The sequence below is a fragment of the Apodemus sylvaticus genome, chromosome 22 (genome assembly GCF_947179515.1).
Source record: "Apodemus sylvaticus chromosome 22, mApoSyl1.1, whole genome shotgun sequence".
Lineage (NCBI taxonomy): Eukaryota > Metazoa > Chordata > Mammalia > Rodentia > Muridae > Apodemus > Apodemus sylvaticus.
The window spans coordinates 6,104,888-6,249,066 of NC_067493.1; the positions used below are offsets into that span (position 1 = coordinate 6,104,888).

Genomic DNA, 144,179 nt, shown 5'->3' on the forward strand with positions numbered 1-144,179 from the left:
ATTTTAATTGTGAATAGTGAAGATTGAGCTGAATAACTCAGTTTCACTAAATTTTCACTGTAAGTTTCATGGTGCAGTGAAAATCCACAGTACCTTGATTATCTCCTAATTTCCAATAGTATATCATTCATTTCTGGTACTGTATTTTAGGCTATAATTGGGAAGACCAACATCTTGAAGAACATTTTGAAAGTATTAGAAGACATGAAAGGTAATTTTCATGTGCAAGCTGATACCAATTTGTCTCTGAGGAAATTTTAATATCTTATGGAATCTCCAGCAAAAAACAAGAGTGTAAAATAACAGTCCTTTAACTGTAGCTATGATTATAATATTCTTACAAAACCATGTACCTCAAGGTCCGATACCTGATTTGGGTATCCATTTGATAAGTAGCTTCTTTAGAGCTATGCTGTGGACCTGCCAATATGTAGCGTCTCATAGTATTTAGAAACTGCACATTGAATAATGATAAATTTATATCCAAAACATTTTAATAAGAAAATTATCCACAGAAAATTCGATAATACTCATATTCTTGTATTAATATGGTTCAGCTTGGTGAGAGGGAATTTTATGAGAATCAAGAATATTGTTGTGGAGAAACATTAGTCCATATTGCACATGTTATGAGAAACAAAAATTCAAACAGTGTGAATGCAATGCGTAAACCTTTCATTTATCATTCTTTTATTAGGTATATCATGTGTCACAATGGATAATAATCATGTGAGCATAGGAATATGTAAAGAAGAAACATAAAATTTTTGTTCTAAAACAAGAAGATATGTAGTATTCTGCCTATGGAAGAAATTAGGAATATGAAAGACATTGGTAATTAGTTGGTTTTTTAGCTTTACAGGGAATATCTCAAAACTCATAGTGTAAAAAAATTTTTATGGGTACTAGGAATTTGGAAATTTTTCTGTGTGTCCTGGTTCCCAGTCACATGGGTTGTAATTCACACTAGAGGAAAAATATGAATACAATCAGTGTTATACAGATCATAGTTTTTCTAACTTTCTTCAGATAGCTAAAATACATCATATAAAAAGAGGGTATTATAAATATGAGCCATGTAATAACCATCACAGGTGTCTTGAACAACTCATGATAAGGGAGAAAAACATGAACATATAAAGTGCTAAAACCTTAAGATCTGATGCTTCTTTACCATTAGACAAATTGTAAACATAATTCATATTAATTACATGATTGATCAGAGTAATGAATGTGGTAAAGACTTCACATGTGCTACTTATCATTGCAGGCATGTAAGAAGATATACTGGAGTTAAACCCTATGAGTGTAATATATGTGGTAAAGCCATTACAAGATGCAGAAATCTCCAATATCATAAAACAACACATACTGGAGAGAAACCTCATGAATGTAATCAATGTGGTAAAGCCTTTGCAAGACCCATTTATCTCCAAAGACATAAAATGACACATACTGGAGAGAAACCTTATGAATGTAAACAATGTGATAAAGCCTTTGCATGTCACAGTGATCTCCAAAGACATAAAAGAACACATACTGGAGAGAAACCTTATGAATGTAATCAATGTGGTAAAGCATTTGCACAGCACAATAATCTCCAAAGACATAAAAGGACACATCCTGGAGAGAAATCTTTTGAGTGCCATCAATGTGGTAAAGCCTTTGCAAGACACAGTCATCTCCAGTATCATAAAAGAACACACACCAGACAGAAAACTTATTAATGTAATCAATGTGGTAAAGTGTTTTCACCAGGGATAAGTCTCCAAATTCTGTGTGCTGGAGAGAAACATAATGAAAATGATCATGAATTAAGTGGGAATTAGGAGGGTATCATAGTAGGATATGATAGACATGGGTGCTTGGGATTGTTTCCACTCTGTAGTTGGTTTTTTTTTTTTATGCTATTGCAAAGAAGTTTGCTGCCCTTGTCTGAAGAGTTTCCTTGAGGTTAAAGGTAAAACTGTTTACATTAATTGTATTGGCAAAGTATGTCATGAAACTCACCGCATAGAATTTGGCCTGAAAGGTTTTAACAAACATAAAAACTAAGAAAGGAAAAATTAAAAGAAAAAAAAGAAAGGTTCAAAATACAAGGCATCATCAGGAAGTTGAATGAAGTTTAATCTTGTGATCAAGGATATTCAATGGCATTAAAGGAATGGTTACATTAGGACAAGATTACATTCAGCTAAACATATGGGTTTGCAGTTGTATGAAAGAGAACTGTATCATGTTACAAATTATTATTAACTGGATACTGTTTTGATGTAGACACATGAAGATACAATTATGAGTCAAATTGCCAAGGGATAGATTTGGATTCTGGGTTCTGAGTTTAAAATATAAACAGGAAGGCTTAGTTCCAGGCATGGTGTTACATGCTTTTTAACCCACCATTCACGAGACAGAGTCATGCAGATCTTTGAGATCAAGGTAGATTTCTAAGCAAGTTCCAGGAAAGCCAAGACTGGCAGTGATATATTTGAAATATTGAAAGCTGCTGATAATGGAATAGAAGGAGCCACGTTCCAGCCCCAGTAACATCAGAACTCTGAGAATTTTATCATGAAGTGGTGTTGAATATTGTCAGAGAATTTTACATTACCTCATGAGATGATCAATTCTTGGTTTTCTTGCACTTTAATCCCATTTTGTTGAACCATCACTGTTTCTAGAATGAAGCCTTCCTCATTGTTAATGGTGGACGATCTTTTGATGTGTTTTATATTTTATTTTATTTGTTTTATTTTTTTAAGTATTTTTTGAATCTGTGGTATTAGGGTAATTGGTCTGTAATTCTTTTTTTATCACACATTCTTTCTTGACTGGATATATGAGTAATCAGGAGTTCAGAAAATAAATTGACCAATATTTATTTTGTTTCTATATTGTTGAATACACGGAATTCTTGTTAAATCGTCGTTGAAAGTCTGGTAGGACGCTATCCTAAAACTCATAGACATGGGCTCATATTGGGGACATAGTTTTAATGAATTCTGTTTTCCTTCATGTTTATGTCAATTTAAGTTGTTTTTCTCTAGTTTAATTTTGGGATGTGGAATCTGTTGAGGAAGTTAGCTATTTGTTTTAGAATTTCCTAGTTGGTTGAATGCACCCTTTTTAAACTATGTCTTTACGACTCTCTGTATTTCTTCATTACCTTCTATTTAATCCCCCATTTTATTTTAGATTTCATTAATTTGTATATTCTTTATCTTTTAATAGGGGTTTGTTTATCTTATCTAATAAAAGGATCAAAAGACCAACTCCATGTTTCATTAATTCTCCCTAATTGTTCTCTTTCTATTTTAACAATTTCATCCCCCAACTTGAAAATTTCTTGATGTCTCCTTCCTTTGCTTCTGGTGATTCAGGGTCCATGGGTATGTATTGTCAAAAATGTCTCCATGACCCTGTCTAAAAAAGCTGCAGGGATTTTATTTTCTCTCTGCCTAATATTATACACTCTGGTCAAATTTGTGAGCCCTCTTGTGGCTACCTTGAGACCTGCCAGCATAGCCGGACTGTGGACAAATGACTTCCTCTTACCTTTAGTGTTGTTGCAATAACAGTTTGTGTTAGTTAGGGTAATGCAAGCATATTGGGGCCAGTAACCAGCTGATGTACCAAACCCAGACACTATTGTGGATGCCAACAAGTGCTTGCTGACAGGAGCCTGATATAGTTGTCACCTGAGAGTCTCTGCCAGTGCCTGACAAACACAGAGGGGGACACTCTCAGCCGGCCATTGAACTGAACACAGGGTCAACAATGGAGGAGCTAGAGAAAGGACCCAAGGAACTGAAGGGGTTTGTAGCCCCATAGGAGAATCAATAATATTAACCAATTAGTAACCCCAGAGCTCCCAGGGACCTGACCACCAACCGAAGAGTACACATGGAGGGACCCTTGGCTCCAGCCACATGGGTAGCAGAGGATGGCCTTGTCGGACATCCATGAGAGTAGAGGCCCTTGGACCCATGAAGGCTCATTGCCCCAGGGTAGGAGTATACCAGGTCAGGGAAGCAGGAGTGGGTGGGTTAGTGAGCATGGGAAGGGGGGATGGGATAGAGGATTTTCAGAGGGGAAATGGGGAAAGGGGATAGCATTTGAAATATAAATAAAATATAAATATAAGCATATGTATATATAATATAAAAATATATAAATAAATATAATAATAAAAAAATTAAAAAAAAAACACTTGGGAAGCAGAGGCAGGTGGATTTCTGAGTTTGAGGTCAGCATGATCTACAGAGTGAGTTCCAGGACAGCCAGGACTACACAGAGAAACCCTGTCTCAAAAAAGAAAAACAAACAAACAAAAAAAAATAAATGTTAATAAGAAAATATCTAATAAAAAATTCTTTAAAAAAAATTCTTTAAACAAAGCACATTACCTCTCTTAGTGACCTTCAATGGATAAAGGTCAATTCACAAGTATCTTAATCACTGCTGCTGCTTTGATCAAATACTCTGTCAGGAGAACAGATTTATTCCAGCTCACAGTTCACAGTAAAGTCCCTCATGGTGGGCAATGCCACTCTGAAGTGTGAAGCAGCTGCTCACTCACATCAGGTGTGTAAATAATCAGGACACCAAGAGCAATGAACGCCTGCTGCTGCTCAGCCCCTTTCCACACACTGCCCAGGATCCTAACCAGGGAATGGTGCCGCCCACAGTGGTTGGGGCTTCCCACACCAGTTAAGATAACCAAGGCCGTCCCTTATAGCCACGCCCCGAGGAACCTCCCCCTTGTTAGGATTCTGTCTAAGCTCCACCCTACAGTTACCTGGCAACAGCCAGCTATGCCCCGCCCCACTGTTACCTGTTAACAACCAGGTAGGTCTGGCGCACAATAAAAGGGGCTTCCTGCCCCTCCACCTCTCTTATCCTCTCACTGTCAGCTTCTCTCTTGCCCCTTCTTGGGCTCCCCTCCCTTCCTCTCCCATTCCCCCCTCTCTCCACATGGTCATGGCTGCCTCTGCTTCTCTACTCTCTTCCTCTCTCTGCCTTTCTCTGCCTCTACTTCCCTCTTAGCTCCCCTATCCATGCCCTGAATAAACTCTATTCTGTACTATACCGTCTTGTGTCTGGTAACCTCAGGAGGAAGGGATGCTTTGGCATGGGCTGACAGAAGATCCCCTAATTACAGTCTTAGCAGGCTTCAGGGTTCCAAGACTACAAACAGAGTTCTGGGTGAGTTTTTCACTTCTTCTTCTAACTGAAAGCCCTTTGAAGCCATGCCCAGCATCCTAGGTTCCTGGGATGGTCAGAAGCAGGATTCTGGTCAGGGCAGACTACACCATCACAGGTCGCAAGTTCCAGCATTTTCTCGCTGAGCAAGCTTGGCGAGGGTTGGTCTAGCGCCTCTATACCTTTGTCTTAAATGTTGTCCACATCTCTTGGGGACACTTATTGCTTCCTCTGACTCTCAGTCTGCAAGACTTCTGGGCCCTTCATGACACAATTCAATCTGCTGCTGTGTCTCAGGTTGTCTAAGCTCTCAAATGCATAGTAAAAGGGGTATAGATCCCAATCAACAATCCAGCCATCATCAAAGCTGTGGTTTGTCTCTCCACAAAATAAAGATGCTGAGACGTGGAAGATCCTGAACTCACAGCTGGCAAATCACGTCCACTTGGCAGTCCATGCTTTCTGTAATCTGCTGTATTTTTGACAAAACTAAGACAGTACTCCCTCAGAACCTTCAGGTTATCCATGGAATGCTGAGGGCAAGTCCTTGACCTTCTGATATAGAGAAGTCTCCAGTTAGTTAATTACACCCTCCCAAGCATTGCACTGTGGTAAATTGAGTGTTAAACCCACAATACTAGCAACTATTTGCATTGCCTAAGGAGGCAAGATTCTGCCCAGTCTGGTGGTGTAAAACTTTAATCTCAGCACCTATAGGAATGAAGCAGATTGGGGATAGAAGCAGAGGCAGGTGGATCTCTGATCTCAAGGCCAGCCTGGTAGTCAGACCTAATTTCAGGATAGCCAGGGCTATACAGCATAACCTAGGCTCAAAGAACAAAACATGCAAACACAAAAGGAGTGAAGCTTCTCAACATAAGATGTTGTCACTCTGAATTCTGTAATGGTATTTGACTTAAAAACGAGCCAACACATTCCTCACCCACAATAACTGCAAGAGAAACAGCCAGTCTGCTCACTGAGGTCCTTGGCAGAGGCAGCAATTTAACTCTTTGGTAAGGTCAAGCCTGGCTATCAAGAATCTGGTCCCTGCCTCAGACTCTCTAGAGCAGTCTGGGCCACTTTGGGCATCTCTCTTGCTTTACATGACACTTACCATGTCTCCACAGGGTCTCCTTCAGAGGTGCTCTCACTTTTGCCTCTGAGGCAATCTCTTCCAACTAGCTTTCTTAGCACCTCTGCTGAGTTCTCTCTCTGCCATATGCAGGGGACCGACATTTCACACATGTCACACTACCCATGGGACACCAGCTCTGCTGTTCCCCAATCAAGGAGCCTCAAATTACCCAGAAGAACAGACTCTCAACACTTAATTAATTGATTTGCCAATTATATTTAAATATATTTTTAAAAAGTTCAAGGTGTCAATAAGGTAATAACAAAGCCATCTGTTATAGTAAAAGTTCTATCCCAATAGTCTAACTTTTAGATATATTTACCTCTGATTCCATCTTAGCACCCTGTATCTCGACCCTTTCACACTCATGGCTCCTGCATGCATATCCCTGTGTCTATCTCCCTAGCTCCTCCTCCTCACTCCCTTCTAATCACTAGCCTCCACCACCTCAATGTGAATGGATAGGAAATATCTTTCAACATCACACAATTGTCTAGAGTTAAACATTATAGGCAACTGATTAGACCAGCAATGGGGAAAGTGATCATGGGCCAGCGAGTCTATTTGGGGTGCCTCTTTTCGAGAGCAAAAGATCACATAAAATGATCTGTCACTCACTCTCTCTTTCCTGATAGGGCGATATATTAGATTGACTTACAGGATGCAGTCTGCCTTATTCCACAAGAACTGGATAGGCTGCAAAGTCCAAGAATCCAGAAGATCTCAGTCCCTGAAGCTGGGTGTCCCAGCTGGTCCTCAGTAGAAAATGGAATCACAGAGAAGCAAGCTCTAATGCCAGCTAAGCAATATGACTTGCTAGCTAGGAGACAGCAAGCAGGCAATGTGAAAACTTGCTTTCTCTGTGTCATTATATAGGCCTCAAGATGAAGTTGTGGCCCAAGTTAAAGGTGTGTGTTCCAGATTCAATCTCTGGATTAAAGGTGCGTGTCTTCTACTGGGTGTGGTGACTCGTGCCTTTAATCCAAGCACTATGGGAGTGAATCAGGAAGCTGGATCTCTGTGCATAGCCTGGTCTACAACGTGCATTCCTATATAACCAGTGGTATTGCAGGCAAACCATGGCTCATAGAAACAATAACAATCACAATGACACAGTTATGTCAATTTCTTGCTCCATATCCAGATTAAAGGCCTCTGTCTTTCAAGGTCACAGAGACATGCATTTAATGATAGTGTTCCTACTTCAAAGACCTTGATTACCTTCTACAAATTAAACAACAAATCCATTGAAGGTGTGTCCTTATGCTTTGGATTTTGCATAATTCAAGATGTAATCAAGTTGACAACACAGAATAGAGATCACAGAGTGTATTTCTGTGTAACCATGGCTGTTCTGAAAATTGCTTTGTCGACTAAAGTGACCAACCAAAGATCTTCCTGCCTCTGCCTCCCTGGTTCTGAGATTACAGGAACATGTCAACATGATCTGCTTGGAAGTCCTGTTAAGTGTACTTTCTTTTGCTGGCATCATGAGCAGTTGCTAATCCTGTATTCCCAGCAGAGAGATGGTTAGGGGATACAGCTAAGTGCAGAGATGAAGCTTCAGGACACAGACTCTCCTCTCCACACCCCACTACCCAGCCTCTCTGTCTGTCTCATATTTTATGTCCTGCCTTTGAAATGAATAAACATAACTTTTACATCCTGTAGTCTCTGTCTGCACAGAAGGCAGGCAGGGATCTCCTGGGATAGCTGGGCTCCAGGCTTCCCTGAACTACAGTGGGTATGTGGATGTTTGCTTTCTGTGTTCAGGTGGAACTCTCCCTGAGAGGATGAGTTACCCTAAGTACGTGGAACAATAAACCTCATGCTCTTGCATCAATCTTTCATCAAGCTGTGTGCTAAGGGGTTGTGCACCTGAGCTCAATCCCTGGGGGGTCTGTTGAGTTACAACAATCTTTGCACCCTGTTGTTTCTAAATGCTGAAAATTCATCCACTTTCTTTCCATTGTTGAATACATGGTAAAGCTGTCTTTGACAAAGGCACCCTTTAGGCTCTGCACTTGTACAGAATCAGCTGCCTAACGGCCTCGCTGCCCACCTCTGGAGGTCTACAAAACTGCTCTCTGCCAGAATCTCAACTGGAGCTGCATTTCTTTCCTTGTGAAGAGGCTTTCCCAGGACAGCTCTGTCCAGGACACCAAACTTCTACTCTCTGAGCTGTCTTTCTCAATCTTGGCTTCGTTTCTGCAGTTGCTCCATGGCTATGGTCCTGGTGTACATTGTCCAGTGTGTAAAACTGACAGAAGATGCTAACTGATGGAATCTCACTCACACATGCAGGGTTTGGGGCCAGCTTTGTGATCCTAGTTAAGTCCATAATTAATCTGCCTACTCCTTTGTCTGTAGTGTCAGGGAGATGTTAGTGATCTCCAAAACACTGACAGGAGCCGATTGATGCAGCTCTCAGCAGGGTATTTATTCCAGCTAGCTTGCAGTCATCCCTGCCTCGCACCACCTTCACTCAGGACAGTTTGTGTGTGTATTGGGCGGCTAACCCCATCTGTCCATCAGGGCAAGGCTTTATAGAAAGCTGTAAGCAGGGAGTCCAGGTGTAAACATCTAATTGGAAAGCTTTTGTGGCCTTTAACAAGTTGCCTGGTGCTGGGAGTTATAAACTTAATTTCTGTTCTCCTCTGAATTGGTGAAGGTTAGGCAAGGGGTTGGCTTGTAACCTGGGGGTGTGTGTTTGTTGGGGGAATGACCTGGAGATGGAGGTCTTTTCGAAGGTGTAACCCAGAAATGCTAATGCTAGTCTTGTTGGGGATTAGCCTCGAGACAGAGTTTTGCTGTGGGGCAATGTGGAAACTAATGTTAGGTACCAGCCGGTTACTTTACCTGTGTTCAAACATAGGTCAGGTTCTCTAAAACGGAGCTGAACTTAAAAGATTTGGCATCTCAAGGCCACACCTGCAGTAGCTAGAAAAGGAGCCTGGGCAATGAATAAGTCTGGCCAGAAGTATGAATGTTTCTTGGCTCCCAGCTGCAAGCCTGTGATTGCTTCCAGTGGAGGGCGCTCAGAAGCTAACAATGCACTGTCACAGTTCCCCCTGGTCAGCCCTATCCCTGAGTGCTTGAGAATTTCTGCTTATGCAATTTCTACTAGGCTGTCAACAAACTCTGAGCTGAAATCTGATAGTGATTTCAGACCTCATACATGATTTTGTGCTTTTATTTCACCGACGGGATGAGACACTGCCAGGCAAGCTACAGTGGGATTGTGTGAGAACCCAAGATCTAGACCCCATGTGCCTAGACACCAACCAAAATGTTTGGCATTAGAGTGTGAGTGTGCAGCAGATGTGATGCTGTACTGTCAGCAGTCTGATCCTAAATCACACCTTGATTGCAAACAGCATAGTTAATTTTGTTTCTATGTGCTTTAGTTTTCCGAAGGAACCAGACTTTTGCAGGCTGTACTAGGATCTTTTGCAAAAACCTAGAGTCCAGGAAGAGTGGAGGAAATACTGGACAAAATCCCTGGCGCCTATGTGCGATTATATGAGAAATGTGATACCGACCAAGTTTCATTTTGTTTTTAGGTCCTCTCAGCTGCCATTGTTTCTCAGAATCTCGGGGCTGTGTTGGATCTCTACACTCTCAAAACAGTTGTCATCCATGTTGATTCAGCAAAGGGGTTTCTCAAAGTTCTCAAGTTTACTCCCAGTGTGCTGGTTATCTTATGGACCAGGACACATGAGAACCAGGTTTCCTAAGATTGCCTGAAGACTTCTTAAAAAAAAAAAAAACAAAAACAAAACAAAAACAAAACACCATTTATTCCTGTGACCTATGCTCAAAATAAAAAACAAGCAGGAAAAAAATTGGATGTGAGACTTCTCAAGATAAAATCCCCTCACTCTGGATGCAATTGTCTAGAGCTAAGCATAATAGGTGACTCAATAGACAGGCAAAGGGAATGGGATAATGGGCCAACAAATCTATTTGGGATGCCTGGATTAGAGAACAGTGTATCCTGATCTGTATCCACTCTACACTTCACCTTTTCCCTTCCCATTTCAAGAAGGTCACAAATTTCCAGCATTTCAACACTTTTATTAAGAAAGCTGTAAAAAATCAAACATGAAGTAGATGGCTGCAGAAACCTGGCTGTCTTTGTATGCTCTTTTTTTGTGATACAAGAGCTGACAGAAGATTTCCTAATTGCAAATCTTAGCAGGCATCAGGGTTCCTGGGCCTCAAACAGAATCCTGAGTGAATTTTTTTCACTTCTTCTTCTTCTTCTTCTTCTTCTTCTTCTTCTTCTTCTTCTTCTTCTTCTTCTTCTTCTTCTTCTTCTTCTTCTTCTGGCTGAAAGCCCTTTGAAGCCACATGTAGCATCCTAGGTTCCTGGGACTGTCAAAAGCATGATCCTAGTCAGGGCAGTCTCCACTATCACAGGTCTCAAGTTCCAGGCCTTTCTCCCTGAGCAAACTTGTCGAGGGTTGGTCTGGCTCTGCTATACCTTTGTTTTTGTTGTTGTCCACATCTCTTGAGGACACTTGTGGCTCCCTCTGACTCTCAGTCTGAAAGACCTCAGTGCCCTTCATGTCACAATTCAATCTGTTGCTGTATCTCAGGTTTTCCAAGCTCTCAAATACATAGTAAAAGGAGTATAGATCCCAATCAACAATCCAGCCATCATCAAAGCTGTGGTTTGTCTCTCTATAGAAAAAAAGTAGCTGACACGTGGAAGATCGTGAACTCACAGCTGGCAAATCATGTGCACTCGGCAGTCCATACTCTTCAGAATCTGCTGTGTTTTTGATAAAACTAAGACAGTACTCCCTCAGAACCTTCAGATTATCCATGGAATGCTGAGAGTAAGTCCTTGACCTTCTCATATGAAGAAGTCTCCAGTTAGTTAATTACACCCTCCCCAGCATTGCACTCTGGTAAATTGGGTGTTAAATCCACAATACTAACATTTATTTGCATTGCCTAAGGAGACAAGATTCTGCCCAGTCTGGTGGTGCAAGACTTTAATCTCAGCACCTATTGGAATGAAGCAGATTGGGGATAGAAGCAGAGGCAGGTGGATCTCTATTCTCAAGGCCAGCCTGGTAGTCAGACCTACTTTCAGGACAGCCAGGGCTATACAGGATAACCTAGGCTCAAAGAATAAAACATGTAAACACAAAAGGAATGAACCTTCTCAACATAAGATGCTATCACTCTTGATGCTGTAATGGTATTTGATTTAAAAATGAGCCAACACATTCCTCACCCACAATAACTGCAGGAGAAACAGCCAGTCTGCTCAGTGAGGTCCTTGGCAGAGGCAGCAATCTAGCTCTTTGGTAGGGTCAAGCCTGGCTATCAAGAATCTGGTCACTGCCTCAGACTCTCTATAGCAGTCTGGGCCACTTTGGGCCCAGACTTTTTGGCCACTCATGCCTCATATGACACTTACTGTGTCTCCACAGTGTCTCCTTCAGAGGTGCTCTCATTTTTGCCTCTGAGGCAATCTCTTCCAACTACCTTTCTCAGCATCTCTGCTGAGTTCTCTCTCTGCCATATGCAGGGGACCCACATTTCACACATGTCACACTACCTGTGGGACACCAGATCTGCTGTCCCCCAATCAAGGTGCCTCAAATTACCCAGAAGAACAGACTCTCAACACTTAATTAATTTATTTGCTAATTATATTTAAATATATTTTTAAAAAGTTCAAGATGTCAATAAGGTAATAACAAAGCCATCTATGATAGTAAAAGTTCTACCCCAATAGTCTAACCTTTAGATATATTTACCTCTGATTCCACCTTGGCACCCTGTATCTCTATCCTCTCCCACTCATTGCTCCTGCATGCATCTCCCTGTGTTTCTCTCCCTAGATCCTCCTCCTCACTCCTTTCTAATCACTAGCCTCTCACCACCTCAATGTGAATGGATAGAAAAAAATCTTTCAACATAACACAATTGTATAGCGTTAAACATTATAGGCAACTGATTAGACCGGCAATGGGGAAAGTGCTCATGGGCCAGGGAGTCTATTTGGGGTTCCTTTTATCGAGAGCAAAATATCACATAAAATGATCTCTCACTTACTCTCTCTTTCCCGATAGGGTGATATATTAGATTGACCTCCAGGATGCAGTCTGTCTTATTCCACAAGAGCTGGATAGGATGCAAAGTCCAAGAATCCAGAAGATCTCAGTCCCTGATGATGGATGTCTCAGCTGGTCCTCAGTAGAAGATGGAATCACAGACAAGCAAGCTCTAATACCAGTGAAGTCATAAGACTTGCAAGCCAGGAAAGAGAAAGCAGGCAACTGAAAATTTTCTTCTGCTGTGTTCTGACATAGTCCTCAAGATGAAGGTATGGCCCAAATTAAAGCGCCACACCCAGGGACACTACAGTGGAGTCGGCCAGTCCTTTGGAGGTGAATCCCAATCGACTCCTGGTCCCTGCAGCAGGACCCCTTCCTCCGGCCCCAGGGAATGGAGCTAGAAGGGGGCCAGCGGAGCTGAGGTTTGGGGTTCTGGTAGTGGGGCTGCAAGGTAAAGTGCGGGTGGGGGAGCAGGCCACTCAGGGGGTTCTTCTATTTCAGGGTAGATCTTAGGAACAGGTGCTAGTGGAGTGCTGTGCTTGCTCCCTCCTTAGGCTTCTGTTTCATTTTCTTATCTGCAGCATCTCCTCTGGCAGCCAGGATCCTGGAGCCGGAATGATGGGGTGGGAGGAATGGTTGGGCCCACTGAGGTGGGGATCGCGCCAAGTCCTCCTATACTGTGATGTACGGCTGTTGGTCTGGATGTGATCCCGGTCCTTCGTGAAAAAACAATGGCCTTCACGGCCCTAATGGTAGGCAAACCAAAAGTTCCTATGGGCAGCCATCCTACCCCAAAATCAGGCCATTCCGAGGCACAAAAGTTCTGCCACTGTTTTTTCTTAATTTCTACTGATAAATCCTGTCCTCTTGCCCTAATTTCCATCCAATGGTCCTTAGTCAAAGACAAAGGGGTTGTCACTGTATTCCCCATGACAAAAACAAAAAACAAAAGGTACAAGAACCAAACACAAACAATAAACGCTAGCACATCCAAGCACACTCGTCTGTGTCTGGACTTAAACAGCCAAACACAACTTCTGACGTGGTGGGATTCAGCTTCCACTAACTTCTCGGTAGAAGAAGCACTGTCCCCTTCGTTCCTGAAAACCACAGTCAGGTCCCCCTGACTGTCCCTCACCCTTGGAGAGTCCTCCAAGGTTGCAGCCTCCGGGACTCTAGGATGTCTCCCTCTGCAGCAGCTGGGTCCTTATGGCCCACAGCGGCAGCTGCAAACAAACTGTGGAGTGGAATTCTGCTTCCACTCCTATCTGTTAACAAACTGAAACCAAAACACATACACAGAGGTGCCGCACTCATACACTCAGGACATTTAGAACAAAAACATTGCCAGCACACACACACACACACACAAGCATACCTCCAAGGGGGTCTTTGAGGTTCCTAGGTGCCACCTATATCCCCGTACGGGCCACCAAATGTAGGACCTCCTTTTCGGGGAGTCCCCCACTCCATTCTCGGGGTAGTGTACACCCAAGGAAACATGAGAGACCAACTTGATAGAAACACACGAGGCAGTTTATTATCAGAGCTCCGGGCTGATATGTATCTCACACAGGAGACAGAGGAGTGGACCCTGAGGCTCAAAAGTTAGGGGTTTATATATGAAAAGTCAAGGGGTTTGGCGTGGTTACACATGATTTGCTGATACAAACATTGACGGGGGATTCTGGCGCACAGAGGGGGCGTTTTGGCATACATACAGCTTGGGCCATCAGCAATGTAGGAGGGCGATTTATTTTGTTAGCAGGAAGGTCACTTCGACGTTAGTAAACTGCATCCAAGAGACAGGAGACAGGAGACTCCAGTCCAGATGGTGTATGACCCATAGGAGTTTTCCCAGGCACGCACGCCCCTTATCTTTTATGGCTGGTCTGTTTGTGGAATGACTCAATCACAACCTTGCTTCAAGCTTGTCTAGTGAGCCCGGGCTCTAAGTCTGCCTACTGCCTCAACTATGGATTCTGAGAAATCCTAGTTCCCTTCAATGTCTACCATTTATCTGTATTATTTTTCAATTAAAACCTTCACTGTTTCAAGTTCTACTTAATTTTTCACAAATATTTTCTGTAAATGTTTCTACTACCTTTTTCAATTAGTTTAGAAATATTTTATATGTCTAATATTTCATCTGTATTATCTTTTCTGATATCTTCAATTATAATACATTTCCTGTATATTACTTCAATTGTATTAGAAATATTTTCCATCAAAATCTTCAATTTTATCAAAAATTTTTCTAGGTTATTGGACAATGTTCTAGGTATATTTTCTATGTTTACTATTTTACTATTATTATTTTCCAATTAATTCTTCAATTTGAACACACATATCTTCAATATCACTACAGATATTAGTTAAGATAAACTTTAATTTTATAAGAAAATATTTCTATTTAATTTCTCAATTATTTAGAGATGTTTTTATGTACACAAAATTATCTGAATAATTTCCAGTGAAAATCTTCAATTTAGCACTACTTTTCTATCTATTGTTTCAATTATATCAGAAAAAATTTCTTTGAATATCATGAATTTTATTAGAAAATGTTTCTAGGTGCTTGATTTAGTAAAGATGATTTATCTTTTACCATTATTATTTTCCAACAGATTCTTCAATTTTAACACTTTATTTTTCAATTTTTTCCTAAAAATGAGTTTGCCTACACATTTAGTTTTCTTTGTCAACATTTTATGTGTATTTATATTCAATGCCAAATCTTAATTTTAAATAAATTTTCTGTATATTTCTTCAAATTTATAAGAAGTATTTTCCATGAAAGCCATCAATTTGATTAGAATTTTTTACATGGTTTGTCAAGCAGTTTTGATGTATTATCTATGTTTACACTTTCACGTGTATTATTTTACATCAAATTCTTCAATTTTAACACACATATTTATATATTTCTTTAAATTCAGTGAAAATGTCACATTGGCATCACTGTCAGTCACTCAGAGACTGCTGGTCCTGCCCCTGACATCACGCCAACCCTGCCCCTTGCCCATGTATCTCAGCCCTGGGCGGGAGCCATGTTGGATTCCCTGACTGTCACCCAGCAACCGCTGGCCGTGCCCCCTGGTGTCACCCGAGCCTTGCCCTTGGCCGTGACCATGCACCTCAGCCCCTGGCGGGCGCCATGTTGGCGTCCCTGTCCGTCATCCAGCAACCGCTGGCACCACCCCTGACGTCACCGCAGGGCCCGCCCTGCATCCAGCCTCCTGGAATGTTGTCATTTCCTGTCTTCTATTCTATGAATGAAAGTGGGCTGGGAGTTTGAATGTGCCTGTTGGTCAGAGGTCTGCTAGAGGCGAGAAAGAGGTGAGTGCGTGCATTTAGCACTGCTGGGTTTGCTGAGCTTCCCGGGCTCTGAGCAGCCGGGGCTGGAATTGTGGAACGGTACCGCATTCGCGTGCGCATCCGGATGAAGATAGTGCTCCGTGCTGTGGGTGTCTGTGAGCTCTCAAGTCACACCGCGCTATCCTCCTGTTGTCTCCACAGAAGCAGTTTGTAAGTTTGGAGAGGCCAGGCAAGAAGCGGGCTTCCCGCTCTGTAAAGTTTACAGTGGGGCGGAGTCCAAACCCTTTCTGTGCTCTGGGCAGGGACAGTGAACTGGCGAGGCTCGGGCTTCCCGCTCTGGAAAGTTTGCAGACTGGCCGAGTGCAAACACTCTCTGTGCTACTCCAGGCAGGGACAATGGCCAGGCAAGGAGCAAGCTTCCCGCTCTGCTTTGGAAAGTTTGCAGCGGGGCAGAGTGCAAACTCTCTCTGTGCTCCAGATGTGGACAGTGTACGGGCAAGGCGCAGGCTTCCCGCTATGGAAAGTTTGCAGCGGGGCAGAGTGCAAACCCTCTCTGTGCTGTGGGCAGGGACAGTGGACTGGCAAGGCGTGGGCTTCCAGCTCTGGAAAGTTTGCAGCGGGGCAGAGAGCAAACTCTCTGTGTTCCTCCAGGCAGGGACAGTGGCCGGGCAAGGCGCGGGCTTCAGGCTCTGCTCTGGAAAGTTTGCAGCAGGGCAGAGTGCAAACTCACTCTGTGCTCCAGACAGGGACAGTGGCTGGGAAAGACGCAGGTTTCCCGCTCTGGAAAGTTTGCAGTGGGGCAGAGTGCAAACCCTCTCTGTGCTCCTCCAGGCGGGCACAGTGGCCTCCTAGCACGAACCTCCTGTGGGAATGGAAGCCGAGCCTGGCCTCCATAGATCTCTGGGCTGTGCGCCTGGCCCTGGCTTCTGGCTGTGAGCTGGTGAGACAGGAAGGGAATTCCCAGGCCAATAAACTGCATCCTGATCCTTAATGACACAGACTGGGCTGTGAAACGACAAAGACCTGGTAGAGTTTACAGAGGTCTGGGCTGGTGCTTTCCCAAGGAACATAAATAATCAGGTTGGAGCTGGCTGGGGTCAAAGGCTGTGGGGTGAGTGGGGCTAGGTCCCAGGCTATTTTTTTTCTTTAGTTTTGTTAGTTAGTTATGTACTAGTTATTTATATTGTTTTCCTTTGATGCTTGCTGTTTTGATTACTGTGCAGGAAAGACACTTTTCTACAATCTGTTTGATATTTTGGATGCTTCTTTTACATTAACAGGCACCTCCATTAGTTTAAGAAAGTTTTCATTTATGATTTTATTGGAAATGTTTTCTAGACATTTATGCTGATTGAGCGTTTTCCCTGTGGCTGTGCAGCTTGAATGGTTCTCTGTGTCCTGCTCTGAGCTCTGCTGTTGTGTGCTGTGAGGGGACCTCAGGGAAGCTCTGAAATCAAGACATGGTGAGTACAGGATCACTGCCCACAATGGGAAGGAACATGTGGTTGAGCAGTGTGTCCTCTATGGGGTTGGATTGGAATGATCATCCAGATGTGACTTCCTGTGAGGTTTTTAGTGGTTGCTTCTTACTTGATAGTTCAGGCCATGATCACTGAATAATTTCAGTATCATGGCTGATTGTAATTCTGTCTAAAACATCTGGACCAGTTGATTTCTTGTAGAAGCATGGGTGCTTTCTGAGACTATGCAGTATCTTTTTGTCTTTTATAATATACAAGAAGAAAGCAGGAATAGACCTGGAAAGATGGCTCAGAGGTTAAGAGCTGTGGCTGTTCCTACACAGTTCATGAGTTCAATTCTTAGCAACCACATGGTGGCTCACAACCATATGTAATGGGAGCTGGTGCCCTCTTCTGGCCTGCAGGATGACATGCAGGGAGAACATTGTGTGTGTAATGAATTAATTCCATAAAAATAAGATGGATATGAAGCTAATAGTTGTGATTTCGTACATTTGTAGTTTTTGTTTTGTTTAGTTTGTTAAATTTTTCTGCTGCATTTTTTTTATATTTCCTTATCTTATATGTTTAGTGTTTTGAGTATTATGTTTCAAAGGGACTTTTTCTCAGTCTGTTTAGTATTTTTGATGGTTCTTGTACGTTATCAGACACCTTATTTAGTTTAGCAAAATTTTCATTTATGATTTTATTGGAAATATTTTCCAGACTTTATCCTCCTCCTCCTTCTCCTCCTCCTCCTCCTCCTCCTCCTCCTCCTCCTCCTTGTCCTCCTCCTCCTCCTCCTCCTCCTCCTTGTCCTCCTCCTCCTCCTCCTCCTCCTCCTCCTCCTCCTCCTCCTCCTCCTCCTCTTCGTCTTCCTCTTCCTCTTCCTCTTCCTCTTCCTCTTCCTCTTCCTCTTCCTCTTCCTCTTCCTCTTCCTCTTCCTCTTCCTCTTCCTCTTCCTCTTCCTCTTCTTCTTCTTCTTCTTCTTCTTCTTCTTCTTCTTCTTCTTCTTCTTCTTCTTCTTCTTCTTCTTCTTCTTCTTCTTCTTCTTCTTCTTCTTCTCCTGCTCCTCCTCCTTCCTTTTCTTCTTCCCCTTCTTCTCCTCCTTCTTCTTCCTCTTCTTCTTCCTTTCTCCAATTGTTTGTAACTTTGCTTTCTCATATGTTATGGAACGCTTTGTTGTTTAGTCCCAGTAAAGTTTTATAATCCAGATTTATTTTTGACCATTGTATCCAATTTTTTTCTATTCATTTTTAAAATATATTCTATATTTACATTTCAAATTTTGTCCCCTGTCCTGATTCCCCCTCCCCCAAAAATCCATTAAGCCATCTCCCCTCCCCAATCAACCCTAAACTGCTCCTCTTTTCTGATATTCCTCTACACTACGGTATCAAGTTTTTCCAGGGCCAAGGGCCTCTCCTCCCTTTGGTGTCTAACAATACCATCCTCTGCTGCCTATGTGTTTGGAGCCATGAGTAATTCCACGTGTACTCTTTGGTTGATGATTTTGTCCCTGGGAGCTCTGGGAATACTGGGTGACTCATTGCTGTTCCTTCTGTGGCACTGCAAAGCCCTTCAGCTTCCTGGGTCATTTCTCTAACTCCCCATTGCGGACAAGTGATATCTCACAGTTATTAACAGGAACTATGCAAAATAGTCCGCCCAACTCTAGTGTTTTAAACCTTATTATAAACACCAAGTCTTTTGTGTCTTATACTTGCAATCCTTATCATTCAATTCTGGTAAAAAAATAAATAATAATATTTACCACAACAAGTTGGCTTTAATTATTGTTTCTGTTCAATGATTGGAATGAAAAATAAGATGGCCGATGATACTCAGTAGTCCTGGCTCTTTTTGTTTCTAGAAAATGTGCTTTCAGAAAGCTTTTTAAGAAGATAAAATGATGACCTTGAACTTCAACTATATAGGATCAGAGTAGAAGACATAGAAGTCTCTCTATATAAATACTTCTTTTTTAAGACCATTAAATGTTAACACCAAAAGTTAAAATAGTTTGAACAAATAAATCCACAATTTATTGTCAGAACATTAATTCAGGAGTAGGGAATAAAATATTTTTATTCCCCATTTCTAAGTTTCAATGATACCACATTTTAAAAGTATCATAGTTTATCAAAGGTTAAAAGGTAAAATTATTGTTTTTCCCTAAAGAAAATTGACAAAGCATTTCTTTAAAAAAAGATTTATTTATTTATTTCATGTATGGGAGCATAATATCCCTGTCTTCAGACACAGAAGAAGAGGGCATATGATCCTGTGACAGATCGTAGTGATCCACCTTGTGGTTGCTGGGAATTGAACTCAGAACCTCTCGAAGAGCAGCCAGTGCTCTTAAACGCTGAGCCTTCTCTCCAGCCCTGAAGTACATTCTATATATCAAAAACAATTTACTCAGGATATCTTTAGACAAATTCACATGACCTAACTAGTTATTCCCCCTACAAATTATAGAAATACTGGCTACCCATGACCCCTCATTTCACAGAGTTTTAATAACATTTAAAAAGCCCTTCTGTGATTATATTAATTCAAGAGAGTTGAAGATATGAAAATGGTTGTTGTTTAATTTAGAAAATAAGTCAGAAGCCCTGTGCTGATCTTTCTGTCTTAGTATATTTATTGGTTTTTAATGAGTCATTTTGGGAAATAAATATTGTTTAAATTATTAAAGTGTTTTTGTCTATATAAATATTTACACATGTATATTTCATTTTCAAAAACACTCATGTATCATTCTTACATTGAATGAAGACAATATCCAATATGAATAACAAATCCTGCTCTAGGAAAACAAAAATCATTAAAACTAATTTAGAACCCTAAGGGATAGTGACCATGTTGTGTACTAGAATTGGGATACGGTTCATAAAGATATCACTGTGACTAGATCTGTATGTTTACATATATCAGGTACTTAAAAGTAGACATTACAATTTAAATATATATCCTCATGTTACCCATTACAAATAAAGATTCAGAGATATAATGTCATTTCATATTTATTTTACCTGTGGGGATTTATTGATTAAATATACATTTGTCTATTCATATTAATTTTCAAGTTTTATTTATTCTGAATAAAAATAACTTAGTCTAAGTTAACCAGTTTACTTTACTTGTAATCTATTTGGTATTAAGAAAAAGATGTGAAGAATAAACCATGATCCCATGTGGATATTTTATAAATAAGTAATAAAAGACAAATTTCATTAAGCCACAAATTTATGTTTATTGCTTGTCCAAGATTTTATTCCATTATTTTCATGGATTATTTTGTGAAAACTTCACAAAAATCTTTAGTAAGCATATTTTTAATTTGGACAGAAAGTAAACCTTACATATCTAGAGCAGAAGATTACTGAAGGCCATTTTATCACTGAGGGGAATTAGCTGCATAAATAACTGATACTGAAACACAACACAGAGTAGCACAGATATTCTTTGCTGGCAGCAGTCGGTCTTGCCCTTGGCAACTTGTCCCTTGATTACCTGTTTGATTTTGTGAATATCAGAGTCATCACTTCCTTTTTCAGTATGCTAGTTTGGAAGTGGTATGGATAAACTTTTAGGTTCTTTAGAGAAACCATTGATTGAATAAGGTAGAAGCTATCAGAGTAAGAACAGAACAAAACATTAAAATATAAAATGAATAGCTTATAGTTGTGGTATTTTGTGCAATTGGGTTCCTATTGACTCAGTGAGACCAGCAAGAGTAATGATGGAGACCATTTTGTCTTGTACCATTTGGTTATATTTACTAAAGATGTGGTGAAGACAAATGGCCCATGCAATACTTATGATATTACCAAAGAGGGGCACCAAGTCCCATGATTTTGTACATCTTATGAGGATCCCCAGATGAAACTTAGAAAAACTAGCGGAGTAGTGGTTTTCTGTTGTATGTGAACAGGACTTCATAATAATGCAAAGATATTTCCCATCTGGGAATTCTAGGTTCATGGATAACTCACTTTCCACTTTCACTGGGACAGGAAAGATTTTGATATTATAAAAAATGAGGACTAGGAAGGCAGATGAGCAAAAAGATAGAAACTGAGTTCATATACACAACAAACAAATCCTTTGACCTGATCCTGAGACTGACCACAACCCTAACATTTCTTCGTTGTGTAACAGGGATACGATTGACTCAGTGGGACCATCAAGAATAATGGTGGCCATCTTAACCTTAACCATGAGCGTAGCCCTGGGACTTTTACTAAATCTATAATCCTATCTTAACCCCTTAATTTCCTAAGCATCCTAACCCTAACAACCCTTGTCCTGATCCTAACCATAACCCCCTAATCCCCTAACCCTAACTCTCACCCTGCTTACTCTGGGGGATGTTTCTTAATTATACCTTTTGAACTTAGAAACCCTTTCTTAATCTTGAACTTTTGAGATGTTCTTATCCACTTTTGATCTAGGCTATATGTGTTTTTTGCAACCTACATATAGAAGTGTCATGAAAAAGCAGTTCTTTTGTTTTGTTACCTGTACTATTTTATTTTATAAAGCAAAGGTGATTTGTTTGTTTGTTTTTTAAACTGGCATTAGGAAGTACTTATTTCTTAAAAATACTGGTATACACTGAAGATCAGCTGCAATATCCTGCAACATGAAATCCACCAGTCCTTGATTTTTCTAACTCCCCTTGGCTGACAGCCTTTATCAGACATTCTGTTAACTACCCTTTCTATATACATAGAAAGATTCGTTTTTCTCTACGATTTGAGATAGGCTTATCTAGAAAATCTGTACTAATCCAACTGTATTTTGTTTTTTAATTTCCCACTGTTGAAAATGTGCTGACTAGTAATAGTGCTCAACAGTGTTTCCCTTATGTTTCGCTTATGTTTCTGGCTTTTCTTATAGGGTTGTTTGAGAAGGGAGCTTCAGTTTCCCTGAGCCCAGGATTTAGACAAAACAAAACAAAATAAAACAAACAAACAAAAAAACCCCACTTGGTTTGTTTTTGTTATTTTCTTTCTTTCTTTTTTTTTGGAGACAAGTGTTTCTCTGTATAGCAGAGGCTGACCTGGACCTCACTCTGTAGACCAGGCTGGTGGTACATTGGGTCATCAATTCCTGGGTCAGATTGATACATCCAATGAACCTTCAGTAATGGTCTAGGCAAACTTTTCATCATTATTATGGGAAGAAGACAAGTGCTTTGAGGAATGCACAGGCACAGGTACTTGTAAATGCAGGGTCCTGGCATCAGAGGGGGAGAAGCAGGCAGCTGACCAGCCTAAGCTAGAATGTTGTTCCTCCCTCAGGGCTGTGTGGGGTGTGATGCCTCTTGATATCTTATTTCAAATGTAAATGGAATGAAAACCACTCCTGAGATGTTGAGTAAGTGTGGTCCTGGATAGGAAGCACACTTTAACCTGAGGAGGGCTAAGACTCACTGGCCAATCAAAGGGCGCCTGGCAGACCTGCCAGTCAGACAAAGAGGTGGGATCTTCAGGGTTCCTTTTGGTGTGTTCCCTGTGGCTATGCAGTTTGAATGATTCTCTGTGTCCTGCTCTGAGCTCTGCTGTTGTGTGCTGTGATGGGCGCCTCAGGGAAGCTCTGAAATCAAGACATGGTGAGTACAAGATATCTGCCCACAATGGGAAGGAACCTGCGGCTGAGCTGTATGCACTGGGGTGGTGGGTCTTCTATGGGGTTGGATCAGAAACATCAGCCAGATGTGACCAACTGTGAGGTTTGTAGTGGTGCTTCTAACCTGCAGGCAATGACCTTTTAATAACTTCAGTATCACGGCTGATTGTAATTCTGTCCAAAACATCTGGACTAGTTGCTTTCTTGTAGAAGCTTGGGTGGGTTCTGTAACTATGCAACATCTGTTTCCAAAGCTTTTGTCTTTTATAATATACATTAAGAAGGCAGGATTAGGCCTGGAGAGATGGCTCAGAGGTTAAAAGCTCTGGCTCTTCTTACACAGGCCATGATTTCAATTCTCAGCAGCCACATGGTGTTCCATGATCATATGTAATGGGACCTGTCCCCTCTTCTGGCCTGCAGTAATACATGCAGGGAGAACATTGCATAAGGAATAAATTTATTCCTTAAAAAAAGGAACACAGATATGAATCTAATATTTCTGATTTCAAACATTACTAGTTTTTCTTCTGCTTGGTTTGTTAATTTTTTTCTGCTATATTTTTTTTTTGTTTCTTCAACTTATATGTTTATTGTTTTGATTATGATATGGCAAACGTCTCTTTCCCAATCTGGTATTTTTGATGCTTCTTGTACATTAAAAGACACCTTCCTTTAGTCAACGAAAGCTTTCATTTGTGGTTTTCTTGGAAATATTTTCTTTATGCTGATTTTCTTCTTCTTCTTCTTCTTCTTCTTCTTCTTCTTCTTCTTCTTCTTCTTCTTCTTCTTCTTCTTCTTCTTCTTCTTCTTCTTCTCCTTTTCCTCTTCCTCTTCCTCCTCTTCCTCCCCTTTCTCTAACATATATTGAGAAAGGAAAACACACAAGAGCTCTGATACAAAAGAGGTTGTTTGTGGAAAAGGAAAGGAGTGAGAGCCTGAGGGTGGTGACTTATTTTCCTGGCTGGTATTACATATCTTTCTATGCTGGTCCTAGGTATTTGCATTTTTGGTGATTATTGGTCTAGGTACTAGTATCTCAGTTTTTCTTGTTTTTGTGGTAGTGTTATTCCTGTGTTATAGTTTCCTTTGTAGATTTTTAGAGTGTTGGCTGAGTGCTGGCTCTTTTACTGACCTGTTTGTTATGTTCAAGAGAGATTGCTTGTTGATGTTGGAAGCTAGGAGAGGAGATGGGCAGGGTAAGAAAATCCTAGCAATCCATAAGGAAACATAATCAGGAGAGAGGTGAAGTTGATAGCATTTCAACCTTTCAGAGCTACAGTCATCTGAAGGATGGCTGGTGGCTCAGTCTCTGAGAGTTTCCTAGTGCACAGGTTAGTTGATACTGAGGGACTTCTTATGGGTTTCTTTTTCTTTGGAGGCCCTCATTTCTTTCCCCAACTCTTCCAAAGATCCCCTGTGTTCTGTTAGGCTGTGGGCTCAGCATCTGTTTCAGTCAGGTGCTGGATGGAGACTCTCAGAGAACAATTATGCTAAGCTACTCTCTGGAAGTATAAAAAAGTATATCCTCAGTATAGTCAGGGTTTGGTGATTGCCCATGGGATGGGTCTCAACTTGGGCAGGGTATAGATTAGCTAGTTCCTCATTCTCTACTCCATATTTTTGCCTGCATTTCTTGTAGACAAGATAAAATTTGGTTGGAAAGGTTTTTGGTTTGGTTGGCATAGTTAACTTTCCACTGGGAGTTCTGCCTGTCTTTAGGGTGTGGCCCTCTTCCTCACAGCAGTTCCCCTTCTTCTTCCTGAAATCAAGGAGGATAACCTGTTACTTGACTTGCATGGGCGATATAAAGCTGTTCCATCAGTGGAAGGATTCCCAGGCTCTTAACATTAAAGAGGGATTTCAGGAGACATGTGTTTTGCTTTGTGGCTTCATTCATTTCCCTTCCACCATATGATAGATATGAAACAACCCCGGGAGAAAACCAGGAAACAGATGACACACACTGTGGAGCACTATTCTGGAGAACTCTTGATAGTCATCATGTCTTCCTCAGTGGCAAGTTGGAGAAAAACCCACAGTTCTGTTAGCACAGGTTCTCTAGATCAACATATGTCATAGACAGTGTGAATTTTTCTGTGTATGTAGAAATAAGATTTATTATAATGTCTCACACACAATTGTCCTCTTCCAATAATGGCTGTCTGCCAAGGGAAACTTGAAATTCAAGGATATATCTTCTGGGGAAACCGAGCTGCAATTTTCCTGAGCCCAGCATGAAGCCAGAAAACAAAACTCTTGTTTCCTAAAGTCACTATTCATAGTTAACAGCCTGGGCACCCTTCCCCTTGTGGGTCAGATTGACACCTCCACTGCACCTGAGGAATGGGCTATGCAAGCTATTCACCTTGATTACAGGAAGAGGAAGGCAGGTGCTGTGAGGAAAGCTCAGGCAAGGTCTGAATTTAGGTCCTGAAAGGTGCAGGGTCATTGCTCACAAGGAGAGGAGCAGGCATCTGAGTAGCCTGAGCTGGAATTGTGGGTTCTCCCCTGAGCCTCGGTGCTGTGAGAGTCCTCGTGCAAGGCAGGCACAAATGCTAAGGGAGTGCAAACCACTCCTAAGATCTGGAAAAGAGTTTGGGCCTGAACTAGAAGCACATTTTAACCTTGAGGGGTGGTAAGGCTTACTGGCTAATCCAGACCTCTGTCAATCAAAGAAAGTGGAGGGATCTTTCTGGAAATTTTCTGCAAGTTCCCTGTGGCTGTGCAGGCCTGAATAGGTCGCTGTTTCCTGCTCTGAAATCTGCTGTTCCGTGCTGTGCTGTGAGAGGACCTCAGGGAATCTCTGAAATCGAGACATGGTAAGCACAAGTTATCTGCCCACAATGGGGAAGGACAGACAGCTGAGCAGTGGGTGCTGAGGTGGAGGGTCCTACCAGGGGTTGGATGGGAAATTTTAGCTACATATGACTGTGTGAGGTTTCTAGTGGTACTTTTTACTTGCTAAATCAGGCAGTGACCTCTGAATACCTTCCCTATTAGGACTGAATCTTCCCAAATCATTTGGACCATTGGTTTCCTTTTAGAAATATCATGGATGGTATATATATATATATATATATATATATATATATATATATATACTGCAGCACATTTCCAAAACTTTTTGTGTTTTACACTACACACTGAAAGGGCTGATATGAATCTAATAGGTCTATTTTAATATGTGGCTGGTTTCTGTTTTATTTTGTTTCACACTATTCCTATTTCTTTCCATGTATAGTTTTTTGAATATTGGGTGGCATGGGGACATTTATTGTTCCAATCTGTTCGGTATTTTGTATTCTTTTTGTACCTTAATAGGAATCAAAGTTTTAGTTTAGAAACTATTCATTTAGGATTTCATTAAGACTACTTCTGTGTCCTCTGAGCTGATATTCATCTTCTATAACAGTCAACTATAGAATTTGCTTTTGATATGTTGCAGTGGTCCTGGTTATTGAGTTCAAGGAAACTTTTAGAATCCAAATATTTTATGACCAATATATCCATTTATTCTATTTATCTCCTTTCCTGTTTGGTATGTGAACCTTGCTTCAGTAGTGGTATCAGCGCAGGTAATTTCAATGGCCTGCTCTCAGGGACTTAGCACCTGCTTAAATCATTACCTGCCTCCATCAATTGCTGCTGTCGTCAGGTGTGCTCTATATACATGGAGCACTAGCTTCAGCTGCTCTCTATATTTGTTCCCTGTTTCTGTTCTCTACACAAGCCCCCACTATAGTCTTTCTCTACTCTCATCCCAGGCTCTCTGCTCCCTATACGAGTCCACAGGTCCTCTTGTGCACCCCTATCCCTTCCCCAGGTTCTCACTCCTGTCCTTTCCAAAAAACAACCTCTTTTGTATCAGATGTCTTACATGTTTTAACTTTTGAAGAACTGCTGTGATAGGATAAATTGGATTTCTTGGTGAAATATTTCCCTGGCTTTTCTTCATTATGTTCCAATGCTGATGTATAAGTACCTGGGTTTGAGGTGATAATAGGTCTAGATACTGGTCTCTGGGTTTGTCTTGTTTGGGTGGTAATTTTATTCCTGAGTTACTTTTTTTGGTCTGTATTTTCACTGGATGTTGGCTGAGTATAGTCCCTTTTACTGACCTGTTTTGTAGGTATGTTCAAGAGGGAATGCTTGCTAATGTTGAATGTTTGAAGAAGTGGCAGGCAGGAAGATATTGTCTTAGCAATCCACCAGGAGACATAGTCAGGAGAAAGGTTAACCTGTCTCTGGTGTTTGTATACTGTTAGGGAGAGCTGTGTAAATTGCATGTGGGATAATAAATAGTATGGTAAATCTTATAGAAATCCTACTTTGTCTCCTGGCAGGCATGGCATGTGGTTGAAAAAGGAGTGTACATTCCTGTCTACTGGAAGAGGAAGGGGTATTCAGTACCCTTGTATGATGGAAAGATAGGACTTACTTTCTGATTTTAAAAGATTCGACTTTCAAGATATTACTTTGAGTGTCAGACATTTGACACTTTAGACATTTGAACCGTGTAGGAGCTCCTGCAGACTATTAGGATCACTGTAGACCAAATGCATTTTCATCACAGGATAAACATGAGCTTATAGCATCCAGGGTCATAATGGAGTTGATTGGGTCTCCTGGATATCCCCAAAGTGGGTCTTCAAGTTTCTGCTGGGTTAAGTGCATCCTCTCAAAATGAGGCCAGATATTGGAATTCAGTTAAAGTAACAGTTACCAAAGTTATGCAGCATCTTTAGGGACACCGCCTGTTCCAGTTGTTGGAGGACCCTCATGAAGACTAACCTGAACTTCTGTTACTTATGTGCCAGGGGCCTTAGTACAGCCAGTGTCAGCTATTTGGTTGGTGGCTCAGTCTCTCAGTATTCCCATGGTTAAAGGTTCATTGAGTCTGCTAGACTCCCTGTGGATATCCTACCATCTTCAGGGCATTGAATATTTCCCCAAATCTTTATTAGAAATCTCCAAGCTCCATCCCATGTTTTACTGTGGTTCTCTGCATCTATTTCAGTCAGCTGCTGGGTGAAGCCTCTGATTGATCACTTATGAAAGTCTCCTGTCTGGGAGCATAACTTTATATCCAAAATAATGTTAAGGATTGGAGATTGCCCATAAGGTGGGTCTCCAGTTGGGCGAGTTTTCATTGGGCAGTCCCTCATTCTGTGCTTCAGGTGTGCCCTTGCCTTTCTTTTAGATGGGACAAATTTTGTTCTATGTGTCTACTGTGCTGTAGTTGAAACTGATCCATCAGGATTCTTCACATGCTCCCATACAGTCAACATTTGTACTCTGTCCATAAATCACCTAAAATGCTTTAAAACCATTTGCATTTAATGCTAAGCTATTTTGCAATCCCAGTGGTTTAATTTTTTTTATAATATTATTGCTTTGTTTTTGTTTTTCAAGACAAAATCTCTCTGTGAAATCCTTACTCTCCTGATAGTCAATATAGGAACCACATAAGCCACTTGACATGGTTTTGCAAAATAAGGATATGCTTTTGTGGAACTTTTAATCCTCATGTGTCACTTTGAAATTTGGCCAAATATATAGGTTTATTCTATTTCTCAAGTTGATATATGTTCATTACGTCAATACTACCTGGCCCTTCAGGGTCCTTGGATTCCCGGTGTATGATGTACTTCCTCACACTTGTGATTGTTCTGAAATGTTTGAATAAATAGTATTTTCCTATGTGTATGAATATGAATATCATCTGTCTCTTCTTTACTGTTGTCATAAGATGGCCTCAGAACTCTTGATCTTGAAGTAATGAGGAGTTGTTGGTCTCCATCTGTATGTGAGAAATTGACAACCACAATGTGGAAGACCAGCTAGAGCTTTCCATTGCTGAGCTATCGCTCCTATCCTATATTGATTATTTATGATCAACGTTTAAATTACTATATTTCCATCTGTTCATTTGTAATTGGTTAAGCATGCATTTCCTTTTAGTAAAATTTTATTAATGTTATAGTTTAAGCTGTTGCACTTAATGCTTCTACAAGATGAATACGGATCTGAAGTGAATATATAATTCATTGTGGGAAGTTTTACTAAAGAACTCTGAGTTCTCTATTATTTTTATTTCCTTGGTTGATTTTTATAAGGATTGAGGGTCTTAATATATAACTTTTGATCTCCTAGAACATAATACATATGACATGCTGCCATCCAAATCACTGACATACACCTGTTTGTACGTCTGTGATTGAAGTCATGGGCAAATACTTCCAGCTTGCCCATCACTCTTGTAGTTAGTAAATGTTCATACAATTTTTCAGATGTGTGCTCAATGTTGTGCATCCATTTCCCCTGCATCTCCCTCTTAATTGGCATTTCTCTGGCAAGGCTGCATCCTATACAAAGTGTTCAAAAGCAACACAGGTAAATCTTATAATTAACGCTCCTTCTAAACTGGCACAGTGATTGTAAATTCTGAGTCAGAATATAAGTGGAGCAAGTGCCAATATTATATGAATATGTTTTCGAAAAAGCATGTGTTTCCTTTACATTGATGCTAGTATCATGCTTTGTGTTGTACACATATGGGAAATTTAGGATGCAGTGACTTTTGATGATGTGCATGTGAACTTCACTGAGGAAGAGTGGAATTTGCTGGATCCTTCTCAGAAGAATCTCTACAGAGATGTGATGTTAGAAACCTACCTGAACCTCAAAGCTATCGGTAAAACTTATTTTTTTATTGATGGTCTTTTACTATTTTAATTGTGAATAATGAAGATCGAGCTCAATAATTCAGTTTATTTAACTAAATTTTCACTGTAACATACATGGTGCAGTGAAAATTCACAGTACCTTGACTTTTCCCTAGTTTCCAATAGAATATCATTTAATTCTTTATATTGTGTTTTAGGCTATAATGGGGAAGACCATCACCTTGAAGAACATTTTCAAAGTAGTACAAGACATGAAAGGTAATTTTTATGTGGAAGATGATACAAATTTGCCTCTGAGGAATTTTTCATATCTTTTGGAATCTCCAACGAAAAGCAAGAGTATGAAATAACAGTCCTTTAAGTGTAACTATGATTATAAGATCCAATATCTGATTTGTGTATCCCTTTGATAAGTAGCTACAGTAGAGCTGTGCAGTGGACCTGGCAATCTATATAGTCCCATAGTACTTAGATATTGCACATTGAATATTGATAAATTTATTTCCCAAACATTCTAGTAAGCAAAGAGTCCATAGTAAAATTGGTGATACTCATATTCTTGTAGTAATATGATTAAGTTTTGTGAGAGGGCAATTTATGAGAACCAAGAATTTTGTTGTGGAGAAACATAAATCTATATTGCACATGTTATGAGGAATACAAAATCAAACAGTGTAAATGCAATGTGTAAACCTTTCATTTGTCATTTTTTTAATTAGGTATATCATGTGTCCTGATGGATAGAAACCATGTGAGCATAGGGATATTGTAAGAAGCAACATAATTTATTTTTCCTAAAACAATGAATATATATGTAATATTCTTCTTTTGATAGACATTAGGAATATGATATATATTTGCAATTAATTGTTTTCCTAGTTTTATGGGGAACAGCCCCAAACTCATAGTGTTGAAAAAGTTGATGGGTAGTAGGAATTTGGAAATTCTGTGGGTCCTGGTTCACAGTCAAATGTGTTGTATTTCACAGTACAGTTAAAATTATGAATACAGTCAGTGTTAAAAAGATCAAGGTTGTTCAAAGTTTATTAAAAGAGCTGAAAAACATTATATAAAAATCCCATATTAAAAGAGGATGTTATAAATATGAGTCATGCAATAACCATCACATGTGTCTTGACTAATTCATGATGAGAGAGAACACCATGAACATACAAAGTGCTATAACCTTAAGATCTGATGCTTCCTTACCATTAGACCAAATTGTAGTCATAATTCATATTGATTACATGATTGATCATAGTAATGAATGTACTAAAGATTTCACATGTGCTCATTATCTTTGCAGGCATGTAAGAAGTCATAGTGGAGAAAAACCCTATGAGTGTAATCAATGTGGTAAAGCCTTTGCACAGCACAGTACTTTGCAATATCAGAAAAGAACATGTACTGGAGAGAAATCTTATAAATGTAATCAATGTGGTAAAGCCTTTTCATATCACAGTCATCTCCGAAGACATAAAAGAACACATACTGGAGAGAAGCCTTCTGAATGTAATCAATGTGGTAAAGCCTTTGCACAGCACAGTCATCTCCAAAGACATAAACTGACACATACTGGAGAGAAACTTTATGAATGTAATCAATGTGGTAAAGCCTTTACAAGACCCCGTCATCTCCAATATCATAAAAGAACACATACTGGAGAGAAACCTTATGAATGTAATCAATGTGGTAAAGCCTTTGCAAGACCCAGTCATCTCCAAAGACATAAAAGAACACATACTGGAGAGAAACCTTATGAATGTAATCAATGTTTTAAAGCCTTTTCACGTCACAGTGATCTCCAAAGACATAAACTGACACATACTGGAGAGAAACCTTATGAATGTAACAAATGTCGTAAAGCCTTTGCAAGACCCAGTAATCTCCAAAATCATAAAAGAACACATACTGGAGAGAAACTTTATGAATGTAATCAATGTGGTAAAGCCTTTGCAAGAAACAGTGATCTCCAAAATCATAAAAGAACACATACTGGAGAGGAACCTTATGAATGTAATCAATGTTTTAAAGCCTTTTCACGTCACAGTAATCTCCAAAGACATAAGAAAACACATACTTGAGAGAAACCTTACAAATATAATCAATGTGGTAAAACCATTGCAACACCCATTCATCTCCACTATGATTAAAGAACACATACCAGACAGAAACCTTATTAATGCAATTAATGTGGTAAAGTATATTCAGAAGGGAGATATCTGCAAATTCTCTGTTCTGGAGGAAAACCTACTGAATATAATAATGAATTAAGTAGGAGTTAAGGGGCTTTCATATTGGAATATGATAGATATTGCTGCTGGGGATTATTTCCACTCTGGAGATGTTCCTTTTGATGCCTTAGCAAAGAAGATTGCTGCCTTTTACCCTTGTCTGAAGAGGTTCCTTGAGGTTATGTGAAAGAGATTGCTTTGGCAAAGTAAGTCATGAAAATCACCACATAGAATTTGTCCTTACAGTTTTTAACATGTGTAGAAAACTAAGAAATGAAAAATACAAAACATAAGGTTCAAAATGCAAGGCATCATCAGGAAGTTGAAGGAATCTACATCCTCTGATCTAGGATATTCAATGATGTTAAAGGAATGGTTCCAATAGGGCAAGATTCCATCCAGTTAAACATAAGGATTTGCAGTTGTATGAATGTGAAGTATATCATGTTAAGAATTATTATTACCTGGCTATTGTTTTCATGTGGAGATATAATGATACCAGTACGTGTCAAACTGAGAAGGGAACTTGATTGCTATTCTGGGTTTTCATTTTAATATCTGAAAGGAAAAGCTTAGGTCCAGGTATGGTGTTACATGACTTTTATCAAAGAGTTCATGAGTCAGAGACCTAGAGATCTCTGAGTTCAAGGTTATTCTACTAAGCAAGTTCCAGGACTGCCAATCTTAGGCAGTGAAGTTTTTGAAAAATAGAATGTGGGTGATAATGTAATGGAAGGACCATGTTTCAGCCACATCAAGTGACAGAACTCAGCAGCTTAGTCTATGCAGTTCTGGATTTAGAGGCAAGAATAGAAGGGGCTAATTAGACAATGCTGGATAGCTGTAGTTCAAGAATTAGAGGTGATGGAGAAGAAATCAGCATGACTGGGGTACAATCTTCTGGGTAGAGTTTTCTGAGTGAAAAAGAGGGTGTGTTCCAGAGATAATCAAGGTTGGACCTAGTGGTGCAGCTGGACTTGTTAATGTATACGAATCACCCAAGAGGTACTGATTTTGAATGCATCAAGTTGTCATGCAGAGCAGCTGAGTCTTGGCATCATTGAGTGATCATAGGGAGGCTATAGGTTAAGCATTTTTGCAGCAGGAGAACACAGCATCCTGAAGATGCAAGTACCATGGGATGAGCAGCAAGAACAGCAGGAGCAGGAGAGTGGAGTCAACCAGAGCTTAGAGTGATACAGAGGGCAGAGCTGGAAAAGTGACCCAGTCTCTTTAGAGGACCAGAGATGATCATGTGTGGATCCCAGACATTTAAACAAGAAACTTGATATTGAAATAACCATGGAGACAGAGACCAGATTTTGAGATGTTAGAACTGTGTGTTATCTGCTCAGGAAAACTGCTTTAAGGGAATAAAACCAGTCAAAATGAAACACTTGTGTTTCAGTAAACAATGCACAAAGGAGTTATAGATCAGAAGAATGCTTTGACCTCATACCTGGACTTGCAGAGTTTAGAGATTGCTCAGCTCGCTTTTGGTCTTTTTTAGGTACAGGATTTCCACAGAATGACCATTAGGAATGGTGAACTGTATCCTGTTCATATGAAGACATATGATGTGGTTTCTGTTTTTGAAAATATATGTGATTACTATTATATGAATGAATTAATCTCAGAAGAGTCTTTGAACTTAGGACTCTTAACGTTTTTTGAGACTGTTCTCGAGGATGGAGACATTTGAAGTAAGAACTCATGTATTCTTCATGTTTAATTGTGATCCCTATACACTCATGTGTTTGTACAATCATATGGGGGGCAGGCAGTGGAATATAGTAATTTAAATATGCTAAGCTAAGTGAGGGTCATTATGAGATGGTGTGGCCTTGTTGGGGAAGGGCATCTTTGTGGGGTGGGCTTTGGAATGCCTACCAGTGCTGCAGAGACCCCCCCATATTCGGTCCCTGGAAGGCAGTCTCTTCCTAGCTGCCACTGGATAAAGATGGAGAACTCTCAGCTTCTACAGCATCATTACTCTCTGCATTCCTAATATGATGAAAATGGAATAAACCTCTCAAACTATAAGCCAGCCTCAATTAAATGGTTGCTTTTATAGGAGTTGCCTTGTTCATTATGACTTCTCATAGCAATGGACATGACAGGACAGAAACACCATGAGTTCTTTTAATGTGGTAAAGACTATGCACAATTCTGTAGTCTTCATTTTCATGAAAGAATGTGTGTTAAAGAGAAACTTTATAAATATGTTTAGTATAATGAAACCTTTGCACACCTCTATAGTCTTTGTCATTATGAAACTATTTATAGTGGAGAGAAATTCTATGAATGTCAGCAATGTGGTAAAGCCTCTATGTTATGAGATTCACTGAGTTCCAACACAATTCAAACCCCAGGACATGGAAATGATAAGAAGCCTTGGTATTCAAATCATTACTGATTAATGCATCCTTGAAGAATATATTAAGAAGCTTATCTTAATCACCCCATCCCATCTCCACCCTGAGCCAGAATCTGATATAGATTTCAAACCTGAAACCAAAAACATCCATGCTAAGTTACAGCTGCATTTCTCACCAATGAGGATTTTCTTCTGTTGTTACTCTATGTGAAATGATACAGAATGTAGGTTTTATGGTTTACTCTATCACACCTACTGGTTCTTTTGTAGTTAGAAACACGTATTTTATTTTAAGGAATAAATCACGGATAACAGAAATTATTGCTAAGAACAGTCATTATGTTTCGGGGAATAAAACAAGTTATGAAAACTTGCCAAGTATTTTTAAGTATGCAGGTCCCTTATGACCTGGGACTTGAACTTAGTTACAACTCATGGTTAAATAGAGGTTGGTAACCAAAAGGCAGTCCTTAGAACAAGTTTGTTTTGCTTGTTTCCAACATTTGTATATTATAGTCATCATTGAATATGTAACAACATATATTGAAGAGAAATCTTATAAATACAATCAATGTGATAAAATATTTCACAATAGTTATCTATAAATGCATAAAAATACATCCTGGAATAAATGCTATGAATATGCCATTTGGTAAAGAAAGCCTTTCCATGTAGCAGTTCTCTTAGAAACCATAAGAAAAAGTTAGAATGCAGAGAAACCTCATAAACACAGTCAAGTATCAAAATTTTGTACTTTCTAGTTTATTTATACAATAGTAAACCCGTTAATATGTAATTAATCTATTAAAGAATTTGCATATCACTGGAGTCTTTGAGAACCTTCAAGAACACCAAAGGTAATCTGTGACTAAAAAGATTTTGGTACGTTATTAGCCAACATATGTTTATTGAGTTCCTCAATGTTATTTATTATGGAGCAAAAAATATAACAAGTGTCAAAATTCAATTCATAGTTTATGATATATCTACATTTTATTTGCACTTGCAAACCCATTTTTCCTACAAAGGCCACTTATTTTTATTTTTCTAGTTAATTATATATTCAACAACTTTGCTGACAGTGTTCATCATCTCTAGGAATTGCCTTTGTGAAATTTTGTTTCATTAATGCAAACTATCAAATAATTTTCAAAGAAAGATAATTTATTTCTTCATTTCTAATTTATATTACCTTCCTCTGCTTCAGTTTTTTTTTTATCTAGCTAAACTTTTACATAATATATTGAATAGATAGTAATAGAGAAAATGGAACACCTTGTCTAGTTTGGGAATTAGTGGAATTAACTTGAATTTCTCTACAGTTAATTTAATGTTGGCTATAGGCTTTCTGTAAAGTGACATTTTTACGTTTAGGCATGTCTCTTGGATCCTTAATCCCTCCAAGAATTTTATCATAAAGTGGTGTTGAATATTGTCAGAGAATTTTATATTATCTCATGAGATGATCAACTCTTGGATTTTCTTACACTTTAATCCCATTATGTTGAACCATCACTGTGTTTCTAGAATGAATCCTTCATTGATCATAGTGGATGATCTTTTGATGTGTTTTATATTTAATTTTATTTGTTTTGTCTATTAAATATTTTTACATGTGTGGTTTTAAGGATGATTGGCCTGTAATTCTCTTTTATTGTTCAGTCTTTTCTGACTGGATATATGAGTAATCAGGGGTTCATAAAATAAATTGCCTAATATTTCTTTTGTTTCTATATTGTTGAATACACTGAATTCTTGTAAATTCTCTTTGAAAGTCTGGTAGGGCTATACTCTAAAACTGATGGACATGGGATCATTTTGGTGAAATATTTTTAATGAATTCTGTTTTACTTCTTTTTATGTCTGTTTATGTTGGTTTTCTCTAGTTTAATTTTGGTATGTGTAATCTATTGAGGAAATTATCCATTTCTTTTAGAATTTCCAAGTTGGTGGAATGCACCCTTTTTAAACTATGTCTTTACCACTCTCTGGATTTCTTCATTGCCTGTTATTTAATCCCCAATTTCATTTTAGATTTCATTAGTTTGTATATTATTTATCTTTTAATAAGAGTTTGATTATCTTGTCTAATAAAAGTCTCAAAAGACCAACCAAATGTTTTATTAATTTTTTGAATTGTTATCTTTCTATTTTATTCATTTCAGCCCCAAACATGAAAATTTCTTGATATCCTTTCCTTGTTTTCTTTGCTCCATCACTTGTTTTTGTTGTAGCCTTTAAAACATGCTGTTAAATTGCCAGCATGTGAGTTCTCCCATTTTTTTCATGTTGGCATTTTGTGCTGTGAACTTTCTTTTTAGCTCCACATTCATTTACTTTGTGCTACTTGAGATTGTGCATGTTGCATATTCATTTCCATTGAACTCTAGAAAATCTCTAATTTCTTCCTTTATTTCTTTGTAGAACCATTTTATCTCATATAATTAGTTAGTATTCCATTAGTTGACCTTCCTCATCTCTTACAGCACTGAAACATCAACAGGTTTCTGGCCCAGATCACATGTTTTGTCTGATCATAGAGTGTAGGGGTCTCCTGGGTCTGTTGCAATCAAGGACTTGAAAAGCCCAGTTTATTGGGGCCACCCACTGGGCTTTCTTGTTGCTCTCTGGGATGGAGTTTAATCCTTTCTCATCAGAAGGCTCCTCTCCTTATAAAGGTCCCATGGATATGAGAGGTAGCAATGGCACACCAGCCATCTGTGTCTTGTCTTTTCTCTGCTCTCATGACATTTCAGAGCTGCCAGTTCAGCTTTCTGTGCAGACATTCCTGCCGGGTGTGTTCTGCCCATGTGATCTCACTATTAGACACCGCTGCTGCCCCAGAACACCTCTGTCCATACTGAATGAAGCGGTTGCCACGGGTGAACCTCGTTACCCCTACATCTATCTGAGCAGTCATACAGACGCCCATCCAGTGAGGTCAGGGTCTAGCAGCAGGGCAGTTGAGAAGTTATCCTGGGGAACTCAAGGAGAGAGCCTGTCAATGAGTCATTCTGCCATCATCTTTAACCAGGAGGTTGATTGGTCATCCATAATAGATCAATAATTGGAAATGAACACAAATCAAACAGTAACCGATCATCCATCCATCAGTATTTAGTCAGGGACCAACCAAATGCCCTGCTGCCAATCAGTCACTTGATTTGTGATCAATAACAGACTGCCAGTTGGTGACCAGCCAGTCATGAGCTGTCAATCAGTCCAGGATCGATGATCAATAAATAAAAACCAATTGATTGAAGATTAATCAGTGATCAATATTCAACATATGATGGATCTATCGATAATTAATCAACAATCAATATAATTAAACAACTGACAATTACTCAATTACTTTAGTCTTCACTGAACCAAAAACTGACTCGATTGATTACTGTTTGGTTGTGAACTGCAGGTTCATGAATGACTATAGATTGATTGATTAATTGGTGCCACATTGGCCATTGGCTTATGCCAGGACTCCTAGTGTAAATATGCATTACCCAGGTCTACAAAGGTCACCTGAAATTGGCAGAATAATGCTTTTTTTTAACAGTGTCTTAAATAATCTGAATTTTTCAAGACATCTAAGTTGTCCTGCATTTTTATTTTGTTTCTGTAGCCATTGGGAATTCATTTATAAACTGATGAAGAGACTCTATCTGTAGGTTTTAGCAAGAAAAGATGTTGAACTTTATCAACAAAAGCTGGTGGGTTTCCATTTCACATTTAGGGTAACTCTGGTCTTGTGGTTGGGGCACTTTTGATTCTCAGGGCCTTCTTATCTCCTTTTTAGGCATCACTCATGGTCTTCTGATTTGGCCTTGGCTGACAACAGGGTCTTTCCCAGGTCTCCAGTCTGTTGCTTCTGTCCTCCCATCTGCGTCTCCTCTGCAGTCTGTCCTCCATTAAATACTCTCTTTGCCACTGTCCTTAAATCTCTTAGAAAACTCTGTCCTAATTACTCCACCCTCTGGGGCTTTGTCTCCCTAGCTGGTGTTCCCTGATTGACAAAAGCTCAAGCGGTCGCTGCCTTTGCTTCTGGTGATTCAGGGTTCACGGGTGTGTATTGTCAAACATGTCTCCATGACCCTGTCTCAAAAAATCTGTAGGGCTTTTATTTTCCCTCTGCCTAATATTATTCACTCTGGCCAAATTTGTGAGCCATCTTGTGGCCACCTCGAGACCTGCCAGCATAGCCAGACTGTGGACAAAGGGCCTCCTCTTACCTTCAGTGTTGTTGCAATAACAGTTTGGGTGAGTTAGGGTAATGCAAGCATATTGGGGCCAGTAACCAGCTCATATACCAAACCCAGACACCATTGTGGATGCCAACAAGTGTTTGCTGACAGGAGCCTGATATAGTTGTCTCCTGAGAGGCTCTGCCAGTGCCTGACACACACAGAGGGGGACACTCTCAGCCAGCCATTGAACTGAGCACAGGGTCAACAATGGAGGAGCTAGAGAAAGGATGCTAAGAACTGAAGGTGTTTGCAGCCCCATAGGAGAAACAACAATATGAACCAACCAGTACCCCCAGAGCTCCCAGGGACTAAACCACCAACCAAAGAGTACACATGGAGGGACCCATGGCTCCAGCCACATGGGTAGCAGAGGATGGCCTGGTTGGACATCCATGAGAGGAGAGGCCCTTGGTCCCTTGAAGGCTCATTGCCCCAGGGTAGGGGAATAGCAGGTCAGGGAAGCAGGAGTGGGTGGGTTAGTGAACATGGGGAGGGGGGATGGGATAGAGGGTTTTCAGAGGGAAAATGAGGAAAGGGGACAACATTTGAAATGTAAATAAAATGTAAATATAAACATATGAATATATAATATAAAATATATAAAATATAAATAAATTTAAAAATAAAAAAAATTTAAAAAAAGCACTTGGGAGGCAGAGGCAAGTGGATTACTGTGTTTGAGGCCAGACAGATCTACAGAGTGAGTTCCAGGACAGCCAGGACTACACAGAGAAACCCTGTCGCAAAAAAACAAAAACAAAAAAATAAATGTAAATAAGAAAATATCTAATAAAAAATTATTTAAACAAAACACAACATTACCTCTCATTGTGACCACCTTGAGTGGATAACGGTCAATTCACAAGAATCTTAATCACTGCTGCGGCTTTGATAAAATACTCTGTCAGGAGAACAGGTTTATTCCAGCTCACGGTTCACAGTAAAGTCCCTCATGGTGGGCAATGCCACTCTGAAGTGTGAAGCAGCTGCTCACTCACATCAGGTGTGCAAATAATCAGGACACCAAGAGCAATGAACGCCTGCTGCCTGCTGCTGCTCAGCCCCTTTCCACACACTGCCTGGGATCCTAGCCAGGGAATGGTGCCGCCCAGAGGGGGTGGGGCTTCCCACACCAGTTAAGATAACCAAGGCGGTCCCTTACAGCCACGCCCCGAGGCACCTCCCCCTTGTTAGGATTCTGTCTAAGTTCCACCCCACAGTTACCTGGCAACAGCCAGTTATGCCCCGCCCCACCGTTACCTGGCAATAGCCAGGTAGGTCTGGTGCACTATAAAAGGTGCTGCTTGCCCCTCCCCTCTCTTATCCTCTCACTCTCAGCTTCTCTCTTGCCCCTTCCTGGGCTCACCTCCCTTCCTGTACCCTCCTCCCTCTCTCCACATGGTCATGGACGCCTCTGCTTCTCTACTCTCTCACTCTCTCTGCCTTTCTCTCTGCCTCTACTTCCCTCTTAGCTCCCCTCTCCATGCCCTGAATAAACTCTATTCTGTACTATACCTTGTCTTGTGTCTGGTAACCTCAGGAGGAAGCGATGCCTTGGCATGGGCTGACAGAAGATCCCCTAATTACAAGTCTTAGCAGGCTTCAGGGTTCCAAGACTACAAACAGAGTTCTGGGTGAGTTTTTTTCACTTCTTCTTGTAACTGAAAGCCCTTGAAGCCATGCCCAGCATCCTAGGCTCCTGGGACGGTCAGAAGCAGGATTCTGCTCAGGGCAGTCTACACCGTCACAGGTCGCAAGTTCCTGCATTTTCTCCCTGAGCAAGCTTCCTGAGGGTTGGTCTGGCTCCTCTATACCTTTGTCTTAAATGTTGTCCACATCTCTTGAGGACACTTGTGTATCCCTCTGACACTCAGTCTGCAAGACTCCTGGGCCCTTCATGACACAATTCAATCTGCTGCTGTGTCTCAGGTTGTCTAAGCTCTCAAATACATAGTAAAAGGGGTATAGATCCCAATCAACAATCCAGCCATCCTCAAAGCTGTGGTTTGTCTCTTCACAGACAGAAAGATGCAGAGATGTGGAAGATCTTGTACTCATGGCTGGCAAATCACGTGCACTCGGCAGTCCATGCTCTTCAGAATCTGCTGTGTTTTTGACAAAACTGAGAAGGTACTCCCTCAGAACATTCAGGTTATCCATGGAATGCTGAGAGTATGTTCTTGACCTTCTGATATACAGAAGTCTCCAGTTAGTTAATTATACCCTCCCCAGCATTGCACTGTGGTAAATTGGGTGTTAAACCCACAATACTAGCATCTATTTGCATTGCCTAAGGAGACAAGATTCTGCCCAGTCTGGTGGTGCAAAACTTTTATCTCAGCACCTATAGGAATGAAGCAGATTGGAGATAGAAGCAGAGGCAGGTGGATCTCTGATCTCAAGGCCAGCCTGGTAGTCAGACCTACTTTCAGGACAGCCAGGGCTATACAGGATAACCTAGGCTCAAAGAATAAAACATGCAAACACAAAAGGAGTGAAGCTTCTCAACATATAATGCTATCACTCTGGATGCTGTAATGGTATTTGATTTAAAATGATTTAAAAATGACCCAATACATTCCTCACCCACAATAACTGCAGGTGAAACAGCCAGTGTGCTCAGTGAGGTCCTTGGCAGAGGCAGCAATCTAACTCTTTGGTAGGGTCAAGCCTGGCTATCAAGAATCTGGTCCATGCCACGGACTCTCTAGAGCAGTTTGGGCCACTTTGGGCCCAGACTTTTTGGCCACTCTTGCCTCATATGACACTTACCATGTTTCCACAGTGTCTCCTTCACAGGTGCTCTCATTTTTGCCTCTGAGGCAATCTCTTCCATCTTGTTTTCTTAGCATCTCTGCTGAGTTCTCTCTCTGCCATATGCAGGGGACCCACATTTCACAAATGTCAGAATACCTGAGGGCCACCAGTCCCTTTGGTTCCCCAACCAAGGTGCCCCAAATTACCCAGAAGAACAGACTCTCAACACGTAGTTAATTTGCCAATTAGATTTAAATATATTTAAAACACATGTACAACATGCCACTAAGGTAATAAGAAACCAAATCTATTATATTAAAAGTTCTATCCCAATATTCTAACCTTTAGATATATTTACATCTGATTCCATCTTAGTATGCTATGCCTCTCTCCCATCTCCCACTTGTGGCTCCGGGAAGCACCTCCCTGTTTGTCTCTCCCGAGTCCTCCTTCTCACTCCCTTCTAATCACTAGCCTCTCACCACCTCAATGTGAATGCATGAGAAATACCTTGCGACGACATGCAATTGTCTAGAGTTAAACATTATAGGCAACTGATTAGACAGGCAATGGGGAAAGTGCTCATGGGCCAGCAAGTCTACTTGAGGTTCTTGTTTCAGAGAGTAAATGATGACATAGAATGATCTCTCACTCCCTCTCTCTGTCCTGAAAGGAGATTATATTAGAAAGACTAACAGGATGCAGGCTGACTTATTCCACAACAGCTGGATAGGAAGTAAAGTCCAAGAATCCAGAGGTTCTCAGACCCCAAGGCTGGATGTCTCAACTGGTCTTCAATAGAAGATGGAATTACAGACAAGTGGACTCTAATGTCAGGGAAGTCATAATACTTGCTAGCTAGGAGAGAGCAAGCAGGTAATGTGAAAACTTTCTTCCTCTGTGTTCTTATATAGGCCTCAAGATTAAGGTATGGCCCAAATTAAAGGTGTGTGTTCCAGATATAATCTCTGGATTAAAGCCTGGATTAAAGCCCCTGGATGAGTGTGTACTACTAAGTGTGGCAATTCAGACCTTTAATCCAAGCAGTATGGAAGTGAATCAGGTGGGACTTTGTGAGTAGCCTGGTCTACAAAGTGAGTTTCAGGACAGTCAGAGGTATTACAGGTAAACCCTGGCTCAGAATATCAACAACAACAACAATCACAATAACAAAGTTAGTTGTCTTCTTTACTCCATATACAGATTAAAGGCCTGGACCTTTCAAGCTCAAACACTCTGAATTAAAGTGGAGCATTACTACCTCAAAAACATTGATTGGTTTTTAAAAGGAGGCAAAAATCCCTTTGATGGAGTGTCCTCATGTTTTGGATTTTGCTTAATTCAAGATTCTATCAAGTTAACAACACAGACTAGCGACCACAAAGTCTTATTTTCTGTAACCCTGGCTGTTTTGAAAGTCACTTTGTGGACCACCAAGTCAAATATCTCCTTGCCTCTGGCTCCCTCATGCTGAGATTAAAGGCACATGTCACAGTGTCCTGCTTGTAAATCCTGTTAAATGTCATTTTTTTAGCTGGACACTTGAGCAAATGCTAATCCTCTGTTCCAAGCAGAGAGATGGTTGGGGGCAACAGCCAAGTGCAGAGATGAACTCTTAGAGAAAAAAAAAACACATTATAATTTTTATGTCTTTACAGGAAACAAATTTCGCCTCAAAAAGGAAAGAGGGAGCCCATCAGCTAAGAGGAGGAAAGACAAAATTTTGCAAAGAGCACAAAGAAAACGGCATAATTTATATTGTTACAAAAAACATGAAAAGAAGCTTGGCCCTGAAAGAGGAATCAGTGATCCTGTCAACCAAGGAAAGGAAAGGTAAAGCTGAGCTCTACGAACCCAAAAGCACCTAGAAGGGTCCACGCTAAGGAAGGCTGTGGAAAGGACTGAGACTGCTGCCCAGTGATGCCGGCCTCCTATTGGCCCAGGGCTGATCTGGATTTAGGGACCCTAGTTCCTCTGCTCTATAGCCAGGTCCCTGGAATTTACACCCAGAGAAGTCCAGAAGCCAGCTCTGGCTGCCTCCTTGCTGTGCAGGGCTCAGTGGTCCATTCTGCAAAGGGGAAGAACTAGGCTAAGTAAATATTGCTGGCATGGTTTAATTTCTGCAGTTTCACAACAAATAGAAATTTTGCCTTTGGCTAGCGTAGCTCTATTTCAGGGAAAGCACGGAAAACTAAACATGAAGCAGCAAGAACTTGATCAGATTCCAGGAGACCTTTGTGCTTGCCAAATAAATTCAGACTGGAGATTTTGTCAAGGATTATAAGCCTAGTATGATATTCTTAGAGTCGCTTTTCTTCACAACATGGACTACTATCAAAAGGCAAATGTTGTATGAAAATGATAGTTTATTGAAAGTATATGCATAATTGAACAATGAAATTAGGAGGGTAATGGTAGCATTTTGTTTAGTAGCTGGATTTTTTACTCAAAAGAGCTGACTCTTGTAACAATGAACCCATTTAAGAAGATCACCTACCGTTTACTTAAAGAACTGACTTTACTTAAAGAGTTACCCTGAGCCAGGTGTGGGAAATCAAACCTTATATCCCAGCATTCAGGATGCAGAGTCAGGCAGATCAATATGAATTCAAGGCCAGATTGGTCAGAGAGTGTAGCAAGGGAGGAGGGGCTGGTGAAAGAGAGGTCAAACTGACAGAAACACACACACACAGACACACACACAAACACACACACAAACACACACACACACACACACACACACTGATTTACTCTGAATTTAAAAGATTGAGTTTTGAAATCATGGCATTTTTAATTGAAATGTAATTACTTTGTTTTTGCACCTCTTCTTCTTCAGTGACCCTGTGCTCAACATGTCTTTGGGTTTTTTTTGTTTTGTTTTTGTTTGTTTGTTTGTTTGTTTTTGTTTCTTATGCCAAAAAGTTCCTTCCTATTTAAGTGTATTGTGGCTTATACTTGTTTTTTAATGTAATTTCATTTTATGAATATTAGTTTGTGTATGTTGAGGTTTCTTAGTTCTTTTATTTATCTTTTCATCTGTATATTTTTCATTTTATTTTATTAGAGGTTTTGTTTTTTATAATTAATAATAATAATAGAATAGTTTATATGTTTAGTTTATTAAAAGGGAAAAGAAAGAAAAAGTAGAGATTTGAACATGTGGCATGGGATAGGGAAATCTGGAAATAGTTGAGTGAGGAGAGAGGCAATTAGAATACAGTGTATGAAAGATATCTATGCTCAATAATAGAAAAATGAGAGTTAAAAGAGAAGACCATCAATGAACATTGTATCACTCCTTTCCTGTGATTAATCAAATAAAATGCTCTGTGACATTAAGGACAACACCATAACTCGGTATCAATCCCTTCATGAAATCCTCCAGGATGGCATCCTGTATGTAGAAATCATTTCCTAAAAATTAATGCCCACCAGACAAATGAAAAATAGGGAGATGTTACAATTCATGTCAAATTATTAATGATTAAACAGACACACTTTCAAGTATGGTTCATAAAAATCTCTTTTGTGATTGTAAATTTGTATTTATGATTGAACTACCAAAACAACCTTTAAAAGGAAAAATAATTGTCACAGAGAATGTGGCCGTGCTTAATCAAGCAAGCCAAACACAGACTAGGGCTGTCCAAGTTTGGCATCCTGCCCGTGACGTTTTTTCAAGCAAGCCCCTGGTCCAAGTATTTTGAGCAGATTCAGCCCTGATAGTGAAGTTATTCAGAGGTCATGGCCTGATCTAGCAAGGGAGGAGCACCACAAGGGACCTCACGGGTGCAAACATGTGGCTACACCTGGCCGACGCTTCCCATGCAGCTCTAGGGAGGACCAACCACCACTGCTCCCACTGCTCATATGTCTGCTCCTCCTTACTATGGGCAGTGACTCTGTGCTCAACATGTCTCAAAAACGGAGCTTACTATAGACATTTACATGAATAAATTATGAAACTCAAAGCTAAATGGAACTAGAAAAAGGCCAAGTGCTAGGATTATTTTCCATGTAAATCTCCAATATTATCAAAATTTTCTAATTCTCTCATTATTTAATTTAGAAATACTTTTATATCTATCATTTTAGAAGCATCCCTTTCCTTGTAAATCTTCAAATTTCACACTTTTTTCTATGTATTTCTTCAATTTTATTAGGAATATATTCCATGAAAATCTTCCCTTTCATCCCAAATTTTTCTATGTCCTTGGTCATTCAGTAAAAATAAAATTATCTACATTTTTTAACATTATTTTCCAACAAATTCTTCAATTTTAACACATTTTTCTATATATTACTTCAATTTTCTCGGAAATGTTTTACATGTAAACCCTCAGTTTTATCAGAAAATGATTCTAGTTTACTTTTCAATCATTTTAGGAATTTTTTATGTCTACTGTTTATCTGTATTATTTTTCAATTAAAACCTTTAATATTTCAATTTCTACTTCATTTTTTCACAAATATTTTCAGTGAATGTTTCTACTACCTTTTTCAATTAGTTTAGAAATAGTTTATATGTCTAATAATATTTTATCTGTATTAACTCTTCTGATATCTTCAATTATAATACATTTCCTGTATATTACTTCAATTGTATTAGAAATATTTTCCATCAAAATCTTCAATTTTATCAAAATTTTTTTCTAGGTTATTGGACAATGTTCTAGGTATATTTTTTATGTTTACTATTTTACTATTATTATTTTCCAATTAATTCTTCAATTTGAAGACACATATCTTCAATATCACTACAGATATTAGTTAAGATAAACTTTAATTTTATCAGAAAATATTTCTATTTAATTTTTCAATTATTTAGAGATGTTTTCATGTACACAAAATTATCTGAATAATTTCCAGTGAAAATCTTCAATTTAACACTACTTTTCCATATATTGTTTCAATTATATCAGAAACAATTTACTTGAAAATCATGAATTTTATGAGAAAATGTTTCCAGGTGCTTGATTTAGTAAAGATAATTTATCTTTTTACCATTATTATTATCCAACAGATTTTTCAATTTTAACACATTATTTTTCAAAATTTTCCTAAAATTGAGCTTGCCTACACATTTAGTTTTCTTTGTCAACTTTTTATGTGTATTTATTTTCAATGCCAAATCTTAATTTTAAATAAAATTTCTGTATATTTCTTCAATTTTATAAGAAGTATTTTCCATGAAAGCCATGAATTTGACTAGAATTTTTTTACGTGGTTTGTCAGTTAGTTTTGATGTATTATCTATGTGGACAATTTCATGTGTATTATTGTACATCAAATTCTTCAATTTTAACACACATATTTATATATTTCTTCAAATTCAGTGAAAATGTCACATTGGCAGCACTGTCAGTCACTCAGAGATTGCAGGCCCTGCCCCTGATGTCACGCCAATCCCGCCCCTCGCCCATCTATTGCAGCCCAGGGCGGGAGCCATGTTGGATTCTCTGACTGTCACCCAGCAACCACTGGCCGGGCCCCCTGACTTCCCCTGAGCCTTGCCCCAGCCCCGTGACTTTGCACCTCAGCCCCTGGCGGGCACCATGCTGGTATCCCTGTCTGTCACCCAGCAACCGCTGGCACCACCCCTGACATCACCGCAGTGCCCGCCCTGCATCCAGCCTCCTGGAATGTCGTCATTTCCTGTCTTTAATTTATGGATGAAAGTGGGCTGGGAGTTTGAATGTGCGTGTTGGTCAGAGATCTGGCTGAGGCAGGAAGGAGGTGAGCGCGCGCATTTTGCGACTGCTGCGATTGCTGAGCTTCCCGGGCTCTGAGCAGCCGGGCCTGGAATTGTGGAACGGGACCGCATTCTTGTGCGCATCTGGATGAAAATAGTGCTCCGTGCTGTGGGTGTCTGTGAGCTCTCAAGTCACACCGCGCTATCCTCCTGTCGTCTCCACGGACATGGTCTGTAAGTTTGGAGAGGCCAGGCAAGATGCGGGCTTCCTTCTCTGTAAAGTTTACAGTTGGGCGGAGTCCAAACCCTCTCTCTGTTCTGGGCAAGGACAGTGTACGGGCAAGGCGTGGGCTTCCCGCTCTGGAAAGTTTGCAGGGGGGCCGAGAGCAAACCCTCTCTGTGCTACTCCAGGCAGGGACAATGGCCGGGCAAGACGCGGGCTTCCGTCTCTGGAAAGTTTGCAGCAGGGCAGAGAGCAAACTCTTTGCTCCTCCAGGCAGGGACAGGGGCTGTGAAAGACTCAGGTTTCCAGCTCTGGAAAGTTTGCATTGGGGCAGAGTGCAAACCCTCTCTGTGCTCCTCCAGGCGGGCACAGTGGACTCGTAGCACAACCCTCCTGTGGGAACAGAAGCCGAGCCTGGCCGCGCTGGACCTCTGGGCTGTGCACCCTGCCCTGGCTTCTGGCTGTGAGCTGGTGAGACAGGTAGGGAATTCACAGGCCAATAAACTGCATCCTGTTCCTTAATGACACAGGTTGGGCTGTGAAACGACAAGACCTGGTAGAGTTTACAGAGGTCTGGGCTGGCGCTTTCCCAAGGAACATTAATGATCAGTTTGGAGCTGGCTGGGGTGAAGGGCCGTGGGATGGGCGGGGCTAGGACCCAGGGTAATTTGATTTTTGTTTGTTTGTTTGTTTGTTTGTTTTTTGTTTGTTAGTTTTGTTAATTTCTGTTGTAGTTTTTTTTTTATTGCTTTACTTTAGATGCTTAGTGTTTCTATTATTGTGCAGTAAAGGGACTTTTCCACAATCTCTTTGGTATTTTGCATGCTTTTACATTAACTCTGGCTATATATTTATAATAACTCTGGCTATTCTTACACAGGCACCTTCTTTAGTTTAGGAAATTTTCATTTAGGATTTTATTGGAAATGTTTTCTAGACATTTATGCTGATTGATCTTCTTCACTCTCACCCTCACCTTCTCCTTCTGAGGTGTTCCTGTGGCTGTGCAGCTTGAATGCTTCTCTGTCTCCTGCTCTGAGCTCTGCTGTTGTGTGCTGTGAGGGGACCTCAGGGAAGCTCTGCAATCAAGACATGGTGAGTACAAGATATCTGCCCACAATGGGGAGGAACATGTGGTTGAGTAGTGGGTGCTGGTGTTGTGGATCCTCTATGGTGTTGGGTCGGAAGCATCATTAAGATGTGCCTTCCTGTGAGGTTTCTATTGCTGCTTCTTACCTGCTAATTGAGGCCATGAAATCTAAATACCTTAAGTTTCGTGGTTGATTGTAATTCTGTCCAGAACATCTGGACTAGTTGCTTTCCTGTAGCAGCTTGGGTGGTTTCTGTGACTATGCAGCACCTGGGTCCAAAGCTTTTTGTCTTTTATAATATACATTAAGAAGGCAGGGTTAGGTCTGGAGAGATGGCGCAAAGGTTAAGTGATCTGGCTATTCTTACACAGGCCATGAGTTCAATTCTTACCAACCACATGGTGGCTCATAACTATATGTAATGGGGTCTGGTGGCCTCTTCTGGCCTGCAGGAATACATGTACTGACAACTTTGTATAAATAATGAATTCAATCCTTAAAAAAGAAGATGGATATGAATCTAATAGTTCTGATTTCATACATTAATTATTTTTATTTTGTTTAGTTTGTTATTTTTACTCCTGTAGTTTTATTTTTTTTTATATGTCTTTAAATTATCTTTAGTGTTTTGATTGTGGCAAAGAGACACTTTCCCAATCTGTTTGGTATTTTCGATGCTTCTTGTACATTAACAGTCATCTTTTTTAGTTTAGGAAAGTTTTCATTTATTATTTTCTGTGGAAATATTTTCGTGACCTTTATGTTTATTGATCTTCTTCTTCTTCTTCTTCTTCTTCTTCTTCTTCTTCTTCTTCTTCTTCTTCTTCTTCTTCTTCTTCTTCTTCTTCTTCTCCTTCTCCTTCTCCTTCTCCTTCTCCTTCTCCTTCTCCTTCTCCTTCTCCTTCTCCTTCTCCTTCTCCTTCTCCTTCTCCTTCTCCTTCTCCTTCTCCTTCTCCTTCTCCTTCTCCTTCTCCTTCTCCTTCTTCTTCTCTTCCTCCTTCTCCTCCTGCTCATCTCCTTTATCCTTCTCTTTCTCCTCCTCCTTCCCTAATATTTCTTGAGAAACTAAACTAAATGATGCAAAAGAGGTTGTATGAAGCGAGGCAGAGTATTAAAAATCGGAGGATGTTGAATTATTTTCCTGGCTGGAATACCTTATCTTTCTGTGCTGTGTCTAGGCATCAGCATTTGTGGTTATTTTAGGTTAGGTAAGGTTTCTCAGTTTGTCTAGTATGGATAGGAAGTTATTACTGAGTTATAGTTTGCTGTCTAGATTATCAGATAGTGTTGACTGAGTGTTGCCCCTTTTACTGCTCTGTTTGTTGGGTATGTTCAAGAGGGAATGCTGGCCAATGTTGAAAGCTAGGATAGGAGGTTGGCAGGAAGACATAATCTTAGCAATCCACATGGAGATGTAGTCAGGGGAGAGGTGAAGCTGCCAACATTTCAATATTGCAGAGCTACAGTCACCTGAACGGGCCTCAGTTGAAGGTGTGCCTTTGTCATCATTGCTGGTTGCTCTATCTGTGTGAGATAGTGTTGATGATTGATGTGGGAAGGCTCTTCCACTAAGGGTGACAATATTCATAAACAAGTCGGTCTGGATTGCATGAGAGAGCTTCCTGCGCATGGCACACTGACCAAGCAGGACAGCAAGCCAGGAGACAATGTTTGTCCATACTTTGACCTTCAGTTTGTAGCTTCACTTTCTACACTAAGCTCCCAAAGTGGTGAACTGTGGTCTGACAGAAGCATTCACAACAACCATTTATTACCTGAGATCATTTTGCACACAGGATTCCATCACAGAAGCAGAATAGCAAGTTATAACAGCAACAACAAATGGTATCAATATATGATTTTGCTGCTGGACAGAATCTATGTTCTCTTTTGAAGGAATATGGAATATATCAGAAATTGAGATGGTGAAATTCATAGAAATCTGTGGATGGTATTTGATCATTTTTTCTCATAGACCCAGAAGATGGAAGTCTTGACAGTATGCAGCCAGAGAAAATTGAGAGCATAGCATATCAGAGGAATACAGAAACTGTAAATTTTAGTGAGAGGTCATTTGTGTGATATTTTGCCAAAAATCATTTTTCCTTGTCTAATACCTGCATATGGAGTGGGGTAAATTTTAAAAATGATGATCTGATTTCTAAATTTTTATTCTCTTTATATGTATTCGTTTGTCACTTCCCTACTTATTATTTATTTATTTATTTGTTTATTTAATTAATTTGGATTCCACTTTCTTCCATCTCTCTTTTCCACTTTACACAGTCATCCCTAACTCCTTTATCTTTTCAAGAAGCATTGGCACCACTGGCGTATCAAACATCTATAGCATTTCAACTCTCTGCATAGTTAGGCATAGCTCTCTTACTGAATTTAGACAAGGCAGCCAAGTGAGTGAAAGAGTATAATGGCTGGTTTGTGTGTCAACTTGACTCAAACTGGAGTTATCCAGAGAAAGGTGTTTCAGTTGGAGAAGTGCCTCTATGAGATCCAACTGTGGGGCATTTTCTCAATTAGTGATCATGGGGAGAGGGCCCACTTTGGGTCGTGCCATCCCTGGGCTGGTGTTCTTAGGTTATATAAGAGAGCAGGCCGAGGAAGCCAGGGGAAGCAAGCAACTAAGAAACATCCCTCCATGGCCCCTGCATCAGTTCCTGCATCCTGACCTGCTTGAGTTCCAATCCTAACCTCCTTTGGTAATGAACAGATGTATGGAAGTATACACTCAATAAACCCTTTACTCCCCAACTTGCTTCTTCACCATGATGTTTATGAAGGAATAGAAACCCTGACTAAGAGAAATTTGTACCAGCGTAGTCGGGTATCCCTGTGACAACCTGGGCAATTGTTTTGGGCAGGACTGTGCAAAGATTTTGGGACTTTGGGTTAGAAGAGCCATTGGTTGTTAAGAGCTCTGTGGAATTTTCCGTAGGAGCTTGTATGATAATATGTTGAGAACAGTTCAAAAATGATGGCCTGGCTCGTGAAATATCAGAAGGAAAATTTAAGATTCTTTTCAGTGATGTTGTTGTTTTGATTGTGAAGAATCTGTGATTTTGGTTAGCTGGGGCTGAAGAAATAGGTGAGATTAACAAGATACTAGAACTATTAAAGCAAAACCTTTTGCATTACTGGGACTATTGATGGCTCCTTCACTGGAACTAAGAAATTAGCAGTGATTAAGAAGAGCCCAGCACCACTGAGCTGAAATCTTCTGGGAAGTGTTTTCTGAGAGTACAGAGGCTGTGTTCCAGAGATAACCACAACTGTACTTTTTTGCTGTCGTTGGAATTGATAATGTGCATATGTGTAACACAGACAGTACTGGTTTTGAAGGTGTGAAGGTATCAAGAAGAACAGCTGAAGCTCAGCACTGTGAGAGGCCGGCCATGCCCTTTGGTGAAGGTGCAATCTCAGTTGCAATTGAACGCCCAGGACTTAAGGGCGTCATGCATAGGAGCTGAGGCTTGGCACCATGAAAAGTGACTATGAGAGGCTATATGTGAAGCCTAGTTATGGCAGAAAACTGCAGTGTTTTGGAGATGCCAGTGCCATGAGATTACCACCAACAACTGCAGCATCAGTGGAGTACAGGCAGCTGGACCCTAGAAGAAAAGTTGTGTGCTACAAAAAGTGGGAGAAATGACCCCAGCCCTCAGAGGAGCCTGGAACTTCTTGAGTTGGATTCCAGACATTGAACTATTTGAGTTTGAATTTTCCTTTTGATCGCGACTGTGCCCTGATATTTTTCCCTCTTGAAGGAAGAAAGTATTTTAGTTAAGCCCACAGTTAAGAGAATTTGAATTTTTAAAATACTTTGAATTTTAATAGATATTGGACCTTTTAAAGGAATTGAATTTTTAATATGTAAAGAGTATGGGACTTGTAAAGTTATTTAGATCTTAGGGATGAATAAGAAAGTAAGGATATAGGATTAATAGTGATATGTTGGTGTGTCAAGTGACAAGGGGTCAAATGTACTGGCTGGATTTGTGTGTCAACTTGACACAGGCTGGAGTTATCAGATAAATGAGCTTAGCTTGGGGAATTTCCTCCAAGAGTTCTAACTGTGGGCCATGTTTTTCAATTAGTGATCAAGAGTGGAGGGTCTCTTGTGGATTGGGACCATCCCTGGACTTGTATTCTTAGGTTATATAATAGAGCAGGCTGAGTTCTTTTTATCTCCTTTGGTTATGAACAGATGTATGGAAGTAAAAGGTCAATAAACCCTTTCCTCTCCAACTTGTTTCATGGTCAAGATGTTTGTTCAGGAATAGAAACTCTGACTAAGACATGGGGTAATGAAAATGAGTAGCAATTGAGCCTCACCAGTATGAGCAGCCAGGAAAGGTCAGTGACAAGATAAAGACACAGGAGCAGTTGAAGATTCAGGACTGAAGAAATTTTGAAATGAAGCTGGGTCTTGCATAGCTGTGTGTGTGTGTGTGTGTGTGTGTGTGTGTGTGTGTGTGTGTGTTGGGGGGACATGCTAGTCCCAATCTGGATACCCATTTTCTTTTTCTAGTTTCTTATCGTGGAGGTTCACCATTCTTTATGTCTGAGTGCATTCTTCCTTTCCATCTGCTAATTCCTTTTGGAACAACCTGGAAACACAGTTTTGCCCTTGGGAAGGCAGTGGTGAAACTTAGTAGATTGTTGATGAGCTTCCTTGCTTTCCTTTAAAAACAAAACAAAACTAGAATTGCCCATCTGTTGAGTCTGGAACTCAAAACAGTGAAAAATGTATAAGAGCACTTTATCATCACTATCATTATTATTATTATTGATTTTCAAGAGAGTTTTTTTTTTTCCCGTGTAGCCCTGGCTGTTCTGGAACTTTCTCTGTAGACCAGGCTGGCCTTGATATCACAAGAGATCCACCTGCCTCTGACTACAGAGTGCTGGGATTAAAGACTTGCACCACCACCACCAGTCTAAAGAGTTCAGGAGAAAGGCATTTCACTTTTTTGGTGACATGCGGATCATCATGTTTGGGGAAATTTAATTTACAGTTATGATGGGAATTAAGTATCTGTGAGTTGACATCACTTAATAATGGCTTTCCCTGTTGTGCTACCACAGATGGCAGATTCTGCAGCTCCCCCAGCTTTGCTGTTGGAGACCGTGCTAACAGTAAAATGGGCTGAGGTGGATCACATGTGCATGTTAGGCATTAGGGATTTGGTACAACATCAGTATATGGTACAGATATCACTTTGATAACTGTCATGGGTGCTGCTTTTGCCTGGCATGGCAGAGATGATGAGAGTTTATTTATTCAACAAATGAGATAGTGGAGTTGATGTATTAAACAGGGAGCCTAGCATCTAATAAGTTATTGAGTGCCCAAGGAATGGTTATATGGAAGGCTTAGGTTGTGTCTTATTCCAGTATGCGGGCATATATTTTAAAAATAACAGCAGTGCATTTAAAATGTTGACAGACCCTAAAAGTAAATGTCTTAAAGGAACTAGGCCAGCTTTTCCTCTTAACTTTTAGAACATAAAATAATAATGAGAGAATGTCCCAGACGTCCAGAAGCTGTAGGGATATGAGAGGGTTTTAAAAGGGTGGGAACTTCAGCAGCCAAGTCATTAGCTCAGTGGCGAAACCTTGGCCCATTTTTTACTGTGTTTGCAGTTATCACTGTAAAGCTGTAAAGTCGAGCAGTGTTATTTAACATTTCCTTTGAGTAAGGAGTCCAAGCCCCATGTCTAGGAGATGCTGCATTGAAGTAACTTGCTGTAATTTCTAAATGTCGCCTGCAACCTTTGTTCTCAAAGTGAAGTCCTTTCAGTAGCATACATAGAGTCTATGATGTTTATTAACTTGAGTATTTGAAAGAGGATCTTGGTGTGTAGCCTAAGGCTGCCCCAAAACTCACTTTGTCTTCTAGGTTGGCTGGAGCTCACTTTAGTCTCCTGGTTTACACATGCCTAGTGATGTGTGTGTGGTGGTGGCAGTGTATGCATGCCTCACCTGTCTAGGCTTATGCTTTTAAAGAAGCTCTTCAGAGACTGGGGAGGGATGAGGTGTGTCCTGACCTCAGAGTAGGTAACAAATTGATCAACAACTACTAACTAATAACAAGGACATTTTACTGCCATTCTTTAATTAACTTAAGAATTTCTTTAGGTACAGTGTGTTGGTGAGCTTGGGAAAACTGATGTTGTGAGTCACATTTATTCTTCTTTTGTATGTGAACTGGGCCGCATAGTAATGTAAAGATATTTCCCATCTGGGAATTCTAGGTTTGTGGATAATTCACTTTCCACTTTCACTGGGCGACAGAAAGATTTTGCTATTATGAAAATGAGGACTAGGAAGGCAGATGAGAGAAAAGATAAAAGCAGAGTCTACATAGCAAAACAAACAAATTCTTTGACCTAATCCTGAGACTAACCCTAACTCTGACATTTCTTCTTTGTGTAACAGGGATACTATTGATTCAGTGGGACCATCAAGAATAATGGTGGCCACCTTAACCATAACCCTGTGCCTAACCCTTGGACTTACCCTAATACTCTAATACTATCTAAGCCCTTAATTTCCTAAGCATCATAATCCTAAATACACTTATCCTGATCCTAACCATAACCCTCTAATCCCCTAACAATAACCCTAATCCTGGTTATTGTGGGGGATGTTTCTTAAGTATACCTTTTAAATTGAGAATCCCATTCTTACTCTTGATCTTTAGAGATTTTCTGATACAGCTTTGACCTAGGCTATATATGCATTTTTAACCTATATACGGAAAGGTCATTTTTGTGTGTGTGTGTGTGTTTCATTTGTATAACTATTCCCTGTAAGATGCTGCAAAATTAAATTAACCAGTTCTTGATTTATTTAACTTCCCTTGGCTTGACAACCTTCATCAGGACAGTCTATTAACTACCCTTTCTATATACAGAGAAAGATTCATTTTCTCTGCGATGTAAGATAGGCTTATCTCGAAGATCTATACTAATCCAACTGTGTTTTTTCTCTATTTTGCCACTGATGAAAATGTGCTGGATAGTAATAGTGCTCAACAGTGTCTCCCTTATGCATCTGGCTTTTCATCTGAGGTTGTCTATTACCTGTCATCTGTTTGAGGGAGCTTCAGTTTCCCTGATCCAAGCATTTAGCCATAAACAAAATGCTTGTTTGTTTGTTTGTTTGTTTGTGACAGGTTTTCTCTCTATAACCCTGAATTTTCCAGAACATACTTTGTAGACCAAGCTGACCTGGAACAAGTACACCAGCCTTTGCCTAGCAAGTGCTAGGATTACAGGCTTGCACCACCACTGCCTGACTAAAACTCTTTTCATTAAAAATATATCCTTAATGTTTATAGCCTGGGTCATGCATTGGTTCATCCACTACTGGGTCATATTGATACCTCCAATGCACCTTGAGCCATGGGCTTTGCAAACTATTCACAATGATTATGGGAAGAAGACAAGTGCTTTGAGAAATGCTTAGGCAAAGTCTGAAATCAGGTCCACTTAAGTGCAGGGTCTTGGTTCACAGAGGGGAGGAAGAGGCGGCTAATGAGCTGCTGATGGAATGTTGAGTCCTCCCCAAGCACTAGGTGGGGTGAGATTCCTCTTGGAATTTTAATTCAAATGATAATGAGTGCAAAACCCTCCTGGTATCTGGAGGTTTTTTTTTTTCCTAGACACAGACACTAAAGCACACTCTAACCTAAGGAGGGCTTGACTCACTGGCCAATCAAGGCTGCCAGACAGACCTGCCAGTCAGGCAAAGAGGCGGGATCTTCCAGGTGCCTTTTTGTGTGTTCTTTGTGGTATGCAGCTTGAATGGTTCTCTGTGTCCTGCTCTGAGCTTTGCTGTTGGGTGCTGTGAGGGGACCTCAGGGAAGCTCTGAAATCAACACATGGTGAGCACAAGATATCTGCCCTCAGCGGGGAGGAACATGTGGCTGAGCAGTGGGTGCTGGGGTGGTGGGTCCACTATGGGGTTAGATCGGATGCATCAGCCACATGTGACTTCCTGTGAGGTTTGTAGTGGTTGCTTCTTACTTGCAAGTTGAGGGCATGACCTATGAATAACTTCAGTATCATGGCTGATTGTAATTCTGCCCAAAACATCTGGTCTACTTGCTTTCTTGTAGAAGCCTGGGTGGTTTCTGTGAATATGCATCACCTGTGTCCAATGTATTTTTTTCTTTTTATAATATACATTATGAAGTCGGAGTCAGGCCTGGAGAGTTGGCTCAGAGGATAAGAGCCCTGGCTATTCTTACACAGGCCATGATTTCAATTCTTAGCAACCACATGGTGGCTCATAACTGTATGTAATGGGGTCTGGTGGCCTCTTCTGGCCTGCAGGAATACATGTAGGGAGAACATTGTATAAGTAATGAATTCATTCCTTAAAAACGTAGAAGACAGATATGAATCTAATAGTTCTGATTTCATACATTACTCATTCTATTGTTTACTTTTTTGGCTGTAGCTTTTTTTATATTTCTTTATTATGTTTAGTGTTGTGATTATTATGTAGCAAAGGGACTTTTTCCAAATGTTTGGTATTTTTGATGTTTCTTGTACATTAACGGGCACCATTTTTGCTTTAGAAAAAATTTTCATTGATTATTTCATTTGAAATATTTTCGAAACCTTTATGCTGATTGATCTTTTACATCTTCCTCTTCCTTCTCTTCCTCGTCGTCACCTTCTTCTTCTTCTTCTTCTTCTTCTTCTTCTTCTTCTTCTTCTTCTTCTTCTTCTTCTTCTTCTTCTTCTTCTTCTCCTTCTTCTCCTTCTTCTCCTTCTTCCTCCTCCTCCTCCTCCTTCTTCTTCTTCCTTCTCACTCTCTATCATGTCCTGAGAAACTAAACGCAACTGAAACATGTAAGAGTCAGATGAGAAAGAGGTTGTTTGTGGGAAAGGAGAGAAGTGAGACCCTATGGATAGTGACTTATATTTCTGCCTGGTATTGCTTATCTTTCCATGCTGGTGTCTGGGCAGCATCATTTGTAGTGATTGTTGGTCTAGGTAAGGTTTCTCAGTTTGTCTTGTTGGTGAGGATGTTTATTCCCGTGTTACAGTTTTCTGTCTAGATTTTCATTGTGTTGGCTGAGTGTGGCCTCTTTTACTGACATTTTTGTTATGTTCAAGAGAGGTTGCTGGTTAATGTTGAAAGCTAGGAGAGGAGGTGGGCAGTAAGAGATGCTCTTCTCAATCCACAAAGAGACATAGTCAAGAGAGAGGTAAATCTGCCAGCATTTCATTATTTCAGAGCTACAGTCATCTTAAGGAGCCTCAGTGGAGGGTGTGCCCTCATCAGAATGGCTGGTTGCTATGTCTGTGTGAGATAGTGTGGATGATTGAAGTGGGAAGGGTCTTCCACTGAGGGTGACAATATTCATAAGCCAGTGGGCCTGGGCTGGATGAGAAAGCTACCTGAGCATGGGACACTGACCAATGGGGAGGAACATGCAGCTGAGCAGTGGGTGCTGGGGTAGTGGGTCCACTGTGGGGTTGGATTGGAAGCATCAACCAGATGTGACTTCCTGTGAGATTTCTACTGTTGCTTCTTACTTGCAAGTTGAGGCCATGACCTATGAATAACTTCAGTATCATGGCTGATTGTAATTCTGTTTGAAACATCTAGACTAGTTGTTTCTTATAGAAGCAAGGGTGGTGTCTATACACCTGTGTCCAAACTATATTTTCCTTTTATAATACACATTAAGAAGGCAGGGTCAGGCCTGGGGTGATGTCTCAGAGGATAAGCGCTCTGGCTATTCTTACACAGTCCATGAGTTCAATTCTAGGCAACCACGGGGTGGCTCATAATTATATGTAATTGGATCTGGGATCTGGTACCCTATTCTGGACTGCAGGAATACATGCAGGGACAACAATGTATTAGCAATGAATTAATTCCTTATGAAAATATTAACCCTAACCCTGGCAATTTTTCTTTGTGTAATAGGAATACTATTGATTCAGTGGGACCATCAAAAATAATGGTGGTCAGCTTAACCTTAAACCTGAGTTTAATCTTGGGACTTATTAGAAATTAAATTTCTAATCCTATTTAACCCCTTTATTTCCTAACCCTAACAACCCCTATCCTGATCCTAACCATTACCCTCTAATCCCCTAACTGAAACCCTGATTTCTGTGGGGGATGCTTCCTTTGTTGTATGTAAACTGGTTTGGTTGGTGTAATTAAATCGAAACTGGGGGGGGTGTCCTGCTTGACTTTAGGATGTGGCCCTCTTCAGTGTCTAATTCTCACTACTATGCATTTCAGCTAAGATTGCCCCCATAGACTCCCTCTTGCCATCCCTTTCATTGTCTGTGGTACATCCTTAAGCCTGGACCCTTTGAACCCTGACAGCTACAGATTTCAGTTCATTTTCCTGACCCTATGGCCCTTCCTTTTCTCTCACCACACCTGTTCCTTGCCTCCCCTTCCCCTTTCTTTACTACTAGTCCTTCCAGTTCTCTATCTTTCATCTGCCTCCTATGTCTGCTTTATTTCCACTTCTGAGTAAGAGTCAACCATGCTCATTTTAGCCTTCCTTTTCTTTTTTAAATATTTATTTAATTTTTTTATTCATTTATTTATTTATTTATTATTATAAGCAGGGTATCTGTCTTCAGAAACACCAGAAAAGGGTATCAGATCTCATCATGGTGGTTGTGAGCCACCATGGGGGTGAGGGATTTGAACACTGGACTTTCACAAGAGCAGTAACTGCTCTTACTAGCTGAGCCTTACTGCTTGTTGATCTTCTTCAGGGCCAAGAAATGTAGTATGGATATCCTGTACTATATGGTTATTATTCATTTGTTAGTGAGTACATACGTGCATGTCCTTTTGGGTCTGGGATTCCTCATTCAGGATTAAATTATCTAGTTGTACACATTTGCCTGCAAAATTTTTTGTAAAATAAACATGTCTTTAAGCTGTTTTATATCCATATCTTTAGTTTTGAAATATAGCCAAATATATAGGTTCTTTTCTATTTCTCAGGATGGCATATGTTCATGATGTCAATATTATCTGAAATTTCAGGGTCATTGCGTGCCTGGTGTATGCCATTCTGCCTCAGTCTTGTGTTTGTTCTGAAATGTTTGTATTAATACGACTCTTTTACCTGTGTGCATGAATAAGAATATCATGTTTCTCACCTTTACTATTGTCAGAAGATGGACTCAGAACTCTTGATTTTGAAGTAATGAGTAGTTGTTGGTCCTGTGTGTTTGTGAGAAATTGACCACCATTATGTGGAAGACAAGCAAGAGCTCGCCACTGATGAATTCTCTCTACAAAACTACATTGCTTATTTATAATCAACATTTATATTACTATTATTTTCATCTGTTCATTTGTAACTATTTAATCATGCATTGTCTTTTAGTAAAGTTTTATTAATGTCATAGTTTAAACTGTTGCACTTTATGTTTCTGCAACATTAATACAATTCTGAAATGAATGCATGATTCATTGTAGGAACGTTTAGTAAAGGATTGTGAGTTCTCTATCATTTTTGTTTCCTTGGTTGATTTTGGTAGAGTGTTGATGTTCTTAATATATAACTTTTGGTCTCCTAGAACACATTACATAGGCCATGCTGCCGTCAAGCTAAATGACATATACCTGCCTGTAACTCTGTGATTAAAGGCATGAGCAAATACACCCAGCTTGCCCATGCATTTTGTAGCTAGTAATCGTTCATACAATTTTTCAGATGTGTGCTCAGTATTGTGGATCTGTTTCCCCTGCATCAAGCTCTCCATTGGCATTTCTCTGGCAAGGCTGTATCCTATTCAACGTGTTCAAAATTGACACACCTAAATCTTACAAATCAAGATCTCTCTAAAATGACACAGTGATTATAAATTCTGCATCATGTGCCAAAATTATGTGTACATGTTTTTGCGGAAGCATATATTTCCTTTACAGTAATGTTAATATGATTCTTTGTGTTATACACATATGGGATATTTAGGATGCCGTGACTTTTGATGATGTACATGTGAACTTCACTGGGGAAGAATGGAATTTGCTAGATCCTTCACAGAAAAATCTCTACAAAGATGTGATGTTGGAAACCTACCTGAACCTTGAAGCTATAGGTAAGACTGTTATATTTTTTAAAGGAAAGAAATGTTTCTTGGTTATTGATGATTTTCTATTATTTTAATTGTGAATAAAGAAGATTGAGCTGAATAATTCAGTTTTACTGAATTTTAATTTTAACATTCATAATGTAGTGATAATTCACAGTACCTTGAATTTTGCCTAATTTCCAATAGTATATCAGTGATTTTCTGGTACTGTGTTTTAGGCTATTATCGGGGAGACCATCATCTTGAAGAAAATTGTCAAATTAGTAGAAGACATGAAAGGTAATTTTTACGTGCAAGCTGATACAAATTTGCCTCTGAGGAAGTGTCCCTATGTTCTGGAGTCTCCATTGAAAAGCAAGAGTGTAAAATAACAGTCCTTTAAGAGTAGCTCTAATTATAATATTCTGACAAAACCATATACCTTAAGATCTGATATCTGGTTAGTGTATCCATTTGATATGTAGCTCCTTTAGATCTATGCTATGCACCTGTCAATCTGTATAGTGTCATAGTACTTAGAAATTGTATATTGAATAGAGAAAAAATTATATCCAAAACATCCTAATAAGCATATAGTCCACAGTAAGATTATAGGGATATTGAAGGAAGCAACAACTTTTTTTTTGTTCTAGAACAATGAGAAGATATGTAGCATTCTGCCTTTGATACACATTAGGAATATGATGTGCATTTGCAACTAAGTGGTTTTATAGTTTTACGGGGAATATGCCCAAACTCATAGTGTAGAAAATCTTTATGGGTACTAGGAATTTGGAAATTTTTCTGTGTATTCTGGTTCACAGTAAAATGTGTTGTAATTCACTCTATAGGGAAAATTATGAATGTAATTAGTGTTGCAAAGATGAGAGTTGTTCAAACTTTCTTCAGATAACTGAAATATATTATATAAAAATCCCTTATATAAAGAGGATATTATAAATATGAGCCATGTAATAACGATCACAAGTGACTTGAACAACTCATGATGAGGGAGAACACCATAAACATGCAAAGGGCTAAAACCTTAGGATCTGATGCTTTTCTACAATATACCAAATTGTAAGCATAATTCAAACTGATTACATGATTCATAAGAGTAATTAATACAGTAAAGGTTTCACATGTGCTAATTATTGTTGCAGGCCTTTACGAAGTCATAGTGGAGAGAAACCATATGAATGTAAAGTCTTTGCAAGATCCAGTCATCTCCAAAATCATAAAAGAACACATACTGGAGAGAAACCATATGAATGTAATCAATGTGGTAAAGCCTTTGCACAGCGCAGTAATCTACAAAGACATAAAAGAACACATACTGGAGAGAAACCTTATAAATGTAATCAATGTGGTAAAGCATTTGCTCAGCGCAGTCATCTCCAATATCATAAAAGAACACATACTGGAGAGAAACCTTATAAATGTAATCAATGTGGTAAAGCATTTTCATGTCACAGTTATCTCCAATATCATAAAAGAACACATACTGGAGAGAAACCTTATGAATGTAATCAATGTGGTAAAGTCTTTGCAAGATCCAGTCATCTCCAATATCATAAAGGAAAACATACTGGAGAGAAACCTTATAAATGTAATCAATGTGGTAAAGCATTTGCATGTCACAGTTATCTCCAAAGACATAAAAGAACACATACTGGAGAGAAACCTTATGAATGTAATCAATGTGGTAAAGCATTTACATTTCACAGTAATCTCCAAAGACATAAAAAAACACATACTGGAGAGAAACCTTATGAATGTAATCAATGTGGTAAAGCTTTTGCCCGTCACAGTGATCTCAAAAATCATAAAAGAACACATACTGGAGAGAAACCTTATGAATGTAATCAATGTGGTAAAGCCTTTCCACAGTGCAGTCATCTCCAAAGACATAAAAGGACACACACCGGACAGAAAACTTATTAATGTAATCAATGTGGTAAAGTGTTTTCACCAGGGATAAGTCCCCAAATTCTGTGTACTGGAGAGAAAATTAATGAATATGATGATGAATTAAGTGAGAGTTAGGAGGGTATTATAGTAGGATATGATAGACATGGGTGCTTGGGATTATTTCCACTCTGGAGATTTTTTTTTTTATGCTTTTGCAAAGAAGTTTGCTGCCCTGGTCTGAAGAGTTTTCTTGAGGTTAAGGTAAAGATGTTTACATTAATTGTATTGAAAAATAAGTCACAAAAATCACCGAATAGAATTTGGCATGAAAATTTTTAACAAACATAGAAACTAACAAAGGAAAAATAAAAAAAGAAAGGTTCAAAATACAAGGCATCATCAGGAAGTTGAATGACGTTTAATCTTGTGATCAAGGATATTCAATGGCATTAAAGGAATGGTTACATTAGGACAAAATTGCATTCAGCTAAACATATGGGTTTGCAGTTGTATGAAAGAGAACTGTATCATGTTAGGAATTATTATTACCTGGTTATTGTTTTGATGTAGACACATGAAGATACAATTTTGTGTCAAATTGCCAAGGGATATATTTGGATTCTGGGTTCTGAATTTAAAATATAAACAGAAAATCTTAGTTCCAGGCATGGTGTTACATGCTTTTTAACCCACCATTCACGAGACAGAGTCATGCAGATCTTTGAGATCAAGGTAGATCTCTAAGCAAGTTCCAGGAAAGCCAAGATTAGGCCATGATGTATTTGAAATATTGAAAGCTGCTGATAATGGAATAGAAGGAGCCATGTTCCAGCCCCAGTAAGCACCAGAACTCCGAGAATTTTATCATGAAGTGGTGTTGAATATTGTCAGAGAATTTTACATTACCTCATGAGTTGACCAATTCTTGGTTTTTCTTACACTTTAATCCCATTTTGTTGAACCATCACTGTTTCTAGAATGAAGCCTTCCTCACTGTTAATGGTGGACGATCTTTTGATGTGTTTCATATTTTATTTTATTTGTTTTATCTTTAAGTATTTTTGAATCTGTGGTTTTAGGGATAATTGGTCTGTAATTCTTTTTTTTATCACACAGTCTTTCTTCACTGGATATATGGGTAATCAGGGGATCAGAAAATAAATTGACTAATATTTTTTTGTTTCTATATTGTTGAATACACTGAATTCTTGTTAAATCCTCATTGAATGTCTGGTAGGATTCTACCCTAAAACTCATAGACGTGGGCTCACATTGGGGACATATTTTTAATGAATTCCGTTTTCCTTCATGTTTATGTCAGTTTAAGTTGTTTTTCTCTAGTTTAATTTTGGGATGTGGAATCTATTGAGGAAGTTAGCTATTTCTTTTAGAATTTCCAAGTTGGTGGAATGTACCCCTTTTAAACTATGTCTTTACAACTCTCTGGATTTCTTCATTGTTATTTAATCCCCCGTTTCATTTTAGATTTCATTAATTTGTATATTCTTTATCTTTTAATAGGGGTTTGTTTATCTTGTCTAATAAAAGGATCAAAAGACCAACTTCATGTTTCATTAATTCTTTGAATTGTTCTTTCTATTTTATCAATTTCATCCCCCAACTTGAAAATTTCTTGATGTCTCCTCCTCGTTTTCTTTGCTCCCTCACTTCTTTTTGTTGTATCCTTTAAAACATGCTGTTAAATTGCCAACATGGGAGTTCTCCATTTTTTTTTTCATGTAGGCATTTTGTGCTGTGAACTTTCTTTTAGCTCCACTTTCATTTTCTTTGTGTTCCATGAGATTGTGCATGTCGCATATTCATTTACATTGAACTCTAGAAAGTCTCTGATTTCTTCCTTTATTTCTGTGTAGACCCATTTTCTCTCAAACATTAGTTTGTAGTCAGTTAGCTGTCCTCCCTCATCTCTTACAACACTGAGACATCAACAGTTTTTTGGCCCAGATCATATATTTTGTCTCATCAGAGAGTGTGGGGACTCCTGGGTCTGGTGCAATCAAGGACATGAGGAACCCAATTTCTAGGGCCCACCCACTGGACTTTCCTGTTGCTCTTTGGGATGGAGTTTATTCCTTGCTGATCAGAAGGCTCCTCTCCTTATAAATGGGATGAGAGGTAGCAATGGCACACCAGCCATCTGTGTCTTGACCCTGGGGAAAAGATAATCTTACCACAGTGAGGAGGGCATGCCTAAGTCTATGAACCCAGAGGAAGCAGATACATCAGAATGGGAAGAGGCCATTTGAAAAACAAGAATTTGTTGTGCCACACCCAGAAGTGGCTGTGATGTCACAGTAAGTGACTGGCCCTAACCGGAAGTGAGTGTACATCACAGGCAGTGACTTGCTTAAAGAGGAAGTGACAGTTCAATGGCCAGAAGTGACTGTCACCGTCACAGGAAGTGGCCGTGTCTTAACAGGAAGTGACTGTAGCATAAAAGTAAGTATCCATATGTCACAGGAAGTGACTTTAATGACTTAAATGTCCGTTCTTAACTGAAATGAATTTTTCAGAGCTGACAGTTCAGCTTTCTTGGCTGACATTCCTGCCAGTTTTGGTTCTTCCCAAGTGATCTCGGTATTGGACACCACCGATGTCACAGCATACTCCTGTCCATCCTGTATGAAGCTGTTGCCATTGGTGAACCCTGTTACCCTTGCATCTATCTGAGCAGTCATACAGAAGCCCAGCGAGTGAGGTCAGGGTCCAGCAGCAGGGCAACTGAGAAGTTAACCTGAGGGCATTCAAGAAGAGAGGCTGGCATTGAGTCATTCTGGCATCAACTTTAATCATGAGGTCGATTGGTTATCTATAATCGATCAATAACCTGAAATGAACACAAATCAATCGGGAACTGATTGTCCATTGATCATTTTTCAGTCATGGACCTATCAATCGTCCCACATGAGCCTCATTGTCCAGAAGCCTATCAGTCACTTGATTGTTGATCAATAACAGACTTCCAGTCAACGACCAGACAGTCATGAGCTGCCAATCAGTCAATAAATGATCAATAAATAGTAACCAATTGATTGGCAAATTAATCAATGACAAATATTCAACAAAAGTTAATTGATCAATAATTAATCAACAATCAATATAATTAAACAAACGACAATTATTCAATTACATTGGTCTTTGCTGCACCAAAAACTGACTCGGTTATTTATTGATTGGTTGTGAACTACAGGTTCCTGACTGATTATAAGTTGATTGATTGATGGGCTATTGGCTAATGCCAGGACTCCTAATCTGAGTATGCATTCCACAGGTCTACAAAGGTCACCTGCAGTTGGCAGATAAAAGCTATTTTAAGCACAGGATTAAATAGTCTGAATTTTTCAAGGCATCTAAGAGGTCCTGCATTTTGGTTTTGTATCAGTTGCCACTGAAAAGTCATTTATAAACTGATAAAGAGACTCTGTCTGTAGGTTTTAGTAAGATATAATGTTGAACTTTATCAATAAAAGCTGGTGGCTTTCCATTTTATTTTTAGGGTAACCCTGCTCTTGTAGTGGGGGCACTTTTGATTCTCAGGGCCCCCTTATCTCCTTTTTAGGCATCACTCATGGTCTTCTGATTTGGCCTTGGCTGACCACAGGGTCTTTCCCAGGTCTCTAGTCTGTTGCTTCTGTCCTCCCATCTGCATCTCCTCTGCAGTCTGTCCTCCATTAAATACTCTCTTTGTCACTGTCCTTAAATCTCTTAGATAACTCTGTCCTAACTACTCCACCCTCTGGGGCTTTGTCTTCATAGCTGGTGTTCCCTGATTGACAAAAGCTCAAGCCACTGCTGCCTTTGCTTCTGGTGAATCAGGATCCATGGGTGTGTATTGTCAAAAATGTCCCCATGACACTGTCTAAAAAATCTGTAGGGCTTTTATTTTCTGTTTGCCTAATATTATTCACTCTGGACAAATTTGTGAGCCCTCTTGGGGCCACCTCCAGCCCTGACAGCAGAGATGGACGGTGACAAAAGGCCTCCTCTTACCTTCAGTGGTGTTGCAATCCTAGTCTGGGTGAGTTAGGGTAAAGCAAGCATATTGGGGGGACTTCCAAGTGGGGATAGGAACCAGCTTTCTGACCACTTCTGTGGTGATGGGAACCTGGGAAATATGGTAGACATAGACTGCCTCACAATAGTACATCCATCAAGTCAATGTCACTTCATCTCTTCAAAATCACTAGTACAGGTTACCCCTTAAACTCATATTTTCAAAGTCCTCTTGTTCTGACAAACACAAATGCAGCACAAAAACAAAAAATAAACCTTCCATGTCTATCACAGATACAGGAAACAACCAGAAAGTGACACTTATGAGAAAGGCCACAGGGTCCCCAATGGAGGAGCTAGAGAAAGAACCCAAAGAACTGAAGGGGTTTGTAGTCCCATAGGAGAAACAACAATATGAACCAACCAGTAACCCCAGAGCTCCCAGGGACTAAACCACCAATTGAAGAGTACACATGGAGGGGCCCATGGCTCTAGCCACATGGGTAGCAGAGGAAGGCCGGGTCGGACATTCATGAGAGGAGAGGCCCTTGGACCCATGAAGTCTCATTGCCCCAGGGTAGGAGAATACCAGGTCAGGGAAGCAGGAGTGGGTGGGTTAGTGAGCATGGGGAGGGGGATGGAATAGAGGGTTTTCAGAGGGGAAATGGGGAAAGGGGTCAACATTTGAAATTTAAATAAAATATAAATGCAAACATATGTATATATAATATAAAATATATAAAAATATAAATAAATATGAAAATAAAAAGAAAATTAAAAAGCACTTGGGAAGCAGAGGCAGGTGGATTTCTCAGTTCGAGGCCAGCCTGATCTACAGAGTGAGTTCCAGGACAGCCAGGACTACACAGAGGAACCCTGCCTCAAAAAAAAAAAAAAAAAGTAAAGAAAACAAAAGCAAAAAAACAAATGTAAATAAGAAAATATCTAATAAAATTTATTTAAACAAAACACAACATTACCTGTCAGTGTCCACCTTGAGTGGATAAAGGTCAATTCACAAGTATCTTAATCACTGCTGCTGCTTTGATAAAATACTCTGTCAGGAGAACAGGTTTATTCCAGCTCACGGTTCACAGTAAAGTCCCTCATGGTGGGGATGCCACTCTGAAGTGTGAAGCAGCTGCACACTCACATCAGGTGTGTAAATAATCAGGACACCAAGAGCAAAGAACGCCTGCTGCTGCTCAGCCCCTTTCCACACACTGCCCGGGATCCTAGCGGGGCTGCTTGCCCCTCCCCACTCTCTTATCCTCTCACTCTCAGCTTCTCTCTTCCTGGGTTCCCCTCCCTTCCTCTCCCCTCCCCCCTGTCTCCACATGGTCATGGCTGCCTCTGCTTCTCTACTCTCTCCCTCTCTCTGCCTTTCTCTGCCTCTACTTCCCTCTTGACTCCCCTCTCCATGCCCTGAATAAACTCTATTCTGTACTATAACTTGTCTTGTGTCTGGTAACCTCAGGAGGAAGCGATGCCTTGGCATGGGCCCACTGAGGCATGCCCTTCCCCCACACCGCCATTAGAACATATTCTCTGTCACCCCTTTCTCTTTTTATGACCACAACAACCCTGACCACTCTAGATCTTATCAAGTAGAGAGTTGAGGTTGACCATCATGGTGGCTGTGATGCTTGGTCTATTTATCTAGACACTGGGGTCCTCTGTCTTGCCTTGCAAGAGTATATGAAATCAATTTCTCAGATTAATTATAATATGTAATAATATATAAGTATATATAATATATATTATAATACATAATATATAATTAATATAAAATAATAGATTTTATATTAAAATATTTTATATTTCTAAAACCTATTTACTAGAATGTGTCCACCAGATCTTAAATGTATTGGGGGTCTCTACCTGACCAAATAGACATTCAAAAGTTAAGGGGCGGGGTGGGTACAAACCAAGGCTAGAGACCCCTACATATTCTGCCCCTTGCTCCCCTCTTATGTCCCTCCTTACCAGGGGTATTATTTTCCTTCATTACTGTAATTAATATGGCTGCCCGGTGGTTTGTTCCACAGAGATCAATGCTCTTCATAAGCTTTACTTCAGTTTCTCACCTTGTTCTGGGAGGGGCAAATTGCTAGTTAGCCTAGGATGACCCCTCCCACTCCACAGATGAGAACAAGGGCAAGGACTCAAGAACTGACTCGTGGGTGGAGGGAGCGCCTGGTGGCAGTCCTGCCAGGGAAACATGGCTCCCTAAGGACTGTGTGGGTGACTTGGGTTTCCCAGATGGCATTGCCACCATGATTAAAAATGGTCTCAACTTCTACTCTTTCCCCCAAAGTGACTCCCACTGTTGACTTCAACACATCTCAGAGTAGGGTTGCTGCCCAGAGTTCTCCTCCAGGATGAAGAATTTAGCTTTTGGCATCCAGGAAAAAAAGCATGCAATGAGCTCACTCTGTGCTCTGCCAGATTCCGTTTCCCAGAGCAAGCCCTCCACCAGCCTGTGGAGAGCTTGCCCCAAGAGAAGCACACAGAGGAGAACTCTGGTGAGACCTGATAGCAAGGCAGAGGCCAAAGGCTGTTTTAGATCTATGTCTATGTCTCTGTCTATTTCTCTGCCTCTGTCTCTGTCTATGTGCATGTGTATGTCTATGCCTATGTCTAGGTCTAGGTCTGTGTCTATATGTCTATGTCTCTGTCTGTTACTATGTCTATGTCTCTATGTCTCTATTATCTATCTATCTATCTAATGACCCCAGAAGGCTGGGCTTTGTTGTTAATTTACCCAAGGCATTCACAGCCTCTTTCACTCTCACAGACTACAAATTTGATTCTTGGGTATAAACTGTACAGACACCAGGAAGAGCCTTGTTTGTCATCCCCTGGAGTGATTTCTCTGTTTCAGATTTCCCCAGTGCCTGCTCAGCACCTTGGGTGTCTGCACAGCCTGGTCAGACAGCCAAACATCTCTGCTTTTCTTTCATACTCTGTCTAGGGGAGAGAGGTCTGAACCCTGGTGGCTATGGGCAACTGCTTGCTTACCTAGCCCACAAAAAAAGATGGGGAAGGGAAAGAAGTGGGGACAAAAAGCTCTAAGAAAGCACAGAGAAAACATGGTGGGGTTGGTGTCTCTATTGGTCCACTGGGGTTCTTGGCTGGATACAGGAAGTGGTCTCGTCAAGTTCCATATTCCCAATGTAGTGAGTCACAGCCAAGGTCACCACCATTGATTCTTGAGCACCTCCCTTGTCCCTGGCCAGGTATCATCCTGGAGATAATCACCACCACCTCACCCCTATCAGCTGCTGATTTCCATTAATTTTCATGGTCATCTGGGCATTTCTCCTGTTCATCCCCACAACTGATCCCTACCCTCTTCCAAATTACCTCTCTCCATGTTCCTGCTATGACTATCTTATTCTCTCATCTAAGTGAGAATGATGCTTCCTTACTTGGGCCTTTATTTTTTTTTTAGCTTATGTGGGTCTGTGGAGTGTAATGTGGTACCTGGATTTTCTGCTAATATCCTCTTTCAAGTGGGTCCATACTATGCACTTCTTTTTGAGACTGGGTTACCTCTCTCAGGATGATATTCTTAACTTCCATTCTCAAACTGTTTAATTGCTGAATAGTATTCCAATGTGTAGTTGTACCACATTTTCCTTATCTAATTTTCATCTGAGGGACATCTAAGTTTTTTTCCAGTTTCTGGCTATAACAAATAAAGCTGCTATGAACACAATTGAGCAAGGGTCTTTGTGAGATGCTGAAACATCTTTTGGGTGTTTATCCAGGAGTAATGTAGCTGGGTCTTGAGGTGGAGCTATTCCCAGTTTTCTGAGGAAATGCTAAAGTGATTTCCAATTTGGATGTAGAAGTTTGCATTCTAACCAGTAATGGAGCAATGTTCCCCTTGCTCCATATCCTCACCAGCATTTGCTGTCACTTGAGTTTATGATCTTAGCCATTCTGATTGGTATAAAATGGATCCTCAGAGTGTTTTGATTTGCATTTCCCTTATGACTAAGGAATTTAAACATTTCTTTAATTGATTCTGGCCATTTTCAAGTTTCCTCAGGTGAGAATTCTCTGTTTAGTTCTGAAGCCCATTTTTTATTTACTTGGGTTGTTTTTCATTTTGTCTTGTTTTGTTCTTTGAGTTTTTTTTTTGTTTGTTTTTTGTTTTTTGGGGGAAGTATAAATTGATCAATGTGTCTGTTTCTGTACAAATATCATGCGTGGGTTTTTTTTTAATTAATATTACTCTGTAGTATAGATTGAGGAGAGGGATGGTGCTTCCTCGCAAATGTCTTTTGTTCGGGATTGTTTTGACTATCCTGGGATTTTTATTTTTATATATGTATATATGTATGTATGTGTATATGTGTATATGTATAGATGTATAGATGTATACATATATATGTATAGATATGTGTATAAATATGAGTGTGTGTATATGTAAATATGTATACATATATATATATATATATATATATATATATATATGTATATATATATATATATATATATATATATATATATATAAGATGAGAATTGCTCTTTCACAATCTATAAAAAATTGTGTTGAAATACTGATGAGGGATGGTATTGAATCTGCAGATTGCTTTTTTGTATGATGTTTTTTTGGGTTTTTTTTTTTTTTTTTTTTTTTTTTTTTGGTTTGGTTTTTTGAGACAGGGTTTCTCTGTGTAGCCCGGGCTGTCCTGGATCTCACTCTGTAGACCAGGCTGGCCATGAACTCAGAAATTCTCCTGCCTCTGCCTCCCAAGTGCTGGGATTACAGACGTGCACCACCACTGCCTGGCACGATGTTCATTTTCACTATGCCAATGCCTTGAGCATAGGAGTCTTTCCATCTTCTGATAACTTCTTCATGTTCTTTCTTCAGGGACTTGAAGATTTTGTCATACAGTTATTTTACTTGCTTGGTTACAGTTACAACACGATATTTCATATTATTCACAGCTATTGTGTGTGTGTTTTTTCTCTAATTTCCTTCTCAGAAATTTATCTGGAGGGTTACTGAATTCTTTGAGATAGTTTTGTATCCAGACACTTTGCTGAAGATATGATCAGCCGTAGAAGTTCACTAGTCAAATTTCTTGGGTCACTTATGTATACAATTAATTTAATGCACAAGAAGCAATACTTTAACTTCTTCCTTTCCACTTATAAAATTCTTGATCACCTTTGGTATTATTGCTCTAGCTAGAACTTCAAATCTACATTGAATAGATAGTGACTGAGCCTTGTTTTGGCCCTGATTTTAGGGGAAATGCTCTAAATTTTTCTCCATTTAGTTTGGTGTTGCCTACTGGCTTGCTGTATTTTGCTTTGATTGTGTTTAGGTATGTGTCTTATATTCTTGCTTTGTCATATCATAAACTTAAACTCCTGCTCCCTTCTGCATTGATGGTCAGTTGACCAGATATGGGCTTATAGGTTTGTTGGGGGGAATACTCTGAGATACTGTTCTTGCTGAGTGTGTAACCTGGAAACTCTGGTGTTGTTGAGGATTTACCTAGAGACTGGATTTAGGTTCAGGCTTTGTTGGGGGCAACATGGAAACAAGTGCTAGGTATCAGCCTGTGAGTTTACCTGAGTTCAAAGTTATGTGTGGTTCTCTAAAATGGAGTCTGACATGAAAATTTATGGTATCTCAGTGAGGAATGGAAGAGCAGATGTTTTAGCCTCTGCAGGCCAAGCCCTGACTCACATGAAATCAGGTGACAGTAGATTCCTGTTATCCATGATTTTACAGCACCATTCTGGAGACACATAACTTCTCTCATCTCACACATTGACTCTGATTCACCGTCAGTCTCAGGAATCAGATTCTTTCTAAGGCTCTTCACTAGAAGAGATCACTGAATTAAACACTTTAAAAGATAAATATATTTTTAAATTAACATGTTTTTGTCTGAATAATAATAGCAATATATATATGTCATAAGTTAAAGAACAGATAAGTTTTTCTACTATGAGTGAGGACTATGTCCATTATGAATAACATCTCCTGGTCTAGGAGTTAGAAACCCTTTTAAATTAATTTAGAACCTTAAGGGATACAGACTGTGTTATGTACTAGAATTTGGATAGGGATAAGTGAGATACCATTTGGACCAGAATTGTATGTTCATATATATATATCATGTCCTTAAAAGTAGACATTAAAATTTAAAAATATATTCTTATGTTATGTATTCTAAAGAAAGATTCAAACACATATTATTATTTGATATTTATTTTACCAGTTTGGATTTATTGAATAAATATATTTTCATCACTACATTCGAATGGTTTACTGGATCACCTGGAAGGAAAGCTGGTGATGGGAAAAGGGTGACAGCACAAAGAGATCTGAATTTAATTGGTGTGCTCCTATTTCAAAGACCCTGATTACCTTCTATCAATTAAACAACAAATCCTTTGAAGGTGTGTCCTTAAGTTTTGGATTTTGCATAATTTGTGATGATGTAATCGAGTTGACAACACAGAATAGAAAACCCAGAGACTACTTCTTTGAGGGTCCCCTCTGCTCTTTGTTTTTTCTATTAAGAAATTCATGCTGATGTTGTAGTTGGTAAAGCCAAGCTTTGAGCCATGCGAGGGTAGCAAAGCATCTGCCCCACCCCCCCACCACCCAATACTGGAGGTCTACAAACTTAGTATTTGCTTGAATCTCGGTTGAAGCTACATTTGCTTTGGTCTACCTTAGGTAAAAGACCTTTTCAGCCCGACAAGTTTGTGAAGACTTGGGTTACTGCACCCTTCTCCAGGAACATAACAAACTCGGTGCAAACACAAATCTCATTGCAGCTGCTTTCATTTCTGTTCACCTAAGGTTTCCGGGGTGGCACGGATAAGGGTTTTATTTCTCTTACCTCTCATCTGTTCTTTTCCATTTCGCTGTACTTTGCCTTGTTGCCTTGGAGAGAAGACCCATCAATACCCTTGACTGACGGGAAAACAGAAGATGACCCCTTATGACTCATTTGCATACTCCTAATTTTAGGCAAACCCTGCAATCCTGGGCAACTCCTTAGTTAGCCCCCCTGTCTGCTTGTCCAGACTTGTAGAGGCCACAGCTGGAGCAGGGACCAAGGAAGGAGCCAGAAGCTCCAAAGCTCCCTAGATCCCCAGCTCTGACTCTGAGCTCCATGCACTGCCACTTCTTCACAGCAGGGGTCGCCGTGGGGCAGCTCTTCCCCCAAGAGAGGAATGCCAATGGTGAGCGTCCACCTTTTCCATTCTCAGGGTGCAAATAACTATGACTTTCCCACAGAGCCAAGTTCTTCTTGGCTGTCAGCAGGCCCTGGCTGAAAGTCTGAAGGTCATTTCCAACCTCGTGGGGGATTTTGTGTTGGTGCTTTTGTCTTGTTAACCAGATTGGATTCTTCCTGGCAGGATGAGGTGGGATTGGATTCGAACCCAGGGCGCATTGGTAAATGCTGGCAGAAAAGCCTGGCACTCAGCTATGAGTATGCAGTAGATGTGCGGCAGACCCCGTGTTTTCTGATTGTTTCTGTCCGCTCAGTTCCTTGTCATTTCTAAACCCTGAAAATCCGTCCAGTTTCTTTCCATTTACTAGAAGAATGGCGAAGCTGTCGTTGGTAAAGGCACACTTTTGGCCCTACAAGGGTATCGAGGCATCTGCCTCTCCCCACCACTGCCCACCTCTGGAGGTCTATAAAATTGCTATCTGCCAGAATCTCAATTGAAGCAGCATTCCTTTGTTGTGAAGGGTTTTTTTTTTTTTGTTTGTTTGTTTTTGTTTTTGTTATTGTTTTTGTTTGGTTTGGTTTTGGTTTTGGTTTTATATGTTTTGTTGTTTGTTTGTTTGTTTGTGTGTGTGTGTGTGTGTGTGTGTGTGTTTTGAGACAGGGTTTCTCTGGGTAGCCCTGGCTGTCCTAGAACTCACTCTGTAGATCAGGATGGTCTCAAACTCAGAAATCTGTCTGCCTCTGCCTCCAAGTGCTTGGGATTAAAGGCGTGTACCACCACTCGTAATTTTGGTGTTTTTTTTTTTTTTTTTTATTTTGGTTTGGATTGGATTTTTGTTTGTTTGCTTGTTTGTTTGTTTTTCAGGACAGCACAGTCCAGGACCCTAAAGCTTTGCTCTCTGAGCTGTCTTTCTCCTGCACCCCTTCCCTTCTGCAGTTGCTCCATGCATATGGGCCTGGTGTGCACTTGTCCAGTGTGCAAGGTGACAGAGGACACTAACTGATGGCTTCTCACTCACACACCTAGGATTTGTGGCCAGATTTTTCATCCTGGCCAAGCCCATGGTTAGTTGTCGTCTTGCTTGTCCACACTGGTGGATCCAACACAGGGACCTGGCCAATGCATGAGTCTGTCCAGAAGCTTAAGCTGTTCTCAACTCAGAGCTGCAGGCCAGTGACTTCTTCACAGTAGATGGCGCTCAGGCACCAGTGGTGTGCTTTGAGTTAACTTCTGATGCCCAGAGTCCTTTCTGAGCATCCCTGTTTGCAAGAGCTTGCTACCTGCAGCCGAGCAAATTTCTGCTCAGATGTCAACAATGTTGGGCTGAAATCCTACACCGATTTAAAACTGGGTATGTGATTTTCTTTCTCAGCGCTTTTGTTTTGCCTACAATTGAGGGTATTTTCCACCTTCTCTTCCATGAGATTTAGTGCATCCGGTTTCAGATTGAGTTTCTTGATGTACTTGGACTTTAGTTTTGTGCATGATAAGTATGGATCTATTTTTATTCCTCTACATGGAGACATCCAGTTAGTCCTGCACCATTCGAGGGCGCGTTCATATTTCCATTGTATGGTGCATTGCAGGTTGCAAAGCCCTTCAGCACCTTCAGTCCTTTTTCTAAAACTTCGATTAGGAAACCCATGCTGAATCCAATGTTTGTCTATGAACATTCATCCCTGTGTTTTTCAGACTCAGGCCGTACCTTTCATCAGACAGTTAGATCAGGCTCCTGTCAACAAGCAGTTCTTTGTATATGCAATAGTGTCTGGCTTGAATGACTGTATGCGGAATGGATCATGAGGCAGTCTCTGGATGGCCTTTCATTCATTCTCTGGTCTGAGGCATTCATACCTTGGTCTTCCTTCTTCAGAAACTTCATTTGGTCTGGGAGTAGTATCTTGGATAGAGTGAGCTATTGGGATAATATCCATTTGTCAGTGAGTGAATACCATGTGTGTAATTTTGTGTCTAGGTTACCTCACTCAGGATGCTATTTTCTAGTTCCATCCATTTGCCTGCAAATTTCATGAATTCAGTCTTTTTTATACATGAATACAACTCCATTGTGAAAATGTAAATCCTTTTCTGTATACATTCGTCTGTTGAGGGACACCTGGTTAGGCTAAGATCAAAAACTCAGGTGACAGCAGATGCTGGAGAGGATGTGGAGAAAGAGAAACACTCCTGCACTGCTGGTGGGATTGCAAGCTGGTGCAAGCACTCTGGAAATCAGTCTGGCAGATCCTCAGAAAACTGGGCATAATACCACCAGAGGACCCCACTATACCACTCCTGAGCATATACCCACATTACACCCCGGCATGTAATAACGACACATGCTCCACTATGTTCATAGCAGCCTTATTTTTTAATTTGATATATTTTTTATTTACATTTCAAATGATTTTTCCTTTTCTAGTCCCCCACTCCCCGAAAGTCCCATAAGCTTCCTTCTTTCCCCCGTCCTCCCACCCTCCCCTTCCCACTTCCCCATTCTGGTTTTGCCCTATACTGCTTCACTGAGTCTTTCCAGAATAAGGGGCCACTCCTCCTTTCTTCTTGTACCTCATTTGATGTGTGGATTATGTTTTGGATATTCCAGTTTTCTAGGTTAATATCCACTTATCAGTGAGTGCATACCATGATTGATCTTTTGAGACTGGGTTACCTCACTTAGTATGAGGTTCTCTAGCTCCATCCATTTGCCTAAGTTCTTTTTATATATTGGATATTAGCCCTCTATCGTTTGTATGATTCATAAGATCTTTTCTAAATCTGTTGGCTGCTGTTTTGTTCTATTGACAGCAGTTTTATGAGGACACAGTTTTCTATTTGTAATCTTTGAGCCAAATCCATTGGTGTTCTGCTCAGGAAAAATTTCCCTGTGCGTTTGTATTTGAGGCTCTTCCCTAGTTTCTCTTCCATTAGATTCAGTGTATCTGGCTTTATGCAGAGATCCTTGATCCATTAGAACTTAGCCTTTGTGCAGGGAGATAAGAATAAATCAATTTGCATTCTTCTACATACTGTTCACCAGGTGAACCAACATCATATCTTGAAAATGCTGAGGGTTTTTTGTTTGTTTGTTTTCTTTTCTCCACTGGATGATTTTAGCTCCTTTATCAAAGATCAAATGACCATAGGTGTGTGTGTCTTAATTTCTGGGACTTCAATTCTGTTCATTGAACAATGTTCCTGACTCTTACCAATACCAAACAGATTTCATCGCTAATGCTCTGTAATACAGTGTAAGGTCAGAGACCATGACTCCCGCACATGTTCTTTTACTGCTGAGAATAGTTTTCACTTTCCTGGGTTTTTTGTTATTCCAGATGAATTTGCACATTGTCTTTTTAACTCTTATGAATTGATTTGGAATTTTGATGGGGATTACACCAAATCCATATGTTGCTTTCTGCAAGATGGCCATTTTTAATATATTAATCCTGTCAATCCATGAGCGTGGGAAACCATTCCACCTTTTGAGGTCTTCTTTGATTTCTTTTCCTGGGACTTGAAGTCTTGTCATACAGATCATTCACTTTCTTTGTTAGAGTAACACCAAGGCATTTTATATTATTTGATAATATTGTGAAGGTTGTTGTTCCCTAATTTCTTTCTCAGCATTTTTATCCTTTGTGAAGAGGAAGGCTACTGATTTATTTTAGTTAATTTTCTATCCAGTCATTTTTCTGAAGTTGTTTATCAGGTTAAGGAGTTCTCTGGTGAAATTTTTGGAGTCACGTAACTATACTATCATATAATCTACAAATAGTGATACTTTGATTTCTTCCTTACTAAATATATATATATACTGAGTTCAGGATCAGCCTGGCACAGAGCAAGGGTCGATCCAGGTCCTGTAGAACTTGTAATTTCTAGAACGGGTACCCACAGCATGCTTATCATTTGTGCTTAACAGAGGCAAGCAGATCTCTAAATTATTTCGCTGAGTTTAAGGGAAATAAGTAATTGTTCTCTCCTAAGTAGCAAGTGGCTAAGTTCACAGGATTCTGATTTATATGCTAATCAAAAAGAGAGCAGAAGTTATTTACTGCATTTATATAAAATATAAGTGACTGGGCCTATGAGCTGCAAGAAAAAAAAATCTATCAAGGTAAAGTTTTCAGATTAGCAAGAGAGAATTGCTTAGAGGACTGTCACAGGCAGCACATAGAGAGAAAGAGAGATGCCTGGAGATCTTCAGCGAAAACTGATCAAAAATAAAGATGATTGAACAAAGAGAAATCTGTTTGTAAAGTTTTCTTGAGGAGAAAATAGGACACCAACTTACCCCACAATTCTAGTCATTTGTTTTTCTACTATCAGACACCTCTTCCTTAAAATCTATCTCCAAGCTATGTCTGCTCCAACAACTGATTCATAATTTATGGAGCGTCACTGACTTACTGAGACCGGATATAAGTCAGAGTGTAAAAAGTGGAGGAAGTGATCTAATGGGACCCCAAACAGTTCCAGACAAACCAGGGCTTTTAAAAGATCAACATCCAGAAAATCTGGGCAGAAGATTTTGTAACTCTCTGTCTTTAGTCACCTAATCTTTTTTGAGCTGACACTGACAAAGAAAGGACACACTAGAAAAAGAAAAGAAAACACAAAAAAAGAAAACCCAAAACAAACAGGTATGTTTATGCATTACTGGAAATCCAGGCTAAAGTGTGCCTAATCCAGGAATTTTCACATCACTGCTCCATGACTCCCTGTGACTTTCCCAGGACCACATTTTCCTTGCTGGTTTACAGTGAGATGGAAAGCCAGCTTACTTTGGCCTCACTTTCTCATTTCTATAAGCTCCCCATTCTCACTCTCAAGTTGACTCCTCCTCCATCTGGCAGACATAAATATGGGTGAACTCTCTAGAGACTAATTGAAAGATCTGAGAGCACCAGGTGTTGTGACATCACTGGTGACATCCCAGGGGATGCCCAGAGCTCTCCCGGATTCGCTAAAATGTTCAGACAAGGAATTGTGTATGTCATGGGGAACAGGATTTTTCCTCCTGTTAATGTTCTCCCTCTACTGAACAGAAGCTGAGGCGCCCATCCCGGCAGACTCTTCTGGGACACAAATGTTGATCCCCTCCCTTTCAAAAGCCAGAGGTCTCAGCCACTGAGATTTGTCAGTGTCAGAACAATGGGAAAGTGCTGTGCTTTATTTCCAAATGTGTTAGCTGTGGAGACCTGGGTCAGGATGGAGAGAAGAGCCAGCCCATCACGTTGGCAGCAGAAGACTTGAGATGTCCACTTTCTTCCTAGGTCTTGGCCGCATGATCTTGTTAGAAGGCAGTTCCAGGGTCACCTTCAGCATGTGGAGATTCAGGACAAGAGGGACGTTCTCAGGACGGTCTTGCTTGGAGATGATGGCTGCGGACAGGGATCAGGAAAACAAGGTGACTCAGATCTGACACTGTGACTGAGAGATGAAAACAAAGGGTATAGTGCATTCTCTGTATTCCATGCTCTGTCAGTCAGGCTGTGAGAGACTCATCTCACCAGACACTCCCCAACAGTTGTGTTCCAAATTTGTCAACAAATGTCAAATTATACATGTTCTGAACAGCTCTTGTCTGTCTCTTTGCCTTAGAAATATATACAAAAATGTTTTAAAATTGAATATTTTCATGGAAAATAATACAGATAAAATGATAGACATATTAAACATTTCTGAACTAATTGAAGTGTTAAGTAAACATATTTTCTGATTAAATTATAGATTTTTATCAAAAGTATTTCTGATAAAATTGAAGAAATATGTAGAAAAAGGTGTTAAAATTGAAGATATTCTTTGAAAATTATACAGATAATATGAAGGACATAGAAAACATTTCTAAACTAAATGAAGAGGTAAGTAGAAACATTTTCTGATAAAATTGAAGAATTATATGGAAAATATTTCAGAAAATAATTGAAGAAATATATAAAAATGGGTTAAAATAGAATTTGTTGATAAATAATAATGGTAAAATAGAAAATATAGATACTGTATCTTAATTGATCAAGCACAAAGAATCATATTTTAATAAAACTGAATATTTTGATAGAAAATATGTCTGATAAAATTGAAGAAATAAAGATGTCATGGAATATAATACATAAAAAATGATAGAGAAAATTAAATATTTCTAAAATTACTGAAGTAGTAAGAAGAAACAAGATCGGATAAAATTTAAGGTTTTCATGGATACTATTTCTGATAAAATTGAGCAAATATATTGAAAAACATGCTAAAATTGAAGAATTTGTTGGAAAATAATAAAGGTAAAATAGTATACATAGGAAATATATCTTTACTAATTGACTAAGCAGATAGAAAAACATGCTGAAAAAATTGTAGAGTTTGAAGGAATATATTTCTGTTAAAATAGAGAAAATAAAAAGTAAAATATTTAGATAAAATATTTTCATGGAAAATATTACTGATAAAATGGTTGAATAAAAACATTTGTAAAATAATTAAAATGATGCAGAAACATTTTCTGCTAAAATTGAAAATTTACAAGGAAAAATTTATTTTTGAAAAAATTGAAGAAATATATTTAAAGTGTCGAAATAGAAGAATTTGTTATAAAATAATACAGTTACAAGGCAAATATTAAAGAATTACTTTTAATAAATAACCAAGTATAAAAAAATTTCTGATAATTTTGCCGATTTTAATGGAAAATATGTCTGATAAAAGTAAATAACTCTAGAAAAAGTATTAAAATAGATTTTCATAGGAAATAATATAGCAAAAATGGTAAAAATAGAAATATACATTGGGGCTGGAGAGGTGGCTCAGCAAATAAGAGCACCGACTTCTCTTCCAAATGTCCTGAGTTCAAATATGAAGACAGCTACAGTGTACTTACATAAAATAATAAATACAACTTTAAAAAAAGAAAAATTCTAAATTAATTAAAGAGTTAAGTAGAATCATTTTCTGATGAAATTGAAGATTTTGATGGAAAATATTTCCAATGAGTTTGAAGAAAATATATACAAAATGATAGGATTGAAGATTTTGAAGGAAAATTTTACAGATAGTATGTGTTATAGATAGTACCATACCATATAGATATGGTAGACATATTAACCATTTCTAAACTTATTAAAGTGGTAAATAGAATCATTTTCTGATAAAATTGAAGATTTTCATGGAAAATATTGATAAAATTAGAGAAATATATGGCAACAAGCATTAAAATTGTAGAATTTGTTGGAAAACAATAATTGTAAAATAGTGAAATTACAAGATATCTTTTCTAATTGGCCAAGCATATAGAAAAATTCTAATAATTAGATTTGGATGGAAAATATTTCTTTTTTAAAATTATTTTTATTAGGTTTGTTCTTTATTTATATTTTAAATGATTTGACAAAGCAAGTAGAAAAAAATCTAAGAATATTGAAGGTTGTGATGGAAAATATTTCTATTATAAATGAAGAACTATAGAAAAATGTATTAAAATTAAAGATTTTCATGGAAAATAATATAGATAAAATGGTAGACAGAAAACGTTTCTAAACTATTTAAATAAATAGAAACTTTTTTCATAAAATGGAATACTTACATATATTTCTGATAAAATTAAAAATACATACAAAAATAACTTAAATAGAAGATTTTCAAGGATAATAATACAGATAAAATAGTAGATATATTAAGCATTTCTAAAATAATTGAAGTGGTCAATAGAAACTTTGTTTGATAAAATTGAAGAAATACATAAGAGAAAGTGCTAAAATTGAAGAACTTCTTGAAAAATAATAATGGTGAAATAGTAAACATAGAAAATATATCTGTAATAATTGGCCAAGAACAAAGAAATATTTTCTAATAAAATAGTGGATATTGATGTCAAACATTTCTTACAAAATTGAAGAAGTATAGAAAAAAGTGTTAAAATTAAAGACTGTCATGAAAAATAATACAGATAAAATGGTAGACATATTATTACACATTTCCAAACTTAATGATGTGGTATGTAGAAACATTTTCTGATAAAATTGAAGATTTTAGTCTAACATATTTCTGATGAAATTGTAGTGATATGTAGACAAATGTAATAAATTTGAATAATTTAATAGAAAATAACCATAGTAAATGGGTAAACATAGAAAATATGTCATTAATAATTGACCAAATGCAGAGAAAATTTTGTGGTAAAATTGGAGATTTTGATGGAATAAGCTAATAAATTTGAAGAAATGTATAGAAAAGTGTGTTAAAATAAAAGCATTTGTTAGACAATACTAATGGTAAAATCTAAACATATCAAATTAATCTTTGCTAAATGACCAAGCACAAAGAATAATTTTCTGATAAAATTGAATGTTTTGAAGGAAAATATTTCTGATAAAATTGAAAAATTATAGAAAATTTGTTAAAATTAAGATTTTCATGGAAAAAATACAGGTAAAATGATAAATCTAGAAAACATTTCTGAACTAATGAAAGAGATAAGTAGAAACATTTCCTGATAAAATTGAATATATACTTCAAATATATGGCTGAAAAAATTATGAAGTATACAAAAATGTGTTAATATTGAATGTTTTCATGGAAATATTACTTAAAAATAGAAGAAACGTGTAAGAAATAGAGTTAAAATTGAACTTGGTGGAAAATAATAATGGTAAAATAGTAAACATATAAAATACACCTTTACTAATTGACCAAGCACATAAAATATATTCTAATAAAATAAAAGGTTTTGATGGAAAATATTTCTGATAAAATTGAATTATAGAAAAAAGTGTTAAAATTGGAGGCATATGGATAAAATTATAGACATATTAATATGTCAAAACTAATTGAATTGGTAAATAGAAGTATTTTATGATAAATTTGAAGATTTACATGGTATTTCTGAACTGGAGAAATACATAGAAATATATATTAAACATGAAGAATTTGATGGAAGATAATATTTTCAAAACTGTAAACAAAGAAAATATTTCTGTAGTAATTGGCCAATCACATAGAAAATATTTCCATTATAATTGAATATTTTGATGGAAAATATTTCTGATAAAATAGAACACATATATAGAAAGTGTTCAAATTGAAGATTTCCATTAATCTTCAATCCAGGGTAGACATAGAAAGGAATTCTACACTTCTTAAAGAGTTAATTAGAAATATAGTCTGATAAAATTGAATGTTTTCAAGGAAAATATTATTGATAAGATTGAGGAAATATATAGATATATTGATAAAATTGACAATTTTGGAAAACAATAGTGGCAAAATAGGAAACAAAATGTATCTTTACTAATTGACCAAGTACATAGAAAAATTACTGATAACTTGGAAGGATTTGATGAAAAATATTTCTGATAAAATTGAAGAAATAAAAAATTGTTAAAATGGAAAATTTTCATGGACAACATTTCTAAACAAATTAAAGTGGGAAATAGAAATATTTTATGACAAAGTTGAAGCTTACCATAGACTATATTTCTGAAAAACTGAAGAAAGGTAAAGAAAAATAATGTAAATTGGAATAAAATATTGGAAAATAATAATGGTAAAATGGTTAACATAGAAAATATTTGTTTACTAATTGATGAAGTACATAAAAATTTTATGAAAAAATTGGAGATTACATGCAAAGTATTTCTGAGAAAGTTGAACAAATATATAGAAAAATATTAAAATTGAAGAATTTATTGGAAAATAATAATGGTAAAATAGTAAAAATACAAAATAAATTTATTTATTTATTTTGTAAATATGTCCTGTCTACCATTTTATCTTTATTATTTTTCCAAGATAATCTTCAATTTTGACACTTTTTCTATTTAAAGAACACTATCATCTTTACAAGGCTGAATTGTAGTCATTTTCCTGTATTTCTTGCTATCCCGGGCTTGCTGTATCGGGGTAGGCCTTCTTTGGAGGTATTATGTATTATGTATCCATGTCTTTTGCTGATTGTGTTGTTTCAAGGGTTTCCTGAAAATGTTGGTCCATAAAAATTCTTACTGTAGTGGGTATTGGGAGGGCATGCACCTTGTTGATCCTGGTGTGGCCGTCATCTGATGGGAATCCTTAGTATGTCTTTTTCCAGACCTCCAGTTCTTTATGTTTCAGATGAAGGTATGCGGAGAGGTGGCAGGAGAAGGCAGGTCTTCCTGGGATATCAGGCTGCTGAGTGAAACTTGGCTCGGTGCAGAGGGCTCAGAGATCAGGCATCTGTTTTCCAAGGACATGGATGATTTCTCTGTGGAAAACAACATGGACTCTCAGCTCTCAATCTTGGCAAAATCAAATTCAAGCTCATTGAAGGATGTTTATATTTGACCTGTAGTCTGCCTATGATGAGTATGGTATGGATCCAAATCCAATGCTCATGTGCACCAAATGACTTCCAAAAGACTGCCACAGCCCAAGAAAGAATTTCCATAGGGGTCACAATGGAGTGCAGAGTCAGCCTCCATGCACATTCCCAATTCATTTGACATGATATTACCACACAATATACAACAAGGATAGAATATCACAGTATCAAGGCACTCAGTCTTCCCAATATACAGGTCTGCAGAAGTACTGAAAAATATTCAAATTGTCAAAGCATAATTCAATAAAATGTATGATGCCAATTTTTTTCATATTATCTAAGATACTGCAATAAACTCCACAGCCAGATTTTATTTTAAGCCAGTGACTTAGCAACCATTCCAAAAATGGAGTTAAATATTCTATTTAAATCAGTGTGAATATTATGGGCCAAAAATAATGTAGTTCAAACAAATATAAATCAAATGAAATGTTCCACCAGTAGCACTGATTGGAATCTAACCAAGTCACATAAATTGGCATAACAGACATACATTTGTGTTGTTGCAATGTAATGAAACACAGAACTGTTTCAAAACAAATACCAACTAGACATGAATGAAAAATATATGGTATATAATGACATTAGCAATACAATTCTCTCTCAGAAATGCCATGTGGAATCTTTCATGTCCTTTAGAAAAAAAGTATGAAATTGTTCTCAAACTTCTTAATGAGGTGTGAACAAACATCAACATAGAAATGTTTCATCACATGGCACTGACTGCCAGGGACTGATTATCAGACAAGACATCAGCATGATAACTCAGTGAATGTCTGCACAGGTACTGATATTGGACAGGACGGGGGTTGGATCTTTATAATCCAGGCATTTTGGATTTAGCATAATGACGTGTTCCCCAGATGACAGGAGTCACAGGAAGTTTGGAGATATTTTGTAACCATGACTAGCACACAATAGCACATGAACAACAGAGAGAATGTTCAACTCCTGGCTCAGCGTGTCCTGTGACACTGCGCTTCCCTACACTACACAGTGGAAGACACAATGTCCCATGATTCTTCCCAGAGTGTGAATGAGACGGAACTTTTATAACCTTCTAAACTCTGGTCTATGGAAGCTGGGGGCGGGGCACGGGCTGAGAGTGACAGGTGGGGGCGTGGTTCCCAGAACAGCTATGGGGCGGGGCAGGGTGAGAGTGACAGGAAGGTTCAGGTGTGGCTTGAGTCAGCCTGTGACCCTGTGCAGATGCCCTGAGCCTGCTCCATCTCTGACACTGCAGTCCCCCGCCTTTCCCCTCACCCTGTGACCCCACGACCTTTCCCTCCTACCAGGACATCAATACCCTGCCCCCACAGGTTCACGCCCACAGGGAGGAGCCGCAGCTGATGGCCACGCCCCCCACCACAGCATCCCTGCATCTATTTCCCCTGGGAGCTCAGCTCTGCTGAGGTGGGCGGGGCCGAGGGCCAGAGGGCGGGGCGAGGCATGAATACTGAACAAGCTCACTGCCCTGTTTGTCTGGCTGTCACCGGCCCCGCCCCCTCGCGCGGCCCCGCCCCCAGCCCTCTGTACAGGAAGACCCTGGGTCTCTACCCTGCGCCCACAGCAGGAGACAGGCAGGCGACGGGCAGGCAGGAGAGCGGTCCCACAGTGATGACATCACAACCCCCCAAGGCCCTGATTCACCAGGAAGTTCCCGCAGCTGCTGAGCAGCACAGGGAGAAGCCGCTCATGCAGGAGGACTTCCTGCCCTTCCTGTGGGTGGGGAAATTCATCCTTGCTGTGCAGCTTGAATGATTCTCCGTGTCCTGCTCTGAGCTCTGCTGTTGTGTGCTGTGAGGGGACCTCAGGGAAGCTGTGACATCGCGACATGGTGAGCACAGGATCACTGCCCACAATGGGTATGGACAGGCGGCTGAGCAGTGGGTGTTGGGGTCGGAGGTCCTCTCTGTGGCTGGATGGGAAACATCAGCCAGATGTTCACATCTGTGAGGTCCCTTGTGCTGCTCCTCACTTGACACATCAGCCAGTGGTCTCTGAGTGACCTCACTGTCATGGTTGATTCTGAATCTGCCCAAAACATTCAGACCCGTGGCTTTCTTGTAGGAACATGTGTGGTTTCTGTGACTCTGCAGCACGTGTGCAAACCCTTTTGTGTTTTATAACATTCATTAAAAAGACAGGTATAAATCGAACAGCTCTGCTTGCACATGTGACTTGGTTTTGTTCTCTAGTTTTGTTATTTTGTTTCTATTGTAGATTGTTTATTGTTTTACTTTAGAACTTCAGTGTTTTTATTATTATTATGTGGCAAAGGGACTTTTTCCCAAAGTATTTTGTATTTTGGATGCTTCTTTTAAATTAACAGGCACCTTCTTTAGTTTGGGAATGTTTTCATTGAGTGTTAATTGGAAATATTTTCTTGTCCTTTTTACTGAGTGATCGCCATAACCCCCACCCTCACACTCACCCTTGCCCTTGCCCTCTTTTTCTTCTTGTTTTCTTGTTGTTGTTGTTGTTGCTGCTGCTGCTGTTGTTGTTATTGTTGTTATTGTTGTTATTGTTGTTGTTGTTCTTCTTCTTCTTCTTCTTCTTCTTCTTCTTCTTCTTCTTCTTCTTCTTCTTCTTCTTCTTCTTCTTCTTCTTCCCCTTCTTCTTCTTCCTCCTCCTCCTCCTCCTCCTCTACCTCTTCTTCCTCCTCCTCTTATTTTCTCCTCTCCCTTCTTCTCCTTCTTCTCCTTTTTATTTTTTTCTCTTCCTCCAGTCATTTGTGGTTTTGCCTTATCATATGTTGCAGATCTCTTGGCTATTTAGTGCCTGGAAAGTTTTAGAATTCAATTTTTGTTTTTACCAATTTATCACTTTTTTGTGATTCATATTTTGGTTGTTGTTGTTGTTGTTGTTGTTGTTGTTTTGGATTTGTTGGCTTTTTTTCTTTCAAGATAGGGTTTCTCTGTGTAGCCCTGGCTGTCCTGGAACTCACTCTGTAGACCAGGCTGGACTCTAACTCAGCAATCTGCTTGCCTCTGCCTCCCAGAGTGCTGGAATTACAGATGTGCACCACCACTGCCTGCTAGCTATTCATTTTTAATTCTTGTGATTCTCTCTTCCATTTGTTGTTCTTTGGATGATGCTTGCCTCAATATTTGGCAGTGGACAGGCGATTTCAATGTCCTGCTCTTAGTGACTTAGGAAATGCTTAAGCCATTAGCTACCTCAATCAACTGCTGTGTTTCCCCTTTGTGCATTGTATACATGTAAAACCTTCTATATTTGTACTCTGTCTCTATTTTCTGCACATGCACTCTCTCTATTCTCTTTCTCTTCCTGCATTGCTCGTTCCCTGCTCCCCATCTGTTTGCCTGACTTCAGGTTTTCTTGTGTCCCTCTATCTCATCCTCAGGTTCTCATTCCTCTCCCTTCCCCCATAGAACCTCTCTTGCATCAGATCTCTTGCATGTTTTAGTTTCTCAGGACCTGCTGTGAAATCATAGCTTGGCTTTCTTGGTGAAATATTTTCCTGGCTGTTATTCATTATATTCCAATGTTCGTGTCTAGCCATCTGGGTTTGTGGTGATCACGGGTCTAGGAATTAGTTTCTGGGTTTGTCTTTTTTGGGTGTGAGCTTTATTCCTGGTTTAGAGTTTGCCCTCTGGATTTTCATAGGATGTTGTTTAAATGTTGTCTCTTGACTGACCTGTTTGGAGGGTGTACTCAAGAGGGAATGCAGGCTAATTTTGAGAGCTAGGAGAGGAGGTGGCAGGAAGAGTTCATCTTAGCAATCCACAAGGACACATAGGAGAGAAGTGAAGCTGCCAACATTTCAACATTTCAGAGCTACAGTTATCTGGAGTTGCGTCAGTTGGGGGTGTGCCCTCATCAGAATTTCTGGTTGCTATGTGTGTGAGATAGTGTGGATGATTGATGTGGGAAGGCTCTTCCCCTGAGGGTGACAATATTCATAATCAAGTGGGCCTGGGTTGGATGAGAGAGCTACCTGAGCGTGGGACACTGACCAAGCAGCACAGCAAGCCAGGAGACAATGTGTGTCCCTGCTTTTACCTTCAGTTTGTAGCTTCAGTTTCTACTCTAAGCTCCCAAAGTGATGAATTGTGCTCTGACAGAACCTTTCACAACAACAGTTCATTAAAAGAGATGCTTCTGCTCAAAAGATTCCATCACGGCAGCAGAGTAGCAAGCTAGAACAACAACAATAACAAAAACAAATGGTATCAATAGTTGATTTTGCAGCCGGACAGAATTTATTCTTTTTGGCAGGAATGTGGAATATATCAGGAATTGAGATGATGAAAGTCATAGAAAGCTGTCCATGGAGCTTAATCAGTTGTTCTCATAAGACTTGCAAGATTGGAGTGTTGACAGGATGCAGCCAGAGGAAACTGAGATCATAGCATTTTAGAAGAAAACAGAAACTGTGAGAATTTTACTGAGAGGTCATTTGTGTGATATTTTGGCCAAAAATCTTTTCTCCTTCTCTTACACCTGAAATATAGAGTTGGGTGTATTTTTAAAATAATGGGCTGATTTCTAAATTTTCATTCTATTTATATGTATTTGTTTATTTTCCCCACTTATTTATTTATTATTTATTTATTTTATTTACATTCTACTTTCTCTCAACTCTCCATCCCCCTTGTACAGTCCATCATCCCTGACTCATTTTATCTCTCAAAGAAGCACAGGGACCACTGTAGTATAAAAAAAAAAACATGGCATTTCAAGTCTCTGCATGGCTAAGCATATCTCTTTTACTGAATTTAGACAAGGCAGGGTTAGCAAGCCAGTAAGGAACATCCCTCCATGGCCTCTGCATCAGCTCCTGCTTCCTGACCTGCTTGAGTTCCAGTCCTGACTTCCTTTAGTGATGAATAGCAGCGTGGAAGTGTAATCTGAATAAACTGTTTCCTCCCCAACTTGCTGCTTGGTCCAGATATTTGTGTAGTAATAGAAACCTTGACTAAGACAAGGGTAATGAAAATGAGTAGCAGTTGAGTTTTGCCAGTATGAGAGGACGGGAAAGGTCAGTGGAGAGGTGAAGACTCAGGGGCAGTTGAAGAATCAGGACTGACCAGACTTTGAAATGAAACTGGGTCTTGCAAAGTTTGGTGTGTGTGTATGTGTGTGTGTGTGTGTGTGTGTGTGTGTGTGTGTGTGTGTTTTGCAGGGACATGCTAATCTTGATCTGGTTACCCATTTTTTTTTTCTATTACCTCATCGTGGAGTTTCACAATCCTTTTCTTCTAAGTGTATTCTTCCTTTCCATCCCCTAATTGCTTTTGGAGAAACTTGGAAACACACAGTTTTGCCATTGGCAGGGCAGTGGTGAAACTTACCAGATCGTTGAAGAGCTTCGTTTCTTAAAAAAAAAAAAAAAAAAAAAAAAAAAAAAAAAAAAAAAAACTAGAATTGCCCATCTGTTGAGTCTGGAATTCAAAACAGTGAAAAAAAAAGTCTATCAGGACTTTATCACCATTACTATCATTATCTTGAATTTTCAAGACCTTTTTCTTTTTTTCTTTCTTTTTCTATGTAGACCTGGCTGTCCTGGAACTTGCTCTTTAGGCCAGGCTGGCCTCGCACTCACAAGAGATCTGCCTGTCTCTGCCCCAAAAGTGCTGGGAATAAAGGTGTGTACCACCACTGCTTGGCTGTCCAGGTTCTTTTGAAATATGGGAGGACATAGACTAACAGTGAGAGCCACCTGAGACCTGAGACCACATGGCAGCTGCTAAGTGCAAAACTTGTTCATGATGTCCTACTGTGTAGTTGAAGAAATAGGTATACCAGACTGGATTAGAAGCGTGTTAGCTTCAGCAGCCAAGCCATTAGCTCAGTTCTGAAACATTTGGCCCATATTTTTTTTGACTCTGTTTTGAAGTTATCACTGTAAAGCTGTAAGGCTGGCCAGTGTTATTTAATATTCCTTCTGTGAAAGGAATCCAATGCCTGAGTCCAGAGGTTGCTGCGTTGAAGTAACTTGGTGTAATTTCTAATTGTTGCCTGCAAATTTGTTCCTAAACTGAAGTTCTTTGTGTAGCACACATGTAGTGTGGATGCTTGTTAACTTGAGTGTTTTGAAACAGGATCCTGCTGTTTAGTTTAGGGCTGCCCTAGAACTCACAGTGTCTTCTAGGCTGGCTGGAGCTCACTGCAGTCTCCTGGTTTACAAGTGCCCAGTGATGTGTGTGTGGTGGTGGCAGTGTATGTGTGCCTCACCTGTCTAGGCTGATGCTTTTAAAGACATTCTTCAGAGCCTGGGGAGGTATGAGGTGTGTTCTGATCTCAGAGTAGGTAATAAATTGATCAACAAGTACTAACTAATAACAAGGTCATTTTACTGCCATTCTTTAATAAACTTAAGAATATCTTTAGGTCCAGTTTGTTGGTGCGCTTGGGAAAAATGATGTTGCGAGTCATATTTACTCTTCTGTTGTATGTGACCTGGGCCCCATAATAATGTAAAGAACGTTCTCATCTGGGAATTCTAGGTTCATGGATAATTCACTTTCCACTTTCATTGGGGGCAAGAAAGAAGATTCTTTTATTATGAAAACAAGGACTAGGAAGGCAGATGAGAGAAAATATAGAAGCTGTTTTCACAAATCACAACAAACAAATTCTTTGACTTAATCCTGAGACTGACCCTAACCCTGACATTTCTTCTTTGTCTAATAGAGATACTATTGATTCAGTGGGAGTGGGACTATCAAGAATAATGGTGGCCAACTTTACCCTAAACCTGAGACTAAGCCTGAGACTTATCCTAAATCTCTAATCCTATCTTATCCTCTTAATTTCTTAAACATCCTAACCCTAACAACCCTTGTACCTTAACCCTAACCTTAACCCTCTAATCCGCAACCATAACTAACCCTGGTTACTGTGGGGGGTGTTTCTTAATTATATCTTTTAAATTGAGAAACCCTTTCTTGTTCTTGATCTTCAGAGATGTTCAGATCCACCTTTGATTAAGGATATAGATGCTTTTTCAACCTATATATGGAAAGGTCATTTTTGTTTTTTGTATTTGTACTACTTTATTTCACAAAACAAAGGTGATTAGTTTGACTTTTTTTTATTTTAAAACTCTCATAGGAAGTAATTATTTCTTAAGTATTATCTCTAAGGTCCTGCAATATGAAATTAACCAGTCCTTGATTTATTTATGCTGGTGTCTGGGCAGCTGCTTTTGTGGTGATTATTGGTCTAGGTAAGGTTTCTCAGTTTTTCTTGTTTGTGTGGAAGCTTATTCCTGTTTTACATTTTCTGTCTAGATTTTCATAGTGTTGGCAGACTGTGGCCTCTTTTATTGACCTTTTTGTTATGTTCAAGAGAGATTGCTGGTTAATGTTGAAAGCTAGGAGAGGAGGTGGGCAGGAAGAGATAATCTTGTCAATCCACAAAGACACATAGTCAGGAGAGAGATGAAACTGCCAACATTTCAACATTTCAGAGCTACAGTCATCTGAAGGAGCCTCAGTTGAGGGTGTGCTCTAATCAGAATGGCTGGTTGCTATGTCTGTGTGAGACAGTGTACATGATTGATGTGGGAAGTGTCTTCCACTGAGGGTGACAATATTCATAAGCAAGTAGGCCTGGGCTGGATGAGAAAGCTGAGCCATATATTCAGCCCTTTAGGCTTCATTCTTGTTTAGCTTCTTCAGGTCCAAGAAATATCATGCATATATCCTGTACTTTATGGTTATTATCCATTTGTAAGTGAGTACATACATGCATGTCCTTTTGGGTCTGGGATAGTTCGCTTCGGGTGATAGTATCTAGTTGTATCCATTTGCCTGCAAGATTCATAAAGTTCTTGTTTTTACTAGCTGAATAGTATTCAATTTTGTATATGAACCACATACTCTGTATCCAAATTTTGGTTGGCGGCCTTATTGATTTTTTTTCAGTTTCCAGCTGTTATAAGTAAAACAGATATGAACTTAGTGGAACACATGCTCCAGTGGGTAGATGTCCTAAGAACATATCCTAAGTGTAACACATCCTCCTACTAAATCTTAAATTCATGGAAAGAATAGGCAATGTGTTTCCTAGTCCTAAGAAGGAACTTTAAATAAAACCTGCTGCAAATATGGACCAAGTGAGGCAGAGTCCATCACCTTAGAAGCCAAACTTAAGAAGATCTTTCATATGGTGTGGCTTCTGAAAACTGATAGATGATAAATTCGAGTTCCTGGATTCTTCCTGTATGGTTTCAATTTGGCCCGATTCCAGCCATCTTTTGGCAGAGTCAGAGCCATGGGAAAACTCCATGAGAGTTCACTGCAGTGAAATTATGAGGATGATTCTTGAGTTGCATTTTGCGACCACAGCTTGTTGAGATAACTAAGGCATTGGTAAATCAGCCATGGAGAGATGTATACAAGGAGAGGATGTACCCAAACTGTTACAGGAGGTGACCTTCAAGATTTTGCCTTGTGTATCAGAAGAGACTATAGATGTTTGAACAGTGTAGGAGTTCCTGCAGACTGTTAGGATCCCTGAAGAAAGACTGAATGCATTTCGTCACAGGATGAATATTTGCCCACAGTGTCAAGGGTCAGGATGCAGTTGATTGAAACAAAAAGCTTCTAGATAGGATGATGTCTTTGGCTGCTTGTCTGTCCTGTCTGGCTTTCTTTGTGAAGCTTGTGGAAGATCTTCTGGTAGGAGCCATTCCAGATACCTTCCAGGATAGTGTTTATAGAATGAAAATTTTATTTTTTCTCTCTTTTTTTGCTTTTCCAATAATTTATATATTCATTGTCACCCTTATCACTATCCCCATTATATGTCCCTTGCTATGGCATAGTCCCTCCCCCAGTCTCCTCTGTTTTCCTTTGAGAGGTTGTGGGGCCCCCAGGTATGCCGAAAATTGGTGCATCAATTCTCTTGTGAGTTAAGTGCATCCTCTCTCACTGAGGCCAGACATGGCAGCCCAGTTAAAGAAAGAGATTGGAAAGATATCCACCCCCCACAGCTATAGGGAAAGCCCTTGCTACAGTTGTTGTTAGACGACCTTCTGAGTCTCTGTGCTGCACATGTGCTATATATGTGCCAGGGGACTTAGTCCATCCTGTGTATTCTATTTGGTTTGTGGCTTAATCTCTGAGTGTCCCCAAGGGTGCTTGTTACTTGAGTCTCTTGGTCTTCCTGTGGAGTTCCTATCCTCCTCAGGGGTTTCAATCTTCATGTTAACTGTTCCCCAAGATTCCCCAAGGTCCATGCAAGGTTTGACTCTGGATCTGTGCAGCCTTTTCAGTCAGCTGGTGGGTGGATCCTCTCAATAGACAATTAATCAAGGCTTCTGTGTGGGAGCATAACAGAGTGTCATTAATAATGTCATGGATTGGTGCCTGTCCATAGGATGGCACTCTCAAGTGGGGAAATTTTTCATTGGCCATGCCCTCAGTCTCTGCTCCAGATTTTACCGAGCATTTCTTTTAGAGGGAAACATTGTGTCCTTGGTGTGTTCTGTGTTGTGATTGAAACTGACCCTTCAGCTTTCTTTTCATGCTCCCAAACCTTCACTATATTCTCTTTTGTTAAATTATATAAAATACAATAGATATATTTGCTATTCAGTAATAATCTATTTATTAGTCCGGTTGTTTTATATTTTTACATTTATGTTATTTTTTGCTTTTATTTTCCAAAACATATTTCTCTGTGAACCTCGTCTGTCCTTAACGTAGGAAGAGAAACCGCAAAAGACACATGTCTTGTGCTTGTAATATAAGCATATTTTTGTGCAGTTTTTCCCTCCACATCTTTAGTGTTGAAATTTGCCCAAATATATAGATTATATTCTATTTCTCATAATAGCATATATTCGTGACATCAATATTATCTGAGGATTCAGGTTCATTAGGTTTCACATGAATGCTGTTCTTTCTCAGTCTTGTGTTTGTTCTCAAATGTTTGAATAAATGGAAATATTTTGCCTGTGTGCATGAATAGGAATACCATCTTTGTCTCATCTTTAATGTTGTCAGAGGATAGCCTCATAACTCCTGATCTTGAAGTAATGAGTAGCTGTTGGTCCCCCATGTGTTTACCAGGAATTTTCCACCATTATGTGGAAGATCAGCAGGTGCTTTCCAATGATGAGCTCTCTCTCCTACCCTAAGTTGCTTATTTATGATCAACATTTATATTACTATTATTTTCATCTGTCCATTTGTAACAACTTAATCATGTATACTCTTTTAGTAAAATTGTATTAATGTTATAGTTTAAACTGTTACACTTCCTGTTTCTGCCCGATGAATTCAGATGTGCAGTGAATGTATAATTCTTTGTAGGAACTTTAGTAAAGAACTGTGATTGCTATATCATTTTTATTTCCTTGCTGATTTTTGTATGGATTGACGGTTTTAAAATATAACGTTTAGTCTCCTAGAACACATTACAAAGGTCATGCCAGTGTCTAGGTAAATGACATACACCTGCCTGTGACTCTGTGATTAAAGACATGAGCAAATACACCCAGCTTGCCCATCATGTTTGTAGTTAGTAAATGTTCATACAATTTTTCAGGTGTGTGCTCAGTACTATGGATCTGTTTTCCCTGCATGTCCATCTCAGTTGACATTTCTCTAGCAAGGCTGTATCCTATTCAAAGTGTTCAAAAGTGACAGAGGTGTAACTTATAATTAAAGATCTTTCTAAAATGACAGTGATTATAAATTCTGACTCAGAAAATAAGCAGAGCAAGCACGAGAATTATGTGAATATATATTTGAGAAAGTATAGATTTATTTTCTGGTGATGTTAGTATCATGCTTTGTGTTGTACATGTATGGGATATTTAGGATGCCGTGACTTTTGATGATGTGCATGTGAAATTCACTGAGGAGGAGTGGAATTTGCTGAATCCTTCCCAGAAGAGTCTCTACAAAAATGTGATATTGGAAACCTCCCTGAACCTCAAAGCTATAGGTAAGACTGTTATTTTTTTTTTCTGAAGGAACCAAATGTTTCTTGGTTATTGACGATCTTCTATTATTTTAATTGTATAAAAATTGAGCTGAATAATTCATTTTCACAGAATTTTCACTGTAACTATCACGGTGCAGTTAAAATTCACAGTACCTTTAATTTTGCCTATTTTCAAATACTATATCATTCATTTTCTATTACTGTGTTTTAGGCTATAATTGCAAAGAGCATCATCTTGAAGAACATTTTCAAAATAATAGAAGTCGTGAAAGGTAATTTTCATGTGCAAGCTCTTACAAATTTGTCTCTGAGGAAATTTTAATATCTTATGGAATCTCTAGCAAAAAGCAAAAGTGTAAAATAACAGTCCTTTAAGTGTAGATATGATTATAATATTCTTACAAAACCATGTACCTCAATATCCAATATCAGATTTGTGTATCCATTTGATAAGTAGCTCCATTAGACTTGTGCTGTGGATCTGCCAATCTGTATAGTCTCATAGTATTTAGAAATTGCACATTGAATAGTGATAAATTTATATCCAAAACATTCTAATAAGCAAATAGTCTATAGAAAATTTGGTGATACTCATATTCTTGTAGAAATATGGTTCAGTTTGGTGCGAGGGAATTTTATGAGAATCAAGAATATTGTTGTGGAGAAACATTAGTCCATATTGCACATGTTATGAGAAACAAAAATTCAAACAGTGTGAATGCAATGAGTAAACCTTTCATTTATCATTCTTTTTATTAGGTATATCATGTGTCACAATAGATAATAATCATGTGAGCATAGGGATATGGAAAGAAGAAACATAAAATTTTTGTTCTAAAACAAGAAGATATGTAGTATTCTACCTTTGAACGAAATTAGGAATATGAAATACATTTGCAATTAGTTCGTTTTTTAGCTTTACAGGGACTATCCCAAAACTCACTGTGTAAAAAATCTTTATGGGTACTAGGAATTTGGAAATTCTTCTGTGTGTCCTGATTCCCAGTCACATGTGTTGTAATTCACACTAGAGGAAAAATATGAATACAATCAGTGTTATACTGATCAGAGATTTTCTAACTTTATTCAGAGAGCTAAAATACATCATATTAAAAGAGGGTATTATAAATATGAGCCATGTAATAACCATCACAGGTGTCTTGAACAACTCATAATGAGAGAGAACAATATGAACATATAAAGTGCTAAGATCTTAAGATATGATGCTTCTTTACCATTAGACAAATTGTAAGCCTAATTCATATTGATTACTTGATTGATCAGAGTAATGAATGTGATAATGTTTTCACATGTGCTAATTATCATTGCAGGCATGTAAGAAGATATACTGGAGTGAAACTCTATGAGTGTAATATATGTGGTAAAGCCTTTAGAAGATGCAGTAATCTCCAATATCATAAAACAACACATACTGGAGAGAAACCGCATGAATGTAATCAATGTGGTAAAGCCATTGCAAGATCCAGTTATCTCCAAAGACATAAAATTACACATACAGGAGAGAAACCTTATGAATGTGATCAATGTGGTAAAGCCTTTGCACAGCGTAATAAATTTCAATATCATAAAAGAACACATACTGGAGAGAATCCTTATGTATGCAATCAATGTGGGAAAGCCTTTGCATGTCGCAGTACATTCCAATATCATAAAGTAACACATACTGGAGAGAAACCTTATGAGTGCAATCAATGTGGTAAAGCCTTTGCATATCACCGTGCTCTTCAAATACATAAAAGAACACATACTGGAGAGAAACCTTATGAATGTAATCAATGTAGTAAAGCCTTTGCACAGCACAGTTATCTCCAAATTCATAAAAGAACACATACTGGAGAGAAACTTTATGAATGTAATCAATGTGGTAAAGCCTTTGCATGTCACAGTAATCTGCAAACACATAAAAGAACACATACTGGAGAGAAACCTTATGAATGTAATCAATGTGGTAAAGCCTTTACATGTCACAGTAATCTGCAAACACATAAAAGAACACATACTGGAGAGAAGCCTTATGAATGTAATCAATGTGGTAAAGCCTTTGCACGGCGCAGTACTCTCCAATATCATAAAAGAACACATACTGGAGAGAAACCTTATGAATGTAATCAATGTGGTAAAGCCTTTGAACGGCGCAGTACTCTCCAATATCATAAAAGAACACATACTGGAGAGAAACCTTATGAATGTAATCAATGTGGTAAAGCCTTTACACATCACGATAATCTCCAATATCATAAAAGAACACATACTGGAGAGAAACCTTATGAATGTAAACAATGTGGTGCAAGACCCAGTCATCTCCAGTATCATAAAAGAACACACACCGGACAGAAAACTTATTAATGTAATCAATGTGGTAAAGTGTTTTCACCTGGGATAAGTCTCCAAATTCTGTGTGCTGGAGAGAATCATAATGAATATGATCATGAATTAAGTGGGAATTAGGAGGGTATCAGAGTAGGATATGATAGACATGGGTGCTTGGGATTATTTCCACTCTGTAAATTTTTTTTTTTTTATGCTTTTGCAAAGAAGGTTGCTATCCCCGTCTGAAGAGTTTCCTTGAGGTTAAGGTAAAGATATTTACATTAATTGTATTGACAAAGTAAGTCACGAAAATCACCGCATAGAATTTGGCATGAAAATTTTTAAGAAACATAGAAACTAAGAAAGGAAAAATAAAAAAAGAGAGGTTCACGATACAAGGCTTTATCAGGAATTTGAATGAAGTTTAATCTTGTGATCAAGGATATTCAATGGCTTTAAAGGAATGGTTACATTAGGAAAAGATTGCATTCAGCTAAACATATGGATTTGCAGTTGTATGAAAGAGAACTGTATCATGTTAGGAATTTTTATTGCCTGGTTACTGTTTTGTTGTAGACATATGAAGATACAATTATGTGTCAAATTGCCAAGAGATAGATTTGGATTCTGGGTTCTGAATTTAAAATATAAGCAGAATTGCTTAATTCATGTCATGGTGTTACATGCTTTTTAACCCACCATTCACGAGACAGAGTCATGCAGATCTTTGAGATCAAGGTAGATCTCTTATATCTCTGAGCCTCCAGATTAGGATCATAGTTGAGCCTTCAGATTCTAAATTGTAGTTCATTCCAGATATAGTCAAGTTGACAACCAGGAATAGCCACTATACTACCCAACTTGCTTCTTGTTCCTGATGATTTGTTCAGGAACACAAACACTGAATTAGACAGGGTGAAGACATGTCAAGCCAGGGAATCTTACTCCCCTTGGCACCTTCTCTTTGTCCCCCCAATCCTACTAGAATTCCACAAGGACAATGTAGCAGGTCTTATCTTAGCATGGGCATGGCTCAGTGACCAGGCTGGAAGAGTCCTGAGCTTAACTGACCTTGATCCAACCAATCAGTCCTGGTCACTAGGTTGGCTATCCTTCTGACCTGAAGATTCTCTAGCAGTACCTAAGCTAAACACATTCTCCAAACCCAGCTCAAAAACAACATTAGTACTGGTCAAAGATTCACAAAGAAAAATAGTGCATGTTTGTTTATTATCTAGTCCAGCTCCATGGGACTCAAAATGAAAAAAAGACTTTTCCACCTTTAAAGTTATACAGACCAATATATGACAATGTCTAAAAATAATGAAGGTCAGCATGGGGAGTGATGAACTCTGAGAATCATGATTAACTTTCACCATTCACCCTTGGCAAATTTTTTTTGTCATTTTTTTCCGTTTCCATTGAAAACGGAAGTTCTGAAAGAATGCCTTGGATTTTCTATTGTTGATGAAGAATTGAAGAACACTTCTGCTAGGGCTGCTCTTCATGGAAGACATTATGGAAGGTGTCATTCTCTCAGTGAATCCAAGATGTATTACCTGAGTCCTCCAACCTCTGTTGAATGTTCCAGGTGATGTGAATTAAAGAAAATGTTGAAAATTCAAAGAAAAACATGCTGATCAGTATTTCTCTACAGTGCGTATTTCTTTTCTATATACATATTCTGAAAAAATGAAGTCAGAGATCAGAGTGTTAGCAATGATGCTCAAGTGTCTTCTTCACAATGATAGCTTTGTGACTACTCTCTAGGCTGAAACAGATTATGTATTACTAGTGAAAATATCTCTTAAAATTTCAGGGTATACTGAAAAAGAAAAACGTAACCAATAGTCCAACCAAGTACAAAAATAGTGTCTTGGAATCACACCAGATGTAGACCATACTTGAGTACTAGTACCCATATTCTCAGCAGCCTGGACAGAACTCAGTTGGCACTGAAGGGAAAGTCTGGGCGGCAGAGTGAGATATTCTAACTTCCCAGGCATTGTCTTGTCAGGTAAAATCCCATGAGAAAGATCATAGCTGACTCTCCCAGTTCCTGAGCACTGCTTTACACAGGTGCTTCCTTTCATTCTCCAAGAGTGCAATAAGGACTGTCAATCAGACCCATCCGTCACTCAGTCTTCTAACATGCCCTCTCTTCTTCCTTTTTTTTCTTCCTTCCTTCCTTCCTTCCTTCCTTCCTTCCTTCCTTCCTTCCTTCCTTCCTTCCTTCCTTCCTTCCTTCCTTCCTTCCTTCTTTCTTTCTTTCTCTCTCTCTCTCTCTCTCTCTCTCTCTCTCTCTCTCTCTCTCTCTCTCTCTCTCTCTCTCTCTCTCTCTCTTTCCTTCCTTTCTTCTTCCTTCCTTCCTTCCTTCCTTCCTTCCTTCCTTCCTTCTTTCTTTCTTTCTTTCTTTCTTTCTTTCTTTCTTTCTTTCTTTCTTTCTTTCTTTCTTTCTTTCTTTCTTTCTTTCTTTTCACTTTGTTTTTGTTTGTTTTTGGTTGTTTGTTTTGCTTGGTTGGTTTTTCAAGGCAGGGTTTTTCTGTGTAGCCCTGGCTGTCCTGGAACTCACCCTGTAAACCAGGCTGGTCTCAAACTTAGAAACCCACCTGCCTCTGCCTCCCAAGTACTATTATTAAAGGTGTGCACCATTCCTGCCAGCCTCTGATGTTGATTATTAACAGCATAGTTGATTTTGTTTCCAGGTGCTTTGGATTTCAGATGAAGCCAGGCTTTTGCAGAGAGGCTCTAGAGGGATACATTGCATATTTGGGTGCAGAGGGAAGGAGGGAGCCCTGCATGAAACCCCTGGAGCCCATGTGCCGGTGTCTAGGAAATGTCCAACCTCTGCATGATCATTGGTTGTTGACTGAGACCCATGGACCAAGGTTTGTTGATTCTGTAGGTATTTTTTTTTGGTATCCTTGACACATTTTACATCACTTCATTCTCTCCCTGACTCTTCCAAAACACTCTATAAGCCACGCCTGAGGTTTGTTTTTGAGTCTCTGCATCTGTTTACACCAGCGACTGGATCTCTCTAAGGAGACAGTTGTGTGAGTCTCCTTTGTGCAAGTACAACAGAGTGTCATTAATAGTGACAATCTTTTGCTCGCTGCCATGGGATGGGTTTTCATTTGAGCAACGCAATGGTTGTCCATTCAGGGAACCACTGATCCATCTTTATCCGTGTGAATCTTGTCATCAGGGAAAATATCAGCCCAAGGGTCTGCGGGTTGTGTGATGTCTTCCTTTCCCCACTGGAATTCTCACCTGGCTGTAAGTTGTTGCCACCTCAGTCTCCATGTCCACTCTGCTGTGAATATTAGTTAAGGTCACCCAATGAACTCCTGTGAGCATCAGCATCTCAGGTCTCCCATTCATCCCAGAGACAAATATTTATTTTGGTAAACCAAAAACAGTATGACTCATAGGAGTCCCGTATTATATGTAGAAAATTGAAATTAAAAAGTGTTTACTTACTTTTAAATGTCACACTCACCGTTTAAATTGAGATCAACTCATCACGGAAGAATGCATGCATTCTGAGTTCAGGAGATTGGATAACAGCATACTGAGTCCTCCGTATATTTAATACAAAAGGAAGAAAAGTATGTTCATCATCCCTTGGAACTGAGATAAATGAAATTATTGTATTATTATTAATTAATTGATTTATTACATCGCAATTGCTTGTCCCTCCTTACAGTGTTCTTCACCTCATTCCTGGGTATTCCCTGACCTTAGTGTATCAAGTCTCTGCAGGATTAGGCACAGCCAGACCCATTGAGACCACACAAGGCAGTCTAATACTACATAAATTCCAGGGGGCCTTGGACAAGGCTCATTATTATTATTACTATTATTATTATTATTATTATTATTATATTGGTAGCTCAATCTCTGCGAGCGCCGAGGTGTAAATTTTAGTTGACACTGTAAGTCATCAGGGCCTCAATCTTTCCCCAAACTCCCCTATGTGATCCCCAATATCCACCTGAAGTATAGCTGTGGGAATCTGAAATGTTCTTAGTCAGCTGCTCATTACAGCCTCTGAAAAGACAGCTGTGCTAGACTCCTCTCTGCCACCACAGCACTGAATCACTAACAGTGCCAGGGATTGTCGCCTGCCTATGACATCAGTCTCAAGTTGGGCGTGTCACTGGTCAGCCATACCTGCAGTCTATGCTCCATTTTTTACCTGCATTTCTTTTGAACAGGACATATTTTGACCTCTCCACAACAGGGCAGATGTTTTCTAGGTGAGTTTGTGTCCCCATCCCTGCACTGGGAGTCCTGTCTGGTTGTGTCTTTAGATTTCTTATTCCAACTGTTGTGTGTTTCTGCTGAGGTCATCTACAGTGAGTCCTGGTGGCTTCCATCATCCAGATCTCTGGAACTTCCTAAAGATTCCCACACACATTCGTCTGACATCTGCATATCTTCATTCATTATTCTGGCTCTCTGTGACTCTCTCTCTCTCCCCATACCTGATTCTACCTGCTGTTGTTTTCCCCTTCCTGTCTCCCATCCAGGTCTCTCTCTCTCTCTCTTTTAGCCTCCCACAGCTATTTGTTCCTTCTAAGTGGGATTAAAATATCATCCCTTAGGCATTCATTCTTGTTTAACTTTGGGTCAGTGGGTTCTATCATGAGTAATTTGTTCTTGGAGTATAATATTCACTTATCACTATGTACATCCCTTGCATGTTGTTGTTGTCCTAGGATATCTCACCCAGGGTAATATTTTCTGGTTCCATTCATTTGCCTTCAAAATTATTGTCTTTGTTTTTAATAGCTAAAAAGCATTTCGTTATTTATGTGTACCATATTTTACATGTACACATACGCATACATGTCCATGTACATATACTTACACTTATGCATACACACATACATATACACGAGCCCTCTGTTGTATGTTGGATTATTAAAATGTTTCAGCTGCCATTTCCTGCAGCTGACACTTTTTTTTTGCCTTACGGAAGCTTTGGAATTTCATGAGATCACATTTATTTATATTTGCTATTAGAGGCTAGAATATGTGTGTTCTGTTCAGGAAAATTGTCTCCTCTTCAAGATTACTCCTATTTTTCTTCTATTACTTCTGGATTTATAATGAGGTCCGTGATCCTGTTGTACTTGAAATTTGTGCAGGATGATAAATATCAAGCTATATTCCTTCTTCTACACGCAGGGAGCCAGTAAAGTCAGCTCCATCCATTCTCGGTGCTGTCCTCATTCTATAGGATGGTTTTCGGTTCTTGGTAAAAAATCAAGTGGCCATATGTATGTGGGTTTATTTCTGGGTATTGGTTCTATTCCATTGATTGGTCTGTGTTTTTCTGTACCAAAACCATGCATTTTATATCAAGATTGCTCTGTAATAGAGCTTGAAGATAGGGATGGTGATTCCTCCACATTATTTTTTACTATCCAGGATTGTTTTGTTATCCTGAGGATTTTTTTTCCATATGATTTTATGAGTTGCTATTTCAAGGTTTTAAAATCTGTAATGGAATTTTGATTTGAATCATATTTAATCTGTATATTTCTTTTAGTAAGATAGCTATTTTTTTTTTTAAAAATATTTCAATCCTACTGTCCGGGACCATGGGTGACCTTTCCATCTTCTGAGGACTTCTTCAATGTCTTTCTTCAGGAACTTCAAGTTCTTATCACACCAACATCTCACTTGCTTGGTTAGAGTTACATGAAAATGTTTTCTATCATTTACAGCTCTTGTGAAGGAAGTCCTTCCCCTAATTTTTCGCTCAGGAGGATTATCATAATTTTAAAATTAAGGCTACTGATTTGAATTAACTTTATATCCACCCACTTAGTTGAAGCTGTTGATAAGCTGTAGTAGTTCTCTGGTAGAATTTTGTGGGTCGCTTATACGTACTATCATGTCTTCTGCATGCAGTAATACCTATCTTCTTCCTCTCAAATTTGATCCACTTAATCTTCATTTTTTTTTTTGCCTTTTTGCTCTAGCTAGAACTACAACTTCTATATTGAATACATGGGGAAAGAGTGTTCAGCCTTGTCTTGTCCCTGATTTTAGTAGGATTGCTTAATGGTTTTTTGAATCTATTTGAAATCAGCTGTTGGTTTGTAGTGTATTACTGTTATTATGATATGTTATGTAATTTGAATCCTGCCCCCCGCTCTTTTCAGTGACGCCCACAATGACACCCAGTATTGCTGAGCCCGCCCTCCTCCCCTGTCGGTGATGCCCACAATCATGAGGGTTCTGTCATTTTCTGGAACTCCATGCTCTGTGCACACCCTTAAATGGTTGTTTGTGGTGAAGGCGATGTGTGGACAGAGGGGATGGGTCCCCGCGCATCCAGTGCATGCACTGAATATATGCGGTTTTACCTAAAGTGTCACCACACTAGGCGCCTTCCAGATATACAGTGATATCTGCGGAGACTTGCCACGCCTCCCATCAGATTTTAGTTTGTATATAATATTATATACACAATATTTATATATAATATTACTTATAATATATATATAATGTTTGTATATTATAAATTTACATAAATTCCATTTTGTATGTTAATAAAATAAAATATTTAAATAGCACAATTTAAATAGGGGCAAGAGACTGTCCCTATTTATGGTATATATATATATATATATATGTGTGTGTGTGTGTGTGTTTGTGTCTGTGTGTGTGTATAATAAATCTTTAAAATAAAAAAAGAATATATCAAAGTTGTGGTGCAGAGGTTTTGCAGAAGCCATGCCTTATACTAAATAAAGCTCTTTAGAATAATGTATATATTTATATATTTATTCAAATATACATTTGATGTGTTTATGTATTTCTGTATTATATTTTTGTATATTTTAAATAATGATATATATATACAAACACAATTATGGAATATAAATTTGTATATGAATATAGAATGTATTTTTATAAAAAATATAAATATAAAAATATATAAGCATTTTAAAATAAATCGTTAAAATAAAAAAATTGTATAAAAGTTGAGGTCTTGCAGAAGCCATGCATTGTGCTAAATAAAGCTCTTAAGAATAGCATATATATTTACATATTTATTCATATATTCATGTATGTATTTATCTATTATGTATATTATTTATTATTTATTTTAAATATAATTGTGAAATATATATATATATATATATATATTATATATATATAAATATATATATATATATAGTGGCCTCTGGATGAATTTATATTTATATAAATATATATATTTATACAAATATAGTTGTATAGATATAAATATATTTTATATAAACAAAAATATATAAATATATACGTCTTTTGAAATAAATATTTAAAGTGAAAAAAGTACATATATAAGTTATGATGGAGGTTTTGCAGAAGCCATGTCTTAGACTATGTAACGCTCCTAAGAATAGCATCTTGTGAACTACCTACAGAGGGAAAATGGAAAGAAATTGGAGACTTCTATGAAACCAGCAGAAACTATGATACAACAGGACAAACTTCAGGGAGTCTCAACAATGCTGCACTAGGAGAATACACCATGTGTCAAGAACATTACAACCCAAGCCTACAGTGGCCTTAGGACTGACAACCGCAGCCCCATATGGTGGACAGAGTTGGGATCTGAGGATATAAAATGTCCTGAAGGCCCTGGCCCCAGACCATTACCAGCTCTCCTAGCATATTCCTGGCTTTAGACAAGGAGCTCTATTTTATTCTCAGTACATTGTGGCCTCAAGAAAAGATCCCAAGGCCCAGGCCCAGGCTGTTATTGTCTCTGCCAGTGTGTGCCTGGGTTTGAGAAGAGTGATGTCAGTCTACACACATGAGGACCTTATGGAGAGACATGCTGGATGAGGCTAGCCCTCCATACAATAGTCTCTCTCTCTCTCTCTCTCTCTCTCTCTCTCTCTCTTTCTGTCTCTCCCTCTCTCTCTGTCTCTCTGTCTCTCTCTCTCCAAAGCCCTCTCAATTGTGATATTTTTACTTATATTACAAATATTGCCCAGGGTGTCATTCTCAGGAATAAGATTGTCAAAGGAGGTCTGTGAATGTAAGTTTTCATGAGAATAATTTTTTTTTCTCACTTTCTAACCTCTTATAGCCACTGTACCTAGAAAAACAAACTGGGAGTAATGTTGAACTAATATAAACTGGGAGAAACCATTTTCTCCCTGACTCTTTATGGTCTCATTTTACCCCACATTACACCCCCATGTACAGTAAGAGGAAAAAATATAAAAATTCACACTAGAATCACTTTGGAACAGCCAGCTCTTGTTATTGGGCATGGACACACTACTAATGTACTAGAATCCTCAACTTTCGGGAATTATGATAAGCAGGAATGTTCACTAGCTTCACAGTGGCACCATTTCCTGTTACCCTCTCCTGGGAAGCCAGGCTCACAATAGCCTGCTCCATGAATTTTCACATCACCTTTCCATGACCCACTGTGCCTTTCCCAGGACCACATCTTCCTCGCTGGTTTACAATGAGATGGAAATCCAGCTTCCTTTGGCCTCTCTCTCATTTCTCTAAGCTCCCCATTCTCACTCTCAAGTACACACCTCCTCCATCTTGCAGGCATAAATATGGGTGAACTCTCTAGGGACTAATTGAAAGCCCTGAGAGCAGTGGGTGTTGTGACATCACTGGTGACATCACAGGGGATGCCCAGAACTCTCCAGGATTCACTAGACTGTTCAGAGAAGGGGTTGTTTATGTCATGGGGAACAGGATTTTTCTTCCTGTTAATGCTCTTCCTCTACTGAACAGAAGCTGAGGCACCCATCCCGGGAGACTCTCCTGGGACACAAATGTTGATCACCTCCCTTTGAAAAGCCAGAGGTCTCAGCCACTGAGATTTGTCAGTGTCAGAACAATGGGAAAGTGCTGTGCTTTATTTCCAAATGTGTTAGCTGTGGAGACCTGGGTCAGGATGGAGAGAAGAGCCAGCCCATCACGTTGGCAGCAGAAGACTTGAGATGTCCACTTTCTTCCTAGGCTTTGGCCGCACGAACTTGTTAGAAGGCAGTTCCAGGGTCACCTTCAGCATGTGGAGATTCAGGACGGGAGGGACGTTCTCAGGATGGTCTTGCTTGGAGATGATGGCTGCGGACAGGGGTCAGGAAAACAAGATGACTCAGATCTGACACTGTGACTGAGAGATGAAAACAAAGGGTAGAGTGCATTCTCTGTATTCCATCCCCTATACGTCAGGCTGTGAGAGACTCATCTCACCAGACACTCCCCAACAATTGTGTGTCCAAATTTGTCAGCAAATGTCCAAATCCTCCTTTTCCGAAACAGCTCTCATCTGTCTCTCAGTCACTTCCAACCTATTCTATAACTGAATTAACCACAGTGTACCATACCCCACTGCCTCCAAGTGTTGTCTAAATGTCTCAAATCTAACAACACCCAGCCACTCTATGCTGATCACAACTCCTATTATCCAGGAGATGAGTGTTTTCTGGAGAGAGATAATGACCTCCAAGCCTGAGCATGGACAGTGATCTGTAGCCTGGTCTCTGGAGTCCTTCCTTGCATGGGAAGGATATAGCTGCTAAGTTCTACGAGGATATATAGTGATACATTTCATATTTTCATGGAAAAGACAATTTTTGCCCCGATTGTTAAGAATCCTAATTACAATCTCAAAATCAATCCAGAATTAGCTCACCTGTGATCTAAATCTGGAGGCTCAGAGATAGAAGTTTCTGACCTGGATCTTGGCAAGGAGATTTTGAAGCATAGTTTCTGTGAATTCCAGAAGATTAAGACAAGGAGATCTCCAAGTTCAAGATCATCTGGGATTAAAGCCACAGTAGCACATGGTTTTAATCTGGGCCGCACCCTCTGCTGGAGACTGACAGCCTTAAATCTGGGCCAAGTCCCCTGCAGGAGACTGACAGACTTTAATGTGGGCCACGCCCCCTATTGGAGACTGACAGCCTTAAATCTGGGCCACACCCTCCCCTGGAGACCTACATAAGGACATTGGAAGGATGCAGACACTCTTTTCTGCCTGCTTGCCTCATGGGACTGAGCGACTGCTCGATCCTTGGACGTCCATCTAGAGCTACTGCTGACCATGGTTGCGGAGTTGGACAGCAGAAGTGAGTCCTGGAGAAACTCCCTAAATATATAGAGACCACCCATATGTTCTGTGACTCAGAAGAACCCAGACTAATGAAAGCATTGTGATGAGACAGTGGGGCAATGTTTTTGGACAGTGGGGCACTGTGATGTGTCAGTGGGGTATTGTGATGGAAGAGTAGGGCATTGTGATGGGACAATGGGGCATTGTGATGTGACAAGGTGTCATTGTGATAGGACAGTGGGTCATTGTGATGAGACAGTGGAGCATTGTGATGTGACAATGTTTCATTGTGATGGGACAATGGGGCATTGTGAAGGGACAATGGGGCACTGTGATGGGATAATGGGGCATTGTGATGGGACAGTGGGTCACTGTGATGGATCAATGGGGCACTGTGATGGGACAATGGGGCATTGTGATGGGACAATGGGGAACTGTTATGGGACAGTGGGTCTTTGTGATGGAACAGTGGGGCATTGTGATGGGACAGTGGCGAATTGTGATGGGACAGTGGGGCACTATGATCAGAGAGTGGGACATTTGATGGGACAGTGGGGCATTGTGATGGGACAGTGGGGCATTGTGATGGGACAGTGGGGCATTGTGATGGGACAGTGGGACATTGTGCTAGGACAAAATACCAGTATGCCAACACAGAACACAACAAATGCATTCACAAAGGTGTGATGTTTCCAAGCTATGAAGACCACTTCAGTATGGCTCTTGCCTTAATAGCCTTCTGTTTCTCTGCATTCACAGCTGTGGTACTCTGTGTCTTTGTCAAGCACCATGACACTCCTATTGTGAAGGCCAATAACAGAATCCTCAGCTACCTATTACTCATGTCACTTATGTTCTTTTTTCTGTGCTCCTTTTTCTTCATTGGCCATCCTAACAAAGCAACTTGTATTTTATGGCAAATCACATTTGGAATTGTATTCACAGTGGCTGTTTCCACAATTCTGGCCAAAACAATCACTGTAGTCCTGGCTTTCAAAGTCACAGACCCAGGAAGTAGGTGAAGAAACTTCCTGGTATCAGGTGCACCCAACTACATTATCCCCATATGTTCCATGCTCCAATGTATTCTGTGTGCAATATGGCTAGCAGTTTCTCCTCCCTTTGTTGATATTGATGAACATTCTGAGTATGGCCCCATCATCATTGTGTGCAACAAGGGCTCAGTTACTGCATTCTACTGTGTCCTGGTATACTTAGCCTGCCTGGCCCTTGGAAGCTTCACTGTTGCTTTCTTTGCAAGGAATCTGCCTGACACATTCAACGAAGCCAAGTACTTGACCTTCAGCCTGCTAGTGTTCTGCAGTGTCTGGGTCACTTTCCTCCCTGTCTACCATAGCACCAAGGGCAAGGTCACGGTTGCTGCTGTGGAGATCTTCTCCATCTTGGCATACAGTGCAGGGATGCTTGGATGCAACTTTGTGCCCAAGATCTACATGATTTTAATAAGACCAGACAGAAATTCTATCCAAAAGATCAGGGAGAGATCATATTTTTGAATAAATAATTCAGGAATTCTGCCAAACATTGGCATATATCAATTATGATATTACAGTTCATGTATCTAGCTTTGAAATCACTCTCACTGGCTCCTCTAGTGATGGCTAGAAGTATCATATCTGCCTGTCTTGAGAACTTTCTCCAAAAAATCTTTACTCATTCAGTTGCTTTGTTTATTCTGGAAGAAATAAACTTCTCAAATCCTTATTACATTTTTATTGATCATTTTGCTTTTGTGGATATTTTTCCCCTGGTAACTTCCAAGAAAATTTGATAAGACAGTTTTACCTATGACCTTGTTGAGAAAGTGATTTCCAGAACAGACATAGCTACAAATAGAAATCACATCCCAAATCAAACAAACAAATTAACTAAATAATCTACAAAGAAGAAATCAGATCACAATTACTTATTCCCAGTAGGAGCACATATATGACAGTGCACTGCCTGTTTGTCACCTATTCTTCAATATATTGGACAGTATTATGAGGCAGACAATTTCTTTTTCTCAAGTACAAAATATTATATCCAACAATGTGCAGAAGCTGTGGACCCCAGTGGTTGATTTATGGAATAGCTGGAATAGGCTGACGGATAGGGTGACCCATAGGAAGACCAACAATTTCAACTACCCCAGACAACCAAGATCTCTCACACACTATGCCACTAACCAGGCAGCATAAACCAGCTGACATGAGGCCCTCACATATATGGTATAGGATGGCTTGGTTTGACCTCAGTGGGAGAAGACACATTGACCCCCTGACAATTGGTCGGACCCAGGAATTGTGAAGGTCTGAGAGTTGTGAGGTGTGGATATCCTCTTGGAAATGGGGGAGGATGTATGGGAAGAGGAAGAGTCAGGGGGAAAATGAGGAAGGCAATAACTACATAATATTAAATAATAAAGATTAAATAATTAAAGAACAGAATAACATAAACATGTAGATATGTGAACCTGCTATTAGAATGAATGAATGGAAGGGATTGGTAAAACTACTGACACAGGCATGTAGTTAATTTTTCTCAGAGTCTGTCCTTGACGTGGAGTTCTGAATGAGGACCTTGACTCAAAAATTCTGGAAGATATAATGGGATCCAGATGCTTTGATTATGCTGCTTCCTAGAAAATGACATTTCCCAAAAGACAATTGGGTGCATGTAGATGTACTAAATCCTTCACATCTGTCAATCCTCCTCACAAAATGGGATGCAGAATGGATTTAAAATCCATCAACATTAACAAAACCCCTCCTCATGGTCAGAGTGTGCTTCCAGTCCTGGGCCAGACCTTTCACATATCTTAGGTCAGGTTTGCACTCCCATAGCATTTGTGCCTGTCCTCCAAGAACCTCATCCATCTGTACTCCACCCAGCACTGGAGGAGGACACACCATTGCAACTGAGTCTGTTCAGCTGCTTTCTCCTCCCCTTTGTGGGCAGTGATCCTGCATTCATCATGACCTGACTTCATAGCTTGCTTGAGAATTCCCTCCAGCACTTCCCCTTCTTCTTCCTGAAATCAAGGTCACAACCTGTTACTTGACTTGCAGTGGTGATATAAAGCTGCCCCATCAGTGAAAGGATGCCCAGGCTGTTAACATTAAAAAGGGATTTTAGGAAACAAATGTTTTGCTTTGTAGCCTCTTAAAATTCCCTTCCACCAGATGATAGGTATGAAACAACCCCGGGAGAAAACCAGGAAACAGATGACAAACACTGGAGCACTATAGTTTGTCATCACATCTTTTTTTTAATATTTTTATTTTCTATATTCTTTGTTTACATTCCAAATGATTTCCCCTTTCCCAGATCTCCCCTACCCATATGTCCCATAAACCTTCTTCTCCCCATCCATTCTCCAATGGCAATGTGGGGGGAAAACCTACAGTTGTGTTAGCACAGGTTCTTTATATCAACAGATCTTATAAAGTGAATTTTTCTGTGTGTGTAGAAAGAAGATTTATTATAATGTCTCAGAGACAGTTTCCTCTTCTTCAAATAATGACTGTCTGACAAGAGAATCTTCAAAATCTACGACTTATCTTCTGGTGAAAGGGAGTTGCAATTTCCCTGAGCCCAGAGTGAAGTGATAAAACAAAACTCCTGTTTCCTAAAGTCACTCTTTAAAGTTAATTGCCTGTGCACCCTTCCCCTTGTGGGTCAGATTGATACCTCCACTGCACCTGAGGAATGGGCTAGGCAAGCTATTCACCTTGATTACAGGAAGAGGAAGGCAAGTGCTGTGAGGAAAACTCAGGCAAGGTGTGAATTTAGGCCCTGCTAAGTGCACGGTCATAGCTAATGAGAGGAGGAGCAGGCAGCTAAGTAGCTTGCACTGAAAATGTTGGTTCTCCCCAAGGCCTGGGTGGTATGAAAGTCCTCTTGCAAGGTAGGCACAAATGCTAAGGGAATGCAAACCATTCCTAAGGTCTAGAAAAAAGTTTGCCCCTGGACTAGAAGCACACTTTAACTTTGAGGAGTGGTTAGGCTTACTGACCAATCCAGACATCCAGACAGACCTGCCATTCAAAGAAAGAGGCGGGATCTTCCTGATACCTTTCTGCAAATTCACTGTGTCTGTGCAGGCCATGATAGTTCACTGTTTCCTGCTCTGAAATCTGCTGTTCCGTGCTGTGCTGTGAGGGGACCTCAGGGAAGCTCTGAAATTGAGACATGGTAAGCACAGAATATCTGCCCACAATGGAGAGGAACGGGTGGCTGAGCAGTGGGTGCTGGGGTGGAGGGTCCTATCAGGGGTTGGATGGGAAACACCAGTTATATGTGACTGTGTGTGAGGTTTCTAGTGGTGCTTCTTACTTGTTAAATAAGGCAGTGTCCTCTGAATATATTCACTATCAAGGCTGAGTCTTCCTAAATCACTTGGACCATTGGTTTGCTTTTAGAAATTACGGCTGCTTTTTTTTATTTTTAATCTGCATCACATTTTCAAAACATTTTGTGTTTTATTTATTTATTTATTTATTTATTTATTTATTTATTTGCTATATTTATTTACATTTCAAATGATTTCCCCTTTTCTGGACCCCCCACTCCCCGAAAGTCCCATCAGTCCCCTTCCCTCCCCCTGTTTTCCCACCCAACCCTTCCCACTTCCCTGTTCTGATTTTGCTCTATACTGCTTCACTGAGTCTTTCCAGAACAAGGGGCCACTCTTCCATTCTTTTTGTACCTCATTTGATGTGTGGATTATGTTTTGGGTATTCCAGTTTTCTAGGTTAATATCCACTTATTGGTGAGTGCATACCATGATTCATCTTTTGAGTCTGGGTTACCTCACTTAGTATGATATTCTCCAGCTCCATCCATTTGCCTAAGAATTTCATGAATTCATTGTTTCTAATGGCTGAATAGTACTCCATTGTGTATATATACCACATTTTTTGCATCCACTCTTCTGTTGAGGGATACCTGGGTTCTTTCCAGCATCTGGCAATTATAAATAGGGATGCTATGAGCATAGTGGAACATGTATCCTTATTACATGCTGGGGAATCTTTTGGGTATATGCCCGGGAGTGGTATAGCAGGATCTTCTGGAAGTGAGGTGCCCAGTTTTCGGAGGAACCGCCAGACTGCTTTCCAGAGTGGTTGTACCAATTTGCAACCCCACCAGCAGTGGAGTAGTGTTCCTCTTTCTCCTCATCCTCGCCAACACCTGCTGTCTCCTGAGTTTTTAATCTTAGCCATTCTGACTGGTGTAAGGTGAAATCTCAGGGTTGTTTTGATTTGCATTTCCCTAATAACTAATGAAGTTGAGCATTTTTTTAAGGTGTTACACTGCACATTGATAGGGCTGATATGAATGTAATAGGTCTATTTTTACATGTGACTGGTTTTCTTTGTTTTTGCACTATTCCTACTTCTTTACATGTATAGTGTTTGAATATTGTGTGGCAAGGGGACTTTTTTTTTTGTTCCAATCTATATTGTGTTTTGGATGCTTCTTGTACGTTACTAGGAATCAAAGTTTTAGTTTAGAAATTATTCATTCAGGATATCATTAAAACTACTTTCTTTTCTTTTTTGCTGATATTCGTCTTCTATTACAGTCAGTTGTAGTACTTGCTTTTGATATGTTGCAGTGTTCCTGGTTATTTAGTGCCAGGAAACTTTTAGACTCCAAATATTTTTTGACCAATAAGTCCATTTATTCTATGTATCTTCCTTTCCTGTTTGGTATGTGAACCTTGCCTCTGTGGTGGTCAATGTGCAGGCAATTTCAATGGCCTGCTCTCAGGGACTTAGCACCTGCTTAAGTCATTACCTGCCTCCATCAGCTGCTGCTGTTGCCAGGTGTGCTTTATATAAATGGAACACTAGCTTCTGCTACTCTCTTTATTTGTTCCCTGTTTCTGTTCTCTACACAAGCCCCCTCTATAGTCTTTCTCTACTCTCATCCCACACTCTGCTTCCTACAAGTGTGCCAGTCTGCAGGTCCTCTTGTGTGCCTCTATCCCTTCCCTAGATTCTCACTCCTTCATTTCCACAAAACAACCTCTTATGTATCAGAAATCTTGCATGTTTTAATTTTTGAGGGCCTGCTATGATGGGATACCTTAGATTGCTTGGTGACATATTTCCCTGGCTTATCTTCATTATATTCCTATTATGATGTCTAGGCATCTGGGTTTGTGATGATAATAGGTCTAGATACTTGTCTCTAGATTTGTCTTGTTCGGGTGGTAATTTTATTCCTGAGATATTGTTTGCTGTCTGTATTTTCAGAGAAGTTGGCTGAGTGTCGCCCCTTTTCCTGACCTGATTTGTGGGTATGTTCAAGAGGGAATGCTTGCTAATGTTGAAAGCTAGGAGAAGTGGCAGGCAGGAAGATATGATCTTAGCAATTCACCAGGAGACATAGTAAGGAGAAAGGTTAAGCTGCCCCTTGTGTTTGTACAGTGTTAGGGAGAGCTGTGCTGTATAAATAGCATGTGGGATAGCAAATACTGTGGTAAATCTTATGGAAAGTCTGCTTTATCTCCTGGTAGGCATGTCATGTGGTTAAAAAAGCAGGGTACATTCCTGTCTACTTCAAAAAATGGGTATTCTGTACCATTGTATGTTGGAAAGATATGATTTTTTTCTGAGTTTAAAAGATTTGACTTTCAAGATATTGCCTTGAGTGTCAGAAGACACTTTAGACATTTGAATTGTGTAGGAGGTTCTGAAGACTATTAGGATCACTGTAGACTGGATGCATTTTCATCACAATATAAACATGAACCTATAGCATCCAGGATCAGAATGGAGTTGATTGGATCCCCTGGGTATCTCCACACCATGGGGCTTCAAGTTTCTGCTGGGTTTAGTGCATCCTCTCCCACTGAGGCCAGACATTGGAGTCCATTTAAATGAACAGATACCAAAGATATGCATCAGCTTTAGAGACAGCCCCTGTTCTAGTTGTTAGAGGGTCCTCATGAAGACTAACCTGAACTTCTGCTACTTATGTGCCAAGGGCCTTAGTCTAGCTGGTATCTACTATTTGGTTGATGGATCTGTCTGTCAATGTTCCGAAGGTTAAAGATTCCTTGAATCTTTTAGACTACATGTGGAGTTCCTACCATCTTCAGGGCACTCAATATTTACCCAAACTCTTTCTTAAGCCTCTACAAGGTCCATCCTATGTTTCACTGTGGTTCTCTGTATCTATTTCAGTCAGATTCTGGGTGAAGCCTCTCATTGGACAGTTATGAAATCTCCTGTCTGGGAGCATAACATCGTATCCATAATAATGTTAAGGATTGAATATTGCCTACAAGGTGTGTCTCTAGTTGGGCGAGTTTTCATTGGCCATTCCCACATTCTGTGCTCCAGGTGTGCCCCTGCATTTCTTTTAGATGGGACTAATTTTGTTCTGTGTGTCTACTGTGCTGTAGTTTTAACTAAATCCTTCAGGTTTCTTCTCATTCTCCCACACAGTCAATATTTGGACTCTGTCCCTAAATCACATAAGATGCTTTAGCCACATCTGCATTTAATGCTATGCTATTTTGCAAGCCTGGCGGTTTACTATTTTTTTTTTTTAATTTTATTCCTTTGTTTATGTTTTTCAAGACAAAATTTCTCTGTGAATTCCTTCCTGTCTGATAGCCGATATGGGAACCATATAAGCCAGCTGACATGGTTGTGCACAATAAGGATATGCTTTTATGCAACTTTTAATCCTCATGTTTCACTTTGAAATTTGGCCAAATAGATAGGTTATATTCTATTTCTCAAGTTGATTTATGTTCATTACATCAATACTACCTGAGCCTTCAGAGTCCTTGGATTCCAGGTGTATGATGTATTTCCTCACACTTGTGATTCTTTTGAAATGTTTGAATAAATAGTATTTTCCTATGTGTATGAATATGAATATCATGTCTCTTCTTTACTGTTGTCATAAGATGACCTCAGAACTCTTGATCTTGAAGTAATGAGGAGTTGTTGGTCTCCATCTGTATGTGAGAAATTGACAACCACAATGTGGAAGAACAGCTAGGGCTTTCCATTGCTGAGCTATCTCTCCTATCCTATATTGCTTATTTATGATCAACATTTAAATTACTATATTTTCATCTGTTTGTTTGTAACTGGTTAAGCATGCATTCCCTTTTAGTAAAATGTAATTAATTTTATAGTTTAAACTGTTGCACTTCATGCTTCTACAAGATGGATACGGATCTCAAGTGAATGTATAATTCATTATGGGAAGTTTTAGTATAGAACTCTGAGTTCTCTATCATTTTTATTTCCTTGGTGGATTTTTGTAGGGATTGAGGGTCTTAATATATAACTTTTGATCTCCTAGAACATGATACATATGACATGGTGCCATCCACCTCACTGACATACAACTGTTTGTATGTCTGTGATTGAAGTCATGGGCAAATACATCCAGCTTGCCCATCACTCTTGTAGTTAGTAAATGCTCATACAATTTTTCAGATGTGTGCTCAATGTTGTGGATCTGTTTCTCCTGCATCTCCTTCTTAATTGGCATTTCTCTGGCAAGGCTGTATCCTATACAAAGTGTTCAAAAGCAACACAGGTAAATCTTATAATTAATGCTCCTTCTAAAATGACACAGTGATTGTAAATTCTGAGTCAGAATATAAGTGGAGCAAGTGCCAATATTATATGAATATGTTTTTGAAAAAGCGTGTATTCCTTTATATTGATGTTAGTATCATGCTTTGTGTTGTACACATGTATGGGATATTTAGGATGCAGTGACTTTTGATGATGTGCATGTGAAATTCACTGAGGAAGAATGGAATTTGCTGGACCCTTCCCAGAAGAATCTCTACAAAGATGTGATGTTAGAAACCTACCTGAACCTCAAAGCTATAGGTAAGACTCAGTTTTTCTAAAGGAAACAAATGTTTATTGTTTATTGATGGTTTTCTATTATTTTAATTGGGACTAATGAAATCTGAGCTGAATAATTCAATTTTACTAAATTTTTACTCTAACTTTCATGGAGCATTGAAAATTCATAGTACCTTAAATTTTTCCTAATTTCTAATAGTATATCATTCATTTCTCGTCCTGTGTTTTAGGCTATAATTGGGAAGACAATCATCTTGAAGAACATTTTCCAAGTAGTAGAACACAAGAAAGGTAATTTTTATGTGGAAGCTGATACAAATTTGCCTCTGTGGAATTTTTCATATCTGTTGGAATCTCCAACGAAAAGCAAGAGTGTGAAATAACAGTCTTTTAAGCGTAGTTATGATTATAATATTCTTACAAAACCATGTAACTCAAGATCTGATATCTCATTTGTGTATCTATTCAATAAGTAGCTACGTTAGGGCCGTGCTGTGGACCTGACAATCTGTATAGTCTCATAGTACTTAGATATTGCACATTGAATAATGATAAATTGATATCCTAAACTTTCTAGTAAGCAAATAGTCCATAGTAAAATTGGTGATACTCATATTCTTGTAGTAATATGGTTAAGCTTTGTGAGAGGGCATTTTAGGAGAATCAAGAATGTTGTTGTTGAAAAACATTAATCTATAATGCATGTGGTATGAGGAACAAAAATGCAGTCTAAATGCAATGTGGAAATGTTTCATTTGTTTTTCTATTTTTTTTTAAAATTAGGTATATCATGTGTCCAATGGATAAAAACCCTGTGAGCACAGGGTTATTGAAAGAAGCAACATAAAATTTTTGTTCTTAAACAATGAGAAGATAGGTAGTATTTTGTCTTTGATAAACATTAGGAATATGATAGACACTTGCGATTAATTGGTTTTGTAGTTTTATGGGGAACATCCCCAAACTCAAAGGGTAGAAAAGCATTATGGGTACGGGGAATTTGGGAATAATTCTGTGTGTCCTGGTTCACAGTAAATGTGATGTAATTCACGCTACAGTTAAAATTATGAATGCAGTCCATGTTATAAAGATCCGAGTTGTTCAAAATTTCTGCAGAAAGCTGCAGTACATCATATAAAAATCACTTTATAAATATGAGCCATGTAATAACCATCACAGGTGTCTTGAAAACTCTTGATGAGGGTGAACACCATGAACATGCAAACTGATAAAACCTTAAGATCTGATGCTTCTTTAACATTAGTCCAAATTGTAAACATATTTCATATTGATTACATGGTTGATCAGCGTAATGAGTGTGGTAAAGATTATACATTTGCTAATTACCGTTGCAGGCATGTAAGAAGTCAGAGTGGAGAGAAAACCTATGAGTGTAATCAATGTGGTAAAGCCTTTGCAAGACCCAGTAAACTCCAATATCCTAAAAGGATACATACTGGAGAGAAACCTTACGAATTTAATCAATGTAGTAAAGCCTTTGTAACACCCAGTCATCTCCAATATCATAAAAGTACACATACTGGAGAGAAACCATATGAATGTAATCAATGCGGAAAAGCCTTTGCAGGTCACAGTGTTCTCAAAAGACATAAACTGATACATACTGGAAAGAAACCTTATGAATGTAATCAATGTGGTAAAGCCTTTACAAGACCCAGTCATCTCCAATATCATAAAAGAACACATACTGGAGAGAAACCTTATGAATGTAATCAATGTGGTAAAGCCTTTACAAGACCCAGTCATCTCCAATATCATAAAAGAACACATACTGGAGAGAAACCTTATAAATGTAATCAATGTGGTAAAGCCTTTGCAAGACCCAGTCATCTCCAGTATCATAAAAGAACACATACCGGAGAGAAACCTTATGAATGTAATCAATGTGGTAAAGCCTTTTCACAACACAGTAATCTTCAAAGACATAAACTGACACATAATGGAGAGAAACTTTATGAATGTAATCAATGTGGTAAAGCCTTTGCAAGACCCAGTCATCTCCAGTATCATAAAAGAACACATACTGGAGAGAAACCCTATGAGTGTAATCAATGTGGTAAAGCCTTTGCACATCACAGTACTTTCCAGTATCATAAAAGAACACATACTGGAGAGAAACCATATGCATGTAATCAATGTGGAAAAGCTTTTTCAGGTAACAGTGTTCTCAAAAGACATAAACTGACACATACTGGAGAGAAACCTTATGAATGTAACCAATGTGGTAAAGGCTTTGCACAGCGCAGTCATCTCCAATATCATAAAAGAACACATACTGGAGAGAAACCTTACGAATGTAATCAATGTGGTAAAGGCTTTTCAAGAGCCAGCCATCTCCAAATTCATAAAAGAACACATTCTGGTAGGAAACCTTATGAATGTAACCAATGTGGTAAAGCCTTTTCGCGTCACAGTAATCGCCAAATACATAAGAGAACACATACTCAAGAGAAACCTTACTAATATAATCAATGTGGAATAACCCATTCATCTCCACTATGATCAAAGAACACATACCAGACAGAAACCTTATTGATGTAATCAATGTGGTAATGTATATTCATAATAGAGAAATCTGCAAATTCTCTGTGCTGGAAATAAATCTACTGAATATAATCATGAATTAAGTGTGAGTTAGGGGGCTATCATATTAGGAATGCAATAGACATTGGTGCTTGGGATTATTTCCACTCTGGAGATGGTTCTTTTGGATGACTTGGCAAAGAAGATTGCAGCCTTTTATCCTTGTCTAAAGAGTTTCCTCGAGGTTATGTAAAAGACATTGCTTTGACAATGTAAGTCATGAAAATCACCACATAGAATTTGGCCTTACAGTTTTTAACAAGTATAGAAAACTAAGAAATGGAAAATATAAAACATAAGTTTCAAAATGCAAGCCATCATCAGGACATTGAAGGAAGACAAATCCTATGATCAAGGATATTCAATGGTGTTAAAGGAATGGTTCCATTAGGGCAAGATTCCATCCAGCTAAACATAAGGATTTGTAGTTGTATGAATGTGAACTATATCATGTTAGGAATTATTATAACCTGGTTATTGTTTTCATGTGGAGATATGACGATACAAGTATGTGTCCAACTGAAAAGGGATCTTGATTGCTATTCTGGGTTTTCGTTTTAATATCTGAAAAGAAAAGCTTAGGTGCAGGCATGGTATTGCATGATTCTTATCCCAGAGTTCAGGAGACAGAGCCCTGGATATCTCTGAGTTCATGGTTATTCTACTGAGCAAGTTCCAGGACCACCAAGCTTAGGCAATGAAGTTTTTGAAAAATAGAAAATGGGTAGTGTTTTCTGGGTGAAAAAACAAAAGGTTATGTTCCAGAGATAGTCAAGGTTGGAAGTAGTGGTGCACCTGGACTTGTTCATGTATAAGAATCACCCAAGAGGTACTGGTTTTTAATGCATCAAGTTGTCATGCATAGCAGCTGAGTCTTGGGATCATTGAGGGATTATAGGAAGGCTATAGGTTAAGCATATTTCTAGCAGAAGAACCCAGCATCTTGAAGATGCAAGTACCATGGGATGAGCATCAACATCAGCAGGAGCAGGAGAATGGAGTCAACCAGACCTTAGAGTGATAGAGAGGTCAGAGCTGGAAAAGTGACCCAGTCTCTTTAGAGGACCAGAGATGATCATGTGTGGATCCCAGACATTGGGACAAGAAGCTGTGATATTGAAATTACCTTGGAGACAGACACCACATTTTTGAGATGGTAGAATTGTGTGTTACCAGCTCAGGAAAACTGCTTTAAGGAAATAAAACCACTGAAAGTGAAACAATTGTGCTTCAGTAAACAATGCAGAAAGGAGTTATAGATCAGAAGAATGCTGTGACATCAGACCTGGACTTGCAGAGTTTACAGATTGCTCAGCTGGCTTTTCATCTTTTTAAGGTACAGGATTTCCTTACAATGACCTTTAGGAACGGTGAAGTTTATCCTGTTTATATGAAGACAGATGATGTGGTTTTTGTTTTGGAAAATATACGTGATTGATATTACCTGATTGGGTTAATCTCAGAAGAGTTTTGAACTTTGGACTCTTAACATTTTTGAGACTGCTATAGAGGAAGGGGACATTTGGAGTTCGAGCTCATGTATTCTGCATGTTTAAGTATGAACTCTATACACTCATGTGTTTGATCAATCATATGGGGGCCAGGCAGAGGGATGTGGTAATTTAAATATGCTAAGCTAAATTAGTGGCATTATGAGGTGGTGTGGCCTTGTTGGAGGAAGTGCATCTCTGTGGGGTTGGTCTTTGAAATTCCTACCAGTGCTGAAGAGACCCCCCTATAAGGTCCCTGGAAGACAGTCTCTTCCTAGCTGCCACTGGATAAAGATGCAGAACTCTCAGCTTCTTCTCCAGCATCATAAGTGTCTGCATTCCTGCCATTCTTCCTGCTATGGTGAAAATGAAATAAACCTCTGATATTGTAAGCCATCCCCAATTAAATGGTTGCTTTTATAGGAGTAGCCTTGATAATTGTGACTTTTCTTAGCAATGAAAATGATAAGACAGAAACACAATGAGTTCTGTTAATTTGGTCAAGACTTTGCACAGTTCTGTAGTCTTCATTTTCATTGAAGAATATGTTTTAGAGAGAAGCTTCATGAACGTGTTTAGTATAATGAAGCCTTTGTACACCTCTATAGTCTTCATCATTATGAAACTATTCATACTGGAGAGAAATTCTATGAATGTTAGCAATGTGGTAAAGCCTTTATGTTATGAGATTCACTGAGTTCCAACACAGTTCTAACACCAGGACCATGCACATGATAAGAATCTTTTGTAGTCAAATCGTTTCTGATTAATGCATCCTAGAATAATATATTAAGAAGCATATCTGAATAACTGCATTCCATTCCAATCCCACCGTGAGCCAGAATCTGATATAGATTTCACACCTGAAAATCACAAACATCCATGCTAAGTTACAGCAGTATTTCTCACCAATCAGGATTTTCTTCTGTTGTTACTCTATGTGAAATGATACAGAAGGTGGGTTTTACAGTTTAACTTATCACAACCAATGGTTCTATTATAGTTAGGAACAGGCACTTCATTTTGAGGAATAAAACAAGAATAACAGAAATTAGGATTAGGAACAGTATTTATGATTCAGGGAATATAACAAATCATGAAAGCTTGCCAGATATTGTTAGTATGCAGGTCCCCTATGACTTGGGACTTGACCTTAGTTTCAACTTATGATTAAATGTACTTTATCAACAAAAACGTTGTCCTTAGAACAAGATTCTTTTGCTTGTTCCCAACATTTGTATATCATAGTCATCTTTAATTATAGCAGAACACATACTGAAGAGAAATCTTATAATTAAAATCATGTGATACAATATTTTCATAACAGTTATCTATGAATGCATAAAAAATACATCCTGGACTGAATGCTATGAATATGCCAATTGGTAAAAAAAAAAAAAAAAAGCCTTTGCATGCAGCAGTAGTCTTACAAACCATAAGAAAATATCATAATGCAGAGAAACCTCAAAAACATAGTCAATGTGTTAAAGTTTTGTTCTTTCTAGTATCTTTATACAAGAGTAAACTTTTTAGCATGTAATTAATCTAATAAAGCCTTTGCATATCATAGTATTTTTTGAGAACCTTCAAGAATACCCAAAGTAAACTGTGCTTAAAAGGATTTTGCTAAGTTCTTACCCAACACACCTTTATTTAGTCACTATGGGTTATTTATTATGTAGAAAATAGGACAAGTGTCAACAATCAAATCGAATTTTATGATATCTCTCTATTTTATTTGCTCTTGCAAACTTATTTTCACATACAAAAGCCACTGATATTTATTTTCATTTTTACTTAATCATGAATCCAACAACTGTGCTGACAGTGTTCATCCATTCTAGGAACTGCCTTTGTGATGTTTTCATTCACTTACACAAACTATCATATCTTCAAAGAAAAATAATTTTAGTTCCGCCTTTGTAATTTGTATTATCTTCCACTCCTTCATTTTTATTTCTCTAGCTAAACTTTTACATAATATATTGAATAGATAGATAAAGAGAGAATGGACCACCTTGTCTAGTTTTGGAATTAGTGGAATTAATTTGAATTTCTCTCCAGTTAATTTAATGTTGGCTATAGGCTTGGTGTAAAGAGACATTTTTAGGTTTAGGCATGTATCTTGTATCTTTAATCACGCTAAGAATTTTATCATAATGTATTTATATAAGAATATAATAATCTTTTGATGTGTTTTATATTTTATTTTATTTGTTTTTTCTATTAAGTAATTTTGCATCTGTGGTTTTAGGGATAATTGGTCTGTAATACTCTTTTATTGCTTAGTCTTACATGACTGGATATATGAGTAATCATGGGTTCAGAAAATAAATTGGCTAATATTTCTTTTGTTTCTATATTGTTGAATACACTGAATTCTTGTTAAATTTTCTTTGAAAGTCTGGTAGGTTACTACCCTATAACTCAAGGATATGTGCTCATATTGGTGGCATATCTGTAATGAATCCAGTTTTCCTAGGTGTTTATGTCTGTTTAAGTTGGTTTTCGTAGTTTCTTTTAATTTTGGTAAGTGGAATCTTTTGAGGAAATTATTCATTTTTTTATAATTTCCAATTTGGTGGAGCTCACCCTTTTTAAAACTATGTTTTTACCACTCTCTAGATTTCTTCATTGCATGTTATTTTGTCCCCATTTCATTTTAGGTTTCATTAATTTGGATATTCTTTATATTTTAATAAAGGTTCACGATTCTTGTCTAATAAAAGTCTCAAAAGACCAACTCCGTGTTACATTGATTCTTCTTCTTCTATTTCTATTTTATTGGTTTCAGCTCCCAAGGGGACAATTTCTAGATTTCTCTTCCTTGTTTTCATTGCTTCCTAACTTCTTTCTGTTGTAGCCTTTAAATTGTGCTGTTAATTTACCAGCATGAAAGCTTGTTTCTTTCACGTAGGCATTTTGCACTTTGAACTTTTTCTTAGCTCTACTTTCATGTTTTTTATGTTCCATGAGATGGTGCATGTTGCATATTCATTTCAATTGAAATCTATAAAGACCTTAATTCCTTCCTTTATTTCTTTGTAGAACCACTTTATCTCATACAATTAGTTAGAAGTCAGTTAGCAGTCTACCTTCCTCTCTTACAACACTGAGACATCAACACGTTTTTGGCCCAGATCACTTGTTTTGTCTGATCAGAAAGTGTGGGGTGTCCTGGGTCTGTTGCAATCAAGGACACGAGGAGCCCAATTTCTAGGGGCTCTCTGGAATGGAGTTTAGTCCTTTCCCATCAGAAGACTCCTCTTATAAATGCCCCGATGGATATGAGAGATAGCAGTGTCACACCAGCCATCTGTGTCTTGTCTTTTATCAGTTCTAATGACTTTTCTAGAGCTGGCAGGTCAACTTTCTGGGCTGACATTACTTCCAGTTGTGGTTCTGCCCATGTGATCCCTGTACTGTACACCACCACTGCCCCAGCATACCTCTGTCCATCCTGAATCAGGCTGTTGTCATTAGTGAACTCTTACCCCTGCATCTATCTGAGCAGTCATACAGAGGCCCATCCAGTGACATCAGGGTCCAGCAGCAGGAGAGCTGAGAAAGAATCTGTGACCATTCAAGGAGAGAGGCTGACAATGTCTCATTCTGTCATCATGTTTAATCAGGATGTCAATTGGTCATCCATAATCAATCAATAATCAGAAATGAACACAAATCAATCTGGAACAAATCATCCACTGATCAGTATTCAGTCAGGGACCGATCAATCATCTCGTGTGAGCCGCATTGTCCAACAGCCTATCAATCACTTGATTGGTGATCGATAACAGACTTCCAGCTGACGACCAGCCAGTCATGAGCTGCCAATCAATCAATGATCAATAAATTGTAACCAATTGATTAGTAATTAATCAATGAGCAATATTCAACTATGGTTAATCGATCGATAATTGATCCACAATCACTACAAATAAAGAAACGACAGTTAATCAATTACTTTGGTCTTCGCTGGACCAAAAACTGACTCGATTGTTTATTGACTGGTTGTAAACTACAGGTTCTTGACTGAATATAAGTAGACTGATTATTGATTGGTGATATATTGGCCACTTGCTTATGCCAGGATCCCTGGTCTGAGTATGTATTCCCCAAGTCTACAAAGCTCATCTGTAGTTTGGAGAGTAAGGGTTTTCTTTTATCAGAGGCTTAAATAGTCTGAATTTTTCAAGGCATCTAAGAAGTCATGCATTTTTGTTTTTTGGTTTTTTTTTTCAGTTGCCACTGGGAAGTCATTTATAAACTGATGAAGAGACTCTATCTGTAGGTCTTAGCAAAGCAAAATGTTGAACTATATCAACAAAAGGTGGTGGGGGTGTATTGTCAAAAATGTCTCCATGACCCTGTCTAAAAAATTCTGTAGGGCTTTTATTTTCTCTCTTTTATTTTTTCATACACTCTGGACAAATTTGTGGGCCATCTTGTGGCCATCTCCAGCCCTGCCAGCATAGCCGGACTATGGACAAAGGGCCTCCTCTTACCTTCAGTGTTGTTGCAATAACAATTTGGGTGAGTTAGGACAAAGCAAGCATATTGGGGCCAGTAACCAGCTTATGTACCAAACCCAGACGCTATTGTGGATGCCAAGAAGTGTTTGCTGACAGGAGCCTGATATAGTTGTCTCCTGAGAGTCTCTGCCAGTGCCTGACACACACAGAGGGGGACGCTCTCAGCCAGCCATTGAACTGAGCACAGGGTCAACAATGGAGGAGCTAGAGAAAGGACCCAAGGAGCTGAAGGTGTTTGTAGCCCCATAGGAGAATCAATAATATTAACCAATTAGTAACCCCAGAGCTCCCGGGGACCTAACCACCAACCGAAGAGTACACATGGAGGGACCCAAGGCTCCAGCCACATGGATAGCAGAGGATGGCCTGGTCGGACATCCATGAGAGGAGAGGCCCTTGGACCCGTGAAGGCTCATTGCCCCAGGGTAGGGGAATAGCAGGTCAGGGAAGCAGGAGTGGGTGGGTTAGTGAGAATGGGGAGGGGGGATGGGATAGAGGGATATCAAAGGGAAAATGAGGAAAGGGGACAACATTTGAAATGTAAATAAAATATAAATATAAACTTATGAATATATAATATAAAATATATAAAAATATAAATAAATATTTAAAAAATGTTAGAAAAACACTTGGGAAGCAGAGGCAGGTGGATTTCTGAGTTTCAGGCCAGCCTGGTCTACAGAGTGAGTTCCAGGACAGTCAGGACTACACAGAGAAACGCTGTCTCAAAAAAACAAAAGCAAAAAAATAAATGTAAATAAGAAAATATCTAATAAAAATTTCTTTAAACAAAACACAACATTACATCTCATTGTGACCACGAGTGGATAAAGGTCAATTCACAAGTATCTTAATCACTGCTGCTGCTTTGATAAAATACTCTGTCAGGAGAACAGGTTTATTCCAGCTCACGGTTCACAGTAAAGTCCCTCATGGTGGGCAATGCCACTCTGAAGTGTGAAGCAGCTGCTCACTCACATTAGGTGTGTAAATGATTCTATACTGGGGTGGAATTATTTTAATTGCTCAGTCTCAAAGAAGAGCAATAAAATGGAACATTTTAAATTCAGCAACACATTGGAATGGACAGCACAGCACAAATATGACATGGCCCTGAGTGGAGAAGGTTACAATTTGTATAATGCTGTGTATGCTGTGGCCCACACCTACTATGAACTCATTCTTCAACAAGCAGAGTCTCAGATAACAGTAGAGTACAGAGGAGTATTTTCTGACTGTCAGCGGGTGAAGTTTCTTATATTTCATTATGCTTAGATATGACAATATGACCGTTTAAATGGACCCAGAGACACACAAGTACATTTGTTAGAGATTATTCTCTCAGTGCAACGATTTTTACACTGCAAAACTCCATAATTTTACAAGGCTGAATATCATGAACAAGGGAAACATTTAATAGGAAACAATATTTTTTATATCAGTGAGTTTTATGAAAACATGTCTCAACATTTCACCCAATGATTTCAAAAGTTAAAATAGGAGCCAACAATTTTATAATAAAAGCTTTAAGTGATGACTAGACTAGAATATTTTTCCGAAGAGTAATTTCTCAGGAATCAGTACATGTGCTATAAATAATAGTTACTCATTTAAGTTAACAATGATTAACAAAATCACAAATGATTAAGACTATATATGTTAAGTTTCAGTTTATTTCATATTTACTTGTCTATAAATGAAAGACCAACAGACAATCTTTATTTTCACACACATTCAGAATTGCCTTTCATTTGCACATGCATGGCTATATTTTCAAAAATGTATTTTTGGCTAACATGAAAACACGCACACACTCAAACACATTCACACACACACCATGTTACTTGTTATACGCTAATCACTTTTTCTAGCACATGTTATCATCAAACATTGACATGGAACATTATATAAATTTTCAGTATCAATGAGGTGTATTATATTTTACTACACTTCATTACTTCAATACAGCTGTATTTTGTGGAAGTCATTAAGGAATTAGAAGAAATTCACAATTTTGCTTTCCCTTTATTGATACGCTTATGTAAGCATCTAATGATGGATCTCATTTAGGTGTCTTCCTTGCTGAAGACCAGGGTGTTTACTAACCCTGTTGGAGAACTGGTGAACATGAGTCATAGGGAAAATCAGTGTGCAGAATATGACATTTTTTATCATTTGGAATTTTGCACAAGGCTTTGGATTTAAAGTGAAAATAGGAAGGTATTTTCCTTACTTCCCACAGATGCAACAACTTCACATATCTGAAGATGTGGAGTGGGCCACAGGAGGAACTCTGGTGTGTACACCACAAATTTTAGATGTTTTCTAGATATCTATACTTTTATAGATAATATCTCTGTGGTTAAGACCAGTGGCTACTCTTGCAAAAGATCATGCTCAGTTACAAGAACCAAAATCTGACTCCATGTAAGTATTTTCATAGAGATCAAAAGCCTCTGAATTCCATGTTCAGTTGCACCCATATGCCTATTCACCACACACTACAGGTGTGTATATATATATATATATATATATACACATATATATATACACATATACATATATATATATATATACATATATACATATATATACATATATATACACATATATACATATATATACATATATATGTATGTATGTATATATTCGTATATATATATTCGTATATATATATTCGTATATATATTCATATATATTCGTATATATATTCGTATATATATTCGTATATATATTTGTATATATATACGTATATATATTTGTATATGTATTCGTATATATATTCGTATATACATTCATATATATATTCGTATATATTCATATATATATAATGAAAATTTTGTAACTATATGTATACCATGGAATTTTCTTATTTTGTGAGAACATATTGATAGCCTAATTAAGTATAGCATGTATTCATTAACAGAAATATTTCTCCAGAATCAATGTATCTATATCTATATCTATATCTATATAAAATTGGTTATTTTATTTACATTTCACATTACCCCACTATTCCACTTCCTGGTGTCCCCTCTTCTGAGGGGGACTGATTTATCTGGCATCACTGGGAGGGGATCCCCTTGGTCCTGTGCAGGCTCAATGCCCCACTACAGGGGAATGCTAGAGTTAAGAGGCAGGAGTCTCATAAATGCAGGGGAAGGGGGGAAGGGACAGGAGATTTGAGTTTTTGTTGTAATATTCTTTACTTCTAGGACAGTCTTATATAACACTTCATATTCATCACACAACTCTCGCCTGATTTACCCTACGTTTTTCCCCATACACCTCTTTTTTAATTTGTAAATCATGAGAGAAACACTGATGCTACATAAGCATTCCTTTGGGAGTAATCGATTTAGGAAGGAAATATTTTAAATGGCTACAACTTGAAAGTTACATATACAATTTCACATGATGTAGAGAATATTGTGTGACATTTGCTCTACTGCAGGGAATGTTTAAAATATCAGATAATATGCGAAGAAGGGAACATTTTATGAAAAGTACAAGGAGTTTCAGGTTGTGCCTGCAATATTGTGCTCTGTAAGTTAATGTGAAAATACACAATTCCTTTAGGAAATAAAAGTGTTTCTTTGAGTGAGTAAATCTCTAATCGAAATCTCACACACAAAACCTTTACCACAATAAGATCAGTGAATTTGATGAAAATATAAATCACTGTAGATGAAAGGCCTCATCATAAATTTGGTCAATATTTGAGTACTAAGGATATTTTCACTTTAATATTATACAACAAACATGTATGTATAAACACAGACACATTATTATTTCTTTACATCAGGTGATGAAAGTCAGTATCATGTTTCTCTCAAAGTACTGTTTGCTGCTTCATTTTTAAAATATGATTGGTTGTTTATCTTTGACATTGTCATTTAATTGCTTTTTTGTTTATATTTCCTGTCTCCAAAACACTCTTGTACCACTCCCTTCACTCCTAAAACACACATGGCCTCTTATCTCACAGATTCTGACTGAATGTGTATATATTTGTAAATATATGTATTATGGACACTGTGTGAAATTGCATATATTTATGTTCTCATAAGGTCACATACCAGTAAATTCACTCTTAATGACATTCTGCTATACTTAAAAATCAGGGTCTTGATCAGCCATCATCACACAGCTTTCCTTCTGTAATAGATAGGAACAAACACAAACACCCTTAGGCAGACAATTTTTAGGATGTGAAAGTTTTTTGAACACACACTCACAACTGGGATGTCTCTATAAAATCCCTTTCCTCAGGACTCAGGATATATTGGGGAAGTGAAGGTAGAAGTATTATTATCCATGCCAGAGGGGATTGAGAACATGGAAAACAGGGTTTCTAAAACAAGAAAGATGGACGCACATGTGAAATTACAGAGACCGCAGCAGCACGCACAGGGCCTGCACGGCTCTGTTCAAGATGGAGTCTCAATATCAAGAGGGGACCGGAACTGCACCCCCCTTCCAATCCAGTTGATATCTATTTACAAAAAATTATATATATATATATATATTAATTATGATCTGAAGGATAACACCATACTTTGGTATCTGTCCCCTGAAGTTGAGGATGCCATCCTATATGTAGAAATCAATTCCTATAATGGCAGACCAATCAAAAAGGCAACATTAATGTTTTTGTCTAAATTAAAATTGTTACAACATACTTGCTTTTAGGTATGATTTACAAGAATCTTTTTTCAAGGGATGTACTCAATGATACGAAGTTCACGGGGTATTCAAACTATTTTAAGGGCAAACCTTTAGTCCAGCATCAGATGGGAAATACCAAACAATCTCAAAGACATTGCTGGCAGTCATTTGTCTCACAATGGTTTTCTGAGACTTTTAAATTTGTTTGTTTTTTGTGTTCATTTGTTTTGCTGTGTATTATTTTTTGTTTTTACCTCAAAGTTTCTTTTTAAGTATACTGTGGCTTATACTATTGTGGTTTTGTGTAAATTTTTTTTGTCAATTTGAGTTGGTGTATTTTTAGGTTTCTTAGAGTTTTCCTTTGTCTTTTTATCTGTTTATTTCTCATTTTGTCCTATTACAAATTTTGTTTTTAACAATAATAATAATAATAATAATAATAATAATAATAATAATAATGATTAGATGTTTGCTGTATAACATGAAAAAGAAAGAGAGGTTATGGATTTAAAAAAGTTGCATGGGACAAGAAAATATGGAAAGAGTTGGGTAAGAAAAAAGGTAATCAGAATATAATGTATGAGAATTATCTATGTTCAGTAATAGAAAAATTAGAGATAAAAGAGAAGACCATCAATGAACATTTTCCCACTCCAAGCCTGTGATGAATTAAGCAAAATGCTCTGTGACATTAAGGATGACAGCACACCTTGGCATCAATCCCTTCATTAAGTTCTCCAGGATGGCGTCCTATATGTAGAAATCATTTCCTAGAAACATAATGTCCACCTGATGAATGAAAAACCCATGAGACATTAAAGGTCATGGCTAAATTATCAATGATTAAACAGACTTGCTTTCAGGTATGGTTCACAAGAATCTCTTTGTGATTGTAAATGTGTGTTTATGAACTTCCAAAACAAAACAAAACAAACAAAAAACAACATCAAAAAAGACCTAGCTCCCAAGTCTGCTCAGGGTATCCACTCAGAGGCACTCACTGATAAGGGGATTTTACCCAAAAATCTTTGAATATCCAAGATGCAATTCACAAACAATATGAAGCTGAAGAAGAAGGAAGACCAAAGTGTGGGTGTATTGGTCAGTTTTAGAAGAGGGGACAAAATACAGAGACAAAGGGTAGAGCAGAGACTGAAGCAAAGGCCATCCAGAGACTGTCCGACCTGGGGATCCATCTCATATGCAGTCAACAAACTCAGACCCTATTGTCAATGCCAAGCAGTGCTTGCTGACAGGACTCTGGTGTAGCTGTCTTCTGAGAGCCTCTTCCAGAGCCTGACATATGCAGAGGCGGACGCTGGCAGCCAATCATTGAATTGATCACCGCATCCATAATGGAGGAAATAGAGAAAGGACTGAAGGAGCTGAAGGGGTTTGTAACCCCATAGGAAGATCAATAATATCAACAAACCAGAGCTGCCAGGGTCTGAATCACCAGCCAATGAGTACACATGGAGGGAGCCATGGCTCTGTCATTATATGTAGCAGAGGATGGCCTTGGGCATCAATGGGAGAAGAGGCCCTTAGTCCCATGAAACCTCAAAGTCCCAGTGTAGGAGGATGCCAGGCCAAGGAGGCAGGAGTGTTTGTGTGGGGTGTGTGTGTGTGTGTGTGTGTGTGTGTGTGTGTGTGTGTGAGAGAGAGAGAGAGAGAGAGAGGGAGAGAGAGAGAGAGAGAGAGAGAGAGAGAGAGAGAGAGGGAGACCCTCAAAGAAGCAGGCAGAGGGGTGGGATACAGAGTTTCTGGGGGGGATTAGGAAAAGGGATTGCATTTGAAATGTAAAGAAATAAAATATCTAATTAAAAAAAAGATACCACAAGGATTCAAGCATTTATCTAACAGAGCCAATCTACTATCACAGATAATGAACCAAAACTGACACTGCATCCTTTAGGCAACCTCTGTGTTGTTTATGTTATGCAGTGGTGTGCATTGATTGGTCTATGGACCGTGTTCTTACTCTGCAATTTCCTTTTTCTTTATTTTACCCTTCCTTCCTCTCAAGCCCCTCCTGCAGATGCAGTCACATGGCAGCTGGAACTTATCCCTGTTCAGCTCAAAGCTCCCAGCAGTGCCTTCCATCATTTAAGATCCATCATTTAAGAGCATGGGATGTGACTCACTCATAAAAGGAAAAATGTGGCTTTGACCTTTCTGCACAGGCCTGCTCAAAATAGCACATCCTTGTTGCACAACAAATAGGGAGGGCAGGACTCTTGTTGGTGTTGTTAATGCTGAAATCAGTGAGAGTTATTAGAAATCATCCAGCTTCTCTAATTAAAAGGCAGTTCCTAACGATTAATTTGTGACATATTTTTAAATTCTGGGCCTTCCAATTTCACAGAAATGTTAGAACAAAGCAAAACAAAAAAATAACATCATCTATGTGTAACATAGAATGAAAACTCTGTGCAGTCTGCGGATCAATAGAGCTGATGAAAACGAAACATAAGATTGGAATGATGCAGTATGATTACATTGTCAGAGCAGACACAAACTTTTAAATGAGTCTCACATTAACAGCAAATAAATTGACCCAGCATATGTGGCTACTTAAGAAGAATTGCACTGTTGTGATTGCGTTATACTAAAGACAGCTTAAGACATTTTAAATTGAGAAACCGTTTCTTACTCTTGATCTTTAGAGATGTTCTGACCCACCTTTGATCTAGACTACAGATGCCTTTTCAACCTATATATGGAAAGGTCATTTTTGTTTTTTCTATTTGTACTACTTTATTTTACAAAACAAAAGAGATTTGTTTAACTTTGCTTTTTTAAAACTCGCATCAGAAGTAATTATTTCCTAAGTATTCCCTGTAAGATACTGAAACGTGAAATTCACCAGTTCTTGATATATTTAACTTCCCTTGGCTGACAGCCTTCATCAGGACATTCTATTAATTACCCCTTCTATATACAGAGAAAGATTCATTTTCACTATGATTTGAGATAGGCTTTTCTAGAAATTCTATACTAATCTAACTGTGAGTTTTTTCTCTAATTTGCCACTGATGACAATTGTCTGGATAATAATAGTGTTCAACAACGATTGCCTTACATATGTGGCTTTTCATCTGAGGTTGTCTATTACCTATCACCTGTTTAAGGCAGCTTCAGTTTCCCTGATCCAAGCATTTAGCCATAAAAAAACCTCTCGTTTTGTTTGTTTGTTTGTTTTGTGACAGATTTTCTCTATAGCCCTGGCTGTCCTCGAACTCACTTTGTAGGCCAGGCTGTTATTCCTGTGTTACAGTTTTCTGTCTAGATTTTCATAGTGTTGGCTGGGTGTGGCCTCTTTCACTGAGCTCTTTGATATGTTCAGGAGAGATTGCTGGTTATTGTTGACTGCTAGGAGAGCAGGTGGGCAGCAAGAGATCATCTTTTCAATCCACAAGGGGACATAGTCAGGAGAGAGGCAAATCTGCCGGCATTTCTCCATGTCAGAGCTACGTTCATCTGAAGGAGCCTCAGTTGTGGGTGTGCTCTCATCAGAATGCCGGTTGTTATGTCTGTGTGAGGTAGTGCTCGTGATTCTGAATGTGACAATATTCATAATCAAGTGGGCCTGAGCGGGATAAGAGAGCGACCTGAACATGGGACAATGACCAAGCAGGAGAGCAAGGCAGGAGACCAAGTTTGTCCATGTTTTTACCTTCAGTTTGTAGCTCCAGTATCATAAAGCAGGCCTGAACAGACACAAAAAGTTTGAAGATGATCCCATGCATCCTATCACATCACAAAAGATTTCAGCTGGTTTTGAAATAATAAGAGAAGTCCCAAATCAACATGGATACCGAACAACACCCTACTCCATGATAACTTGGACAAGGAAGAATTAAAGAAAAAATGATTAGAGTTTAGTGAAAATGAAGGCAAAACAAACGCAAACCTTTGACACACAAGGGACACAGCGCTGATAAGAAAACTCACAGCTCTGATTATTTGTAATTCACACAAAAAACAAGGATTAGGTGAATAGTCTCCCGCTGACTACAGACAATGCCGTCCTCTGATGCATATGTGACTGGGGTCCTGCACAAGCCCAAGTATGTTCTTTGCTGGATGGCTTAGACACTGTGAGCTCCCAGGTGTCTGGGTTACTGATACTGTTGGTCTTCTTAAGTTATTGGAATTCCCTACAGCTCCTTCCATTCTTCTTCTAACTCTTCCATAGCGATCCATGACCTGAGTGCAATGATTGGCTGTGAGTATCTGCGTCTGTCTCAGTTGCTGTCAGAGCCTCTCAGAGGACAGCCATGCTAGGCTCCTGTTTGCAAGAACATAGGGTTTCTTCCCTTCTCAAATGGCTGTCTCCCCATATAGATTTTTGTATTGAAAAAAAAAAGAATTAAAAACAGTTTATGATAAAATTGAAGATTTTCGTGGAAAATATTTCTGATAATATAGAAGAGATATATAGAAAAAATTTTAAAATTTAAAATTTTCATGGAAAGTTAAAGAGTAAAATGATATAAATAAAACATTGCTATATTAATTCAAAAATAAAATAGAACCTTTTATGACTGAATTAAAGTTGTACATGGAAAATATTTCTGATAAAATAGAAAATTTTAGAAGAAATATGTTAAAATTGAAGATTATCATGGAAAATTTTATATAGATAAAATACTGGTAGGCATCCACCTTCTATTAACTTAGAAAGGTTTTTTATATCTACCACTTTATCTATAAAATTGCTATGGAAATATTAAATTTTAACGTGTTTGTCTACATATTCTTGAATTTTATTAGAAATATTTTTACGTAAATCTTCAATTTTACCTGAAAATGTTTGTAATTCCACTTTCAGTCAACTTAGAATTATTTTATACCTCTCATTTTATCTGTATAATCTCCATTATAGTGTTCAATTTTAACATGTTTTTCTATATATTTTTTTCAAATGTATCAGAAATATTTTCCATGTCAATCATCGAGTTTATCAAAAAATGTTTACAATCCCAATGTAGTATTCACAATGAGACAGAGCTATGCTTTTCACAATTAGAAAAAGGGGGTTTCACGCCCACCAGACCTGATGTTGGTGGTGACTTAATACTGACACTTTGAGCAGCCTGTACAAACCTGTTTTTTGTTATGACCGTGTACCAAGTAGCTGGTTGTACATCACAGTTGTCTCCTTTGTTATTGTTTGGAGACAGGTTTCTAAACAAACCTGATGAAGGAACATGGGAATCCTAACTTCCTAGTTTCTAACCGGCCTGCTTAGCATCCTATGTGTGGGGTGTGTTTAAGGCCGTCCTCCTTCAGCTAAATGCTACTTACTATCACTATTTCCTAAGCTCGGTAAGACCTTTCCTTCACCAAATCCAACCTTCTACATCTCAGTTTAATATTGCAGTGCTACCCAACACATGAGAGGCCTTTTAAATATTCCGCAAAATTAACAGCAGGTGGATCTTAAACCTTGGTGTTAACTGCTAAGGGCAGAACTTGTAGAAGACTCCAGAGAAACCAGCGCTGTCCAATTTTTTCATCCTGTCCATGACATTTCTTCAAGCAAGCCCCTGGTCCAAGTATTTTGAGCAGATTCAGCCCTGATAGTGAAGTCATTCAGAGCTCACGGCCTGATCTAGCAAGGCAGGAGCACCACAAGGGACCTCACAGGTGCAAACATCTGGCTACACCTGGCCGACGCTTCCCATGCAACTCTAGGGAGGACCAACCACCACTGCTCCCACTGCTCATATGTCTGCTCCTCCTCACTATGGGCAGGGACACTGTGGTCAACATGTCTCAAAAACGGAGCTTACTATAGACATTTACATGAATAAATTATGAAACTCAAAGCTAAATGGAACTAGAAAAAGGCCCAGTGCTAGGATTGTTTTCCATGTAAATCTCCATTTTTATCAAAATTTTCTAATTCTCTTTTTATTTAATTTAGAAATATTTTTATTTCTATCATTTTAGAAGCATCCCTTTCCTTGTAAATCTTCAACTTTCAAACTTTTTTCTATGTATTTCTTCAATTTTATCAGGAATATATTAAATGAAAATCTTCCCATTCATCCCAAATTTTTCTATGTCCTTGGTCATTCAATAAAAGTAAAATTATCTACATTTTTTAACATTATTTTCCAACAAATACTTCAATTTTAACACATTTTTCAATATATTACATTAATTTTCTCAGAAATGTTTTACATGTAAACCCTCAATTTTATCAGAAAATGATTCTAGTTTATTTTACAATCATATTAGGAACTTTTTATGTCTACTGTTTATCTGTATTATTTTTCAATTAAAACCTTCACTATTTCAAGTTCCACTTCATTTTTTTCACAAATATTTTCAGTGAATGTTTCTACTACCTTTTTCCATTAGTTTAGAAATAGTTTATATGTCTAATAATATTTCATCTGTATTATCTTTTCTGATATCTTCAATTGTAATACATTTCCTGTATATTACTTCAATTGTATTAGAAATATTTTCCATCAAAATCTTCCATTTTATCAAATATTTTTTCTAGGTTATTGGACAATGTTCTAGGTATATTTTCTATGTTTACAATTTTACTATTATTATTTTCCAACTAATTCTTCAATTTGAACACACATATCTTCAATATCACTACAGATATTAGTTAAGATAAACTTTAATTTTATCAGAAAATATTTCTATTTAATATTTCAATTATTTAGAGATGTTTTTATGTACACAAAATTATCTGAATAATTTCCAGTGAAAATCTTCAATTTAACACTAGTTTTCTATATATTGTTTCAATTATATCAGAAAAAATTTCTTTGAAAATCATGAATTTTATGAGAAAATGTTTCTAGGTGTTTGATCTAGTAAAGATAATTTATCTTTTTACCATTATTATTTTCCAACAGATTTTTCAATTTTAACACATTATTTTTCAATTTATTCCTAAATTTGAGTTTGCCTACACATTTAGTTTTCTTTGTCAACTTTTTATATGTATTTATTTTCAATGCCAAATCGTAATTTTAAATAAATTTTCTGTATATTTCTTCAAGTTTATAAGAAGTATTTTCCATGAAAGCCATCAATTTGATTAGAAATTTTTTACATGGTTTGTCAAGCAGTTTTGAAGTATTATCTATGTGTACACTTTAATGTGTTTTATTTTACATTAAATTCTTCAATTTTAACACACATATTTATATATTTCTTCAAATTCAGTGAAAATGTCACATTGCCATCATTGTCAGTCAAGCAGAGAAGGCTGGCCTTGCCCCAGATATCATGCCAACCCCGCCCCTCGCCCATCTCTCTCAGCCTGGGCGGGAACCATGTTGGATTCCCTGACTGACACCCAGCAACCGCTGGCCACGCCCCTGACATCCCCCGAGCCCCGCCCCCTCCCCATGACCCTGCACCTCAGCCCCTGGCGGGCGCCATGTTGGCGTCCCTGTGCGTCACCCGGCAACCGCTGGCACCACCCCCGAAGTCACCTCAGCACCAGCCCTGCATCCAGCCTCCTGGAATGTCATCATTTCCTGTCTTTAATTTTTATGAATGAAAGTGGGCTGGGAGTTTGAATGTGCACGTTGGTCAGAGGTCTGGCAGAGGCGGGAAGGAGGTGAGCATGCGCATTTACAGCTGCTGCGATTGCTGAGCTTCCAGGGCTCTGAGCAACTGGGCCTGGAATTGTGGAATGGGTCCGCTTTCGCGTGCGCATCCGGATGAAGATAGTTCTCCGTGCTGTGGGTGTCTGTGAGCTCTCAAGTTACACCGCGCTATCCTCCTGTCGTCTCCACAGAAGCAGTCTGTAAGTTTGGAGAGGCCGGGCAAGACGCGGGCTTCCTGCTCTGTAAAGTTTACAGTGGGGCGGAGTCCAAACCCTCTCTGTGCTCTGGGCAGGGACAGTGGAAGGGCAAAGCGCGGGCTTCCCGCTCTGGAAAGTTTGCAGCGGGGCAGAGTGCAAACCCTCTCTGTGCTACTCCAGGCAGGGACAATGGCCGGGCAAGGAGCAAGCTTCCCGCTCTGCTTTGGAAAGTTTGCAGCGGGGCAGAGTGCAAACTCTCTCTGTGCTCCAGGTGTGGACAGTGTACGAGCAAGGTGCAGGCTTCCCGCTATGGAAAGTTTGCAGCGGGGCAGAGTGCAAACCCTCTCTGTGCTGTGGGCAGGGACAGTGGACTGGCAAGGCATGGGCTTCCTGCCATGGAAAGTTTGCAGCGGGGCGGAGTGCAAACCCTCTCTGTGCTCCTCCAGGCAGCAACATTGCCCGGGAAAGGCTCGGGCTTCCGGCTCTGCTCTGGAAAGTTTGCAGCGGGGCAGAGTGCAAACCCTCTCTGTGTTCCTCCAGGCGGGGACAGTGGCCAGGCAAGGCACAGGCTTCCTGCTCTGCTCTGGAAAGTTTGCAGCAGGGCAGAGTGCAAACTCACTCTGTGCTCCAGACAGGGACAGTGGCTGGGAAAGACGCAGGTTTCCCGCTCTGGAAAGTTTGCAGTGGGGCAGAGTGCAAACCCTCTCTGTGCTCCTCCAGGCGGGCACAGTGGCCTCCTAGCACGACCCTCCTGTGGGAATGGAAGCTGAGCCTGGCCTCCATAGATCTCTGGGCTGTGCGCCCGGCCCTGGCTTCTGGCTGTGAGCTGGTGAGACAGGAAGGGAATTCCCAGGCCAATAAACTGCATCCTGATCCTTAATGACACAGGCTGGACTGTGAAACGACAAAGACCTGGTAGAGTTTACAGAGGTCTGGGCAGGTGCTTTCCCAAGGAACATAAATAATCAGGTTGGAGCTGGCTGGGGTCAAGGGCTGTGGGATGAGCGGGGCTAGGTCCCAGGCTATTTTTTTTTTCTTTAGTTTTGTTAGTTAGTTATGTAGTAGTTATTTATATTGTTTTCCTTTGATGCTTGCTGTTTTGATTACTGTGCAGGAAAGACACTTTTCTACAATCTGTTTGATATTTTGGATGCTTCTTTTACATTAACAGGCACCTCCATTAGTTTAAGAAAGTTTTCATTTATGGTTTTATTTGGAAATGTTTTCTAGACATTTATGCTGATTGAGCGTTTTCCCTGTGGCTGTGCAGCTTGAATGCTTCTCTGTGTCCTGCTCTGAGCTCTGCTGTTGTGTGCTGTGAGGGGACCTCAGGGAAGCTCTGAAATCCAGACATGGTGAGTACAGGATATCTGCCCACAATGGGGAGGAACATGTGGTTGAGCAGTGTGTCCTCTATGGGGTTGGATTGGAATGATCATCCAGATGTGACTTCCTGTGAGGTTTCTAGTGGTTGCTTCTTACTTGATAGTTCAGGCCATGATCTTTGAATAATTTCAGTATCATGGCTGATTGTAATTCTGTCCAAAACATCTGGACCAGTTGCTTTCTTGTAGAAGCATGGGTGGCTTCTGAGACTATTCAGCATCTTTTTTTCTTTTATAATATACAAGAAGAAAGCAGGAATAGACCTGGAGAGATGTCTCAGAGGTTAAGAGCTGTGGCTGTTCCTGCACAGTTCATGAATTCAATTCTTAGCAACCACATGGTGGCTCACAACCATATGTAATGGGATCTGGTGCCCTCTTCTGGCCTGCAGGAATACATGCAGGGAGAACATTGTGTGTGTAATGAATTAATTCCATAAAAATAAGATGGATATGAAGCTAATAGTTGTGGTTTCATACATTTCTAGTTTTTGTTTTGTTTAGTTTGTTAAATTTTTCTGCTGCAGTATTTTTTTAATATTTGCTTATCTTATATGTTTAGTGTTTTGATTATTATGTGGCAAAGGGACTTTTTCTCAGTCTGTTTAGTATTTTTGATGGGTCTTGTACGTTATCAGACACTTTCTGTAGTTTATCAAAATTTTCATTTATGATTTTATTGGAAATATTTTCCAGACTTTATCCTCCTCCTCCTTCTCCTCCTCTTCCTCCTCCTCCTCCTCCTCCTCCTCCTCCTCCTCCTCTTCTTCTTCCTCCACTTCTTCTTCTTCTTCTTCTTCTTCTTCTTCTTCTTCTTCTTCTTCTTCTTCTTCTTCTTCTTCTTCTTCTTCTTCTTCTTCTTCTCCTTCTCCTTCTCCTTCTCCTTCTCCTTCTCCTTCTCCTTCTTCTTCATCTTCTTCCTTTCTCCATATGTTTGTAACTTTGCTTTCTCATATGTTGCAGAACTCTTTGTTGTTCAGTCCCTGTAAAGTTTTATAATCCAGATTTATTTTTGATCATTGTATCCAATTTTTTTCAATTCATTTTTTTTTCCTTTTTAAAATATATCCTTTATTTACATTTCAAATTTTGTCCCCTGTCCTGGTTCCCCCTCCCCAAAAAATCCATTAAGCTATCTCCCCTCCCCAATCAACCCTAAACTGCTCCTCTTTTCTGTTATTCCTCTATACTATGGTATCAAGTTTTTCCAGGGCCGAGGGCCTCTCCTCCCTTTGGTGACTAACAATACCATCCTCTGCTGCCTATGCGTCTGGAGCCATGAGTAATTCCATGTGTACTCTTTGGTTGATGATTTTGTCCCTGGGAGCTCTGGGGTACTGGGTGACTCATTGCTGTTCCTTCTGTGGCACTGCAAAGCCCTTCAGCTCCGTGGGTCCTTTCTCTAGCTCCCCCATTGTGGACAAATATCTCGCAGTTATTAACAGGAACTATACAAAATAGTCCCTCCAACTCTCGTGCTTTAAATCTTATTATAAACACCAAGTCTTTTGTGTCTTTTACTTGGAATACTTATCATTCAATTCTGGTAAAAAAATAAATAATACTATTTACCACAAAAAGGTGGCTTTACTTATTTTTTCTGTCCAATGATTGGGATGAAAAATAAGATGGCCAATGATACTCAGTAGTCCTGGCTCTTTTTCATTCTAGAAAATGTGCTTTCCGAAAGCTTTTTAAGAAGATAAAATGATGACCTTGAACTCCAACTATACAGGATCCGAGTAGAAGACATAGAAGTCTCTCTATATAAATACTTCTTTTTTAAGACCATTAAATGTTAACACCAAAAGTTAAAATAGTTTTAACAAATAAATCCACAATTTATTGTCAGAACATTAATTCAGGAGTGGGGAATAAAATATTTTTATTCCCCTTTTCTAAGTTTCAATGATACCACATTTTAAAAGTAGCATAGTTTATCAAAGGATAAAAGGTAAAATTATTGTTTTTCCCTAAAGAAAATTGATAAAGCAATTCTTTAAAAAAAGATTTATTTATTTATTTCGTGTATGGGAGCATAATGTCCCTGTCTTCAGACACAGAAGAAGAGGACATATGATCCTGTGACATATGGTAGTGATCCACCTTGTGGTTGCTGGGAATTGAACTCAGAACCTCTCGAAGGGCAGCCAGCGTTCTTAAATACTGAGCCTTCTATCCAGCCCTGCAGTACATTCTATACATCAAAAACAATTTACTCAGGATATGTTTGGATGGCCACCCATGTCCTCTCATTTCATAGAGTTTTAATAACATTTAAAACGACATTCAGTGATTATATTAATTCAAGGGAGGTGAAGATATGAAAATGGTTGTTGTTTAAGTTAGACAATAAGTCAGAAGCCCTGTGCTGATCTTTCTATCTTAGTATATTTATTGTTTTTTAATGAGGCGTTTTGGGAAATAAATATTGTTTAAATTATTAAAGTGTTTTTGTCTATATAAATATGTACACATGTATATTTCATTTTCAAAAGCACTCATGTATCATCATTACATTGAGTGAAGACAATGTCCAATATAAAAAACAAATCCTGCTCTAGGAAAGCAAAAATCTTTAAAAGTAATTTAGAACCTTAAGGGATAGTGACCATGTTGTGTACTAGAATTGGGATAGGTTTCATAGAGATACCACTGTGACCAGATCTGTATGTTTACATATATCAGGTTCTTTAAAGTAGACATTACAATTTAAATATATATCCTTATTTTAGCCATCACAAATAAAGATTCAGAGACAGAATGTCATTTCATATTTATTTTACCTGTGGGGATTTATTGACTAAATATACATTTGTCTATTCATATTAATTTTTAAGTTTTATTTATTCTGAATAAAAATAACTTAGTCTAAGTTAACCAGTTTACTTTACTTGTAATCTATTTGGGATTAAGAAAAAGATGTGAAGAATAAACCATGATCCCATGTGGATATTCTATACATAAGTAATAAAAGACAAATTTCATTAAGCCACGAATTTATGTTTATTGCTTGTGTAAGATTTTTTCCATAATTTTCATTGGTTATTTTGTGAAAACTTCACAAAAAATCGTTAGTAAGCATATTTTTAATTTGGACAGAAAGTAAACCATACATATCTAGAGCAGAAGAGTACTGAAGGCCATTTTATCACTGAGGGGAATTAGCTGCATAAATAACCGACACTGAGACCCAACACAGAGTAGCACAGATATTCTTTGCTGGCAGCAGTCGGTCTTGCCCTTGGCAACTTGTCCCTTGATTATCTGTTTGATTTTGTGATTATCAGAGTCATCACTTCCTTTTTCAGTATGCTAGTTTGAAAGTGGTATGGATAAACTTTTAGGTTCTTTAGAGAAACCATTGAGTGAATAAGGAAGAAGCTATCAGAATAAGAACAGAACAAAACATTAAGATATAAAATGAATAGCTTACAGTTGTGGTATTTTCTGTAATTGGGTTCCTATTGACTCAGTGAGACCAGCAAGAGTAATGATGGAGACCATTTTGTCTTGTACAATTTGGTTATATTTACTAAAGATGTGGTGAAGACAAATGCCCCATGCAATACTTATGATATTACCAAAGAGGGGCACCAAGTCCCATGATTTTGTACATCTTATGAGGATCCCCAGATGAAACTAAGAAAAACTAAAGGAGTACTGGTTTTCTGTTGTCTGTGAACAGGACATCATAATAATGCAAAGTTATTTCCCATCTGGGAATTCTAGGTTCATGGATAACTCACTTTCCACTTTCACTGGGACCGGAAAGATTTTGATATTATAAAAAATGAGGACTAGGAAGGCAGATGAGCAAAAAGATAGAAACTGAGTTCACATACAACAACAAACAAATCCTGTGACCTGATCCTGAGACTGACGACAACCCTAACATTTCTTCGTTGTGTAACAGAGATTGACTCAGTGGGACCATCAAGAATAATGGTAGCCACCTTAACACTAACCCTAAGGCTAACCCTGGGACTTTTCCTAAATTTCTAATCCTATCTTTTATGAAGCAAAGGTTATTTGTTTGTTTGTTTTTTATACTGGCATTAAGAAATACTTTTATCTTAAATAGCCTGGTATACACTGAAGATCAGCTGTAATATCCTGCAACATGAAATCCACCAGTCCTTGATTTTTCTAACTCCCCTTGGCTGACAGCCTTTATCAGGACATTCTGTTAACTACCCTTTCTATATACATAGAAATATTCATTTTTCTCTATGATTTCAGATAGGCTTATCTAGAAAATCTGTACTAATCCAACTGTATTTTGTTTTTTAATTTGCCACTGTTGAAAATGTGCTGACTAGTAATATTGCTCAACAGTGTTTCCCTTATGTTTCGCTTATGTTTCTGGCTTTTCTTATGGGGTTGTTTGAGAAGGGAGCTTCAGTTTCCCTGAGCCCAGGATTTAGACAAAACAAAACAAAACCAAACAAACAAAAAAAACCTACTTGATTTGTTTTTGTTATTTTTTTTTCTTTCTTTTTTTTGGAGACAAGTGTTTCTCTGTATATCAGAGGCTGACCTGGACCTCACTCTGTAGACCAGGCTGGTGTTACATTGGGTCATCAATTCCTGGGTCAGATTGATACATCCAATGAACCTTCAGTAATGGTCTAGGCAAACTTTTCATCATGATTATGGAAAGAAGACAAGTGCTTTGAGGAAAGCTCAGGCACAGGTACTGGTAAAGGCAGGGTTCTGGCTTCAGAGGGGGAGAAGCAGGAAGATGACAAGCCTAAGCTGGAATGTTGTTCCTCTCTCAGGACTGTGTGAGGTGTGATGCCTCTTGATATCTTATTTCAAATGTTAATGGAATACAAACCACTCCTGAGATCTTGAGAAGGTGTGGCCCAGGATAGGAATCACACTTTAACCTGAGGAGGGCTAAGACTCACTGGCCAATCCCATGATTCCAGCCATCTTTTGGAAGAGTCAGAGCCATAGGGAAGACTCCATGAGAGTTCATTGCACTGAAATTATGAGGATGATTCTTGAGTTGCATTTTGCGACCACAGCTTGTTGAGATAACTAAAGCATTGGTAAATCTTCCATGGAGAGATGTATACAAGGAGACGATGTACTCAAGCTGTTACAAGAGGTGACCTTCAAGATTTTGCCTTATGTGTTAGAAGAGACTTTAGATGTTTGAACAGTGTAGGAGTTCCTGCAGACTGTTAGGATCCCTGAAGAAAGACTGAATGCATTTACCTCACAGGATGAACATTTGCCTATAGTGTCAAGGGTCAGGATGCAGTTGATTGAAACAAAAAGCTTCGCTGGGCGGTGGTGGTACATGCCTGCCATCCCAGCACTCTGGGAGGCAGAGGCAGGCAGATTTCTGAGTTCAAGTCCAGCCTTGTCTACAGAGTGAGTTCCAGGACAGAACGGGCTATACAAAGAAACCCTGTCTCAAAAAAAAAAAAAAATCCAAGAAAATAAACAAACAAACAAACAAAAAAACCACAAAAAACAAAAAGCTTCTAGATGGGATGATGACTTTTGCAGATTGTTTTTCCTGTCTGGCTTTCTTTATGGAGCTTGGGGAAGATCATGTAGGAGGAGCCTTTCCAGATACCTTAGAGGATAGTGTTTATAGAATGAAAAAAATATTTTTTATCTTTTTTTTTGTTTTCCCAGTTATTTATATATTCATTGTCACACTTATCACTATGCCTCTTATATGTCTCTTGCTATGACAGAGCCTCTCTTCCAGTCTCCTCTGTTTTTATTTGAGAGGTTTTG

At 38.9% G+C, this 144,179-nt stretch overlaps 1 pseudogene; it reads left to right on the forward strand.

The window, feature by feature from the left end:
- Positions 1-9,300: 9,300 nt before the first annotated feature.
- Positions 9,301-118,438, forward strand: LOC127673237 (zinc finger protein 14-like; annotated as a pseudogene).
- The last annotated feature ends 25,741 nt before the right edge of the window (positions 118,439-144,179 follow it).